At 52.0% G+C, this 138,659-nt stretch overlaps 6 protein-coding genes, 1 long non-coding RNA gene and 2 other non-coding genes across 25 annotated transcripts in view; 4 read left to right on the top strand and 5 right to left on the bottom strand.

Annotated features, from left to right (window-relative positions):
• Positions 1–1,729: 1,729 nt before the first annotated feature.
• On the top strand, positions 1,730–6,833 carry FOSB (FosB proto-oncogene, AP-1 transcription factor subunit). Of its 2 annotated transcripts, none has more exons than XM_047837080.1 (4): positions 1,730–2,513; positions 4,448–4,768; positions 4,984–5,091; positions 6,094–6,833. In XM_047837080.1, exons 1-4 carry the CDS (start codon positions 2,388–2,390, stop codon positions 6,553–6,555), a joined length of 1,017 nt encoding a protein of 338 aa, XP_047693036.1. In that variant the 5' UTR covers positions 1,730–2,387; the 3' UTR covers positions 6,556–6,833. The 2 variants fall into 2 exon arrangements, with proteins under 2 accessions (XP_047693036.1, XP_047693037.1); XM_047837081.1 differs by having other exon boundaries at positions 2,378–4,291.
• Positions 6,834–11,777: 4,944 nt separating this feature from the next.
• Positions 11,778–11,864, bottom strand: TRNASTOP-UCA (transfer RNA opal suppressor (anticodon UCA)). The gene has a single exon. It is a non-coding gene; the product is annotated as a tRNA-Sec (tRNA).
• A 3,349-nt stretch (positions 11,865–15,213) lies between these two features.
• Positions 15,214–23,904, bottom strand: RTN2 (reticulon 2). 2 transcript variants are annotated; one of them, XM_047835960.1, is made up of 10 exons: positions 23,707–23,904; positions 21,792–21,836; positions 21,194–21,664; positions 20,830–21,087; positions 17,704–17,911; positions 17,226–17,364; positions 17,003–17,072; positions 16,830–16,876; positions 15,967–16,025; positions 15,214–15,701 (listed from the first exon to the last, which is right to left on the bottom strand). In XM_047835960.1, exons 1-10 carry the CDS (start codon positions 23,738–23,740, stop codon positions 15,620–15,622), a joined length of 1,413 nt encoding a protein of 470 aa, XP_047691916.1. In that variant the 5' UTR covers positions 23,741–23,904; the 3' UTR covers positions 15,214–15,619. The 2 variants fall into 2 exon arrangements, with proteins under 2 accessions (XP_047691916.1, XP_047691917.1); XM_047835961.1 differs by lacking the exons at positions 20,830–21,087; positions 21,194–21,664; positions 21,792–21,836; positions 23,707–23,904 and adding an exon at positions 20,107–20,147.
• A 1,274-nt stretch (positions 23,905–25,178) lies between these two features.
• On the top strand, positions 25,179–29,072 carry PPM1N (protein phosphatase, Mg2+/Mn2+ dependent 1N (putative)). The gene is made up of 5 exons (XM_047834512.1): positions 25,179–26,325; positions 26,913–27,030; positions 27,109–27,214; positions 27,300–27,360; positions 28,491–29,072. The coding sequence occupies exons 1-5, from the start codon at positions 25,408–25,410 to the stop codon at positions 28,557–28,559; spliced, it is 1,272 nt and encodes a 423-aa protein (XP_047690468.1). The 5' UTR covers positions 25,179–25,407; the 3' UTR covers positions 28,560–29,072.
• LOC125152504 (uncharacterized) lies at positions 27,667–33,441 on the bottom strand. Of its 5 annotated transcripts, XR_007147222.1 has the most exons (4): positions 33,343–33,439; positions 32,939–32,968; positions 31,021–31,161; positions 27,667–28,036 (listed from the first exon to the last, which is right to left on the bottom strand). It is a non-coding gene; the product is annotated as an uncharacterized LOC125152504 (long non-coding RNA). The 5 variants fall into 5 exon arrangements; XR_007147221.1 differs by lacking the exon at positions 32,939–32,968 and having other exon boundaries at positions 33,343–33,441; XR_007147220.1 differs by lacking the exon at positions 33,343–33,439 and having other exon boundaries at positions 32,939–33,074.
• VASP (vasodilator stimulated phosphoprotein) lies at positions 31,468–44,558 on the top strand. 4 transcript variants are annotated; one of them, XM_047834513.1, is made up of 13 exons: positions 31,468–31,874; positions 38,599–38,770; positions 38,865–39,030; positions 40,299–40,392; positions 40,875–40,924; positions 41,050–41,291; positions 41,463–41,563; positions 42,140–42,191; positions 42,349–42,385; positions 42,613–42,658; positions 42,814–42,904; positions 43,517–43,574; positions 43,696–44,558. In XM_047834513.1, exons 1-13 carry the CDS (start codon positions 31,870–31,872, stop codon positions 43,731–43,733), a joined length of 1,152 nt encoding a protein of 383 aa, XP_047690469.1. In that variant the 5' UTR covers positions 31,468–31,869; the 3' UTR covers positions 43,734–44,558. The 4 variants fall into 4 exon arrangements, with proteins under 4 accessions (XP_047690469.1, XP_047690471.1, XP_047690470.1 ...); XM_047834515.1 differs by having other exon boundaries at positions 42,352–42,385; XM_047834514.1 differs by having other exon boundaries at positions 41,466–41,563.
• A 153-nt stretch (positions 44,559–44,711) lies between these two features.
• OPA3 (outer mitochondrial membrane lipid metabolism regulator OPA3) lies at positions 44,712–116,433 on the bottom strand. Of its 2 annotated transcripts, none has more exons than XM_047834526.1 (2): positions 115,890–116,433; positions 44,712–46,670 (listed from the first exon to the last, which is right to left on the bottom strand). In XM_047834526.1, the coding sequence occupies exons 1-2, from the start codon at positions 116,029–116,031 to the stop codon at positions 46,276–46,278; spliced, it is 537 nt and encodes a 178-aa protein (XP_047690482.1). In that variant the 5' UTR covers positions 116,032–116,433; the 3' UTR covers positions 44,712–46,275. The 2 variants fall into 2 exon arrangements, with proteins under 2 accessions (XP_047690482.1, XP_047690481.1); XM_047834525.1 differs by lacking the exon at positions 44,712–46,670 and adding an exon at positions 69,298–70,216 and having other exon boundaries at positions 115,890–116,123.
• Positions 57,140–57,224, top strand: TRNAQ-UUG (transfer RNA glutamine (anticodon UUG)). Its single transcript has one exon. It is a non-coding gene; the product is annotated as a tRNA-Gln (tRNA).
• Positions 116,434–119,003: 2,570 nt separating the features above from the next.
• GPR4 (G protein-coupled receptor 4) overlaps positions 119,004–138,659 on the bottom strand; it is a 21,886-nt gene continuing 2,230 nt past the window's right edge. Inside the window, exons 1-2 of one of the 7 annotated variants that reach the window (XM_047834520.1) lie at positions 128,731–128,851; positions 119,004–121,164 (exon numbers count right to left, since the gene is read on the bottom strand). In XM_047834520.1, coding sequence (XP_047690476.1) covers positions 119,886–120,974 — 1,089 coding nt within the window. In that variant the 5' untranslated portion in view covers positions 120,975–121,164; positions 128,731–128,851 and the 3' untranslated portion in view covers positions 119,004–119,885. Of the gene's footprint in view, positions 121,935–123,529; positions 123,713–124,044; positions 124,219–128,730; positions 128,852–138,659 lie in introns of those variants that run through there. The other 6 variants (XM_047834517.1, XM_047834524.1, XM_047834519.1 and 3 more) reach the window with 6 other exon arrangements.

Genomic DNA, 138,659 nt, shown 5'->3' on the forward strand with positions numbered 1-138,659 from the left:
GACTCTAGGAAAGTGACTTCACCTCTCTGGGCCTCCTTTTCCTTGCAGGTTAAATGGTAGTTCCTACCTCATAGGAGTGTTGTGAGGATGCAAGAAATTAATATGAGTGCTCGGGAAGAACAACCTCTTGTTATTATTGTGAGAAGAACATCCGGGTGCCTCCATAGTAAAGGTGTGAATGTCACGTGTGCTTGTGACCACATAACAGTGTGTGTTTCAATATGTGTGTGTGGTGGTGGGGGGGGGGTGTGGAGCTATTTCCGTGTGTGGCCCTGTGTGTTGCTGCTGGCAGGTGAATGTCTGAATACCCACATGACCCCGTGAGTCAGTGGCTGTGTGGCTGCATGGGCCACCTGTTAGGGTGTGAAGGTCTTTGGGCAGCAGGGGTTTTGTGCATCTCCTTTATTCTGTGGGAGAGATGGGGGGCTTGGACAGGACAGGGAATGAGGGGTCACTCCCTGTCTGATGCTGGGGCCGAGTCACTGCCTGCTGGTGGTTGCTGTGTCATACCCTGGTCCGTGTCCCTACTTCCAGACCGGTGGCAGACAGAGGGGGCGTGGGGGAAGGAGGTGGAGGGTAGGCTTGAGGCTGGGCTTTTGTCTGGAAACCTCAGTCTGCCCATCTTGGCCCCTGTGTCCCTCCAGCCTTCCACGTCTCCCTACCTCCTTCCCCACTATTGAAGCGGGGAATCAAGACTCTCCTGGGAGTCAGGGTCCACCCACCCCCTCCTGCTCTGCCTCAGACCTGCCTGTGACCCTGATGGGGGTCCCGTCCTCTCTGGGCTTCAATAGTCTCAAAGCGCTTCTCCCTCTGTGCCCAGGGCTGGGCGAGGCTCTGCTTTGGGAGGGAAGAATCAGGATCTTTGAAATTTGTAAAGCAGCTGCTAGGACCCTTGCCAGTGGATGCTTAAGAGTTGGGGGCTGTGGCATACCCCAAGTACCTGAATTAAACTCTTGAACCCATTTCCTAGCAGGCAGGAGACGCTTCATCCTAAATTTCATTCTCTACCCGCTCCAAACCCGCATACCTCCCAAACGCCGGAATGCGGGGCCAGCAGGGTCCAAAACACACATCCTTTGTCCAGCTGGGAAAACTGAAGCCGAAGCTCAGAGACAGAAAACATTACCGAGCCCGCTCAGCGAGTCCCGGCCGAAGCAGCGAAGAGCCTCGGGACGCCATCCCCTCCTCCACTTTCACCTGGAGCATCACCGCCCCTCCCACTCCGTTTTGGGACTCAGTTTCCCCGCCTACGTGACTAGACCACACTAGCCAGGGCCTTTTCTGGGGGTCTGACCTTCCTCTTGAATGAGGGCGCTGCATCACAGGGAGAAATGTGAGGGGCTTCCAGAAGTGACGGGTACCCGTTCACCGGGGTCTTCCCCAGGCAAGCTTAAGAGCCTATTAATACCGGCCCCCGGGGCGGCGCGGCACTGCGCAGGCGCGGGTGGGTTCCGCAGGCGCGCGGGTTGAGCGCGCGAGCGAGCGAGGGATTCCCTCTGACGTAATTGCTAGGATACCAAACAAACACTCCGCCGCGCCGGCCGAGCTCCTTATATGGCTAATTGCGTCACAGGAACTCCTGGGAGGCGGGGCCGGGATCCCCTCCCGCCGAGGACCCTGGAACGGAGCCCCCACGACCCCCAGGGCCGCGGGGGTGATTCAGGTGGACAGATCGAGGGTAGGGTAGACCTCTTGCCGGACGGCGCGGGGCTGAGTTCCGCAGGACCGGAGATTTTAGGAAGTTTGTGGAGCGCTGGACGAGTGACGTAAGCAGGGGGGCGGGTCCCGGACGAATAAATACAGGCTGGCGGCTTTGGGCTTCATTCATAAGACTGAGAGGTACGGCTTCGGCAGGGACAGGCGGAGCTGAGACTTGGGGACTTGATTGTTGTGGTTCTTGGGGGCTGTGAAGTTCGCTTTATTATTTTTTTCCGGAGAGAAAGTTTTGGGGAGGATTCTTCTAGATAATTCTACATTTTATTTTGGAGGAGCGACTTACTTTTTTTGTCTTCTTTATTACTCCCCTCCCCCCGTGGGACCCTCTGGACGCGTGGAGAAGACCGCACCCGAAGCGGATTCTATACAGCAAGACAGCGCTTTCCGCCTCTGGGGGAGCGATCCCCCCCACGCCCCTGGGTCCTACGGAGCCTGGACTTTCAGGAGGCACAGCGGCATCTTGTGGGGGCCTGGGCACCGCAGAGGAATTGCACAGAAACTTTGCCATTGTTGGAGCGGGACGCTGCCCCCATCCCGAGTTTCCTCGGACAGCGCGCTTTGGGGACGCGCTCGGCTCACCCCGGACTCGCACCTTTCTCTTCCACCCGGCCATAGCCTTGGCTTCCCGGCGACCTCAGCGTGGTCACAGGGCCCCCCCTGTGCCCAGGGAAATGTTTCAAGCTTTCCCCGGAGACTACGACTCCGGCTCCCGGTGCAGCTCCTCACCCTCCGCCGAGTCTCAGTATCTGTCTTCGGTGGACTCCTTCGGCAGTCCACCCACTGCCGCCGCCTCCCAGGTAAGTTCTAGAGGGTTGGGGTGCTGCTTTATGGGTTTTCTTTCTTTCTTTCTTTTTTAAGTCAGGGTTGGAACGCGCCATCCCCCCTCCCAAATAAAGACGCATCAAAACTCAGGATCTGAGAGAGAATAGACTCACCGCGCACTTTGCAAACTGCAGAGTCGGGGCGTGTTTGCAATTGGTTGTGTGCGTGGATCGCAGGAAGGGAACGCAGAGGGGTTAGCTTTGGGGGTGGGGAGAATGCTCCGTTCAGTGCAACGTGTATGCGGTAGCAGGGCTGCTAACTTTTAGCCTGCTCCGGGACTGCCCCCGACCCAGGTCCCCAACCTGAAGCTAGCTCAGTTAGGCAGGTGGGGAAGTCCCAGGGAAGCTTCCAGTAGCCTCCTCCCTTTTCCTTCTCCAACCGAGCGCCTACTCCGGCATCGGGTTGCGCTCGATCCAGCGGGTAAGCTGGCCTCGAACCCTCGCTTGGAGGCGCTGCCTCCGCCTCCTGCGCGGAGACGTAACGGGGGACCCGTGCGTAACGGCTGACGCGCTGGAATCCTCCGTCTGACGCGGGGCACGCACGGCGCGCGGCGCCCCCTTCGTCCGCCCCGCCCCTGACGTCCCGGAGCGTTCTATTTTGGAACGCCGGGGCCACGTTGCTAAGGGAGGGGGCAGCTCGGCGTTCCGATTGGCCGCCGCGGCGCGGGTTTTGGCCAATCAACTTTCCCTTCCTATTTGTAGGGTACAGTTCCCTTCCCCCTCTCTGTCCCCGGAACTCGTGGTTCCTTGGCGCTAGGGTCTCTTTTACGGGCCTCTAAAGGCAGAGCGAGGGGATTCCTGTCGCGACAGGAGCGACTCTCTGCGATCCAATGGGTCCGCGAGGACCCTGCGGCGAGCCGGCCCCTCCGATCTCAGGGGCCGAGGGTGCCTGTGTGCAGGGGTTTCTTTGGGAGACATGGGTGACTGTCACCCTTTTCTCCAGGCATACACAGACACAGTCCCAGCCCCTCTGCCAAATCCCTCTGCTGTGTCCGAGGACCGGACTGGAACCGCTAACCGCAGGGGGAACGAGCCAGGTGGTCTCCAGGAGCCCCGCCCTCTCTGGGCTTCCAGGACTCTGATTGGCCAGCGAGCCAGCCCTTCCCTCACCACGCCCCCTGGGAGAGTAGTTAAGCCTTCCGAGCAGTTCTAGGATTCCATTTGGGGGGTGGGGGGGGGGGTAGATGAGCGCGGCTCGGGCTCGGGGGCCCGGGACCTACACCCTTCTCCCTCCGCGGCAGTCTGAGGGTGCCCGGGTCGTCACTTTCTCTACCTGTCCGTCCACCGTAACCTGTCACTTGTCAGCCTCACCCCGTGGAGAAACAATTACTTGAAACGTTGTTCTAAACTCCTAGGCCTGTCCCCCAACACCCTTTTAACTAAGACCCCCGCCCCTGCACGGAGGTCTCATGGACCTTCCAGTCGCTCATCCCCCCGGCTCAGAGGGGTGTGTGTGTGTGTGTGAGTGTAGAGGAAGGCTTGGCCTCAGGCCTCTCCCTCTCCCTCCCCTTGCCTGTGGGGTGGGGGTGGGGTGTTGTGGCTGTGTGTGTGGCTGTGACTCCTTCCCGGGGGTTCTGTCACCCGGCTGTGTCCAGCCTCCTCCCCACCCCCCCCCCACCTAAGAGTCACCAACCCGGGGTGTGATTCACCACCCGCTGGAACCGTGCAACCTTTCCCCGAAGAAGAAGGAGGAGGTAGAAGCCAGTTGAGCAGAAATCCTCTCATTAACCACTGCGTCACGGTGTAGTGGAAGGGTGGGTGTTGTGGCTTTTTGCCTGTGACACACACATCCACACCCGCTCGCCCTGTGCTCACTCACGGGGGTCGGTGTGTGTATGTGTGTTGGGTGTGTGTGTGTCGGTGTCTCTGTTTGTGTGTCTACGCCTGTGTGTGTATGTGTCACCCCGTAGGAGTGCGCCGGTCTCGGGGAAATGCCCGGTTCCTTCGTGCCCACGGTCACCGCGATCACAACCAGCCAGGACCTCCAGTGGCTCGTGCAACCCACCCTCATCTCTTCCATGGCCCAGTCCCAGGGGCAACCACTGGCCTCCCAGCCCCCGGCCGTCGACCCCTACGACATGCCAGGAACCAGTTACTCCACGCCGGGCATGAGTGGCTACGGCAGTGGCGGAGCCAGTGGCAGTGGCGGGCCTTCCACCAGCGGAACCGCCAGCGGACCTGGGCCTGCCCGTCCGGCCCGAGCCCGGCCTAGGAGACCCCGAGAGGAGACGGTGAGTAAGCGGCAACACAACTCGGACTGGGTCTAGGGAGCCGGAGAGGCAGTAACTTTCTCGCCCGCGGGGTGAGGGGCCACCCAGGCCTCTGGTGGCTACAGAAACCCTAGCAGAGGGTCCTTTTCTGCCTCCCGCAAGAAGAGGAGGTTTGGGGTGGATGGAGGAGGTGCACAAGGTCCCCAAACCTCATGGCCTCTATCTCTCCTGCTCAGCTTACTCCGGAAGAGGAGGAGAAGAGAAGGGTTCGCCGGGAAAGAAACAAACTGGCAGCAGCAAAGTGTAGGAACCGTCGGCGGGAACTGACCGACCGACTCCAGGCGGTGAGGATGGTCCCTGGGGGGGTGGGAGGGGGCGGTGAGGATACAATGAGGGGGGGGCTCTCCCCCCCCCCCACCGTCCTCCCTCCTCGCCACCTGTGCCCTTGTCCTGGGCTGACAGCCAGAGGTTCCTTGTAAGGAGTTAGGTACAGGTGTGGCCAGACAGGGTAACCCCAGGCATACACGCGGACCCCCACAAGCTCCTGCCGGTGCCTGCCCCGGTTGCTGACCTTTCACAGAGGTCCCGCCCTTTCTCCCTTTGCGGCTGGGGCCAGCGTTAGCCCATTTTTGCCTCGGTGTCTCCATCTCTTCAGCCCCCTCCTGGAATCTCCCGGGATCCTTCCTGCTTTCACGTTCTGGAGAGGCCGTGAAACAAAATGCTCCTAATCCTACATCCGTTTCTTACCGCCTGCACCCAAAGTTCTCAGATGCTGGGCAGGCGGCATCCGTTCCCCCCCCCCCCCCCCCCCTGTTTACAACTTACCTGGGTCCGGGAGGTGGGCTTGCAGGGTTGACGTGCTGCCCCTAGAGGAAATCGGGGGAATCCTCCTCTCCTTGCCTTCCTTACCTGGTCACCTCCCTGGGAGGCAGAGGGGGAGGGGTACCAGAGGGGAACAGGTGGCATTAAAAACACCGATCATTCATTCATTCAACAAACCTCTGAGTGCCGCTCCCAAAACCAGAGCCCTCCATATACATCTGGCCCCTTCTCAACTATCCACTGAACACATGGGGAAACTGAGGCTCCTGGGAGGCAAGACCCATGCCCCAAATCCATAGCATACCAGGACTCCATGTCCGGAGACAGGGGGTGCTGGTGGTGGCGGGGGGGGGGGGGGGTTGGGGGAGGCGGGGGTGTCTTTCCTCTCAATCAGGAGCTGCCTTTCGGCCCCGGGGCCTCTGCAGCAAGTTCAGGCGACATGGTTCCGACCCACCTTCTCTAGTCGTTCATGGGCCTTTTTTTCCTCCTTCTTCCCTCACCTCCACGCCGCCGGGGGACCGCAGGAGACAGATCAGCTGGAGGAAGAAAAGGCAGAGCTGGAGTCGGAGATCGCCGAGCTCCAAAAGGAGAAGGAACGTCTGGAGTTTGTGCTGGTGGCCCACAAACCGGGCTGCAAGATCCCCTACGAAGAGGGGCCGGGGCCGGGCCCGCTGGCGGAGGTGAGAGATTTGCCGGGGTCAGCATCCGCTAAGGAAGATGGTTTCAGCTGGCTGCTGCCGCCCCCACCACCACCGCCCCTGCCCTTCCAGACCGGCCAAGACGCATCCCCCAACCTGACAGCTTCTCTCTTTACACACAGTGAAGTTCAAGTCCTCGGTGACCCCTTCCCCGTTGTTAACCCTTCGTACACTTCCTCGTTTGTCCTCACCTGCCCGGACGTCTCCGCGTTCACCGGCGCCCAACGCCCCAGCGGCAGTGACCAGCCTTCCGACCCCCTGAACTCGCCCTCCCTTCTTGCTCTGTGAACTCTTTAGACACAAACCAAACACACACACAAGGGAGAGAGATTTGGAAGAGGAGGAGGAAGAGAGAGAGAGGGGAAGAGACAAAGCGGGCGTGTGGCCTTCCTGCCTCTCGTGTCTGACTCCCTGCGACCACTGTCATCGGACAGGAGGACCTCCTTGTGTTTTGTGCCGCCTCTTGTTTCTATGGCCCGGCGAGGCCACAAAGCTGGTGACTTTGGGGGCAGGGGGTGGGGAGGGAATGGACACCCCCCAGCTGCCTGTTGGCCCTTTCACCTCATCCCAACCTCTGGGGAGGGGTGGGTGGGTGGCGGCGCCTCGCTTTGGGCAGAGGGAAAGGGGTGCTGGTAGTGGGCGGGGGGGGGGGGGGGGGAGGGCGGGGGGGTGGAGTCTACTGGAATCTTCTCCAGAGAGGCCTAACAAGGAAATGCCACAGACCGCCCCCCTCCCCCACAATGTCTCCCACGCCCACCCTTCAGGGGGTGCCCAGGCTGGTTCTCCCTGCTCCCCTGACCTTAGCTTATTTATCCAACATTTCCACATGGTTAGATCCTCCTCTGAATTGAGCCTCCCTTTAAGGGAAGTTGATGCCTCCTATGATGCCCTCCTACCCAGACTTAGTCTGAAATGTGAACCTTCTTCCCTGATTGTCCAGCCGCTCCCTTCCAGCAAAAGTGGCTCTGATCTGAATTCCTGGCCTCTTAAGGATCTCCCCCCATTCAGCCCCCAGCCGTCCTCTCGGATTACAGTGTTACCCCAAGCCTCCCAGCCTGGCTCAGCCTTCCCTCCTGGCCTTCCTTGCTGGGCCTCTCTGATTCAGGCGGCAGGGGGCGCTGTGATGTCCGTCCTGGAGCGCTTTATACTGTGAAATGAGTTGGCGGGATTGTTGGGGGGGGGAGCCCGGTGGGACAGAACCCTTCCGGGGGGATTGTGCCCCCCACGCCTCAAAGCCTTCCCTTGGTCTCCCCTCCCCGCCCCAGCTGCCTCCCTCCTCCCCCACCAGTGAGTTAGACTCAAGGGGTGACAGAATTCGAGAGTGGGGGTGACAGCCACCCATCCGCGTGGCATCTGTCCTCAGGACCCCCAGCCCCAAGCCCTGGCCTTTTTATTTAAGGCCTGACCCCCTACCCCGGCCTAGGACGCCAACTTCTCCTTCCCCTCGGCACCCCCTACATCCTTTCTAGAAAGGGAGCCGTGGGAGTTTGCCAGGGGGCCCAGTGTTTTTCCGGAGAAGATTTGAAGGCCGAGGCTTTGGCCCCTCAACCCCCCAATATTTTCGGACTGGCAAACTCGAAGGGGCTGGACTCCCGCGGTCCCAGCTTCCCTTCCCCAGCCCGCAGCCCCGATCCTTGGTTTTGCCCCCCGCCCCAATCCCCTTTCCTTGTGCTTCACCTCGCGAGGATTTCATCGTGAGGCAAATTGATATTTTTTAACTTCGGGAGGGCCACGCCGCCTTCTGTGCTGCATGGAAAACATTCCACGTGCCCCGTCCCGCGCCCGCCTCCCCCGCCCCATGGCTATTTATCCCTTTCCTGGTTTCCGAAAAGGCACTTATATCTATTATGTATAAATAAATATATTATATATGAGTGTGTGTGTGTGTGTGTGTGTGTGTGTGTGTATGTGTGCGCGTGTGAGCGTGTGAGCGCTTCTACAACCTCGGCCTAGGTCGCGTTGGGCCCCAAAGCAGTGTGCCGTTTGAATTGGAAGAACGCTGCTTCTGGAAACTTAGGAGTCGGCCCCTTTCAGGCTGTCTCTAATGATCGTCTCGGCCCCTCTGGTTGTTTCTGGCAGTCTGTGGCTGTTGTCCCTTTCTCGAGGGTCTCTTCCACTCCAGTCTTTTCTCTGCCTGTGTTTTTTTCACCTGGTCGTTTCCATCTGTCTCTTTTCTGACTGTCCCCGATCGGCCAGCTGTCTCCTGACTCTGGGTTTTGTCGGGGACATGAGATTTTCTTTTTGGTGAGTGAGCCTGAGGGATCATAGACTTTTACAATCTGTATCCTTAAGGATTCTGAGTGTGAGTGCAAGACTGTGAGCAGGGCCTGGCCCCTGCCTGGGACAACTTACTGAATCCCCAGCCCCCCAACCCCCTGCTGTATTTGTGATTCTCTTTTTGTATTTTGCACCTGACCCTGGGGGGTGCTGGGGGCTGGCTGGCACTGGGCCACTACCCTCCCCCCCCATGGTTCTGCACTGTCGCCAATAAAAAGCTCTTAAAAATGCATCTGCCAAGCTTCAGGGTCTGTTTGCTCCCGGTACCCGTCACCTGCCTTCCTTTGGCGGGAGGGGGTGAGGTTAGATTGAGATTGCAGACGAGGTTTATCCTTATGAATCAGTCTACGGCAGGACAACAGGACACGGGAGGATAGACAGCCAGAGGGCTTCCTACAGGGCACGCCTCCTCTTGGAGAGCATGAGGCAGAATAGTAGGCGTGAGATACTGACATGCCCAAGGATGTTTCAGAGGCTTCCTGGCAAACGAGGAACTTAGGCAGAGCCCTATATGCTCGGGGTGACCTTAGCGAAGGTCGAATAGGTAGAGAAGCTCGAAACATCCATCCCAAATTCCTGAAGATCACCTAAATATAGTATCGGGGGTCCTCAGGGTTATAGGAACCACAAATTCATGGCTCCCTTTCCACTGAAGACGAATTTCCTTTTACGCGTCACATGATGATTTTTTCGTTTTTGAACGTGCAGGGGCCCACCTAAAATTGAACCCAAAATAGATGAGCCATCCCCAGTGCAAAATTCAAGCCCTCTCTTTTTTTTTTTTTTTTTTTTTTGACAGAGAGAGACAGAGCATGAACGGGGGAGGGGCAGAGAGAGAGGGAGACACAGAATCGGAAACAGGCTCCAGGCTCTGAGCCATCAGCCCAGAGCCTGATGCGGGGCTCAAACTCACGGACCCCGAGATCGGGACCTGGCTGAAGTCGGATGCTTAACCGACTGCGCCACCCAGGCGCCCCTCAAGCCCTCTCTTATTTGCAAGCAGCAAGTACTCTGGGAATTAAGTGAGGGGCCAGAGGTCATTCAGATGCCTTCGTAAAGGAATAAGCAGAAGTTGTCGTGATGGAATCCCTAAATTTATTAATCAATTTTGAAACATTTGCCAAGTACCTACTGCGTGCCCAGCCCGGTGCTGGGAGGGCCGGGGACACTGCTGGGACTGAGACAGCGCCAGGCTCTCCCCTCCTAAGGTTCCCAGGCCAGTGAGGGACACAGACCTCTCGGGGATGATCCAAAGCGCACAGGGTTGGGGGAAACCATGGGGCGCGGAACCTGATCTGGGAGTCAGGAAAGACTTCCGTGAGGAGGACAGCTGAGCTGAGTCCTGGAGGCTGAACAGAGGACACAGAAGGGGATAGAAAAAGACGCAGTGTGCACACAGGACAGTTAGTGCGGACAGGGCTTGATACTGAGGGAGGTAGAGGTTCACAGTGGCTGGAGGAAAAAGTGTAGAGAAGCAAGCCACTTAGCGAAGACCCGATTCTGCAGTCTTAAATTCCAGACTAACAATTTAGATCTTCTCCTGAAGCCACCGGGGGGTGGTGGTGGGGTGGTGGGGGGGTGAGTCATGGTAGGTTTTGAGCACAAGAAGGGTAGGGGCGGGTTTGTGCTTTAGGAAGACCTCTTTCTTTCTTTCTTTCTTCCTTTCTTTTTCTCTTTCTTTCTTTCTTTCTTTCTTTCTTTTGTTTCTTTGATTCTTTCTTTCTTTCCTGTCTTTTTCTTTCTTTCTTTCTTTCCTTTCTTTTTCTTTCTTTCTTTCATTTCCTTGTTTCTTTCTTTCCTTTCTTTTTCTTTATTTCTTTCTTTCCTCCTTCCTTTCTTTCTTTCATTTTCAAAAAATGTTCAATGTTTATTTCCTATTGAGAGAGAGACACACACACACACACACACACACACACACAGAGCCGGCAAAAACAGAGAGGGAGACACAGAATCCAAAGCAGACTCCAGGCTCTGAGCTGTCAGCAGGGAGCCCGACATGGGGCTCTGGCTGACAGACCATGAGACCATGACCCGAGCCAAAGTCAAGAGCCAGACACTTAATCCACTGAACCACCCAGGTGCCCCGTTCCTTGCTTGCTTGATTTTTTTTCTTTTTTTTTCTTCTTTAAAAAATATTTATTTACTTAAATAATCTCTACACCCAATCTGGGGCCGGAACTCAAGACCCCAAGATCAGGGGTCATATGCTCTTCTGACTGAGCCACCTAGGAGTCCTGTAGGAAGACTGCTCTAACCACCAAGCTGAGGGTAGTTGGCAAAGGGGCAAGACAGAGGCAGGAGACCCCGGCTAGGCGGGGACACCCGTGTGTGCTGCTGGGGAAGCCTGGAACAGGGGCAGGGCTATGAGACAGGAGGAAGGGACTGAAAAGACATTAGGAGGCAGAGTAGACAGGACATGGTGAAAAGCTAGCTTGAGAAAGACAGAACAGGGCAGTGGTGACTAGCATGGGCCAGCGGTCTGAGAGGCCCGGGGCTGGAGGCCTACCAAAGCTGGGTGACCTTGGACAAGAGACTTCATCTCTCTAGACCTCAGTTTTCTTGGCAGCAGAATGGGGCTATGAGGAGTCAGTGAGCTCATGCATGCCAACACCGAGTGCAGAGTGAAGGTGCAAATATCACCATCCTCACTGCATTATTGGGGCCACCTTGATCCCTGCCCTGGGATATCTCCGCCTTCTCTTAGCTAATCCTTGCTCATCCTTCAGGGATCTGCCCAAATGTCACCCTGACGCCTCACCCGAACCCAGGTCTCCTTCCTAGATGGCCTCTAAGTTCATTACTTGCCTTCTCAGTAGTTGACATCCTTGTAGCTGTTAATTAAATGTGTAATTAATGATTGCTTAATGTTTGTCTCCTTCACTGGACTGGGAGCACCAGAACTGGGACTGCCATCAGCTCTGTGTCGCCAGCACTGCCCAGTGCAGGACCTGACACCCAGCAAATACTTGTCAAATGAATGAATGAATGAATGAATGAATGAATATTTGACCGATTAATAAATACATCTGTGAGCAAATGACTGGCTGAGGAATAAGCAGGTGATAAGGGAGAGAGCCGGCAAACGTGTAACGGTAGGAAGAGACCCGCATGGTGAAAGTTAAAACTGTGAGGCAGAGGGTTGCAGTGACATTTTTAGGCACCGGGTAGAGGGATGTTCTCTTGATAGCCCGTTCTAGTATCCAGTTTGGAGGGAGTAAAACGGAAGTTGTTAACGCCCGAAAGGTGGAATTGAACCACTCTGTCGCTAGACAGCTACAGGTTTGAAGCCTGCACCCCAGACCACTGAGGATCATCCGGGCAAGACAAATGCTCCGCCACACAGCTATATAAAACCCAAGAATCCACATATCTTTAGACTTATGGTCACATACTTTAGGCTGGTGTGAGATTGTTGATTCTGGTATCTATAAATTCTCCCCGGCTAGGGCACATATCCTTCCAGAATGTTACCTTTCTCTTACATGGCACGAATCATCCTCCCTTTGGAAACCATCTTCATTTGCATAGCGCCGCGCATTCTGGGAAGCGGTGTTCGAGGACGCGGCCCACTTACCTCTAGGTGTTAAAGGGCCAGAAGCCCCTTTTTCCAAGTGAGAAGGTTTTTTTTGTTCTTGTTTTTGGTTTTGTTTTTAAGAGGAGAAACTCATAATTCGCCTTTCAGAAGACTCTTCCCCGAAAAAATCCGAATTCGAGTGAACGAATGCCAGCTAGAGTTTGACTTAGCCCAGCCCGAGACTCCGGCGAGGCGGTTATAGAGCTGGTGCGACACCTGCTGTTCCTCTGAGGAATTTCAACGACCTACGGAGCCCTGTTCGTTCAGATATTTATTGAGCGCCTACTAAGCCCCAGGCACCGTCCTAGACAGCGTAACGACAGCAATTCTGTCCCCATTGAGCTTAGCCACTGGAGATCATCAATTTCTGCACCTATATTTTTATGGCCAGGGAAACCAAGGCTTAGAAACGTATGGTGTCGGACTCTAGTTCACACAGCCTATCCCCCAGGGGAATCCGAATGGCTGAGACCAAAATCGCGACCCTTTTATAATCTAAGTCAGTGATCCTTTGACAACACTGTCGTTCCGGACCATATGAAACCTACCTGGGGCTCAAGTTCCCACCATAGCCTTACAAATCCTTATATTCTCGTTCTGTTCACTCCTCTGACCCCATCTCCTACTCCTTTCTCCTCATTTACTTGGCTTTCTGGCTTCTAGATCTCCTGCTGCCCGCACCAGGCATACTTTTTTCTCAGGGCCATTGCGTTTGCTGATCCCCTGCCTGAATCTCCTTTCCTTCACACGTCCACATGACTCACTGCCTCCCTTCATGCTGGCCTTCACTCAAATACCACCACCTGGTGAAGCTTTCCCTGACCGCTCGTTTAAAATAGCAAAGACCCTTCATTCTATCCCCTTACCCTGACGGACTTTTCTCCATCACGCCAATCACCACGTGCCCTGTTCTATGTCTGTTTGCTTATTGTCTGCCTCCCTCTAGAATAACGGTTCTATAAAACTATGGACTTTGTTTTGGTTTATTTCCATGTCCCTACTGCCTAAAGAGTGCTTGAGAACTTAGCAGATGTTTGGAGACAGGTAAAGGTCTGTAGGATGAATGAAAGGTTATTATCATGATCCTTCTCTGAACCTCAGTTTCCCCAACTGGAAATCTGATTTCACTGGAGGAATCACAATGAGCAGATGGACATAAAAGGCTGGGAGGCACTCAATAAAGGCTGTTTCAATCTCCAACCTGTTGCCAGCTTCTAGTGCAGGTGTCAAGGATGGGCCTGTGGGCTTTAACCATTCCTGGACTCGTAATTTCAACCAGTCCCTCTTACAAAGCGACACTGTCTTATGGAAAGTATGAATAGAAGCATCTTTAAGAAAAATCGCTTTTTTAAAACTATTGTTTTTGTTTATTTGTTTGGAGAGAGACAGAGAGCACGTGCGCACACAACTGGGGATGGGGGTGGGGTCAGAGAGAGAGAGAATCCCAGGCAGGCTCCTCTCTATCAGCGCAAAGCCCCACATGGGGTTTGATCCCACAAATTGTGAGATCATGACCTTAGCAGAGATCATGATCTGAGCAGAGGTCAAGGGCCAGACGTTTAACCGACTGGGCCCCCCCAGGTGCCCCGCTATTTTTTAATTTGGAAATTTAACACATTGACCCTGCCTGGCAAATCTATATTCAAGAGAAGCCCCCTTAAGCCTTCTGTGTGTGTGTGTGTGCGCGTGTGCGTGTGTGTGTCTAGAGCTGCTGCTAGGCAACCCCTACACACGAAGTCTGGGGCTGTAACTACTACTCCCGTAACATCATTATCTATCTCCTAAAATGTGACATGCGTCGCTAGAGGCAAATGAGATGATTTTGGGTGATGCACGAACAAACAGTTTAAACGTTAATAGTTTTGTGTTTATTTTTACTGCTATCTTCTTTTTTTTTTATTTTTTTTTTTCAACGTTTATTTATTTTTGGGACAGAGAGACAGAGCATGAACGGGCGAGGGGCAGAGAGAGAGAGGGAGACACAGAATCGGAAACAGGCTCCGAGCCATCAGCCCAGAGCCCGACGCGGGGCTCGAACTCACGGACCGCGAGATCGTGACCTGGCTGAAGTCGGCCGCTTAACCGACTGCGCCACCCAGGCGCCCCAGTACATTTCTTTTTTAAAAGACATTTGTTTTATTTTTAATTAACCAATTTGAAGGAAAATATTAGATGAAAAATAGAACGGGTGAGAGAAAGATCATGAAGGTCGTGAGGGGATGATTGAGATTTGGAAACAATGTCACAGCTAACAAGCAGCTTGTGTTTACTGGGTATTTATTATATGCCAGGCCCTGTACCAAGAGCTTTGCATGTAGGCACGGTTATGGTGACAGTTTTTCATTTGAGGAAACTGAGGCTCCAAGAGATGAAGTCACTTGCTCAAGGTCACAGAGCCAAGAGGTAGTGAAGCCTGGATTCAAATCCAGGTCTGTGGGTTGTTAGAGGGTCCAGTCTCCTGCCTCCTTCTCCCTCGGTTTTGGAACCCGAGGCCCAGGCAGGCCATGGGGCCTTTTACCTGGTCCCAAGGCAAGTGGAATAGAGAAGTTGGAGGAGAGACATTTGAGAGTGACAAGACATGGCTTCCTGACTTATTAGATGGTGGGGGCCAGGAACTAGGAATCCAGGACCATACCTAGGTCTCTAGCCTGGTGACAAAGTGGCAGAGGGGCCATCCCTGAGCTGGACATCAGGTAGGACAAGGGAAAGGTTTGGATATGTTTGTGGAGGGAGTTGTTCCAGAAGGCAGCTGGGCACGGGTCTGGGACTCAGATGAGACTGGCTGCCCCACAGGCAGAGTGTGGGGATCGACTAGTGATGTCTGCCTTGAGCAGAGACAGGGAAAGTAGCTGTCAAGGGCTTGGCTAGCCCTGGGACCGAGGGTCTCTCAGCATCATCCCCTCAATCATTTCAGAATATACGATTTGAAGAGAAACCAGAGTATCAATCATTTCAGAATATAAACAGATTATGAGGGAGCGTCTTCTGGAGAGATGGGAAGATTCCTCCTTGGATATCACTTAGGTGCTTTTCAGTGCAGGAAAGTGAAAGCTGGAGGAGGCTGGAAGCACAGGAGGCCTTGGGTTTTCCACAGGAGTCTTTATTACAGTGTAAATCCAAGCTCAGGCCTCCCCTGGGCCCCATGCAAAGCCCTGGCTTTGGGGCTAGTGGCGTCCAGGAGACACCAATCTCTGACGGCGCCTCCAGCGGCGGGGTCGCGGAAGTGCAGGGCGGGCGCCCTATCTAGGCAACTACAACTCCCAGCAGGCGCCGCGGCCAAGGTGCCTCGTCTTTCCTGGACTCCTAGAGCAGAGCCTCTTGGGAAATGTAGTCCTGGCCGCTCAGGCAATTTGCACAAACTCCCTGGTGCGAGTGATCCAGACACCCGCCGGGAAATGGCTCGGGCGGAGGCGGCGGGAGGGTGGGGATGGAAGGGAGATGGAGTTGGGCAGAGGGCTGCGGGGGATGGGGGCAGGCGTCCCGAGGGCAGAGACACCCCTTTCATTCGGCTTTGGCTTTGGATCCAGAGACTGCGGCTGCTGCCGAGGCAAGGGCTCCGGACCCTGGGATCTTAGCTCGGATCCTGAGGGAGAAGCAAGCGGAGTCACAGGTTGGAGCAAGAGACCGATAGGAATCTGAGAACTAAGGGGAAATCGGGACGGGGGAGCTAGCTGTGGGCCTAAAGCCAGCCCCTACCCTTCACCTAATGGCCTGCATGGGGATTGTCTGTCTCCCTTTGAGGAGGGGGCATTGGCCCCAAGAGATTTAGGAACAGGTAATATCTGGGGGAAAAAAATTCCTAAGCTTCCCCCTCCCCCAGCCCATCCGTCTCCATGCCGAGCCCTTACTTAGCTTTGATGTGGCTCAACTGATTGGTCACCAATCCCACATACTGGTCCATCTGGGCCTGGGGAGACCAAGAAGGAGAGATTGGAGGGGTTCTTCTCCCCAGTTCATTCAGGAGGCTGCCTCCTCCCCCACCTCCACTTGCGAAATTGGGGAAGGTGGTCCACTACTCAACTCGAAACCTAGCACCATACCCTCGGAAGTCAGAAGTTCGAGCCGACGTGTCCGTCAGTTGGGCCAAGCTCTGCGTGGGGAATGATGTCAGGTAGACAAGGATTTGCCAGGAAGTCTGCTTCCTGGGCATGACTATGAATCTCTGAGTGAGTCCTACGTGAGTGCGTCTGTGTGTGAGTCGGGTGAGAGTAGAGGGAACTAACGTTAGCTGCCAAGTTCCTGCGTGGATTGACTTAAATGCTGGTTCAATTCGCAGTGTTACTGACTTTCCGAGTCTTGATGATGCCGGCACGGGAGGGACTCAGGACTATCTCTGGCAGACACGTGTATCACTTGGTCGTCAGCTGTGCCGGAGAAGGGATCGTCAGTCCATCTGCCTGTCTCCGGATAGGATATATGTCGGTTGGCCTCTGGTTCTGTCAGTGTTCCGGACAACAGTCCTCTGACCGGATACTGACCTCGAGGTCAGTCCCTGGCAGTTTCAGGGTGAAAGCATCAGTTAGGCCACCTGCCTTGGGGTGGGGCATGTCAGTCACACCCTGACTCTTTTGGGGCAGAAACACCAATTGGTCCTCCTGTCTCTGACGGGGACATCCGTCCACAGGACCCTGGCTGTGGCAGAGGGCGTGGGGGTCATCAGACCACCCATATTTGGCTGGGACACTGCCGACCGAGGTCCTGTCACACTCACCTGGTGTTGCCGGTACAGGAAGGGGACAGTGAATAAACCGATCACTCCTGTAGGCACAGAAATGGAGGTCAGGGTTCTCCTAAGACATTAACAGTTCCATCTAGAACCCTGTCCCCCCACCAAACCCCAATGACCCACTTCCCCACCTGCTCCCCACAGCCTTCCCGGCTCACCCAGAATCAGAAGAGTCAAACCATTGAAGACGGCACCCACGAAGGTCAAGATGTAGAAGAGAAGGGCCAGCTGGGGGGGAGGGTCAGGTCAGGGTCAGCAGAGCCTAGGGGCACTCCCCAGGTTGCGAACTTACCCAGCAACGGCCCTCCTACCCCCCAAGGGCAGCAAGGCGAATGGTGGGAACCCAGGAGGGGGTAGGAGGGAGTGTAGGTTTCGAGGCACCTTGAGGGAGTCCACAATGTCCTCTACCAGGAAGAAATGCCGCAGCTGGATGGCCAAAGAGACCACTCGGGAGGCAATCTGCTGGGACAGACGTTCCATCTGCTCCCGAGTCAGGGTCAAGTCCACATCCAGATAGGCCCTGAGAGGACAAAGGGGTGTAAGGCAACTCAGTGTGCGGAGCAGCCCAGGCTGAGGGTTGTGGCCGGGACAAGGGCAAGAAATAGGGGTTGAGGAGAAGGCTAGGGCTTTTAGCCCCAGAGAGGGCTAGGGTCAAGGTCAGGGTCAGGAGATGGGATGGAGGATTCAGGGTAAGAGGTTAGGATCGGAGGTTAGGGCTGGAAGTCAGGGTCAGAATGAGGCTGGAGTCAGAAACACGAATAGGATGGGTCACGAGCAGCGCCTGATTTGAGGTCGAGGCTCAGCCCGCCCAACACTGGGGTTCAGACCGAGGTCGAGGTTAAGGGCCGGGGGTTCTCACTGGAAGGGGTTGGCACCGTCGCCCCGGTGCACGGCCTGCAGCACTTTTCGGTAAACCCTGAGAGAGATGGTGCCACAGAGCAGCAACAGGGCCACGTGGGCGGTCACGGACACGATGCTAAAGTGCAGGAGGCAGAGGAGGGAGACCATGAGGCCTGTGAAGACCACGCCTGACGTCCTTGTGTCCTTCCAGTACAGCAGGTCCGCCACTGTGGAGGGAGAGGGGGCGATCAGGCTGGGCCTTGGACCTGGCCTGGCTGACCTCTTGACCTCCCCCTTCCCAACTCGGGGCTGAACCACGACGTCTCGACGCCTCTGGCCTGAGCCTGAACTCAATTTCCCAATTTCCCGTTGTCTTCTTTGATTCGGAGCTGCTTCCCCTCGTCTCCTGGAAAACCCAAGGTAGCCAGGTAGCAAGTCCCCTCAGTCTCCGTCCCTCCCATATGTTATGGGTGGATACAATTTTTAGTCATTATTTATGGAAAATGGGATCATATAGATACTTCTTTTGGGTTTTGGTTTTGCTTTTTAGTTAGAGAGAACGCGTGCGAGTGCGGGCGAGGGGCAGAGGGAGGAAGAGGGAGAGAGAATTCCAAGCGGGCACCACGCTCAGCACGGATCCCGACCTGAGGCTGGATTCCCACAACCCTGGGATCATGACCTGAGTGGGAATCAAGTCGGACACTCAAACAACTGAGCCACCCAGGTGCCCCCTATACATACTTTTCTGTATTACACACATCCCATTCTCTCCCCCTGCCCTAGAATTCCCTCCTAGGCAGTTGGAATAGCTCTTAATTCATTCTCTCTCTCTCTCTCTCTTTTTTTTTAAGTTTGTTTATATATTTTGAGAGAGAGAGACAGAGAGTGCAAGAGGGGTAGGGGCAGAGACAGAGGGGAGGGAGAATCCCAAGCAGGCTCTGCACGGTCAGCACAGAGCCCTCTGTGGGGCTCGAACTCACAAACCATGAGATCATGACCTGAGCTGAGATCAAGAGTCTGTTGCTGACCTGGCTGAGCCACCCGGGTGCCCCTTAGTTCATTCTTTTTAAGGGCCCCATGAGATTCTGTAGTGTGGCTGCACAATCATACATTTCATTCAACCATGTATTATTGCTGGGTCATTCACTTAGTTTCTTAACCCTCACTCCTCCACCTCGGTGCACGCACCAGCCTTCTACAGATGTTCTTACGTTCTGCAGGGAGGTTCTGGTTCTGAGACAGAATCCCAGAGGTGACATGGCCGGATGGACTGGTTATGGATTTTTGAACGCCGTAAATATTATCAGATCGCTTACGAGCAAAACTGTTAACAGTTTGCATTTCCACGAGCAACTTTCAGAGTGATCTTTTTTGCAGCATCCCGCCCAGCAATGGCTATTCTTGTTCTTTTGATGGTTTTTTGCCAGTCTGACAAGTATAAAGTGATAGCTGCTTGAGACTCCCACCAACACCCTTCTCTAAGTCCTAAATGCATTAATAACAACATCCTCCATATATATATATATATATATATATATATATATATATATATATATCACAACATCCTCCTTTCTAAGCCCTAACTCAAATTGCTGACTCCTTTCTGAGATGCTAAGCTCACCTCACAAGCCCAACCTGAGCCCTGACCAATGACTTCCAGACTCCAACGTTTTATTGATTTATTTTTAAATGGACTCTATGCCGGACGTGGGGTTTGAACTCATGACCCTGAGATCAAGAGTGGAGATCGAGAGTTGCATTCTCTACCGACTGAGCCAGCCAGGCGCCCCTCCAACGTTTCACTGTGCCCATCTAAACGTTTAACAGCCCTCCCAATAATATGATCCCATCTGAGCCTTGAACCCTTCCAGACCCCCTCCACCCTCACTCTATTGGAACTCTGACCCGTCTTGACTGGTGCCCCTCAGAGTCTGACTCTCCTCACTTCTGTATCTTCCTTATAGATAGTCTCCCATCTACCTCTAACTAGGGCAGGCCTCCCCCCACCCGCAATGCAGGGCCCTCCCCTGCAGGCTCCCCAAGGCCCGTGCCAGTGGGTGGAGGAGGGGCCGGGTCGCCTGAGGCGGGGGCTAAGTTTAGGCACGCTGGGGGGAGGGGGCCTGGCCCACAGCTGTGCTGGCCTGTCCAGCTCCTGAGTGACAGCACCGCCTGGGCCTGAGGCTGGGGGAGGGGGCCTCCCTGCTCTTGGGCCCCAAAGCCTCTGCCCCGGGGAGAGAGGACCCCACGCTCCCTCCACGCCCTCTCTAGACACCCCTGCAGCCCCCCAGCCCCAGCTTGCAGCGCTGGGGAATCCGGGACCAGTAGGAAACATACCGGCAGATTTGAGGGACATAAGAGAGAATCTGGACCCATTTACACAGTCCCCCGACCCCAGTCCCCCCAGCCCGCTCCGAAAGCCCACCTTTACTCCCCATCTCCGCTCCGAGTGAGTGAGAGGCTGCGGACACCGCTACTTCTCAGGGATTTTGCCCACTTCGGTGGAACCCGGAGGGAGGGAGTAGGGGGCGGGGCCCCTTTGGACCCAGCCAATGGCTCTCCACAGGGGTGGGGACAGTTCCAAAAAGGGGTGGCTCTTTTGGTAAACACCCGAAAGCAGTGATGTCTATCACCAACCCATGGCGTTTATGGAAGCTAAGCGTATTTTAGAGAAAGGTGGGGTCTACACTGGCCAGTGGATACGGTGAGGCAAGAGGAGAGTTTTTGAAAGGCGTAGAGTTTACTTATAAATGCCCCACGGCCACATCCAGAAGACAGCCTTCCCCCTCCCCCGCCCCCCCCTCCCCAGGGGATCTGTCCTGTCCAAAGTCAGCCTCTAGGAGGAGCACTCCAAAAGAGGTATTATTATTACTATTATTATTATTATTTTTTTTTTTATTTTTAGCAATCAGCCAATCCTAAGGCTCAAAGCAGGGCTAACTTCTCAAGTGGGAGGGCGAACTATATAAAAGAGCCAATGGCAATCTTAGATAACGGGAAAAAAAATTTTTTTTAAAGGATGGAGTTTATACCTAGCCAACATCCACACCTCCTCTTCTCCGCCTCCTCACTTCCTTCGCAAGGTTGGTCCCTTTAAGTTCCATTTCTCCTACCCTCTCTGTGATTCGAAAGAGAACCTTTACTTTACCTAGAAGGAGTGGTTCCAATGTGAATTCTGATTGGTCCGTGCTATCCAGGCACTGCCCCGTGATTGGCTCCCGCTCCAGAGGCCCCCACGGCTCTTCCTCTTTCTGGGCCAGTGAGGGCTCATCAGGCCAAGAGTTCGAATCCCGGGGTTGGGAGGGGGACGGGGTACCCGCCTGGGGAGTTCCAGAGCCAGGGCTGGGCTGCGGAGGCAAGACTGCCGGAGGCGGAGACTGAGGGACCCCGTGTTGCAGGTCCAGTTCTGGCAGTTAGAGAGAGAAGGCTGTGTGAGCTTTCGCCTTGGAGGTGCCCTGAGGAGAGACCACCCACCCCTGGCGGCTTCGATCCCAGAACCTCGGACATCTCACCTTTCCCAGCCTCTCCAACCTCCGATCCGTCAGGCTCCTCGTCCTCCAGCGGAGTGGAGCTACTGGTGGCAGAATCTTCCCCGGACCCTGCTCCCCGGGCCGCCCAGTCCAGCCGGTCGAGCTGGAGCCCTAGATCCTCCAGGGGGCGTTCTACCGGAGGGGCAGTGTCGGGGTCACCGCGGCGCCCAGGCTCCGGGGATTGGCTCAGGCTGGGGATGCTCTCCAAGCTGTCGCCCAGGCCAGGCTGAGGGGGTGGGTCTCGCGGTTCTGAGACTGAGCGGCCCTGGGGCCGGGGGCGGCGGGCAGCTGAATCCCGGCGCGCCCCAGAGCCCACCACACCGTCGAAGGCGATGTAGGAGAAGGTCAGCTCCCTGGGGGTGCCCCAGTCCTGCGACGTGGTCTCTTCCTCGTCGTCCTCCGAGAATTCTCGGGCCGTGTGAAGCTCCCGAAAATCCGAGTCGTCGTTCGCTCCTGCAGTCAGCAAAGGGGGACGTAAGCTGCACGAAGCAGGGCCCTGACCCACTCTCCCCAACCCTCCCCCCCCCCCCAACTGTGAGCCCCTTCAAGTCCTGCTCTCACGTCCTCCCCCTCCACTTACCTTCTGTGGAGTCAGGGGTGGAAGAGGCTGTAGACGGAGCTTCTTCTGCGAGAGGGAAAGAATCGAAGATTCTTAGAAGCTTAGCCTGTCGAAATCACAGAAGTGTGCCAGTCCTGGAAACTTGGACGGTCCGAGTTAAGGAATCTTAGAATATTTGAATCACAGGACCTTTAGAACATTCTGCATACAGACTGTAAAACCTTACTATACTGCTATCAGGAGCTCAGCCTTCAAATATCCGGGAGTCTTAATCTTAGAATCTTCAAATTAGGACTTTTAGGAAGTTTCAGTTAGTTCATTCTTTCAACAACCATTTATTGAGCACCTGCTATATACCAGGTACTGTTTTAGACTGAGAATACAAATGTGAACAAAACAGACAAAATCCCTGCCCTCGTATAAAACTCCATGGGGGAGATAGACAATACAGGATTAAATATATGATGTTGGGTGCTAAGTGTGTAGAGAAAAATAAAGCAGGGTGAGGGGAGAGAAATTGAGAGGGTGCTATTTCAGACAGGGTGGTCAGGAAGACCTTCTTCCTCTCCTTCCTCCTCCTCCTCTTCTTCTTCCTCCTCTTCCTCCTTTTCTCCTTTTCCTTCTCTTTCTTTTAGTGAGCTCTACGACCAAGGTAGGGTTCGAACTGATGGCCCCAAGATCAAGAGTTGCATGCTTCACCAACTGAGGCGGCCAAGCACTCCAGGAAGACTTCTTTGATAAGGTGACATTTGAGCAGAGACGAATGAAGTGAGGAAGCCATACAGATGTCCAGGGAAGAGTCTTCCAGGCAGAGAAAAAAGCCCAGTGCAAAAGCCCTGAGGCAGGCACTACGTTGGGCATATTTGAGGAACAGGGAGGTGTGAAGGTGTGACTGGAACAGAGTGATTGGGTGGGAGACGAAGGCAGAGTGGTGGTCGTGGTGGGGATCATGTAGGGCCTTCCTTTGCAAGCCCAGGTAAGGACACGATCTTAGAATGTTGGGATGATACTCTAAAATGCTGAAATAACAAATTCTTGGAATTTTGGCATCTGAACTCCTAAGATATGCAAGTGGCTAGGTCTGAGAATGCTGAAATTCTCTGCTGTGGGAGCCACAGGGGTGTGAGACAGAGAATGTTAGACGAGGACTGTTAGAGATCTCAGTGGGGTCTCAGAGATCGTGGGGATCAGGTCTCAGAGATCGTGGGGATCAGGTAAGGTAGTTTCAATTGTGGAACCTAGCCCCTCAGAGCTAGCCTTGGGCTTTGCCTACAGGAGATGCTTAATGCTGTTTGGAAACCGAAATCAGATACCCCCTGCTCCCACCTCGTTTTGGCAGCTGGGGAGTCGGAGGCTGGGAATTAGAGGCTCGGAGTGAAATGGGTTACTACTAATCAGTGGTAAAGTCCACTAAGGACCCAGGAGTCCTGGCCCCAACCCAGGGATGGTTGTGTCCAAGGGACGGGATATTGGACAATTTGGGCGAGGTCGGGGCAGCCTCTGAGTCTGGGCAGAAAACGGAGGTGGGATGCGAAGATGGATGATGTGGGGGCTAGATCCCTCTTCTCTATCTTGGTTCTACCCCTCCATTCAACTCCCCTCGCCGCCGCCTGCGGCCAGCACCAGGGCGAGGGGACAGCTCCCGGCGAGCGTCCTCATCTCTGGGTGGGGTCCGGCGCCATATCCCAGAGCCCGGCGCTCCCCCCCACCGCCAGCTATTTCAGTGCCCCCCACCTCCTCCTTGACTCACTCAGGTCCTCCGGGTCAGGTCGCCCCCATCGCCGCTAGAATGCGGGGGGAGGGGAGAGCTTCCTTTGTCTCCTTCGCCTCCTTCCCCATCCCAATTCTCCCGCGGCCCGGCACCGAGGGGTTACTGGGGAGGAGCCCACCCGGGCCTGTGAGCCCCACACCCGGCCTGAGCCTCCCCCCTACTCACTGCAGTGGGCGAAGACCGGCAGGACCTGCCCCATGGCCCTCCTCGGGCCTGCATCGGGACCCCCGCCCACTCCGGCCACGCCGCCCTGGGCCTGGGGCCTCGGGCGCTCATCTCCGCCGCGCCCACGACGCCGCCGCCATCCTCGCCGCCTCCTCCTCCCGGGCCGCTCCAGCAGCAGCCGCCGCCGCCGCCGCCCTCTGCTCCGCTCGGCGGGGGCGGGCGGGGCCGCGGCTGGGAAGGCACTGCAGCGCGGGGCCGGGGGCGGGGCCAGAGGACGAGAGGGGCGGGACCTGAGGAAGGGCGGGGGGGGGAGGCGGGTAAACACCGAGGGGCCAGGGGAGGTGGGCGTGGCTTTTCTACGAAAGGGGCGGGGCTAGAAGGTTACACCACCCGGCCGAAAAGGCGCGGAAGGCGGTCTGAAGGGCGGGGCCTAGATGGAAGAGGGGGCGGCCTCTAGCGGCAGAGAGGCGGAGCCTAGGATAGGGTAGTGAGAGGGGCTCAGGAGGGAAAATGATGAAGGAACCTAGAATGGGGGTGTGGATCTCAGAGTGGGTTGGGGCGGAGCCAGGGGAGGTTTTCAGGAGAGGGTATAAAGATTCTACCGCTCTGAGGTAGGGTCTGAGCTGAGATCCTAAGAGGGAGTGGGAAAGGGGGCAGGAGAAACTACTCAGAAAGTTTGAGAAAAGGGGAGGAGCTCAGATATGGGTGGAGCTTAAATTAATTTAGAATGATGCAGGTAGTTGGGCGGGGTCAAAGACCCAGGAGGTAGAGGTGTGGCCTAGAGAAAATACATAACAACATGCAGGGTTGGGGACGCGGCCCAGAAGGTAGGCGTAACCCACCGAGAGGAGGCCAGCTTTGGCTCACCACAAAGTAGCGGCTGAGCCTGTAGTTAAGAGGCGGAGCTAGAACGGAGAAGATTAGGATGTCTGAGGCTGTGTGCTTGAATGGATGGACACGAACTGGAAAAGAAGCAACTGAAGTCCCGGGGCAAGACCCAGAAGTGGAGGGGTCGAACTAAAAAAGAAAGGATTTAGGGGCGCCTGGGTGGCTCAGTCGGTTAAGCGTCCGACTTCAGCTCAGGTCACGATCTCACGGTCCGTGAGTTCGAGCCCCGCGTCGGGCTCTGGGCTGATGGCTCGGAGCCTGGAGCCTGTTTCCGATTCTGTGTCTCCCTCTCTCTCTGCCCCTCCCCCGTTCATGCTCTGTCTCTCTCTGTCCCAAAAATAAATAAACGTTAAAAAAAAAAATTTAAAAAAGAAAGGATTTAAAGATTTTGAGGCTGGGGGCGGGACCACGGAAGTGGGCGGAGCTTAGAGGGAGCAAGGTTGGGGACCCGAAACCCAAAGTAGAAAACACTGATTCTAGAATTCGTTTCCCTGCAACACTGTTTACTTCTATGACTCAGTTTCCTCTTCACTAAATCGGAGAGGATGCAAAATCGTGGTAGCACGTGGTAAGTGCTAATTTTTTTTATTATTTTCCGTGACCCAGATCCCAACCTTCGCTTTGAAGGTGCAGGAGAGAGGACACCCAGGAGTCCAATCTCTTCTAGTAACTCGAGTGCAGGTCAAGGACATAGGAAGGAGATTTAGGTGGTTTAAAATCTCACAGTGGAGGGGATTAATGGAGTGGTGGCGGGGCGGGGGGGCCAAGGGGGGCGGGTGCAGGGTGGAGGCTTCCTGATCCCAGGGCTGAAGGATGGCGGCCTTTGCCCGCCTGCTGGAATGTCTCCTTTGGTCAGCTCGCAAAGAACAGGAGGCAGAAGAGGAGGAGGAGGAGGGACGGAGGACTCACGACGGGCCTCGGTCGCTCCTGGACGCGCCGCGATGCTTCCAGCGGCCACACGGGGGTGCGGCCGCGTCTTGGGGACTGCGCTTTGGGGCGAGCGCTGTGCAGGGCTGGCGCGCGCACATGGAGGACGCGCATTGCGCTTGGCTCGCTCTGCCCGGGCTACCCCCAGGCTGGGCTTTCTTCGCGGTCCTCGATGGCCACGGCGGGGCGCGAGCCGCCCTCTTCGGCGCGCGCCACCTGCCTGGCCACGTGTTTGAGGCGCTGGGCACCGCGCCCGACGAGCCCGAGGGAGTGCGCGGGGCGCTGCGTCGAGCCTTCCTGAACGCAGACGCACGCCTGCGTGCGCTCTGGCCTCGTGGCGAGCCGGGGGGCTCCACCGCCGTGGCGTTGCTCGTCTCCCCGCGTTTTCTGTACCTGGCGCACTGTGGTGACTCCCGAGCGATGCTGAGTCGCGCCGGCGCTGTGGCCTTCAGCACCGAGGACCATCGGCCTCTCCGGCCTCGGGAACGCGAGCGCATCCACAACGCGGGAGGCACCATCCGCCGCCGGCGCCTCGAAGGCTCTCTGGCGGTATCCCGGGCACTGGGCGACTTTGCTTACAAAGAGGCTCCGGGAAGGCCTCCTGAGCTGCAGCTCGTTTCCGCGGAGCCTGAGGTGACCGCCCTGGCTCGCCAGGCTGAGGACGAGTTCATGCTATTGGCCTCTGACGGTGTGTGGGACGCGATGTCTGGCGGTGCCCTGGCGAGACTGGTGGCATCGCGCCTCTGCCTGGGCCTGGCCCCGGAACTTCTCTGCGCGCAGCTATTGGACACGTGTCTCTGCAAGGTCCTCGGGGCGGGGCTTGGAGTCATTGAGGGGAAGAAGTTAAAGGATCTAAGGGGGAGGGAGATTTAGAGGCTTCCTCAACCAGAGTTTAGGACTCCACTAAAGGGAGTGGCCTGCCGGAGTGGGCAGGACCAAAATATGGAGAGGGTGGAGACTGAGGGCCGCCTTGAGTCAAGATGGGAGAGCAGTAACGCAGGATATGTAAGTGGGAGGGACGTGAGAGAAAGGGTGTGGCCTTCTGGAATGGGACTGCCTAGGATTTAGGAGTTGGGTCCTGAAGTATGATTAGTGCCAGAAGGAAGAGCAGCTAGACAGCAGAGTGGGAGGAGCTTCGGAGAAGGGGCGTGGCTCTCTGATGGGGATTGGCTAGGACAGTGAGAGGGCGTGGTCTAGGTGATTGGTCCTGGGGAGAGGACTTGGGTTAGACTGGCAGGTGGGCAAGATTTGAGAGAAATGTGTCCAACCAGATTGGGCAAGAGGGCACTAGAACGCTGAGATTGTCGGGAGGCTCCGCTTCCAAGGGCGTGGAGGCGTGCTGGGGCATTCGACCGTGTCCCACCAGGCTCTCTTTTCTCCACTTTCCCCAGGGCAGCTTGGACAACATGACCTGCGTCCTGGTCTGCTTCCCCGGGGCCCCCAGGCCTTGTGAGGAGGCAATCAGGAAGGAGCTAGCGCTGGACGCAGCCCTGGGCCGCAGGGTCTCTGGTGAGCAGGCTCCAAAAGCATAGCGGGAGGGGTGGCCGGTAAGCAAGGACACTCCCATAATCCTTGCCTCCTTCTCAGAGCTGTATTCCTCTGCTCAGGAGCCCCCCAGCCTGAACACGGTTTTCCGGACTCTGGCCTCAGAGGACATCCCAGATTTACCTCCTGGGGGAGGGCTCTACTGCAAGTGAGTCGGGGTGCGGTGAGGTGGAATGGGGGGATGGGGTACTGGAAGGAGGATCCCCACCTGAGGGTCTCTCTCTGCTCTCCAGGGTCGCTGTCATTGCTGAAGCTTATTCTCGGCTCTGCCAGGCCTCAGGAGGGCGCTGGCAGGTAAGGACCCTCTGTTCTTGAATGTTTCTCTTAGAAACGTGTGACGCAGCTCTCCTACCTTTAGTGTTGGGGAAATTGAGGCCAGGGGAGACAAGGGACTTGCCTCATATGTTAATAAATTCTCACTCCTGGCCCTGAAGCAATGTGCTAGACACGATGAGGCAGGGCACGGGCGGGGCGGGGCGGGGCGGGGGTGGGGTGATGCAGAAGCAGAGAAGACTGCTCCTCCTCCCAACAAATGTGTCCCCTGCATTGCTCTGTAAAGCCCCATGCATCATCCCAAACACCACCCCCTTCATCCATAAGTAAGGCAGAAAAATTCGAGGAATGTTTATGACCAACCCCAAAGACTGGGTGTGCTGCAGAAACCACTGGGATGTCTCCGAGGATGGTCTGGGTCTCGGAGGAGAGAAGTGGTGAATTGGTCCCACGTAGCCTACAAGAATTTGGAGCTGTCCCAAGAGGTGGTGGGTGGAGCCACATAAACGAAGGCGGGGGTGGGGGGGGGTGGGAGTCACCACTTCAATGGGATGGAGGGAGCTGGGGCTCAAGCCTGCAGTCCTTTGCACGGCGGAGAAGGCAGTTCGGGGACAGGACTGTTGATAGTTTCCCAGCAGCAGAAGGATGTTATTTGTCAGCATTGTTTGCGTTGTAATTGACAGAAGCCCAATTCCACCTGGGAATGCAAGACAGGGAACTTAATGGGTCAAGTAATTGAAGAGTTCGAGGCATGACTACATCCAGTTGTCAGATAACGTTATCAGGAACGATCTCTTAGTTTTATTTGCTCTGCGTGGACTTCCGCATGCGGTAGCAGAGAGTTGCAGCACTAGCCTCCTGGCCCAGGAGCCCAACATCCCCAGTGGAGGGAGTACCCCAGGTTCCCGGGAGCTGAGAACTCACTGGCCACACTGGACCACATGGCCGACCGGTCAGTGTGTCTCTGATTGGCCAGGCTGGGGTCACATGCCCACCCCAAGCGCCACAGGCTGAGGTCCACTCCACCCAAACCTGATGGATTGAGAGATGGGGAATGGCAGTCCCTCAAAGGAAAACAAGAGCACAGGGGAGCAGACACAGAGACCCAAGAAAAGGTTCCTATTGGCCATTTCCCACCTTTTGTGTTACAGAAGGGCCCAAATGGGGCCAGAAAACCCACTGGCACCCATTCAAACTCTTCCTTGGACTTGGAGGCCTGACAGCTGTTGCCCTCTGGGGACCCTCTGCCACTTGGGGCCTCAGGGTCACTAAGGAAGAAAACTCCCCTTCCCCAGCTACACAGATCGGCGGAAGGAAGACAAACCGATGGAGGAACCCCAGAATGTTTATTTCCCCTTCTCCTACTTCCCTCTCGCAGAAAGTCTCATGAGAGGGGAAATTCCACTCACCATCTGAAAACAAAAAAAGAAAAACCAAACCACGCCAAAGCCAATGTTTTTGAAGTATTTTCGGGCTGAATGGACCCTTGAGTGGTCACACAGTTCAGGGTGCTTGGGTGGCTCAGTTGGTTAAGCGTCAGGCTTTTGATCTCAGCTCAGGTCATGATCTTGCAGTTCATGGGATCCAGCCCTGTATCGGGCTCTATGTGGATAGCTCAGAGCGTGCTCGGGGTTCTCTCTCTCTCCCTCTCTCTCTCCCCTCTTCCCCTCCCCCACTTGCACACACTCTTCTGTCTCTCTCAAAAAAATAATAATAAGTGGGGCGCCCGGGTGGCTCAGTCGGTTGAGCGTCCGACTTGGGCTCAGGTCATGATCTCGTGGTCTGTGAGTTCGAGCCCCGCGTCGGGCTCTGTGCTGACAGTTCAGAGCCTGGATCTGCTTCGGATTCTGTGTCTTCCTCTCTCTCTGACCCTCCCCCCGTTCATGCTCTGTCTCTCTCTGTCTCACAAATAAAAATAAACGTTTAAAAAATAAATAAATAAGTACACGTAAGAACAAAAAAGATCGCACAGTTCAATAACCTCTTCCTTTCCTATTTTTCATTTGTTTTAGGGGGAGATTGGGGAGAGTATTTATTATTAAATTTTAATTATATAACTCAAAATAAGTTTCTCTTGTAGAAAACAACAACAACAACAACAACAACAACATTATTTGTCTTCTCATTTGGCAAATATGGATTGGGTACCTGCTGTGTGCAAGACCCGGCTCACAGCCATCACCCAGGCAGAACCACTGAGATTCCCACCCCTGACGGACCCACCAACTAGTGTGTGGGAAGACAGCGAACAAGAGAATTGATATATCATCTCAGACACTGATAAGTGTCCCGAGGAAAATAAAACAGGGCAAGGTGATAAGATGTCTGCGGGAGGGGGGCTACTTTGGTTTTTAAATTTTTGAATGGGTCATAAGTTCACTTGGTTCAAAATTCACAGGGTACAAAATGGTATACAATGCAAAGTCTTTCTCGGTCCCCTACCCTACCCCATAGCCACTCAATTTTCCACCTGGGTTTTTAGACAGGGGGATCAGGGAAGATCTCTGAGAAGGGGGCAACTGAGCATGAGGAGAGACATGACAGACAACAGGCCAGCCATGCAAATATCCCAGGGAACAGTGTTCCGAGACAGAAGGAGTAGCCAGGGCAAAAGCCTAGAGACAGGATGGAACCTGGCATTTTCAAGATGAGGCATGTTATTTGCTATTTGGACCTTTATAGAAAAGTTTGCAGGCGGCACACAGAAGCGCTACCTCTCCCATTTCACAGATGGGAAAGCTGAGACTCAGGAGGAGAAAAAATTTGCCCTAGGTCACACAGAACGAGGGTTCCCATTCTGTTGGATCAATATGTGTTGAGCTGCTGTGCTGGGCCTGGCTGGATTGAGTGAGGCAGAAACTGATCAAGTCCACCCCTGCCCCCAAAGAATTCGCAGCTTAGGAGACACAGTGGGAAATAATTATAACTTAGATGGATCAGCGTTCAAGATCTCACAGAGCGGGGTAGAGAAGGGAAGATTACTCAGTTCTTCAGAGATGAAATCTGTCAGAGCATGGCCTCGAAGGATGAGGTGAAGGAGGTCAGCACAGCATCCGGGTAGAGAGGACCAGGCTAGCATAAAGGCTGGGAAAGCCGATTCCCTCATCTAGTCGGCTGGGCCCCGAGAATCGTTGGTTTTACACTCATACCTTGCACCCAAACACCACTGTGGGCTCTGAGGGCTCAGGCAAGACGGCTATGGGCCAGATTTATTCCTTACCTCCAGGCCTCAGTTTACCCATTTGTAACCGTTGAACCGATGATTTCCCAGGCATCCTGCCCACGCCTAAGGCACCTCACCCCGGCCAGGTGGCGCTCTACGGGAGGGGCGTGACCACTAGCGGCGTCACGTGGGGCGGGGCCTGCGGGACCTGCTGCGGAAGCCTGGGAGGGTGTCGGGGCTGAGCCCCAAGCCGGCGCGTGGGGGAGGGGGTTCCCAGAAGCTAGCACTAGGGTGGGTGCCCCTGCCTCCGCGCCCTCCGATTGCTGGATGATCCCGCCATCCTCTGCGGGCGAAACTGAGTCACGGCGGGGCGTGCGTGGGGAGGGGGCCAGGGGCTTTATCCACACAGGAACCGGGAGCCCTATCCCCACCCAGGTCCAGCGCCGCACCCCCCCACCCCCACCCCGCTGCTGTGAGTCAGCGGCCGGCCGCGCCCCCTCGGCCCACTTCCTCCTCACCTTCCTGGGGCGGGCGGGGGGCGGTGAGAGGGATGGGGCCCTCCAGGCCCATCGCCCCCGTCTGTGCTGGGGAAGGGGTTCACCCCGCAGGAACCCTTCATAAATTGGCAGAGAAGGGAACTTTGGGAGTCTGAAGGTAGCCTTTAAGGGAGAAAATTTGAGAGAATCTAGGATTAACCAGATCGCTCCCCCCGCCCCCTCCATTAAGCAGAATGTGAAGAAATGGAGAAGTCGAAGGGGAGGGTGAGAAGAAATTGTGTCCCCATTAAGATCCTCCTAGGAATTTCCATCGTGGGAGAGAACGAGGGATCCAGGAAGGAACCCTTACCCTCCACCAAACTTCCCCCCGTAATTTGGGGGCGACCCTCGGCATGCATCCCCATGCAGTAACGTTGGGGAAGAGGTAAACAGCGGAAGTCTAGGGTTCCGCGTTGCCCTTTTAAGCGCCCTTCACCCCCCCCCTCAAACTGCCTTGAGGTGTCCGCGGCCCCTTTAAGGCGCAGGGCATTGTGGGTGCGGGGAGTGGAATTTTGGAACGAAATGTAGCGAAGAGAAGTACAGTAGTAAGAGTAACATTGTACCCGCCGCCGGCCGAGGGGGCGCGCCGGGGACGGGACGCCGCACCCCCTTTCTGCCGCAGGGACCCCCGACCAAACCTCCAGAGGGAGGAGGCGCCTGAGGACCCGGCCCGGTCCCGTCCACGTTCCCCCCAGGAAGCCGGACTCTATGGGGCGGGACCCTGGGGGAGACTGAGCAGAACCTGGAGCCAGCCCCGAACCCCTGAACCTTGAGCCAGGGGCGCCCCGGGAGCACCCACCCGTGGGTGCGCCGCCCGCCCGCTGAGCAGCCATGAGGTGAGCCTCGAACTGCCTCCAAACCCTTCCGCGCTCCGCGCGGGCTCCTCGCCCCGCCTTTGTCCCCCTCCCCCAGCTTGCTCCGGGCTGGAATTTGGGGACAGGGCACTGGGGGCCTCGGATTTGAGGCCGAGCCCCCTTGGACGAGTTCCAGTTACTGACCACTTCGCCATGACTCCTAAGGCTCGGGGTGGTGCCGCTGAGGTTCTCCTGGGAGCCCTCAGATTTGGGGGCGCTCGGAGGACTCCCGAATTTCTTAAAGACTTTTTCAGAGAACCTCCAAGTTGGCAGATACTCCCTGCGTGGAGGCCAGGATTTAGGCAGGGCTCAGACCACCCCCCACAATCTCAACTGGGGCTCCAGAAGGGATTGGGGGGGGACTGGTTTTGGGGGTCCCTGGAACCTGGAAGAGAGATTCGAGACGTAGACCTTGGTTTGAGGGGGGGGGGTCTCGTTACATGACTCTAGAAAAAGCCTCCAGTGGGACCTCGCTTAACTTCGGGGGTGCTTCACCCCCCCGAATTTGGGGGGCCCTCATCCTCCTGTGGAGGTTGGTGCGGGCGAACCCACAGACCCAGGCGCAGCCTCGAGGGGTCTGGTTGGGACTCCCCACCCCCGCCGTTCCCCACCCACGTTCAGCTCTAAGCAAGCTGTGCCTAGGACCGAGCCCGAGCGCTCCCCGCGGAGGGCGGCTCCCGGGCCCGGGGCCAGAAGGGCGGCCCCTCGCCCCCACCTGCGCGGTCCTGGGGAGGGAGGGGGCGCGGCAGCTGGGGGAAGAGGGGCCTTTGTCTTCCTGACTCACCTGTCGAGACAGCTGGTGTGGGGGGGCGGGCAAGGAGCGCAGGGGGCCGGCTGCTTTCCCCACCACGCGCCTCCCCCTGCTCTCACCACCGCCCCCCTTCCTGGCCATCCGGAGCCGTTGGGTTGGAGGGGGCACGCTGTGAAGCCTCAAGGTCACAGCCCTCTCCCCCTGGGACCCAGGCTTCCAAGACAGCTCCAGCTCTCTTCCCAGGAATTGAATCCTGGGGGTGGGGGGCCCAAAGGACCTGGGGATTTTGTCTTACCTGGGCCTCCCTGAGAACTCCTGGGCTCACCTGAGGGCGGGGGCGGTGTGGGCTGGGGGACCAGAGTAGACCCTCCCCCCATTCTCCCCTCCCCCGGCCCCCCATAATCTCTCCCTTGGGGCCTGAGCCTGACAATACTATCTCCCTTCCTCCACTCTCTAGGGGACTTCCTGCCCCCAAAGCCCCCGGCTTCAGGGGGGAGGCCCCTGGGACGACTGGGGATTAACCCCCTGGTGCCCACGTCCTCCCACTTCCCTCACGTTCCCCATGCCCCTGCCCTCTGACATTAAGAGTGGCATTCCTGTTGGTGACCGTTAGAGAGTCCCCTCCGCATGTGAAAGTGCTTGTAGGAAAATTTGGAGCAAGGGGGAAACCCACAGACACCCTCAAGGTCTCCTGCCTACCCCCATTGTAGCAACGTCTCTTCCAGGTCTGCCCTGGAGAGGGGGCTTCTTTCGGGAGCCAGGCTCTCTTCCCTCACCCTCTTCCCGGGGGACTCTCCTCTCCCACTGCCCCCCCCCCAGCCCCGCCCCTTGCCCCCCCCCCCTCGCGTTTCCGGTCCCAGGCCCGTGGAAGGCGGATGGCGGATGTCCGAGTTAGTGCTGCCTCACTCACTGTGAGACCGTAAAAGGGCAGGAGCAGCGTCTGGGCCGGCCTCCCACCCCCCTCCCCCAGTCCCAGAGGCCTTGGTCCTCCCACAGGCCCCCCCCTACTGTTGGATGCGGCCAAACCTCCCACCTCCTGGGGGGTGGGGGCAGAAGTTGAACTAAAGCGTGTCCCACCTGGGGGGGGGGGGGTGGTCTTCCCTGCTGATGGCCACACCCAACTTCCTGGGCCGTGCCCCCTCTCCCAGGACCGCTAGCATTCAAAAAGACCCGTGCCTCTGCCTGAGGGCAGCTGGGGAAACTGAGGCTCATGGAGAGGAAGGCCTGGCCCGAGATCCATCAGAAGTTGATAGGGTAGATGGAAGGGAGGGGACTGGGATCTTCTGATTTCTGTCTGGTTTGGCTGGGGAGAGTCTTGGGGGCAGTCGGAAGAGAGGATGTTAAAATGGAAAATTACGGGGCTCCTGGGTGGCTCAGTCGGTTGGGCGTCCGACTTCGGCTCAGGTCAGGATCTCACAGTCTGAGTTCCAGCCCCCGTCGGGCTCTGTGCTGACAGCTCAGAGCCTGGTGCCTGCTTCAGATTCTGTGTCTCTCTCTCTCTACCCCTCCCCTGCTCATGCTCTGTCTCTCTCTGTCTCAAAAATAAAAAAATAATAATAATTAAAAAAAAAAAAACATTTAAAAATCTTTTAAAAAATAGAAAATTACAAGATATAGTTCTTTTTCTCCCAGTTTGACAAATATTTGTTGAGTGTCTGCCGTATCCGAGACTCAGCTGGAATCCTGGGAAGGCAGAGAAAGGGGGCAGAGGTCTGAGAGTCTCGGGGCAGAAGGGACTCAAGTATTTGGGTCCATTTCTTTCTTCTTCCAGTTATGGTAATTATTACCATTAATTTTTTTTTTTTTTTAAATAATGAGACCATTTGATCAGACATCTACTCAGTGCCAGGCACTGTATTATGACTGCCCCCCTCCATGGGAAAACCGAGGCACAGAGAGTTTAAGTAAATCACTTATTAAAGTCTGTGGAAGTAGGCAACTTTGGATTTGAACTCAGGGCCTTCTCAGGGCTTTTAATGCTCTTAAAAAAAAATATATACAAGTAACGTGATTTTGCTGTATGAACACTTAAGATAATGCAGAGAAGCAAAAAGAACCCTTTCTTCCTGTTCATTTATGGGAAACTGAGGCTTTTCGGGGAGGAGGGACTAGAAAGAATCCACACAAGCCCAAAGGCCTGGTTCCTCATCCAGGATGGCTTCCAAGGTTTGTGGTTTGGAAAGGTGGTATGCGCCTGGGGCGACTGGATTCCAAGTTTTATGGTTTAAGGAGGCTGTGGGGTGAATCTTGAGGGGGGAATGAAGCAGGGGAGGGAAGGGCAAGCCTCTAATCGGGAAGGCTTGAGTAAACCAGAGTGACTATGCGTGATTGCCTTCAGTGACGGGGAGCCCTCTTGCTCCTGTTCTGACTCCCTTGTTCAGCCAGTACCAAGTCCCAGGTCCTGAGTTCAGGGCTCTTCTTATCTCTTTGAATCCTTAGAGAAAACCCGGTGAGTTACGGTTTCCAGGGCTGGAAACTGCAACTCAGAGAGGTGAAGCCACATAGCACGGGGGTGACTTGAGCCCTTTGTCATCCACCACATGTTAGCACTTTCCAGAATGTAGGGACTTATGGGAAGGTATAGGTCCTGGGCTGGCTGGGATTTAAGGCTCTCTCGTGTCAAACCAAGGGTGCGAGACCCCGGGAGACTGGGGGAATCAGGCGGACCCCGTTTCAAACTCACTCCCTGCTGCCCGGGCTGTGGGATTTTCCATTCCACCTTTTTTTTTTTTTTTTTTTGCCTGGTTTACAGTTTTATTTTTTGAACTTGAGTAACGAAGCAGCATCTTATAGGTGACACCAGCCCAGGGTTGAAAAAGAAAAAAGAAATAAGCAATTCAAAAGGGTAAACCGTCCTAAACGTCCATTTCCTCCATCCTTCCTCAGGCCCCCAGGGGCCCTCCGGCCGTGGTTAGTCTCCTGAGAAGCAGCCCCTGCCTATATCACCTCACCACCCTGTGTGCAGATGTATTTATATCCTCTCACCTTTTTTTTTTTAAACCTCTGATATGCACCACTTTATACCTTGCCTCTTCAAAAATTCAGCTTAGCTGTTTCCTCTTTAAATGAGACTAAGAACTTGGGTAGACTAGGGTACAGACAGGAGCCCCTCCGCTTAACTTGCCAAATGACCTGGGACAAGTGTCTTTACCCCTCTGTGCCCATAGTGCTTCATCTGTAAAACACGGGTAAAGCACCAGAGCCCACATCCCAAGGTTCATTGGGCAAATTGGGGCTCTGTACCTACAACAGTGTCGGGGACGCAGGCTAACCCATAAAGGTGGGCGCCTTCGTTAAGAGTTTTCCCTTTAACGATTAACCACTACTTGGCGAATGTGGCAACCGTTGCGTGTCCATTACGTGCCAGGTACATAGGTTGTGAGGACACAGCGGTGCAGGGATCTGTCAGGAAGGATCCCTGCTGAGAAACAGGGAACATGGGATGAGAGGGAGGAGTTTTTCCAGATGGAGTAGTTGAGGAGGGCTTCCCGGAAGAGGTGACATCCTAAGGGGAGACCTGAAGGAGGCGAGAACCCAGGATGAGGAAGTGCACGGGGCCGAGGCAGGAATGTGTCTGGCGTGTTGAAGGAGGGCCTGACGACTGCAGGGCTGGAACAGAGCAGTGGGGCCGGAACAGCGAGCTTGAGGGAGGGAAGGGATGAGCTCAGAGATGAACACGGACCAGACAGGCCACAGAGAGAAGTTGGCTTTTATTCTGCGGGAGCCGCGGGAGCTTCCGAGAAGAGAAGGGCCACGATCCGACTTGCGACTTGTGTTTCTATAAGATCCTTCTGCTGTTCACGGGGACGCTGTGGCCTGGAGAGGGTCAACTCCCCGCTTCTCCAGCCGGGCCAGAGACTCAGCAGGGCAAGGCTGCTTGGGAGAGCAAAGTGCAGGCAGGGTGGAGTGGCAACCATAGCCCCGGGCGCCTGGCCAGAGTCTGCCCTGGGTGTGGGTGGCAGGTGTGGGCGAGGCCTTAACCCTGCTCTGCCAGGGGCAGCGGGAGCCAGAAACAGTCCCCGAGGCCGCACTTGTCTGGAAACAGCACCTGATATTTGGGTGGGGCCCACGCAGTCTCCCCGGTGGCTACGACTGCGGGCTTGAGAGCCAGGTGGCGGGGGTTCAAGTCCTTGCTCTGCTGCTTACCAGCTGTGTGATCGAGGCCAAGTCACTCCACCTCTCTGGGCCTCCATTTATAGTCCTCACTTGCAAAATGAAGATAAAATAGTGCCCGTCTTGGCGGGCTGCCGTGGGCATAAAATGGGTGTCCCTTTGCAAAGGGCTTAGAGTGCCTGACCGGCTCTAGTGCCTGATGGGAGGGAGGCGCTGTGATTACATAAACGTGCGAGGGGGAACGGGGGGCTCAGCTTCCTGGCCTAGGAACCGGGGCCTGGGCCTGCTGAGGGGCTTTCCCTGCCCTGTCTTTTACAACGTCAGCGTCACGCCCCAGCCCCCAGCCCTGGCAGAGGCAGAACCATTGCCAAGTATAATTTATCTCCCCGGAAACCCCTGACCACCAACTTCCTCTTTTCAGGAAAAAGTCTGCTGGGGGTGGGGTGGGGCGGGGTGGGGACCAGTGCTTCCCTCTGGTCTGTGTGTGACCTTGGGCAAGTCACTTCCCGTCTGGGAGCCTGAGTTCCCTCACTGGGGGAGGGGGCATGGAACCTCTCCAGGACTGATGGGGGCTCCGGGGAGATGTGGCCGTCTGACTCCCCAGGGGTGTCCGTTCAGGGTGTCGTGAAAGGGATGCTGACAGTTACTAAGCACTCAGTACGTGCCGGGCACTCTGCCAAGGGCTGTCTGTGCCCAGACTCGTTTACTCCTCCCACTGCCCCGGGAGGTGGGGACTGTCATCTCCCCAGTTTGCAGGCAAGGAAGATGAGTACCTGGGTGGGAAGGTGCTGGCCTGAGTCACATGGAGTAGGCGTCTCAGGGAGCATTTGAACCCACGTCTCTGAATATCAGATCCTGAACTCAGAACCGGTGTCCTGACTCCTCCCTGCCAAAGCTGAGTCAGATGTCACTTCCTCCAGGAAGTCGTCCCTAACCCCCAGGCCAGGGCGGGTGCTCCTTCTGAGCACCCCAAGCCTGGCCTTGGGGCTGGCACTGTCCCTGGACAGGACTGTCTACTGCCCTAGAGGGTGGGGCCGGGCCTGTCTGGATCACTGCCCAAGACATAGGCTTGAGAGAACAGGGAGCGTCTGCTGATGGCGGCTGGTGCCCGGGGCCGGATGGATGGGGCGGAAGAGCCTGGGATCTAGCGTCCATGTTCCGCCCACTGCAGACCTCACCCTTCCCCTCCCTGAGCCTCCGCTTCCTCCCCTGACCTGAGCCGGGGAGTGAGGGCGGTGGGGGAAGGGGGGTGGTCAAGCACCCTGGCAGAGACAGGGAAACCGAGTCTGAGAGCACCGGGCGGGGGCTGGTCCCCAGTGCTGTGCAGAGCTCCTGCCGGGTCCCCCCTGTCCTGCTTCTCCTGAGCCCCCGTGTCCAACTCTTACCCGCTCCCCTGAATCTCCGTCCGTCTGTCTCGGACTGTCTGCCTGTCTCTCCTCACTCACTAGGTGCTTGTCTGTCTCTTTCCCCAGCCCCTGTCTTCCCATTTGTTCCCTCCGCCTGTCTCTCTGTCTCTGGCTCTCCCTCCCTCACCCGTCTCCCCACATCCGTCAGTACATTTGTCTCTTGCCGTCTATCCGTCTGACTCTTCCTCTCCCTCACATTCCCAGTTGGCCTCTTTGTCTGTCTCCCTTCCACTCAGTCTGTCTCTGTCCCACCTGTCTGCTTCTCTCTCTCAGTCTCTGCCTCGGTCTCCCTGCAGGCCTGTCTCCCCCTCATACGCCGTGAATCTCCAAATCTCCCCGGGAGACCCCGATGGAGGTGACCAGCCCGTGGAGGGTGGGGCCCGTGCTCGGCTGTGCTAACCTGCCCTTCTCCTTCCTTCCCCCCCGCACCCCGCAGTGAGACCGTGATCTGCTCCAGCTGGGCCACCGTGATGCTTTACGATGACACCAACAAGCGATGGCTGCCGGCAGGCACGGGGCCCCAGGCTTTCAGCCGCGTCCAGATCTACCACAACCCCACGGCCAACTCCTTCCGGGTTGTCGGCTGGAAGATGCAGCCAGACCAGCAGGTGAAGCCTCCGCCTCCCTCTCCCTCTTCCTGTGCGGGCTCTGCCCCCCACCGCTGCCCCCACCATCCTCACCCGCCTTTCCCCTCCTGCCAAGGTGGTCATCAACTGTGCCATCGTCCGGGGTATCAAGTATAACCAGGCCACCCCCAGCTTCCACCAGTGGCGCGACGCTCGCCAGGTCTGGGGCCTCAACTTCGGGAGCAAGGAGGACGCAGCACAGTTCGCCGCGGGCATGGCCAGCGCCCTCGAGGCATTGGAAGGTTCGAAACTGGGCAGAGGGGACCGCTGAGCCCTGCCACTTTACCGCTCTCAAATTAGCCCCATTTTTTAAATGTTTATTTATTTATTGTTGAGAGGGCGAGCGCGCACAAGCCGGGGAGGGGCAGAGAGAGAGAGAGAGGGAGGCACAGAATCAGAAGCAGGCGCCAGGCTCCGAACTGTCCACACAGAGCCCCACCCGGGGCTCGAACCCACACACCGTGAGATCACGCCCTGCGCTGAAGTCAGATGCTCAACCGACTGAGCCCCCCAGGCGCCCCAAATTAGCCCCATTCTCATTCATTGCTAACTCACCGCTACCGTGGAGATTCTACGGTGAGGATTTTGCACAGGCCCCTCTGTGCCCCATGTGCACCCATGTGTAAAACGCGCGACTCCCAGGTGACCGCCTCCCCGATCAAGACGGAGATACTTCCAGGCCCCAGAAGGCTCCCTGTGCCCTTTCACTAGGTGCCCATTGTAGTGATACGTCATCGGTTTTCTGGCATCGCTATGAAGAAAAAGACCTCCGATCAGTGTGAAACGTGGACCTGCTCTCCCCCCCCCCGCCCCCCCCGCCCCAGGCGTGTAGGTAGACGCGGGTTCCAGTTCAGCTGGGGTGGGGCCTGTGCCCCTGCATTTGTAGTAAGCGCCCCGGTGAATATGGGGCTGCCAGTGCACAGACAATACTCTGAGGAGTAGGGCTTGAGGAGACCGGCGTCCGGGGTGGCCACCGTGGCACTTCAGATACCCCGATGGCAGAGGGGTTCGCTTCCCGGGGCAACCTCAGTGCCAGCGGGGGAAGGGGTTGCCCGTCTGGGGGCACAGAAAAAGATGGTGGGTGGTTCAGGTTGTGGGAACCAGAGGCTTGGAGGCGGGTGAGGAGGAGGCTCTCGACCTTTCTGGGAAAGGCATTCTCGGGCTGGGGTCTGAGTGGCGGTGACGGTGGTTAAAAACCTGGACGCTGGAATCAGCCCGAATTGGCGGGGTTCATGCAAACTCTGGTCCGCAAGACACGGGGTAGGTGACGGCCCCATGGGCATCGCTGCCCTCGCTGGGCATCATCAGAGCACCCGGCTCGAACCAGTTCTGTCAAGGGAGGCTGGTGGGGGGACCTTTAACCCACACCCGAGCCCGAGGGTCGGGGTCCTGGAGGAAGAAGGAAGCGAGAGCCTCCGGGCGAGATTCCTGGGAGAGCTGAGCGAGAGAGCTGCTGGGTGGGGCCGAGTTCCAGGGTTGACTCACCACCCTTTCCACTCTCACCTTCCAGGAGGGGGGCCTCCGCCACCGCCACCACCAGCAGCACCTTCCACCTGGTCTGTCCAGAACGGTCCTGCCCCAGAGGAGGTGGAACAGCAGAAAAGGTGGGGCCAGCCCCTGGGTGGGGAGCCTTACCACTACCAGCGTTCTAGGATGTTCCAGAACCCCTGACTCCCAGAGTCCGGCACTCTCCAACTTTGTTTCCCCAGTGTTCCTACTCCCAGGGGGCTAAGAATGAAGGGCTTTCAGAAAACCCCACCTCCTGGAGAGTTCGAGCAGTTCCCACACCCAGAGTTGCAGCACGTTCTGACCCCGTCAAATCCTGGTCCCCACATTCCCAGAGTCCACAAGTCAGTCGTTTTAAAAGATCTTGGGCATTTTGCGATTCAAACGTTCTTGACGGTCTGATGACTAGAAGCCTCGCCTCTTGGTCTCCCTGTCCCTGCCCTTCCCCCCAACTCTTTCCTGGGCCCCCAGGGGAGGAAGGCAGTCAGCCCCCCCCACTGGAGACCTGAGAGAGAAGCCGGGAGGTTGCTGGCCATCCTCGGGGACCCCGAGTGATAGCAGCTCTGTCGCCCCTTCTCAGGCAGCCCCCGGGCCCGCCGGAGCACATGGAGCGCCGGGTCTCCAATGCAGGTGAGTGCTTGGTGGTGGCCTTGGGGGGACGTGGAGGTGGGACTCCCCAGAGGAGGGGGGTGGGCCAGCTGGACAGCGAGGGACGAGGCTTCTCTCTTAGCACCCTCTTTCTCTGTTTCTTTCAGGAGGCCCACCTGCTCCTCCAGCTGGGGGGCCGCCCCCCCCTCCAGGACCTCCCCCTCCTCCGGGTCCCCCCCCACCTCCTGGGGTGTCCCCCTCAGGGGTCTCGGCCGCAGGGCATGGAGCAGGGGGAGGCCCGCCCCCTGCGCCCCCTCTCCCCACAGCACAAGGCCCCAGTGGTGGCGGAACTGGGGCCCCCGGCCTTGCGGCCGCCATTGCCGGAGCCAAACTCAGGAAAGTCAGCAAGGTGAGGGGGCCAGGTCCCGCAGGATGTGGGGTGATGGGGCCCTGATGGGATAATGGAATGAGGCCAGAGTTGCCTGGGGGAGGGGGGGGTGGGGGGCTGTCACAGGAGGGCTGGGGGGGGGGTGGCAAGAGGCCTGCGCATAAAGCCCCTTCCTCTTTGTAATTTCTCCAGCAGGAGGAGGCCTCAGGGGGGCCCTCAGCCCCCAAAGCAGACAGCGGCCGGAGCACGGGCGGGGGGCTGATGGAAGAAATGAACGCCATGCTGGCCCGGAGGTGAGCCTGAGCCTGGAGCCTGGAGCAGTCAGTGCCTTGGAAAGCTCTGGGAAGGCGTCCCGAGACCAGCAGTCATCACCTGGAGATTCCAGTTCAGTAGGGCCGGGTTGGGGGAGGGCTCAGATTCCCAATGCGTTTGTTTCTTTGGGTGAAAGTTCCCTCTTTGACAGCCAGGTTTGGGATCTCATGCTGGAGATTCCATTCTCCTGAGATGGCTGAGGTTTGCAACCACCCAGGTAGCCTCTAGAATGTTCTAAAACCCAGAATTCTAGGACCTCAGGAGGTCTCCCCTTAGGAGATCCTGCCTGGGCATGTTGGACACTCAGATTCCTAGAATCCCAAGCAGCGGAAGACAGAGAGCCCTCCACCCTTAGCGCGTTGTGCTTCCCAGATGGGAGCAGTGTAAGGCCCGCACCCCAGCTGGAGAACAGCGCTCTCTTTAACTTCTAAAACTCAAGTTTTAGAGAATTCCAGAACTCTACGCCTTAGAATCCACCTTTCTAGAACTCTGGTTAAGAACTACCGAGTGGCTGAGGGAGGGCTGAAGCCATCTGTTTTTGCCTGTCCCTCCTGCAGAAGGAAAGCCACACAAGTTGGGGAGAAACCCCCCAAGGATGAATCTGCCAATGTGAGTTAGGGGCTCTTCCTGCCACGTGCACCTTAGGCTGTACCATTCGGGTAGGGATACTGGGGAGGGCGGTGGGGGTGTGCTAGGAATGGGCGGGGTTTGAAGCTGGAGGAGGAGAACGAGCCGCCCGTCTCATGACAGTTTTATTTCCCACCAGCAGGAGGAGCCAGAGGCTAGAGTCCCAGCCCAGAGTGGTGAGTGAGCCGGTCCGGCCACAGGAGCTATGTGTCAGGATGCCCTGTTCTCACCCGGAACGCCCCTCCCGCCCCCTCCCCTCCATGGGGGAGTCTGTGCCAACACTGCTGGGGATTGTGGTCTCCGGAGACGTTTCTTTGAACAGGGGCTGATGAAGCTAGGGGGTGGAGATTGAGGCAGGACCTTCCTTGCCCCTGATCTTCCCGGTTCATTGTCTTTCCCCCAGAATCTGTGCGGAGACCCTGGGAAAAGAACAGCACAACCTTGCCAAGGTGGGCCATCAATGCTGGGGCCCCATCCCCCCGGAAATAGTCGGATTTGCCCACTTTGTAGGAAGGAACACCATGTGACCCTTGGAAGGGGAAGCAGGGGAGACGGACCCCCTCTCTAACCTCATTTCTATTCCAAACCACACCGACTCGCCTAGGATGAAGTCTTCTTCTTCTGTGACCACTTCTGAGGCCCACCCCTCTACGCCCAGCTCCAGTGATGAGTCAGACCTGGAGAGAGTGAAACAGGTAGCTCAGGGGAGGGGCCAGGGGTGAGAATCGGGGGCTAGAAAGGGGCCACGGGAAGACAGGAGATCTGGGTCCAAACGCTGCCGCTGGCCTGCCCTGTGATTCCATGATAAAGCCTCTGAAGCCTCCGTTTTCCAATCCGAGACATGGAGGGATTCAATCAGGTCGGGAGGACACTGGAACCACAGCCTCCTCTGCCAGTGCCCGGACAGACCTTACTAATCTATCACTGCGCTCCTTCCTGAGGAGTACCCAGAGTCCTTTCCAGCACACCAGCCCCAGCCATCCGTCACCAACTGGAATTGGCAGGAGACTGGAATGTATTTGCCAACCCCGGTACTGGATGTCCTCCAGTACTTTTCATCTGGCTCCAAGGATCCAGAATTTTCCCCTAGAATTCTCCAGTCACTCTATGGCTTTATCAGTGATGTCATTGTGTGTGTGTGTGTGTGTGTGTGTGTGTGTGTGTGTGGGTGGGGTGTGGGTGTGGGTGTGGGTGTGGGTGTGGTCCTTGAACCTTATTCCTCGGGCCCTTCAGTCATTAAGAAAGGGAGGATTCATTTCTACAAGTCCAGGTACCCTTCCTGACTGGTTACACCCCATTATTTCCAGGAGCTTCTGGAAGAGGTGAGGATGGAACTGCAGAAAGTGAAAGAGGAAATCATTGAAGGTGAGGCGGTTTTTTAAATTTGAAATGTCTATTTTGGAGGCATCCCTTGCAGAGAGCCCTGTTCTGGAAGGGAAGGGGGAAGAGGCTCCGCCCCTGACCTCTGCCCCTTGTTTCCTTCCAGCATTTGTCCAGGAGCTGAGGAAGCGGGGTTCCCCCTGACCACAGGGCTCCCGAAAATCCCGTATGTCCTTTCTGCACACCCCGCCTGTCACCCTGCTTTCCCTGCCTCAACTTGACTTGGAATTGGCTGAAGACTACACAGGAATGCGTCGTCCCCGCTCCCCATCCTACTTGGAAAATTCCAAGGGGGTGTGGCTTCCTTGGCAACGTGCCCACACCCATACTGGCTGCTGATTGGCTGGGGAGGCCCCCACCCTTTGCTCCCTTTGGTCCTTCCCCTCTCCTTGGGGCTGGTTCCTCCGCTGGGGATGTACCAATGAACCCCACAGTAAGGGGGGAGGAAGGAGGGAATCTCACATTCCCTTGTTCTAGATTCACTTTAACGCTTAATGCCTTCGAATTTTTGTTTTTTTTTTTAAGAAAAAAAAAAATATATATATATATTTAGGTTTTTTGGGGGGAAAGGGAAATTTTTTTCTCTTTGGTTTTGATAAAATGGGGTATGGGGAGTTTTTAAATGCTGTGCCCCAGGCTTGTCCCATTTGGGGCAGCTATTTAAGGGGGGGGGTGTCCCACCAGGCTGGGGGCACCTCCACCCCCCACCCCAGGGAACTCCCTTCCCTTTGGCTCCTTCCCCTTTTCTATGAGGAATTAAGATGCTGTAACTTTTTGGAACCTCAGTTTTGTTTTGTTTTGTTTTGTTTTTTTATTTGGGTAGGTTTTGGGGGCCAGGCCATTTTTACCCCCTGGGGAAAATAAAAGGAGGGAGAAAGGAAAAGGGGAGGAAACCTCCCCTCTCCCACCTTCACCTTTAGCTTCTTGAAAAATTGGCCCCTACGGAATAAATCTGCCAGTTTTTATAAATGCTAAGGTTTCTGGAGTGATTTGAAGGGCCGCTCTGATGAAGACGGGGATGTGCCCCTCCCCCAGCAAACTCCCTTCCCCTCCTCTTCCTCCTTCCCACCCTGCACCTGTTCCGGTTCCCACGGGGCTCCTGCAGCCTGGGTGGTCTCGATACCCTCTCAGCCTCCTCCTGTCCCCAAGCCTCTTCTGGGCTGCCTCCTCATTCCTTTCCCCCCTGCACCAAACAGTTCCGTACCGTAGAGAAAGCTAAGCATGGTCCTTCACTGACTGTGTGGCATCGGGCAAGTCCCTTGGCTACCCCTGGGCCTCAGTTTCCCCATCTGGGAAAGGGCTTACGGGATGACTCTGCCCTTCCTGTGGGACTCCTCCCAGCTTCTCTCCTAATTTCAGTGAGCCTTGTACCCATTTTGTAGATGTACGTCATGGTTCTCTGACACATTCTTAAAGATGACTTCTTTACCCCAGAGCTCCTTTAATTATAAAATATTTACAGTCTTGAAAAAAAATAGAACTCGGAAGTCACAGAGCTCACACACACCCCCTTCAGTGGTTCAATGGGTTGGCAGGGGGTAGGTGGGGTAGAAAACCCTGCCTGGTTGGAATATTCCATTCGGATGGGGGTGGGGGACTTCAGAGCTGAGGGGCAGGTGGTCCCACTGCGTGAAGGAGGGTGAGGGTGGGCTGGGCGATCAGTCTAAAGGCAAGAAGGAAGAAGGAATCCCTGAGTACTTGAGAGCAGGCTTGGATGGGATGTGACAAGTGACCCATGTAGCAGGGGACTGGGTGGGTCCCTATGAAGGGCTAGCAGGGAAGGACAGTGGAAAAGGACAACAGGAGGTCCAGAACTTCAGGTACACAGAGCCTTAGACCGACACAGAATGGCCCATCCCCAGGCAGGACCAATTTTTCTGTCCCAGAGGACCAAGTCCTGTTGGAACAGACCACAGGCGGTGGGGAGACCCTGTACCATGGGTTATGCCGCAGACTAAAGTGGGGGGTATCTGTTGGAATGATCCACTTGAGGGGGTGACCTGCTGAGGTACGAGTGGTTGGTGGACTGAAGGCAGGAGCCACAGGGTGACTCACTGGGCAGAAGGCCCTCCAAGACCCATCCTTCTCTGTCCCCTCCAAAGTGAGGTAGATGGAAAGTGACCGGGTCTGTAAACCCACTGGGAGCTTGCATTTTCTTTACAACGGTCTGCACCAATGAAGAAGGGGGAAAGGGCGTTCTGGTGAAATGGATGGGGGGGGGGGGGGGGACCCTACTCAGATAAGTGGAAGTGTGACAGAATGAGCTGGCTCGGTCCATGTGTCCCGCCGGCCCACCTAGTAGCGGGTGGGTGGGATCCAATGGGACACGATCTCTTTCCATTACAGAGTATTAAACCCGTGGACTGGGCCTGGAGGTGGGGGGTGGGGGAGAGAGATGGCGGGGGGGGGTGGGGGGAGGATAGGACAAAGGGACTCCTGTTGGAACAGAGTCCCTGTGGAAGGTACCTCCGGCCAGGTTAGTAGGGAGGCGGCCAGGTTAGTAGGGAGGCGGCCGACCAAAAAAGCCTGGCTGGATCAGCCCCAGTCCAGCCTCCCTTCCGCCCCGAAAGGGACCAGGTGGAATCAGCTGGGCAGGTTCCTCAACGGACCGTGTGGACAGAAGGCCATGTCAGAGTCGTCACAGCCCCGACAACAGCCACATCGAAGACCGGGGCCCTACAGTCCCCTATTCCTCGGGCGTCGCTCGGGGGGCGGACGGCGGGTCCCGGGCGCAGAGCCCGGCGCGCACCTCTCGCATCTGCGCCTGCAGCTCCTCCAGCGCGCTCTGCGCAGGCGCCGCGCGCACCTGCTCCTGCAGGGCCTCCAGCGCCAGCGCCAGGTGGCCCACCTCGTCCCGCATCGCCTCCCAGGCGGCCTGCCGCTCGCTCCTCTTGCGACGCTGGTGCGCCTGGTGGCGCCAGTACTCCAGCACCAGGCAGCCGCCGGCCACGAGGAAGACGGTGGCCTCACCCAGCAGCTCGGCGCCCAGCTCGGCGGCCGCGTCCTCATTGAGCGGCTTGACGGCTTCCGCCCTGAAGCCCATGAGGCGCATCTTGGCCCGCATCTCCGCCCAGTGGTACACTGCGGGGGGAAGAGGGGTGAAGGATCTTTGGCCGCGGAGCCGCTGCAGGCCCCGCCCCTCGACGCCTCGGCGTCCCGGCCGGAGCAATGGGGACGCGGCCGCCGGCGCCAGGGAGTGGGCGCCTTAGAGACCGGCGCCGGGCCGGGTCAGTTAGCGGGCCTGGGGCGGCCCGGAGGGCATCTTCCGAAAGCTTCCAGTAGATTCTGGCAAGCAGCCGGGGCTGAGAAAGGCCGCCCCGGAAGGGCCGTCCGGAGCGGGGGCCGCACCTCTAGGGGGAGGGAGAGGACAGAGCCCGGGCAGAGGTAAAGCTGGCTCCTTGAGCGCGTTCCCAGTGCCCCCGAGGGCCAGCCAGGCTCCCTCCCGCCTCCCCCTAAGGTGGCGCGGCCACTTCTGAGCTCCCGAGGTGTGTTCGCTGTGGGGTTTGGGACTTCAAAAGGAGCTCGGGGCTTGAGCCACAGGCTGTGCCCACAACGTCTTTACCTGATCACTTATTCATGTGAGTGAGGAGTATCAGCATTGTCACCGTTTGGAAACGCAACGCAAGCGTAGACTTGGTGCGGAAACGCGGGTCACCCTAGGGGTGATTATTAGCCATCCACAGACCGAGGGACTGATGGGGGGAAAGACGCGTCCTCGGGCTCATTACGAAATGAATTTCTGAAAACGTCCTATACATCACGTCGGGCAACCATCCTCCGGAGCAGCCACGCTGACCTGGTTGCCTTTCCTTCCTTTTAGTTAGAAGAATAACATAAGGACGTGGCGGGCGTGGTGCTTGGGGGCGGGGGGTGGGGGATGATTTCAGCAACATGGAAGGGGGTGCACTGAAAAACAGAGAAGTCCACCTTCCCTTCCTCCGGCTTCAGGCCTGCTCTTAACCACTTCTGGTCTTTTCTGCATTTATTGCTTCCAGTTTAACCCCATGATGCCAAATAACAAGCTTACACCTCCATTTCTTGATGTGCTAAGTTGACTTTTCAAAAAACGATTGTGTTTTCAGGGGCACCTGGGTGGCTCAGTCGGCTAAGCCTTCCACTTCGGCTCAGGGCACGGTCTCATGGTTCAAGGGCTCCAGCCTCCGGTTGGGTTCTCTGCTGTGGGCACAGAGCCCTCCTCAGATCCTCTGTCCCCCTCTCTCTTTCTGCCCCTCCCCTGCTCCAGTGCACACGTGCTCTCTCTCAAATATAAAATAAAATAAAATAAAATAAAATAAAATAGAATAAAATAAAATAGGGGCACCTGGGTGGCTCAGTTGGTTAATTGTCCGACTTCAGCTCAGGTCACCATCTTGCAGTTCATGGGTTCAAGACCCGCGACGGGCTCTGTGCTGACAGCCGGGAGACTGGAGTCTGCTTCAGATTCTGTGTCTCCCTCTCTCTCTCTGCCCCTCCCCAACTCTCCTGCTGTCTCTCTCTCTCTCTCTCTCTCTCTCAAAAATTGAATAAACATTAAAAATTTTTTGAAAATAAATAAAATAAATGTTTCCGTTTTTCTGCTGCCACCCATCCATTATGTGACTTTATAACATATTCTGCATCCCGTACTTGCCCCTGTCAATTTTTACAAGCGATTTTATTTACTTGTTTGTTTTGCGGGGGAGAAAGAGTGCGTGTGTGGGGGCGCAAGTGCGGGGTGGGGCAGAGAGAGGGGGAGAGAGAGAATCCCAAGCAGGCTGCCCACCACCGGCACCGAGCCTGACCCAGGGCTCGAACTCATGAACCGTGAGATCGTGACCTGGGCCAAAATCAAGAGTCAGTGGCTTAACTGACTGAACCACCCAGCCGCCCTTACAAGTGATTTTAATTTAATTTTTGACTGCTTACTGGCAGTCTTGGTAATTGTAAATAAGATATACCTATTTCTGAACTTCCAGGCGAATATACCTGTAAGTACATTAACAGGCCTACCCTGTCCTGTACTCCTGTCCTGGTTGTTATGCCCCCCCCTCCCGGAACTTGCAGCTGGTGTCAGAAGGAAGGGTCTGGATGAGCCCCTAACTTTGCACATCTTAGGCCTTCCCTGCTCTCCTTGTCCCTGTTAACATCTTCTGGAGCACAGCCCAAGTCTGAGGCGCCAGCTGCAGTGACCCTCATCGCCTCTAGATGTCACTGTCCTGGTTCCCATCCCTCCTATTCCTTCCACATTCCGGGAGCTTTCTTTAACTTCTCTATCAGTTTCAGAGGTTCTTGGCAAACATATTTGTATCTATGAAGCCTTTATATAGCCTTCCTTTATTTAAAAAAAAAAAATGTTTTATAGAAGATCCAGACATGCAGACAAGTTTTCGAGTCTCCACTCAGCTTTATCACCTCTGTGACCTGGTAAGTGAACCAAGTGAGAATTCTGAGAATGTGGGCCCAGCGATGCCCAAATCCAGGCAGGAAGTGTCTCTCCTGGGGCCTTCCTCATAGTTTTTTCCTTCCCTGCAGCCCCTGCCCTGCTCCAGGCCTCTCCTCTCCCACCCTTACCTCCTCCAAGGCCCCACAAGGTAGCCTTTTTTTTTCTTTTTTAGGTTTATTTATTTATGTTGATCTTACTCTTATAGTTTGTAGATTCTTTAAACTGTATGTATCTACTTATCTGAAAATAAGAACCATTTTTTCCTTCCCACTTCTTTTGCCATTTATTCCATGACTCTTTTGAGACATCAAGGAAGAAAGTATGATATTGCTGTAGAATTCTATCAAATTAAGGAAGCCCCCTCTATTCTTAGTTTTCAGAGAGTTTTTTTTTTAATCATGAGTGGGTGTTTACTTTCTTTTTTGTTAAGCTTCTTTTTAAGTTTAGTGTGTGTGTGTGTGTGTGTGTGTGAGAGAGAGAGAGAGAGAGAGAGAGAGCAGGGGAGAGGCAGAGAGAGAGGGAGGCATAGAATCCGAAGCAGGCTCCAGGCTCTGAGCTGTCAGCACAGAGCCCACCCTGGGGATCGAACTCACAGACCGCGAGATCATGACCTGAGCCGAAGTTGGCACTTAACTGAGCCACCCAGGCGCTCCTCATTCATAAATCTAAAGAAACAGTCCCTTAAAGGTAAGGGCTCCAAATGGAAACTCAGCCTAAAATGGAAGGGAAGGGAATTTTCTGTCAAAATCTGTAAGTTAAACCGTGGTTGTCAAGCACATAGTTAACAACGAAACCAGCAAAAACAGTGAAATCACTCATGTTTGCTTTCCTGGCAGTGTCTTCCATCCACAGGCAGGCTTTTGCCAACACACCAACAATTCTGAAATACTTCACTACTAATAAATGTCATAATTTCAAAAATAAAAAATAAAAAGAATGAGTGAGCTATATACATTTCGACACAGAAAAGTTGCCAAAACATAACGTGCGGTGAAGAAATACATACAAGTCCTGAAAGACACATAAAGTGTGATTAAAAACAAGAACATGCATTGACTTCGGACGCATGCAGATCTAGGAAAAGTATAAAGTCTCACATGGAATTATACTCAGCATCGTCAGGACAGATGGTGGAGGAGGGAGGGAGAACTGATGAGGCTTTGGTTTTATTTTCTACAAAATGGGGAGGAGCACCTGGCTGGCTTGGTCGATAGAGCATGCAACTCTTTTTTTTTTTAGGTTTTATTTATTTATTTTGAAGAGAGAGATGGAGTGCGTGAGCTGGGGAGGGGCGCAGGGAGAGGGAGAGACAGAATCCCAAGCAGGCTCTGCATAGTGCCAAGCTCAAACTCATGAATGCAAGATCATGACCTGAGCCGAAATCAAAAGTTGGCTGCTCAACCGACTGAGCCACCCAGGCACCCTTGAGCGTGGGACTCTTGACCTTGGGGTTGTGAGTTCGAGTTCCACGTTGGGTATAGAGATTACTGAAAAATAAAATCTTAAAAAAATTTTTTTTTAAAAAACAAACCCAACATTAGGAAGATAAATAACCCAATTAAAAGGAGCAAGAGGTGGGGCGCCTGGGTGGCTCAGTCCATTGAGCATCCGACTTCGGCTCAGGTCATGATCTCACAGTTTGTGAGTTTCAGCCTCTGCCTCGGGCTCTGTGCTGACCGCTCAGAGCCTGGAGCCTGCTTCAGATTCTGTGTCTCCCTCTCTCTGTCCCTCCCCTGCTCGCACTCTCTGTCTCTCTGTCTCTCAAAAATAAACATTAAAAAAAATTTTTTTTAAAAAGGAGCAAAAGCTTTGAAAAGAGACATCTCACCAAAGACATACAAATGGCCAATAAGCACATGAAAAGATGCTCAACTTATTAGTCATTAGAGGAACACAGATCAAAACCACAAGGAGATACCATTTCACACCTACTAGAATAACTATAATAGATACAACAACAACGACAAAGCCAATAGCTTTCAAGGTTTCAGAGCAAAAGGAACTCTCACGTACCTCCTCCAGTGGGAACGTCAAATCGTGCGGCCACTTTGGAAAGCAGTGTGGCAGTTTCTTAAAAAGTTAAACATCAATTTACCATAAAACCCAACGAACCCACTCCCAGGTATCTACGCAAGAGAAATAGCATACGTCCACGTGCATGTGCCCAAATGTTCGCGGTGGCGTCTATTCACAAGAGCCAAAAAGAGGAAACAACCCAAGTGGCCATTGATTGGCGAATGGATGAACAAAATCTGGCGTATTTATACAGTGGAATATTATTAATACATAAAAAGGAGGGTGAAGCAGTGATCCATGCTCCAACATAGATGAATCTTGAAAACATTAGGCTGAGTGAAAGAAAACAGACACAAAAGGCCACATAGTGTATGATTCCTTTTATGCAAAATGTTCAGATCAGGGAAATCTATAGTAGATTAGTGGTGGGGGGGTGGGGAGTAGGGGTGTGGAGGGTGGGGGATAAAGGTATGGAGGGTGGGGGGTGTAGGGGGTCGAGGGGGTAGGGGGTGACTGCTAATGGATACGCGGGATCTCTTTAGAATGACAGAAATATTCTAAAATTGAATTTTGGTAATGGTTGCACAGCTATGTAAATTTACTAAAAATAATAAAAGAGTCCACTGGAAACAGGAACTTTATGGCGTGTAGATCCTACCTCAATAAAGCTGTTTAAAACAACAAAACAAAACACCAGAGTCTCAGAGCATCTCCCGTTGAGACTGGCAGATCCCGTCGTGAGCCGGGGTCTCGCACTGATGACAGAGGCTCCCTGCTGAGCCCGAGCAGGACCCTGGCCAAGCAGCCGTGGCCTCAGGAATGAATGCTGGTATTTGTGGGGTGTTCGGCTTGCCAAAATCTAAGATGCGCCCCTGCCGTCAGCCAGGAACGGCGTGTAAACTGGAGAATCCCATGACTTCCCCAAATGGGGATTACTGTTCTGCCACAGGCACGGGGCCCGAGGCCAGCAGCTGGGGCCGCCATCGTGGCCACACGATGTCCCCAGGGACCCAGGCTCCCTCTCCAGCCTTACCTCCCTCGTTATGGGGCTCTTAGTCACATGCCCAAAAGATGCCCGAGGTCGCTCTGGGCACCCATATCCTCCTTCTAGGCAGTAGGCAGGGCAGGGGTGGTCACAAAGCATGTGCATCTGAGCCGTCCCTTTTTAGGAGGGAGCCACTGGATTTCCTGAAAACCCCAGAGAGTAGATTTCCCCTTTACTGCAGGGGAGCCCAATATTCCTGGCTGGCTACATGGTTACACCCAATCAAACTGGGGTTCTCATGACGGAGAAGCGGGGGGCGGGGGGGGATGGTGACTTAACATGGGACAAGAGTGCCTGCCAAAGTGAGTGCCGCTGGGGGGACCTGGCCTCTCTTTACAGCCACCAGAAGAGTCTTTGCTGCTCTCCCACCCTGGCAACCAGCTCTCAGGCTCACGGGCCAGGCTCAGTCACCTTGCTCCCTCTCCGGACCTGAAATCTTGAGCAAGGCTTCAAGGATGCTCCTCAAACTCCCTGAGCTACACTCACTGCAAGAAGCCAGAGAGAGGGCCCCTGGGTGGCTCGGTCGGTTAGGCATGTGACTCTTGATTTCAGCTCAGGTCCTGATCTCGTGGTCCATGGGATCAAGCCCCGCATCAGGCTCCGTGCCATCAGCACAGAGCCTGCTTGGGATTCTCTCTCTCTGCCCCTCGACCACTTGCATGCACTCTCTTTTTCTCTCTCAAAATAAATAAATAAACTAAACCTAATGGTTTGTTGCTCACAGAAACAGTCCTGACGCTTTAAAATGAACACATGTCGGACTTCAAACTGTATTACAAAGCTGTCATCATGAAGACAGTACGGTACCGGCACAAAAACAGACACTCAGATCAATGGAACAGAATAGAGAACCCAGAAATGGACCCACAGGCGTATGGCCAACTAATCTTTGACAAAGCAGGAAAGAATATCCAATGGAATAAAGACAGTCTCTTCAGCAAGTGGTGCTGGGAAAACTGGATGGCGACATGCAGAAGAATGAACTTGGACCACATTCTTACACCAGACACAAACATAAACTCAAATGGATGAAAGACCTAAATGTAAGACAGGAAGCCATCAAAATCGTCAAGAAGAAAGCAGGCAAAAACCTCTTCGACCTTGGCCGCAGCAACTTCTTACTCAACGCGTCTCTGGAGGCAAGGGAAACCAAAGCAAAAATGAACTATTGGGACCTCATCAAAATAAAAAGCTTTTGCACAGCGAAGGAAACAGTCAGCAAAACTAAAAGGCAGCTGACGGAATGGGAGAAGATATTTGCAAATGGCATATCAGATAAAGAACTCATCAAACTCAACACCCAAAAAACAAATAATCCAGTGAAGAAATGGGCAAAAGACATGAATAGACACGTCTCCAAGGAAGACATCCAGCTGGCCAACCGACACATGAAAAAATGCTCCACATCACTCATCATCAGGGAAAGACAAGTCAAAACCACAATGAGATACCACCTCCCACCTGCCAGAATGGCTAATATTAACAACTCAGGCAACAACAGATGTTGGTGAGGATGCGGAGAAAGAGGATCTCCTTTGCATTGTTGGTGGGAATGCAAGCTGGTGCAGCCACTCTGGAAAACAGTATGGAGGCTCCTCAAAAAACTAAAAATAGAACTACCCTGCGACCCAGCAATTGCACGACTAGGCATTTATCCAAGGGATACATACAGGTGTGCTGTTTCGAAGGGACACATGCCAATGGTTGTAGCAGCACTATCGACGATAGCCAAAGTATGGAAAGAGCCCAAATGTCCATGGGTGGATGAACAGATAAAGAAGATGCGGTATATATATGCAATGGAGTATTACTCGGCAATCAAAAAGAATGAAATCTTGCCATTTGCAACGACATGCATGGAGGGTATTATGCTAAGTGAAATTAGTCAGAGAAAGACACAAATCATAGGACGTCACTCCTATGAGGACTTTAAGACACAGAACAGATGAACACAAGGGAAGGGAAGCAAAAATAATATAAAAACAGGGAGGGGGACAAAACAGAAGAGACTCATAAATATGGGGAACAAACTGAGGGTTCCTGGAGGGGTTGTGGGAGGGGGGATGGGCTAAATGGGGGAGGGGCACTAAGGAATCTACTCCTGAAATCATTGTTGCACTATATGCTAACGAACTTGGATGTAAGTTAAAGAAAATAAATTAAATAAAAATTAAAACATTAAATAAAATAAAATGACCACATGCTTGATCTATACCATTGCTGACTTTCTGGAAGTTTCCAATGGAACCTCATTCAGCGTTCAGCCCACTTTGCTCTCATCTCCGGGCCTTTGCATATGCCATTCCTTTTGCCTGTAACACTCACTCCTTCCCACACTCATCCTGAATTTTCGGGTCCTGGTTCAGAGGCCTCCTCCTGTGGGAAGCCCTTCCTGACCACCCTGGCTGAGTCCATCAACCTCTGTATGGGCTCTGCTGGCCTAGCTCCAACCGTTCTGGGTTGTCACTATCTGGGGAGGGGCCTGTCTCCTCAATCGACTGGGAGTCCCGAGAACGCAGGACCAAGAGTGTTTTGGTCATTCCGGTACCTCCAGCACCGCCTAGCATGGGCTGGGTACAGAGTGGGTGCTCGGGGAATATTTATTTATTTACTTACTTATTTTAATTTTTAAAAATGTTTGTTATTTTTGAGAGAGAGAGAGCCAGAGCGTGAACAGGGGGGGAGCAGAGAGAGAGGGAGACACAGAATCTGAGGCAGGCTCCAGGCTCCGAGCTTGTCAGCACAGAGCCTGACGTGAGGCTTGAAGTCACAGACCGTGAGATCATGACCTGAGCCCAAGTCAGACAGACGCCCAACTGACTAAGCCACCCAGGTGCCCCTTGGGGAATATTTATTAAAAACATAAATAGGGGCGTCTGGCTGGTTGTTGGTGGAGCATGCGACTCCTGACCTCAGGGTCATGAGTTCAAGCCCCATGTTGAGTGTGGAGCTTACTTAAAACATGAGAATAAATTAAAAAATAAAAGCAAACAAATGAATCCGTCAATCAATGAATAAGTAACTTCCCGACTAATTACAAAAGAGCAAAAGGCACTTTTTGAGTGGACAAACCCAGTGGTCACCACCTACAGGGAAGACACAGCATCACCCACTGAGTTTTCCTGCTGAAAACGTTCATTCTGAATCTAATCATGAAGTCAGAGTGTGGGTCGCTTTCTGCCGGACAACTGAGCTGGAAGTTTGCAAAAATCCAAAGTTATACAAATCCAAAATAGGTAGAGCTGTCCTGGATTTGAAAAGATTAAAGAGACAACGATAAAATGTAATGTGTGGGCCACGATGGAATCCTGGGTTGGGCAGAAAAAAAAATCTATAGAAGACATTTTGACATTGTTGGAGAAATTTGAAAACAAGCAGTTTCTTAGATGACATTATGCAATTATGAAGCCTTGTCTTGGTGGGGCGCCTGGGTAGCTCAGTTGGTTAAGCGCCTGACTTCGGCTCACGTCATGATCTCACGGTTCGTGAGTTCGAGCCCTGTGTTGGGCTCTGTGCTGACAGCTCAGAGCCTGGAGCCTGCTTCCAATTCTGTGTCTCCTTCCCTCCCTGCCCCTTCCCTGCTCACGCTCTGTCCCTGACTCTCTCTCTGTCTCAAAAATAAGTAAACATTAAAAAATTGAGAAAAAAAAGAATTGTCTTGGTGTATGATGGCATTTTGGATTATGTGGGAGAAGGTCCTTGTTCTTTAGAGACACACACCTAAGCCTTTTAGCGTAAAGTGCCATGACATCTGCAGACGAGTCAGTGAAAAAAAAAAAATCTGTGTATGTAGAGAGACACAGATAGAGATGTAAAGTGTTATAGACCACATGTTCGTAGGCTCCCCCAACACATACATTGAAGTCCTAACCCTAGATGGTATTTGGAGGTGGGGCCTTCGGGAGGTAATTCGGTCTAGATGAGGACATGTGGGCAGGGACCCCAGGAGGGGACTGGTGTCCTTAAAAGAGGAGAAAGAGCCCCCCCCCCCCCGGGGTTTCTCTGTCTCTCTCCACCATTTGAGCACACTGGTGAGAAGGCAGCCTTCTGCAAGCCAGGAAGTGGGACCTCACCAGGAACCGAATCTGCCAGCACCTTGATCTTGGCCTTCCTGGCCTCCAGAACTGTGAGAACATAAATGTCTGTTGTCTAAGCCCTCCAGCCTGTGGTATTTTTTTTTTTTTTTTAATAGCAGCATGATCTTAGACAAAAACATGCAGATCTAAGATATTTGAAGTGCACAGACAGGGCACACAGTGTGAACAAGTGCATTTGGGGATTCATTGCATAGTTTTTTTCCACTTTTCTGTAGGTTTGACAATTTTTCAAAAGAGATGTCAGGGAGAACTAAAATACAAAAAAAAAAAAAAAGAAAAAGAAAAAGATAAAGAAAAAGAATATATAAGGAAAATACACCAAAATGTAAATAAATGCTGATGATTTCTGCCAGGTAGGTTTTATGATGCTCTCGATTTTCAAATTTTCTCCTCTGAATACTGAGGACTTGCTCAGTTAAATGAAGGAGGAAAATCCAAAATGTACATATGATCAGATCCAACAGTGTCATTTCCCGGAATTATTCTTAAGAAACTAACAATGGGAGGGGCGCCTGGGTGGCTCAGTCAGTTAAGCATCTGACTTCGGCTCGGGTCATGATCTCACAGCTCGTGAGTTCGAGCCCCTTGTTGGGCTCTGTGCCGATAGCTCAGAGCCTAGAGCCTGCTTCAGATTCTGTGTCTCCCTGTCTCTCTGCCCCCCCACCACCACTGCTTGCACACTATCTCTTTCTCTCTCTCGAAAGTAAATTAAAACATTTAAAACAAAGGAAACTAACAACGGGATGCACAAAGATTTAGCCCAGGGTCCCTGAGGCCCAGCATGGCTCTTGGGGAGGTTCTTTCCCACTAATTGCCAGGATGGTGCCCTCCAGGGCAAGAGAGGGGCTTGCTGTGCCACTGTGTGGTGTGGGATGTGTCCATCTTCTAAGCTTAAACCTCCAGATTCGGGGTGCCTCACATTGGGTGTGGAGATTACTTAAAAAATAAATTTAAAAATTAAAATAGGGGCGCCTGGGTGGCTCAGTCGGTTGAGCGTCTGACTTTGGCTCAGGTCATGATCTCGTGGTGCGTGAGTTCGAGCCCCGCGTCAGGCTCTGGGCTGATGGCTCAGAGCCTGGAGCCTGCTTCCGATTCTGTGTCTCCTTCTCTCTCTGCCCCTCCCCCGTTCATGCGCTGTCTCTCTCTGTCTCAAAAATAAATAAATGTTAAAAAAAAATTTTAATAAAAAAAAAATTAAAATAAAGCTCAAGATCCATAGGCACGTAAGAGGGGCAGGGAGAAAACTCTGAGGTGTCTCGTACCTGGCCTCCCATCTCCTGCACGATTAAGCACCAGTTGCCCAGAGAAGTAACCTGCTCATTAACATACCTGATACAGACTTCCTTCCCTCTCTCCTTTCACTTTTCTCCAAAAGAACATCTTGTCCCTTCCCCTCAAAGAGTCAAAGGATAGCAGCAGTTCATTCTCCCTACAATTACTTTTATTTTTAAGTTTTTATTTACTTTTTCTTAGTAATCTCTACCGCCAATATGGAGCTCGAACTCACGACCTCGAGATCCAGAGTCACATCCTGCTCCATCCGAGCCGGCCAGGCGCCCGTCCCTGTAATTACTTTCTGAAGAGAGTAATAAGGGGCCATATTTGTAGGGGGAAAAAAAAAAGTAACTCAGTTGTTTAAGAGATACTGAATTTCTGCTGGGAATGATGAAAAAAGTTCTGGACAAAGACGGTGGTGATGGTTACACACAGTTGTGAATGTACTGAACGCCACTGAATTGTATACTTAAAATGGCTACAATGATCTATTTTATGTGCTGTATATTTTGTCAATTTAGCAAGAAAAGATAATTTGGTAATGAGAAACCCATGTAGGTACTGTTCTGTTTCACCCCCCAGCTGGCCAACAAGCACGGTGTACTGCCATGAAGTCCTGACAATAATCATCCAGAGTTAGTGTGGACTCCGCAGGGTAAAGGCTCAGTCCCACAAGACTGCCTGCACTCCAGGTAGCAGCCACGAGTGAGGTTCCCAAGCCACCCGCACTTCTGACCAAATGGCTACAAATTGGGGGGCTCCCACAAACCCCCTCCGGTTCGAGAACACCCTGAAAACGATCTACCTACAATTGCGGCTTTATTATAAAAGATACACAGCAGGTGAGGTGTAGGAGGGATTGCGCAGATTCCATGGGAAAAGAATGCTTTCCTTCGGGCACTCAGGCCCCTCGGGTAGGCAAGAGGAATGGCTATGTGCTTGAACCAGAAAATCAGGCTGGCTCAGTCATAATCTTATTTTAGGTATTTCCACCAGCCCCACCCAGAGTCACCTTGGTAGCATAACAAAGATCCATTGATCACTTATGAATTTAACAAAGGCTTCTGTTCGTGGTAAAACGTGAACAGATACCTTCTGTATTACCCTACAAGTGAAACATTAACATAATAATTCTGTATTACCCTACAAGCACTCAGGGAGTTACCTAACAGTCTGGTGATGGGCAAATAGAAGATACAGACTGTTTCCCCCCACGTGCTGTGGCCGCCATGTGATGCCATAGGCATCAACCAGGGGCAGCCAGACGCAGGCTGGGAGTGCCTACTCCTTATCTTCTCAGGTACAGGTCTCCCACCACGAGCCTCCTCCGGTCTCCTCCAGCTGGAGGTTCCTTCACCCTCCCTCACACCTCTCTCCCCTGGAGCTCCCTTTCTCCTGGGGCTCCCATTCCTGCACGGAAGGCTCCATCCCTCCGAAGGTGAGCACGGTGTGGGGTAAAGGGAGGTCTGGCCCCTCTGGGGTGGCCAAGCAGCCACGAGGGACACAGGATGGAAGGGATTTCTGGGGACGTTTGCGAGGCAAACGCCTCGCCAGGCGCCCCTCGCTCTCTCCATCCTTGCCCATCTTTGTCTGCTCCCAGGAGGCAGGGATGGCATCTGGGCGAAGCGGTCCTCTGTATTCTGGCGGGCACTCACTTTGGGCAGTGCCCACCAGGGAGGATGGCGATGGGAGAAAGGGCACAGTGGGGCACATCTCTCCCGTTGTGCCGCAAGGCCGCAGCCGCTCTGCCCTTGACCTACGGCTACGGTTCTTGCCCCCACTCCACTGGGATGGACTCCTGGTGCCCTTCTGAGATCTTGGGATGCTATCGGCTTTGCTGTGTCCAATCCCTGGGGGCCTTGGCATCCTCCCCTAGACCCCTTCACCCTACCCACGCCATCGTCCTGCGTTGGGCTCTCTTCAGTAACCAAAACTAACAAAGGAAACAAAAAGGGGAAGCTGGCAGGGCTCCCTAGGGCCCTCGGGGACACTCCCCATGGTGGCCATGTCTGCACATTCTGTACCTCTTATGGGGACACCCTCCCCTCCAGAACTGCTGCTGAAGCCAGTGTTCCTCTGGAGACCAGCTCACAAATGGACCTGCCTGGCGTCTGGGTGGCTCAGTCGACTGGTTGAGTGTCCGACTTTGGCTCAGGTCATGATCTCACGGTTAGTGGGTTTGAGCCCCGCGTCGGGCTCTGTGCTGACAGCTCAGAGCCTGGAGCCTGCTTTGGATTCTGTGTCTCCCTCTCTCTCCGCCCCTCCCCTGCTCATGCTGTCTCTCAAAACAAAAAAAGTTGAAAACAAACAAAAACAGCCCTCACCTGGCCAAGGGTGAAGCCCTCTCCTCTGAGACTCTTTATTGATCACTTAAAAGATGCATACAGAGCACTCTACAGGACAATCCCCACTTTGTACATATGTGTATATCTACCAACACACATACAACGCATAACTTTTTTTCTCTACACACACATGCGTGCGTGCGCGCAGAGGACGGGAAACGTGGCTAGAAGTTAACGGTGGTCATCTCTGGATAGTGGGATTACAGGTGATTTTTATCATTCCATTTTATGTTTTTCAGTGTTGGCGAGTTTTCCGTAGAGAGCCTGCTGTGGCTTGAAATGTGCAGAAAAGAATGACTGGGAAACAAAGAGATGACCGGAATGGAATGCATTTCTGTGCGGACCAGTACAGACCAGTGTCCTCGGGTCTCCGGTCACGCAGGGCCTCCTTTCCGTGCCTGCTCTCCTTTCCATGGCCCAGGCCCTCTGTAACCTGGTCGCCGACCCCTCGTTCCTGCCGCACTAAGCCACACACTCTACGAGGAACGTTAAAAAACTGTTTTTACGAATTTCCTTCTCACTCGCATCTCTGGGCCTTTGCACATGCTGTTCCCTTTGCACCCTGTCTCTCCTGGACTCTATACCCCATGCACCTTTTTCCCTTTGTTGATTTTAATCTGTATCCCTTTTCTGGAATCAACATGACTCAGCTTTTCTGAGTCCGGTGAGTCCTTCTAGCAAATCACTGAGCCTGAGGTGGTTCGGGGGACCCCCAACACCAGGAGATTCAAAGATTCAAAGACGTGGTTCTTGCAAAATCCTTCATAAGGTGCCTGGGACCCAATAAATGAGAAATGCAAGAGATTCAGTTCCTCTGTGCCTCAGTTTCCTCCTCTGCAAACTGGGGGTCATAATCATCCCATACTTATGGTTGCTTATAAGCAACCATAAGCAACCATAATTATGGATGCTTATAATTTGGGGTGAAGGAGCTCTTCCTGAACAAGGGAGGGAAAGTAAGAGCCATAAAAGAAAAGATGAGAAAACCTGGTTTATCAAAACTAAAAAACAAAAACAAAACCAAAAAACTTTTGTAGGACAAAAGACACCCTAAACAAGCATTAGGGACAAGGAATGCAGGCATTTCTCAAAGGAATTCGAGTGTCCAATAAGCAGCTGAAAATATGCCAAACCAGTTAGGGACCATCCAGAAGCACAGCCCATGTCCCCCCTGCCAAGCTTCTTACCCCTCGGCTCCCATGAGAGGTCGGCCAGAAAGTGTCCCCACTTCAAGCAAGGGGCCAAGGGGTGGTATGCAGATTCTAAGGAGGGCACCTACGAGTCACTAGGAGAAAGACCGAGCAGCCTACAAATAGGGGCTGTGGTACATTGGGTAACGGACCCCAACATGTCCACATCCCAATGCCCAGAACTTGTGAGTCTCACTTCATATGGCAAAAGGGACTTTGCAGATGTGATGAGGTTAATTAAGGATCTTGAAATGGGGAGGTTATCCTGGATTACCCAGGTGGGCCCTAACCCCAGTGACAAGTGTCCTCATAAAAGACGGGAGAGACGACACGGATGCACAGAGCAGAAAGCCACGTGAAGACAGAGGCAGAGACCAGAGGGATGTGGCCGCCTTGGAACGCCGGTGGGGGTGGGGCAGGGGGGCACCAGCAGGGAAGAGGCAAGGAACACGTTTCTCCCCTTAAGGGAGGGAGGACTGACCTGCCGACACCTTGATTTCAGTCCGATGACCCCGGTTTCGGTTTCCTGTCATCCAGAACAGTTAGAGAATACAGACGTACTGTATTAAGCCAGCAGGCTTTGTAGTTTGTAACGGCAGCCACAGGAAACTTACACAATGGACAAAAGAATGGAACAGATACTTCACAAAATACTAAGAATCACCGATAAGCTCATGTAAAGATGCTCGACACCATTACTCATCTGAGAAAGATCAATTGAAACCACGGTAAAATACCTCTACATACTTGCCAGGATGGTTAAAATGAGAGGGGAGAGAAAAAAGAAAAGGAAGGAAGGAAGGAAGGAAGGAAAAGAAAGAAAGAAAGAAAGAAAGAAAGAAAGAAAGAAAGAAAGAGGAAAGGAAGGAAGAAAAGAAAGAGAGAGAAAGGAAGGAAAGAAGGAAGGAAGGAAGGGAGGGAGGATGGATGGGTTCCTGGGTGACTCAGTCAGTTAAGCCTCTGACTCTTGATTGTGGCTCAGGCCATGAACTCACGGCTCACGAGTTCAAGGCTTGAGTCAGGGTCTGTGCTGACAGCTCAGAGCCTGGAGCCTGCTTCAGGCTGTGTTTCTCTCTCTCTCTCTCTCTCTCTCTCTCTCTCTCCCCCCCCTCCCCTGCTCGCGTTATGTCTCTCTATCTCTCTCAAAAATAAATAAACATTTGGGGCACCTGGGTGGCTCAGTCGGTTGAGCGTCCGACTTCAGCTCAGGTTATGATCTCATGGCTTGTGAGTTCAAGCCCCGCGTCAGGCTCTGTGCTGACCGATCAGAGCCTGGAGCCTGCTTCAGATTCTATGTCTCCCTCTGTCTCTGCCCCTCCCCGGCTCATGCTCTGTCTCTCTGTCTCTCTCTCTCAAAAATAAACAAACATTAAAAAAAATTAATAAACATTTTAAAAAAAGAGAGGGGAAGGAAAGAAGGAAGGAAGGAAGGAAGGAAGGAAGGAAGGAAGGAAGGAAGGAAAGGAAAGGAAGGAAGGAAGGAAAGCCTGAAAGGAAAAAGGCAAGACTGTCAACATGAAGCACTGTCCGGGATAAGAAGCTGCTGGAACTTTCCTACAGGCTGGGGTGGGGGAGGATTGGGAGGAGAACAGCATACCGTAGGGTCAATTACTTTTTTAAAAACTGGCAGTTTCTCCAAAGGGTAAACATACTCTCATGCTATGACTCAGCAATCCCACCCCTACATATACCCAAGCGCAATGCCCACCCAAGCCTTGTGCCAGACCAGTCCTAGGAGCTTTGCCCCTAACGGGGAAAGCCCAGAGATCTGCCTGCTGGCCAACCGGTCACCGGTAACCCACCCACTGGCAAAAAAGAACAGACAATTGCAACACAGAACGACACAGATGCATCTCTCAGGTACTATGTTGAGCCAAAGAAGCCGGATCAAAAAAAAAAAAAAAAAAAAAAAGGAACATTCCATAGAGTCCACTGATACAAAGTTCAGGAACGGGTAAATCTAATCTACAGTGCCAGAATTCAGGATAGTGGTTACAGCTGGGAGGACGTGCCCTTTGAGCCAGGTGGACACATCAGATGTGACAGAACCCTCGGTGACCTGCCTCCCTCCAGGTCACAACCGCCCTTACCTGGTGGAGCATGGCCTGAGCACCGCCGTTCCAGGGCGAGGGGATCTTACTCTAAAACCAGGGTCCCAAGTCCAAGCCCGCCACCTCCACTTCCTCCTTTCTCTGGGGGGTCCCGACTGGACACCAGGAGCGTTCCTTGATGGGGGGAGTCGAGATAAAGAAGGTCAGTGACACAGCACCAGGGCGAGCGCAGTGACGTCAGAGGTTACCAAGGATGAGAACTGCCTTTCCAGCCCTCGCTGGCTACAATTCAGAATAGCAAAACCCTGCCGCCCAAATCTAAAGCGACCGGGGGATGGGCAAGGGCAGGGGCTCTGACTATTTCCTCGTGCCTGGTCCTGCTACGGCCTCCCCATCTTAGGACATGACAGCGTTTCCCTTCTAGGTGCACAGAACAAAAACCTTGAAGCTGTCAATGGCGCCCCCATGTCCCATCGCTCAGCAAATCCTGTCTGCCCCACCTCTGAAATATTAGTATGCTCAGAACCCCACTTCCCCCCACCTCCACTGTCTCTGCCTCGTCCCGCCACCATGGACAAACACGGTCGTCTCTCCGCTGGGCTGACCACCTCCAGCTTTGCCCCTTAGAGCCTCTGTCGGGGGGGATCCCAGGTCAGCTCACGTCCCTCCTCTGCACAGAGCTCCCCGTGGCTCATGTGCCTCACCTGGAATAAAAGCCAAAGGCTCAAGGAGCCCACCCTATGTAGGTCTGTATAATACATACATATGCATATGCCTTTCTTTATGGAACGGAATACGAGAGAAAAGTACCAGAATGCAACACATATGGGAAGAGCAATTATTGTTTAGAGAAACTTATGTTCTGACAATATATATAACATCTAACATATGACGTTGACATATGTGTTATATATTACATACGATAAGTTCTATATGTTTATGATACATACGAGGTATATATGTGACACGTGTATCTGTAGTTTTTTCTCGTGAAAATACAATACGAAATATCAGACTGCACTGCACATATTAAGGGTATTTGGTGAAATTTTCATCCCAGTGGGTACACACACAATACATACATATATATATATACACATATATATATACAGTGTATATATATATACAGTATATATACATATATATGTACATGTATACAGTATACACACATATATATGTATATGTATACAGTATATACATATATACTGTACATACATATATGTATATGTATACAGTATATATACATATATGTATATGTACACATATATACATACATATATGTATATGTATACAGTATATATACATACATATATGTATATGTATACAGTATACACATATATACTGTATATATATATATATTTTTTTAACGTTTATTTATTTTTGAGACAGAGAGAGGCAGAGCATGAACGGGGGAGGGGCAGAGAGAGAGGGAGACACAGAATCGGAAGCAGGCTCCAGGCTCTGAGCCATCAGCCCAGAGCCCGACGTGGGGCTCGAACTCACGGAACGTGAGATCGTGACCTGAGCTGAAGTCGGACGCTTAACCGACTGAGCCACCCAGGCGCCCCTATACTGTATGTATATTCTACAGTATAATAATATATATATTATACAGTACTATGTTACAGATTACATAAAAATATTTTTATATTCTGTTATATACTAGGCCACATAATGCACGGATTATGCCATACTTAGAACACATACAGAGTGTGAACTGTGAATTCTACAAATACGTGTATGGCAGACTGGATGAGCTCTGCTTCCCGCTGTGGCTCGCTGCCCTGGCTGAGATGCAGACTTGAGATCTGTGCGCCGTAGAGTTATGGCGGAATCTTTGGGGAACGAGAGGCGTGCAGGAGGGAGCAGCCGGGCTGGCTGGGCCGTGGCTGAGGCGCGATGCTTCAGTCAATCCTGTGGGCTGCCCAGAGCTGGGACGGGCCTCCAGAGCTGTGCCAAATGAGACAAGGTGCCAGCCTTCGCTCCCACCCGATTCCCCTTGCTCACTCTATTCCGTGGGTCAGTAAACTCTTTTTGTGTTGATTTATGGAAACTCTGTGCCCAACGTGGGGCTCCAACTCATGACCCTGAGGTCAAGAGTGGCACCCTCTTCCGACTGAGTCAGCCAGGAGCCCCCGGGGGGGGGGGGGGGAGCAGTGAACTCTTCACGTCAAGGGCCAGGGGGTAAATACTTTCATCCCTGAAGGCCATAGGATACCCATCGCAAAGACTCAACTCTGCCAGTGGAGTTCTTACAGCTGCCTTTGGGGCTCATCTCAGAAGAGCCACCCTGATTTAAATGAGCCACCCCCATCACCCCAGAACTCTGCCACTGGACTAGCCCTTTACTTCTTGACTGTTCATCCCCTGCACTAGATGTCAGCTCCGTGATGGGGAGGAGCCTGATCTCGGTCCTGGCTGGTTCCCAGCTACTAGAATGGGGCCAGGCACACCATAGGTGCTTGGTAAACGTTTGTCTAACGACAGAGTGGAGGATGTCCACTCCATTCTCCTTTGGGCATGCTCCCCTCCCGCTGTCCACTGGGGCCGGGGGCCCAGGCCTGGCCACTCAAGAGTCACAGTGGCTAGCACAGAGATGGTCACGTGGGCCCATGAATCAGGCAGGGGCTGAGCGAAGTCCATTGTCTCTAGGGGTTGGCTTTCTCCAGGCAAGGGCCTGCCCAACTGGGAAACCAAGGCAGGGGACAACAGGGCCCGCCAGGTGGGAGAGGCGGAGCCCTCGGGACCTGGTGTGAGGCTTCTGTAAGCCAGTGTAAATAAATGGGCTTCTGTTTTTTTCCACCCTAGTCCTGAGTCCCTCAGGTGGGAGGGGTCTGGATTCAGTAAGGCCCCTTCCTCCCTCATCACCTCGGGGCAAGCTAACATTGGAAAAAGAAACGTCTGACTGGGCAGGTCCCCCCACTGGACTGTGAGCTCCACGAGGGCAGGGTCGGGCTGTCTTGGTCACTGCCTGGGACCTCGGCACGACATAGAACAGGGCCGGGCACACAGTGGACACCTGAGCGAAAGTGGGGAAAAAAATTTAAAAAGACACTTTTTTTCCTCAGGTTAACGCATTTTTTTTTTTTAAAGCTTTTATTTATTTAAGTAATCTCTACACACAACGTGGGGCTTGAACTCACGACACCGACTGAGCCAGCCAGGTGCCCTGAGATTAAAAAAAATTTTTTTTTAGATGTTTATTTATTTTTGAGAGAGACAGAGAGACAGACAGAGACAGAGACAGAACTTGAGTGGGGGTGAGGCAGAGAGAGAGAGAGAGAGAGGGAGACACAGAATCCAAAGCAGGTTCCAGGCTCTGAGCCATCAGCCCAGAGCCCGACGCGGGGCTCAAACTCACGAACCACGAGATCATGACCTGAGTGGAAGTCGGACGCTTCACCGAATGAGCCACCCAGGCGCGCCCCCCCCCCCGAGATTTTTAAAAAATATATATTAAAAAATACATCAACTTGAAGACAACCGACCTCATTTGCATATTTATTCTACCCCTCTCCCCAAGTCGCAAAGGTACACAAAAGTTTAGCTAGTAGGAAACCAGAATGATGACCAAATCCTCCAGCCTCCGCCTCGTGCACTTTGAGAGGGGATTCCTTGCATTTCCACACACCCTGATCCTACCCGCCCCCCAACACTCACACAGTGGGTGAAGCCGCTGCCTCCCACAAGGACTGGCCACATGGAAGGACACACGGGGCTGAGTGCTGAGTCTCGGAGCTGTGACAGCAATGCCACGTCAGGGTCAAGATTGGGCAGGGGTTGGGGGCTTGGGCTGTGGTGGAGACTGCCCCTCTCCAGGTCCCATGTTGCTTCTTCCCTGCCTGAGTGATCTTGGGCAGGTGACTCCCCCTTTCTGTGCCTCAATGTCCTCATGAATGAAATGAAAAAAAAAAATACTGTTAGTAGCCACTTATTTATTGACACAATGGGTGTGTGGGGGGGTGAGGAGCATCGCGGTCCCTGCCTCCGGCAACCTGTGCTCCAGAGGCGGGTCAGTGCCAGAGTGGACCCCCAGGAGCAGCCATGGAAACCAGGCACTGAGGCTGCTCACCCAGCTCTGCCCATCACCCCTCCACACAGTGGTCTCTCTCTCCATCTTCTCCTCCTTTATCCACTCAGGTCACTTCCAATTTTATGATTTTTTGATTGGTTTATTTATTTGAGAAAGAGCGAGCGAGCACGAGCAGGGAAGGGGAAAAGACAGAGAGGGAGAGAGAGAATTCCAGTTCGGGGCTTGAACCCACGAACCACGAGATCATGACCTGAACCGGGACCGAGAGTCGGGATGCTCAACGGACTGAGCCACCCAGGAGCCCAAGGCCATTTCCAATTTTAAAGACACCTCCACCCAGGACACCCTCCACATGCGCTTCTCCCCCTCTTCCAGAAAGAATTAAAATGATGCTTCAGAACCCATGTTTCTTGGTTTTCTACCTGGGCAGATCACCCTCCCTGCCCCCACTTTGGTCCCTGGCCCACTGGAAGCGAGGTGAGGGAGGACAAAGGTGAGAGGAAGCCGGCCCCTCCCCCTTCACCTATGGCTTCTGGGAACCGGGCCCAAGTAAAATGGATCTTAGATCTAATCCCATTCATTAAATGCTAAGATTTCAGGTGTGCTCTGGGGCCGCTGTGGCTAGGAACTGAGGGCCCCCCGACCCTCAGCACCGCCTCTGGGAAATGCTTTGGGCCTCTGTGTAGAGCCCTAACCAACACCCCTCCCCAGTCACTGCCTTCCTGCCCCTCTCTCTTTCTCCTCCGGCATCAGTACCCTCAAGCATCCTGCAGCCCCCTCCCTCCCCTTCCCTGTGCACCCCCTGCCCCCACTCTGCTCTTACTACTTCACCGCCTTGGACTTCGGGGACTTGGGCCAGTCCCCTTGCTTCTCCTGGGCCTCAGGGTCCCAGTCTGGGAAAGGGTTCACAGGATGACTGCCCACGCACACACATCAGCTTCTCTAATCCTAACGCGTCTCGTTGTACTCATTTTGGAGGTCCCTGCGTTCTCAGACACACCCTGGAGATTATTCCAGACAATATCTACAGTCTGAAGCGCAGAAGGCAGACTGGTGGACTGGTGGGACCCACACCCCTCCCACATCAGGGAGATTCCTGGAAGAGACACCAGGTAGTAAAGGAGGGTTCCTGGACTGTTCCGATCACTCTTGTGGGGAAGGCCAAACGTCCTGTGGGGCTGGCAAGAGTCCCAGCGCTCTCTTGGGGTGGGGAGGTGTAGCGGGCTGAATGCTGACTCCCCCAGAGACATGTCCACATAGTAAACCATGGGATGTGTGACTGCGAGCGTATCTGGGGGGGGGGGGGGGGGGGGAAACCCCACCTCTGTAAATAAGTTAAGGATCCTGAAGTGAAGTCATCCTAGATTTAGGGCAGGCCCTGAATCCAGTGACAGGTGTCTTTACCAGAGACAGAAGAGGAAACAAAGGCCACGCGAAGAGGGCGCAGAGACTGGAGATCTGCGGCCACAAGCCAAGGAATGCCTGAAGTCACCAAAAGTTAGAAGAGGCAAGGGAAGATCCTCCCGTAGCGCCTTCGGACGGGTGTGGCCCTGCTGACACTTTGATTTCGGATCTCCGGCCTCCAGAACCGTGAGATGGCAAATCAAGTCTGTGGTCATTGGGTATGCTAGCCCCAGGAAACGAATAAAGGTTAAGACCAACTGGTGGCCTAGACCAGTGGGATGGAGGTGGGACTGGAGGCAATGAAGGCCCGGGGGTACTACTGCATGAAGGGGGGCTGGTGGGCCAGCCCGGAGCCCCAGAGGAGAAGGACAAGGGCATCCAGGTCCCCAGATTTGGATGGAAGCCGAGGAATGTGATCGTCTAGCCCATGGCTGGCAGGCCTCTGACAGGCGACTGAAGAACATAGCGCGGAAGGTGGGAAAGGACGGCAGGAAAGGCTCACGGGCCCTGAAGGCAGGTCCACAGGCTGAAGTTGGATTGGCCAGAGGCGGGGTCGACTTTTCCGCCACGGAAGGGGCGTTGGGAGAGCACTGCCACGGAAGGCCCTGCAGTCATCCGGGCGGGCTGCGCCGTGGACTAGGCTTGCGGGCTGGGGGGAGTCTGCTGGACTATTCCACCTGGGGTCTTGGTAGGGCACCACAGATCAGGTTAAGGGGGGCGCGTATAACATTCAGTGGATCGACTGCAAGCCAAGATCCCCCTCTTCTTCCCCTCAGAGAGAGTGGTGATGCCCAGCTGGAACCCACCTTAGATGAGGGGGACAGAAAGTCACTGAAAGACACAGCATCTCTTTATAGTGGCCTGTACCTGTTGACGAGGGGAAGGGGGTGTTCCGGTGAAAAGGATGAGAGTCCCGGGGAAAGGTGACACTTATCAGGTAACTGGGGGGATGGGAGGGTGGGGAGGAAACAGGTTGATTCGGCTCAAGTCGGGGGTCCCTTTTTCCTCCCGCCAGGGGACTCAGCCCGTTGTCCAGGCTGGGAGCCCATAGGTCTGTGTGGTTTGGGGTGGGGGTGCGGTGATGAGCGCTGTGGACTGTACCCACGAGCTGGAGGAAGCCTTGCTGGAGCTTCACCTGCTGGGGGCCGGTCCCGGTGGAAGGTACCACTGATCAGTAGGGGATGACCGAATCCAAGTTCCATCAAGATCCTGGTGGTTTCCGCTGGGCCAGCACAGGCAGGGACAGTGTGGGGAGAAGGCCACATCAGAGCACACACAACCACGTCCAAGTTCAGACTTCGGCAGACTCCTGATCCTTGGATGCGGACACTGCCTTGGACGCGGATGCCACCTGGGGCACGGACGCCGCTTGGGGCGCATCCCGGGCGCAGAGCTGGGCGCGCACCTCTCGCATCTGCGCCTGCAGCTCCTCCAGCGCGCTCTGCGCAGGCGCGGCCTGCGTCTGTGCCTGCGTCTGTGCCTGCAGGGTCTCCAGCGCCAGGGCCAGGCGGCCCACTTCGTCCCGCATCGCGTCCCAGGCGGCCTGCTGCTCCTCCTCCTTGTGACGCTGGTGCGCCTGGTGGCGCCAGTACTCCAGCACCAGGCAGCCGCCGCCCACGATGAAGATGGTGGCCTCACCCAGCAGCTCGGCGCCCAGCTCGGCGGCCGCGTCCTCATTCAGAGGCTTGATGACTGTGCCCCGGAAGCCCATGATGCGCATCTTGGTCCGCATCTCCACCCAGTGGTACACTGCGGGGGAAGAGAGGGGTCAGGTCCTGCGCCAGGAGCCCCCTACAAGCCCCACCCCTCCGCGTTTCGGTGTCCAGGTTGGCGCAATGGGCACACCACAGCCAGAATCACTGGGGATCGCTTTAAGCAAGACCCGCGCTGGCCTACCTAGCCCAGAGAACGGGAGCCCAGGCGGCTTTTTGAATCGCCCAGAGGATTCTGCCAAGTAGCCAGGAATGAGAAACCCTGGGGGCCGTGCCCCTGTAGGGTTACAAGCAGCTCCCAGGCCACAAAGTCCCGGGAAGGTGTAAAGGCTCAGTTGCCAGAGGTTTCTGAGCTCCCTCTGCTCCTCCCCTCAAGCCACCAGCAGACCAGCCAAGCATCCCTGGACGCAGTCGTCCAACCTGCTTCTCAGAAGCAAGGCACATTCCCCCCCCCCCACCCCGCCCCACTTTCTTTCTGAATCTTCCCAAAATTTAGAGTTAGGGCTGCAGCGTAAGGGCGGGTACCCTCCTGGGCTCCAAAGAAAGGGCAGCTGAAACGTGGGAATGGATGCGAGGCGACTTGGACCACGGGGGTAATTTGCAAGTCTGGTGGCTCCCCTCCTAGATTTTTCACCAGCCCTGAGGACGGAGCTAACAGTCCTGTGCGCTCTCTGCGGTGAGGTTTTGGGCACGTACCTTGGAAGAAGCTCGCGAGTTGACTGGGCGGGTGTTGCTGCAACAAAAGCTTCCTTGCCTAGCTGCCGCTTTGTGCAGGGAAATTCTCAGCATCTGAGTCTTAAAAACCGAGGCAGCATTGACGCTGGACCCTGACTCCTTCCTGCGGTAATTCACACTCATCCAGGATACACGAAATTGCTGGGGACGCCTGCCTAGCTCACTCGGAGATTTCATTTCCAACGCAGCACTTACTTTATTTTTAATGTTTAATAACTACCCGTGCAAATGCCTGGTGTATGAAATGTTTCGAGTCAATTGTGGGCTCGTCTTTTTAAAAAACCCACAGGAAAATATTTTCACGTTTACAACCTTTCGGCCAACGGAAGCTACACGACAATTACAATTTGGATTTCTGTGCGTGTTTGGTTGCTGACACATCCTTTGGTAGACAGAATTCTGCAGGGGAAGTGTAAACAGAAGTTCAAGGACAAAGTTCAAGGCATAATGTGAAATTCCTGACTGCAAAGGAACAGCTCGTTCATTTTTTTCCCCTTTAAACTGAAATTGCAGACAGCAAATCACAGCAGTTATATGGATTGCATTAGATACTTGGAAGGGAAGATGGCACCAATCCGTTTGGAAATATCAATATTCATGCACACCAGAAATTATATCCTCTGCAGCGACTTGGATTCAGGAAGACAAGGTTTAGCTGTCACCTTGAAAATGCGCTAGAGGGTATACAGCCTTTCAATTTTCTAAAAGGGCGGGGCGCCTGGGTGGCTCAGCCGGTTAAATGTCTGACTTCGGCTCAGGTCACGACCTCAGGGTTTGTGAGTTCTAGCCCTGCATCAGCACAGAGCCCGATTCAGATCCTCTGCCTCTCTCTCTGCCCCTCCCCTGCTTGTGCTCTTTCTCAAAAAATAAATAAGATTGGCAAACACAACATTTTCTAAAAATGGGGTAGGGCAGCATTAAAACGTTTGGCGAGCTCTGCCTGGAGCCAGCAGGAAGTAAGATCTGAGGAGGAGCGCACCCGGGGCCCTCCCGTGACCCGCCCGCGGCCGCAGTCACCATTACTAACTACTACTTGTTACGGAGACCCTGGTGGTGTGGGGTTCCTGGAGTCCAGGCGGTGCCGACCCCTCCCACACTGAGGTCCCAGCTTCGGGCCGACCTGGGGTCCACCTGGAGCTCTGCCACCTACAGCGATGACAGCCCACGCTGGGCCACCTCTGTCAAATGAGGAGATGATGACCACACCCCAGCCCCCCCTGACCACACCCCAGCCCCCCCGGAGCCGGGCCTGCACCTGTCACGTGATCCTTTATGTCCGGCCCATGAAGCACAGTGGCCGGAGGGTGGTGAGGAGACAGCACCAGCTTCTGCTGGCATCCCTGGGCGAACGTCCCAGCATCTCAGTGTAGACAAGCGTGAGGACCGGGGCCAGTGGGCGGGGGTCTGGGTGTGCAAACGGGAGTGGGCACGAGGGGTGGGGGCACACGTCCAGGCACAGGAAATTCAGTTGCAGGGTGTGTGTGTGAGAGAGACAAGGCTTTCGGGGCAGGGCTGATGGCAGTCTCTCAGGCTAGTAGCCAGACTTGGGGTTCAGGAAACAAGGTCCATGTGGGAAAGGAGAATTGGGAAGAAGGGGTAGTTGGAAAGAACAGGCCCTCAGATGTCTCCCAGGCACCTCACACTCACTGTGTCCAAACCTGACCCCAGAGACACTTGTTCCTCCTCCTGGGTCCATCCTGTCACCAGGCCAGAGACCTGGGACTCAGGTACCCCCCCACCCCCACCCCCTCAGCCAAATGTCTAGTCTGCTGCGTGAATGTCTCTCCCAAACCCTCATCCGCTGTCCGGGTCCAGGCTCTGCCCCAGCTCTGACCGATGTCCCCTCCCTGACCTCCCTATTCAGGGATCTCTGTGCCTTCTGCACACGCTGTGTATTTCCTTCAGAGCGTCCATCACAACTGGGAATGATCTGGTCACCCAGTCGCTTGTTTGCACCCCAGAGGGCAGGGTCCAGGACCATCACAGCCACTGCTGTGTCCCCCGCACTGGCCAGTAGCAGGCCAAGCACACACAGTGGGTCCCTGTCCCAGCGTCAGCCCCCTGCTGACCTACGGCAGCAGCCAGGAGCCGGTTAAAACAAAACAAAAACAAAAAAAGAAACGACCATTCTTTTCCTTAATAAAAATAACACATTACATGCAAATAAAGTACTCAAACTATAAAGTTAGAAGTCAGAAGTCCTGATCCTTAGGCCCACCCCAGTGGCCCCCTAGATCTCACCCTAACTAGCCTTTTTTTCTGCTGGCATCATGGCCCTGGTATCTGATAAGAAGCGTACTTTGCTCACCTCTATTTCTGAATTTTTCAACTGGAAATTCACTGCTATTTACGCATTGTCTACTGAACCCCCCCCAGCCCAAGTATAAAAGATGAGACCTTTGTCTCCATGTACCTGTCCTTCCTCCATCCCGTCTCCATTTTTACGATGATCTGTACCCACTTCTTGTACTATATGCTTATCACTGTCTCCCTCCTTTCGAGCTCCCCTCCCCACCCCCAGGCCAGATCATTCTTCCACGTTATCCAGGTTTGACCCACAGGTTGTTCAGTGGTTACAGCAGAACCTTCTGTACTCTGTGCCAAGTCAGAAGAGTGAAAATAAACAGCATATACCATGTGACAATCGCGGACACACTGTCCAGTGGGATGTGCTTAATCTAGAGAGGGGCCCCCCCGGTGGGCTATGTCACGAAGGGGGCCACCCGGAGGAGACGGTCTCAGCAGCGAGGTCGGATGGCATCTCTACTCTGACATTCCATCAAGCCCCTTAGAATTCCACCCTGTGTCAGTCAGCTCTCAGCTGGACAATGATTTTCTAGAACAACTAGGTCTTCCCTCACACGGTATTTCCAAAACCGCTGGTCTTGTCCCATTAGTGGGTCATGGAATCTAATTTGGTCGCACAGAACGGCATGAAAAATATGATCATGAATATGACAGGAACCATCAGATGGCCCTTGAGGGCATTACGCTTTAGAGAAGTAAGTCAGAGAAAGGCCAATACCACACAATTTCACTTCCCAAACTCATGGATACGACGTCCCCCACTCCTGCCAGCATGTAACAGAAAACATCAAAGGCGATCTTAAGTAGTCAGGACAAGTACTGTCTCACAAAACTTTTTAAGTAGGCTTCTTGCCCGACGCGGAGCCCAACGTGGGGCTTGAACTCATGATCCTGAGATCAAGACCTGAGCTGAGATCAAGAGTCAGACGCTAAATCAACTGAGCCACCCGGGAGCCCTTGTCTCACAAAACTTTTGTTCTTGTTTTGTATGTGACTCTGTGTGTAACTGGAACAGTCAAAATGTTGAAAGCCATTGTCCCAGATTTTGGTTGGAATTCCATGGAATCTACAGATCATTTTCTTTTTTTTTTTTTTTTTTTTTTTTCTGAAATTTATTGACAAATTGGTTTCCATACAACACCCAGTGCTCATCCCAAAAGGTGCCCTCCTCAATACCCATCACCCACCCTCCCCTCCCTCCCACCCCCCATCAACCCTCAGTTTGTTCTCAGTTTTTAACAGTCTCTTATGCTTTGGCTCTCTCCCATTCTAACCTTTTTTTTTTTTTTTCCTTCCCCTCCCCCATGGGTTCCTGTTAAGTTTCTCAGGATCCACATAAGAGTGAGACCATATGGTATCTGTCTTTCTCTGTATGGCTTATTTCACTTAGCATCACACTCTCCAGTTCCATCCACGTTGCTACAAAAGGCCATATTTCATTTTTTCTCATTGCCATGTAATATTCCATTGTGTATATAAACCACAATTTCTTTATCCATTCATCAGTTGATGGACATTTAGGCTCTTTCCATAATTTGGCTATTGTTGAGAGTGCTGCTATGAACATTGGGGTACAAGTGGCCCTATGCATCAGTGCTCCTGTATCCCTTGGATAAATTCCTAGCAGTGCTATTGCTGGGTCATAGGGTAGGTCTATTTTTAATTTTCTGAGGAACCTCCACACTGCTTTCCAGAGCGGCTGCACCAATTTGCATTCCCATCTACAGATCATTTTCAAGACAGTGACATCTTCCCAATGTTGAGTCTTTCAATCCATAAATGTAGTATCTGTCTCCATTTCGTCTAACTTTCCCTGCAAATCTCTTTGATTATATTTATTCCCAGGCATTGATTTTTTTTTTGTTATTATCCATGGTATTTTCTTTTTACTTATTATTTTACTCATGGTATTTTAAATTCCATTTTCACTTTGGTTGGGGCTGGTACATAGAAATACAACTGTTATGTAAATGATTTTTTAATCTGGTGACCTCACTACATTCATTTTTTTCCCCTTTTTAATGAAATATAACTTACATAAAATGCACAAACAGTAAGTGTAGGGCATGATAATTGAAAAAAAAAATTTTTTTTTTAAGTAATCTCTACACCCAATGTGGGGCTTGAACTCACAACCCTGTGATCAAGGGTCCTATGCTCTACTGACCAAGCCAGCCAGGCATGAGCGGGATAATTTTTTTTTTTTTTAATTATTTGAGAGAGAGAGAGACAGAGTGCAAGCAGGGGAGGGGCAGAGAGAGAGGGAGACACAGAATCTGAAGCAGGCTCCGGGCTCCCAGCTGGGGCTCGAAGCCAGGAACCATGAGATCGTGACCTAAGCTGAAGTCAGACGCTTAAACTGACTGAGCCACCCAGGTGCCCCAAGCGGGATAATTTTTTAATATGTAAGCACCATGCAGATTAAGATCTAGAATATTCCTGTACTCCAACAGCCTCCCACCCTCAAGCCGGCTCTCTTCCAGTCAGTACCCCCCAAAACCACTATTCTGATCTCCCGTGGTAGATGCTATCCCTATACTAAGTCCCATTCTGGTTTCATCGTAAATCGTTTGTACTCTCTATTCTGCCTTCCTTCTCTCTGTATTATGCCTGTGAAATCTACACATCACCATGTGTTTCAGCCCCCCACCCGCCCTGGTTTATCGCTGAGTAGTCTTCCACTGTGTGGATGGACCAGTCGGGTCATCCACACCCTGCCCATGGGCATGTAGAGTGCGGACAGTAGCAGGTTTCCCAGCAGTGAAAACGGCTGAGTCACAGGACACTGCCTCACCCAGGAGACAGAAAACGGGGAGGCAGGGCTCCTCACCCATCAGCTGATGTACTCACACAGCCTGGGAGAGCAGCCAGGGCTGGGGCCCTGCAACTGCGGCTGTCCCTGGGGTGTGATAAGGGCCACGGCTCACTGTCTTCAGTGGGTTCCTTTGCTGCTGTCTCTGGATAAGTTCTAGAGGGTCCAGGGGACTGCCTTTTTTTTTTTTTTTTTTTTAATTCATATGGGATGTCTTATTAGCTATTTTCTCTTATCATGCCTAGAATCATGATTGATGATGCTCTCGAGGTCACCAATAAATAAAAAGCTGAGAAAAGGTTTATCACAAAATGAAATGAAATGTTGGTAATGAACAAATGAATTTTAATAACGTGGAGAGGAACCAGCTCATTCAATAACATACAAACTAAAGGACATGGCTCTTATTGGTGTGTTCACTATGTACAAAGTGAAACACCATTTTTATTATCTGATCACAGAAAATCTGAATATACTTTCTGCGTCCTTGAATTCTGGTTGTATCTTTAGAAGACATAAACCTAAATTCTTTGGGGCGCCTGGGTGGCTCAGTCAGTTAAGCGTCCGACTTCGGCTCAGGTCATGATCTCACAGTTCATGAGTTCGAGCCCCACGCTGGGCTCTGTGCTGACAGCTCTGAGCCTGGAGCCTGCTTCGGATTCTGTGTCTCCCTCTCTCTCTGCCCCTTCCCTACACGGGTTCTGTCTCTCTCTGTCTCTCAAAACTAAATAAAACATTAAAAAAAAAATTTTTTTAATGCACTATTATACTAGCTCAGCTTCGTGACTTTTTTTTAAAAGTTTATTTATTTTTGAGAGAGAGACAGCACAAGCAGGGGAGGGGCAGAGAGAGAGGGAGACAGAGAATCAACTCCAAGCAGGCTCTGTGCTGACAGCACGAAGCCCAATGCAAGGCTCAAACTCGAGAACCATGAGATCGTGACCTGAGTCGAAACCAAGAGTCGGACGCTTAACCAACTGCACCACCCAGGCGCCCCTCGGCTCTGGGACTTTTTACATTTCTATGTGTCAGTGGTTCTCAGCTAGGGACGATTTTGCCAGTGGTACCTCACAAGTTTTGACAACCAAAAATATCTCCAGGCATTGCCAACATCCAAGGGAAGGAGCAGTGCGAGGCTTTTTCCCGTGTGGATACGGAATTGCACCATTTACCGAATGACCATCCTTCCCCTGCGGGACTCCTTTTGTTGGAAACCCACTTGTTTGTGTCGGTCTCATTTCACACAATCTATTCTGTCCCATTGTTCTATTTGTCTATCCCTGTACCGACACGACTCTGCGTTGATGACTTTAGCTTTCCGGTGAGTCTTGAAATCTGATAGTGTAAACCTTCAAACTTAGTTCCTCCTGAAAATTTTCTATCCCAGGATCTCTAAATTTCCTATAAATTTTAGAATCAACTTGTTTCAAACAACAAAACACGTGTTAGGATGTTTACTGGGATTGCACTGAATCTACCAGTTCAATTTGGAGAGCCTTCAAAACAAGGTTACTGAGTCTTCCAGTCCATGAATAAAGTCGTCTCTGTTTGTTTGCTTTTGTAAATATTTTATTTTTAAGTACTCTCTACGCTATCATGGGGCTTGAACTCACAACCCTGAGATCAAGAGTCATATGCTCCATCAACTGAGCTACCTAGGCACCCCTTTATTTTTTATAAGTATTCTTTAATTTCTGTCAGCGATATTTTATGGTTTTCAGAGTAGAGTTCTTACACACGTTTTGTTAAATTTATTTCTAGATATTTGAAGAGTTTGAGCATCATTGTGAATGGTATTTTATTTTTTTTTTTAATTTTTTTTTTTCAACGTTTATTTATTTTTGGGACAGAGAGAGACAGAGCATGAACGGGGGAGGGGCAGAGAGAGGGAGACACAGAATCGGAAACAGGCTCCAGGCTCTGAGCCATCGGCCCAGAGCCCGACGAGGGGCTCGAACTCACAGACTGCAAGATCGTGACCTGGCTGAAGTCGGACGCTTAACCGACTGCGCCACCCAGGCGCCCCATGAATGGTATTTTAAAATCCACTGTCCAATTGTTAGTTTGTAGCATGTAGAAATACAACTGATTCTGTATATGGATCTTGTATCCAGCAATCTTCCCCCAAATCATGTCTTTATTTTAATGGTTTGTTTTAGGTTCTTTGGGCTTATTTATGCACATAGTCACATCACATCGGTCAAAAATCAGTTCTACTTCTTTTTCAGTTTATACGCCTTTAACTAGTTTTTTTTTTGGTTTGTTTTTTTGTTTTTTTGTTTTTTAAGTAAACTCTACCCCATCACGGGGCTGGAACTCACAGCCCTGAGATCAAGAGTCACATGCTCTACCGACTGAGCCAGCCAGGTGCCCCTTATGTAGGCATATATATATGTATGTGTGTATATGTGAATATATACATATTCGTATGTATTTTTGCCTTTTCACACTAGCTATAACATCCAATATTATGTTGACTGGAAGAGGTGATACTTGTCTTATTCAAGACATTGGGGGAAGTGTTCATTTTAATCTTTAAGTATAAATATGGTGTTAAAAAACTGAATTCTTTTGATGATATAAACTTTGTCAGATTAAGGAAGTTCCTTTCTATTCATAGTTTTTGGAGTGCTTTTATCATGATAGGTGTTGAATTTTATCAAATGCTTTCCCTGTATAATATGATCATATGGTTCTCCTTTCTACTATTCCTAAGCTGAATTACATTGCTTTTCAAATGCTAAACCAACCTTGCAGTCTTAGAAAAAATCCCAATAGGTTGTGATTTATTATCCATCTTACATATTGCTGGATTCTATTTGCTAGTATTTTTGTTTAGGATACTGGAATCCACGTTCACAAGAGATCTTGGCCCAAAAGTTTTCCTTTCTTGTAATAGCTTTATTAGGTTTTTGGTATTAGTATTCTACTTGACTCATTAAATAAGGAAGCGTTCCCACTTTCTTTATTATTTAGAAGAGTTTAGATAATGGTATTATTTCTTTCTTAAATGTTTGGGAAAATGTACCAGCAAAGTCATTTTCTTTATGGGAAGGTTTTTAATTATGGATTTGATGTCTCTAACAGATTCAGGACTATTCAGATTTTCTATTTCTTCATGTGTCAATATTGTCAAATTGTGTTTTCTCAAGGAAACTGTCCATTTCTTCTGCATTGTTAAATTTATTGGCTAAGGTTGATCAGTATCCTCTTATCATCCTATAGTTAGGATCTGTACTGATGCCTCCTCTTTCATTCCTTTTCATGGAAATTTGTGTGTTTTCCCTTGAGTAGTAGTAACCTTTTCAAAGAACCATCTTTTGATTTTGCTGCTTTTCTCTGCTACATGTCTGCTAACTCCCAGTTGTCCTCAAGGATGCAGCTAAGGTGTTTCCTTCGCAGGACTTGCCTCCTGGGCTTCTACACCCGAGCCCTGATCAATCTTGGGTGCTACTGGTGAAAGATCCTTCTTCCCCACTGGATCATGAGTTCTGCAAGGGCTGGGTTCACGGTTATCTTGCTCACCCTTCCATCTCCGCCAGGGATACTATTCCCTCACTCCTCTTTTCTTACCTCACCCCAATTCATCTTTTAGGTCTCAGCTGGAATGTCCCTTCCTCCCAGAAGCCCTCCCTGATCCCTAGGCTGGGTCAGACATATCCTCTAGATTCCTCAAGCTCCCTGGGCAACCCTCATCACAACACTGTTTATTCTGGGTTGAATGGTTTTTAAAGTATGATGGTGCTTCTTGGAGTGGCTGGGTGGCTCCATTGGTTAAGCGTCTGACCTCAGCTCAGGTCATGATGTCACAGTTTGTGAGTTTGAGCCTCACATTGGATTCTCTGCTATCAGCACAGAGTCTGCTTCGGATCTTCTGTCCCCCTCTCCCTGCCCCACCCCTGCTCACACGTGTGCTCTCTCTCTCAAAAATAAACATTACATTAAAAATAAATAAATAAACTATGATGGTCCTTTTTTTTTTTTTTTTTTTGATGGTCCTTCTTAAAATGGTTGTAGAAATATGTTTCAACTAGCCTTGTGTATCTTGAGGCCTCTGGCAAGTTCTCCCTTCTTCATGGGTAACTCATTTGTCACTGCCTAGAAACTGGACTGAGCTCCGTAAGGGCAGGCAGGTTCCCAGAAATACCCAGCCCAGGACTTGGCATCAAGAAGGCACAAGGGGATGTTTAATGAATGGATGAACAGCTCATCCTTCCTTGAAGTTTCCTCAAATTTACTGTACATAATGCCGCTATGAGTGTTCAAATTTTGTCAAAACATTCTTGTCTGTTACTGATTTTATACTTTTACTGAAGTTTGAGGTTTAGCCTGTCTCCAAAGAATCAAAAGAATGCTGCTTTTCCCAAGGGGGAGACCCTTTAACATGTTGCTTTAGCGACAGAAAAGGCAATACTTGCCTAACCTATTCATCAGCCCTTAGTCACCCTGCCGGGACTTCAACACCACGCTGTGTTGTTGCACCCTGCTTTCATTTCTTGCTTGTGCACCAGATAAAGAAGGACATAGGTCACGTTGGGCCACCTCGCTGTGGCCAAGGGAGTGCTCTTCCCTAAGCCTTAGTTCATCTTCAAACTGAGGACCCTTTCACTTGTGGACAGTATTGCCGAAATAACTAAATGAGATCATGCAAAAACCTGTCAGTTCAGGGCTGGGCTTAATAAATGGCAGGAAGGCCTTTGGAGTCATGCAGATCTAGATTCAAATCTCAGCTCTCTCACTTTCTGAGCCTGGGTTCCCGCATCAGTAAAGTGGGGACCAAAATACCCAACTGACAGCGTGGGGGGGAGAATGGCGATGAGAGACTAAGTGAGAAATTGCTCGATTCAGTGAATGTTAATCTAACATCCTCTTCCTGACTCCTGCTTGGAATTTTATTCCTGGAAATATGTCCTACCCACTGGTCTCAGCTCTGCCCTTGGGCTACATAAAATAGTGTTCTGTCTCCTCACTGGTCTCTGTGTCCTGGTTCTTTTTTTTTTTTTTTTTTTTCCCCTCCAGGCCTTGAACTCAAATGCTGAGATCAAAACCTGAACTGAGATCAAGAGTCGGACGCTCAACCAACTGAGCCATCCAGGAGCCCCTCTGGGTCCTAGTCTTTTTCCCTTTGATCTGTCCTCCATACCACAGAATATCTCAGCTCAGATATGCCCTCCTCCATGGAGCCTGCCCTGACTCCCAGACCCCTGGGTTCCCTGCCAAACAAAGCTCCGGCCACTCTGGGTAATCACTGTGTGGTGATGAACCTATCTCCCCAGTGGGACCGTGAGCCCCGTGAGGGCAGGGCTGGGGGCTGACTCCATCACTGCAGTGGCCCCAGCCCTGGGTAGGACACAGAGCAGGTATTCAACGAAAGGGCTTATCGGTGGAAGTCCACAGGAGGTAGCCATGGACCCTAGGCATGGCTCCCTCTCACCCGGCTCTACCCACGTCCCTCATGCTTTCTATCTCATCTGTCCCCTGACACAATGAGGCACTGCACTCTGGGAGGTGTCTGCTTCTCTTGGCTCTTGTTCCCCATCTGTCTCCAGCTAGATCCCTTTCCTTGGCCTCAGGGGCTACTTCTCAGGGCACTGCTGCCCAAGGCCCACTTCTCGCTCAACCCTCACATCCACTTCCGGGGGCAACTCGGACCCTCACGACCCCAGCTCGTGGGCTTGGATCTCTCTCCTCAGCCCCACAGTTCCAGGCCCCCGGGCACCTCAGACTCCAGCACAATGGCTGACCAGCCCCTGGGAGTTTTCCAAGGGAACGGAAGAATACCTTACCCCAGTGAGTCCATTAAAAAAGAAGCACTTGGCCACGGCTAACTATTGTGAAAGTGTTTTCCTAAGCATGGAACTGCAGGTGGCTGGTATGTAACTCTTTCCTCAGGAAACTGTGCAGCTGAAGACAAGGACTCCTCTTCCTCCGCAGTGGGGGCCAGGCGCCTCGGGAGCTTGCTGACAGGAGACGGGACTAAGCACCTCTTCCCCACTACTGGAAACACGTCTGCGGGCACGCAATGGCTGCTTCCTCGTAAAACAAAGAGAAAGTGCTCCTAACGGGGGCCATCACTCAACTGTGAGCAAGGAAAGAGGCATCGAAAGCACACTACCTACTAACTATTAGCCTGGGGTGATGGAAGGGCCACCACAGGGACACAAAGTACTGAACTGCTAAATGGGACATAACTGGTGACGACTGTTAACTATTTGAGAGGGAAGCGGTTTTTTAAACATGGGGGGAATAAAAGCACTACATCCTTATTTCCGTGTTAGGAGGTCAACGGGCAATAAAAAACGGAAAATTTTAAAAACCCAACGTGTAAAAGCACCTTATTTGGAAATATGGTGACAGATACCAAAATCAGCTGAAAGAGTTAAAGTGGTTACCTGGTGAGGGACAGGAATTGAGGTGGAAAAGGAAATGGCTGCATTTTCTTCTTCTTTTTTCTTTTTTTAGAGTTTATTTATTTAAGTAATCTCTACACCCAACATGGGGCCCGAACTCATGACCCCGAGATCAAGAGTTGCACGCTCTTCCGACTGAGCCAGCCAGGCGCCCCTGTGTTTTTTACTTTTTATCATAAATCACAGATGTATTTGACTCTTTTAAACTAAGTACTTGTTCTCCTTTGACAACATTAGTAATTAAAGTGATTTTTAAAACAGAAACACATTTCAAAAACCTGCCCAAGCCAAACATTCCATCCAAAAGCAACAGAATACACATTCTTCCCAGGGCGCCTGGAGGGCTCAGTCGGTGCAGCATGTGACTCTTGATCTCGGGGTTGTGGGTTTGAGCCCCAGGTTGGGCAGAGAGATTAGTTTAAAAATAAAATTTAAAAACAATGCACATTCTTTTCAAGTGCACACGGAACATTCTCCATCACATCCACCTCCAGGGGCAACTTGAACACTTCCTATGACCCTCAAGATCATATATTAGGCCACAAAACAAGTTTTAACAAATTTCAGAAGACTAAAATCATACCAAGCATCTTTTCTTCTCTTTTAATTTTTTAAAAAAATTTATTTATTTTTGAGAGACGGAAAGCAAGTGAGGGAGGGGCAGAGAGAGAGGGAGACCCAGAATCTGGAGCAGGCTCCAGGCTCCAGGCTGTCAGCACAGAGCCCGATGTGGGGCTTGAATCCACAGACCGCGAGATCATGACCTGAGCCGAAGTTGGACGCTCAACCGACTGAGCCACCCAGGCGCCCCCCATCAAGCATCTTTTCTGACCACAATGGTATAAAACTAGAAATCGATTACAAGAAGAAAACTGAGAAATTCATAAATATGTCAACATTAAATAACCAACAACCCAATAAAGCAATCAAAAAAGAAATGAAAAATACCGTGATTCAAGCAAAAATGGAAATACAACGTCCCAAAACTTAGGGGACGCAGCAAAGCAGTTCTAAGAGGGAAGTACACAGGGATAAACGCCTACAGCAAGAAAGAAGAAAATTTTCAAATCAACGACCTAAGTCCATACCTCAAGGAACTAGAAAAAGTGCAGAGCCCAAAGTCAGTAGGAGGAAGGTAACGGCAGAGATCAGAACACAAATCAACGAAATCGAGGCTAACAAGGCAAGATGAAAGACAAGTGAAAACCAAGAGCCGGTTCTTTGAGAAGATAAACCAAACCGAAAAACTTGTGGCAAGACTCACCAAGAAAAAAAAGAGAGCAAACACAAAATCAGACCCGGAAGGGGAGATGTTACAGCTGACACCACAGAAATACAAAGGCTAAGAGATGACTCCAAACAATTACCTGTCAACCAACAGAACAAACTGAAATGGATAAAGTCCTAGAAACATACAACCTTCCAATACTGAAACATGAAGAAACAGAAAATCTGAATAGAATGATCATCGGTAAGGAGACTGAACTCAGTCATCAGAAAACCTCTCAACAGGGACGCCTGGGGGGCTCGGTTGGTTAAGTGTCTGACTTTGGCTCAGGTCATGATCTTGCGGTCTTTGAGTTCGAGTCCTGCATCAGGCTCTGTGCTGATGGCTCAGAGCCTGGAGCCTGCTTCGGATTCTGTGTCTCCTTCTCTCTCTCTCTCTCTCCCTCTCTCTCTCTCTGCCCCTCCCCCTCTCACGCTCTGTCTCTGTCTCTGTCTCTCTCTTAAAAATAAATAAACATTAAATAATTACTAAAAAAACCCTCTCAACAAACAAAAGGACAAGAAACAACAAGTGTTGGCGAGGATGTGGAGAAAAGGGAATCCTTGCGCACTGTTGGTGGGAATACAAATGGGCTACTGTGGAAAGCGGTATGAAGGTTCCTCAAAAAATTAAAAATAGAGCTACCAAATTACAAGTAGGCATCTGGGTGGCTCAGTTGGTTAAACGTCCGACTTTGGCTCTGGTCTTGATCTCATGGTTTGTGAGTTTGAGCCCCACCTCAGGCTCTGTGCTGACAGTGCAGAACCTGCCTGGGATTCTCTCTCTCCCTCTCTCTGCCCCTCCCTCACTTGTTCTCTCTCTCTCTCTCTCTCTCTCTCTCTCTCTCTCTCTCTCTCAATAAATTAACTTAAAAAAAATAGAAATACCATATGATCCAGCAATTCCAGTTCTGGACAACAAAAATACCAATTCTAAAACATATATGCACCCCTGTGTTCACTGCAGGATAATTTAAAATAGCCAAGATATAGAAACCATCTAAGTGTCCATCGACAGATGAATGGATGAAGAAAATATCGAAAGTGTGGTATATATGGACAACAGAATAAGATTCAGCCACAAAAAAGAATGAAATCGCCATCTGCAACAACACGGACGCTCCTTGAGGGCATTATACGATGTGAAATACATCACAGAGAGACAAGTACTGTATGATCTTACTTGTACGTGGAATAAAGCCAAAACAACAACAACGAAAAGTTCACACAGAGAACAGATTGGTAGTTGCCAGAAGTGGAGGGCAGCGGGGAGGCCAATGGGTGGAAAGAGTTAAAAGGAACAAACTTTCAGCTATAAAAGAAACAAGTCACGAGGATGTGACCTACAGCATGGGGACTACAGTTAATACTACTGTGCTGCAAATCTGCAAGTTACTTAGAGAGTCAATCTTAAAAGTTCTCATCATAAGAAAAAAATAAGTTTTTATCATAAGAAAAGAACTCTATAACTATATACGGTAATATATATATTAACTATACCGTGGTGACCATTTTGCAACACAAATATCACACCATCATGTCTTATACTTGAAACTAATGTAGGGTTGAATGTCAATTACACCTCCAAGTGAAACAAACAAGACCGAACAACTTGTCCAAGCCAGAAATGTAAGCACCGCCTTTGGGTTTCCAGGCCTCTGCCCTGGCCCAGCCACCTCCCGGATCTCTGGTCCCATCCTCACGCACGTTCCATACCTGAAGCTGAATATCGAATCAAGGTACTCTCCTGCTTAAAATCCTTCACTGGCTTCTACGGACTCTAAAATAAAGTCCAGACTCCTTAACAGACCTAAAGGTTCCCTATGCTCAGCATATTTTTTACTTCCAGTCCTCAATACATGTGGAAGAACTTTCAGTGTTCAAAACAAATTTAAATGCGTGCTCCTTTAGCCCAGGGCTCAGTTCAGAGGCCTCGCCTCCAGGAAGCCCTCCCTGATCCCCAGGCTAGGTCAGGTGCCCCTCTGGGCTCTCCCAGCCCAGCTACGCTCACTTGGGGCCATCACTGTCTAGGGACGAGTCTGTCTTTGTCTCCTCGAACGGACTTGGAATCCTAGGACAGCGGGACGGGGCTGTCTGGTTGTTGCTGTGTCCCCAGTGCTGTCCAGCACAAAACTGGACCCAGAGCGAGTACTCAGAAGGTTTGGAGAATGAAAAAAAATAAATGATGGAAACACACCCCAAATTAACTTTTGGTTATTAGCAAGCCCTGGTAAATAGGGTGCATGCACTCTCCCCTTCTCTCTCTTATCTATATTTAAATTTTTTTCTACAATAAACATGGATTGCTCCTCTACTTTTATTTATTTTTTTTAAGTTTATTTATTTTGAGAGAGGGAGAGAGAGAGCATGTGCACGCAACAGGGCAGGGGCAGAGAGAGAGAGAGAGAGCATGCACAAGCAGGGGAGGGGCAGAGAGACTCCCAAGCAGGCTCCACACTATCAGCACAGAGCCCGATGCAGGGCTTGGACACACAAACCGTGAGATCATGACCTGAGGCAAAGTCAGATGCTTAACCAACTAAGTCACCCAGGCACCCAATGCTCTAGTTTTAGAAATTAGGAAACAAGGGGCGCCAGGGTGGTTCAGTCAGTTAAGCATCTGACTCTTGATTTCAGCTCAGGTCATGATCTCATGGTTTGTGGGGTCGAGCCCCATGTCGGGCTCGGCGCTGACAGCGCGAGGCCTGCTTGGGATTCTCCGTCTCTCTCTCTCTCTCTGCCCCTCCCCTGCTTGTGCTCTCTCTCAAAAAAGAAATAAACTTTAGAACAATTAGGAAAAAAACCACCAATTGCACATCCTTGGAACCACGGTTCTGATTCTAGGAATTTATCATCTCTTCTCTAAGAAAGGAAGTATGGACTTACAGAAAGTATAGAAAGGTACCAGAAAAACACACCCCTGACCCCATCATGTGTGGCCTACTTAGCAATGAGCTTCCTTCAACTTCTAGGCCAGGGATCGGCTCTGCGCTCAGCCATGAGTGGGGGGCGGGGGGGGGTGCAGCCTGAGCCCCCGCCACCCCTGAGGTGTTGACCTACGGCACTGACGGGCCTGGGGGGGTAGGGGGGAGTTTACGGGTAACTTGTAGGGTGAGGCCTATGAGTGGTGCATGGCACCATTTGGTGACCCAAAGGATTTACGGCCACGTGACAAGATCACTTTGAATAATCCTCATGGGGCCGATGGGTTCTTGGGATGTTAATCAGGAAGTATCTCAGTTGGGATCTGAGCTGCCTCTGGATCTCTATCAGGAAGCTTTGCAGACGGGGCGTGGGCCAGCAAGGCACTGGGGCCCTCTGCCAGAGCCGGGGTCATGGAGCCAAGGGCCCGCTGGTTCCTCAGCTCAGCTGGGAGGTAGGACTTTGTGCTCACCTGGGAACCCCTGTCCCCAGCCCTCCCTCCCCTCTCCCTTGAAGCCCTCTGCCTCCTGCCGTGGCCATTCTCTGATGACCCATGCCACCCCCCTGCCCTCTGTGAGCCTAGAACCCAAAGGTGAGTATCGGGGTTAGGAGGCTGGATCCCCAGTAGATCCTGAGGAGAGGTGAACACGTGAGGTCGGGCCGGGGTGGGGGGTACAATGGTCTGAGCACGAGTTGTTTTTTTTCCTTTTTTAAATGTAGTTATTTACTTTGGAGACTCAAGAGTACAACCACAGATGGAGAAACATCAACCCTTTGAAGGTTTAAGCAAACACTTTCTGTGTGTGCCTAATGTGAGTCCACACCAAAAGAATCAGCCAGATGCTCTCAGCAGCAGGTCTTTTTTTATAATCTTTTATTTTTTATTTTTTTATCCTCAAGTGAGTTAACATGCAGTGTAGTCTTGGCTTCGGGAGTAGAAACCAGTGATTCATCGTTTACATAGGACACCCAGTGCTCGTCCCAACAAGGGCCCTCTTTCATGGCCGTCACCCATTTTCCCCACCCCCAGCAACCCTCAGTTTGTTCTCTGCATTTAAGAGGCTTTCGTGGTTTGCCTCCCTCTCTGCTTTTATCTGGTTTTTGCTTCCCTTCCCTTATGATCATCTGTTAAGTTTCTCAAACTCTCCATATGAGTGAAATCGTGTGATATCTTTCTCTGACTTATTTCGCTTAGCATGATACCTTCCAGTTCCATCCACATGGTTGCAAATGGCAAGATTTCATTCTTTTTCATCACCAAGTAGTATTCCGTTAGATACATATACACCATATCTTAATCTATTCATCAGTCGATGGACATTTGGGCTCTTTCCATCCTTTGGCTATTGTTGATAGCGTTGCTATAAACATTAGGGTGCATGTGCCCCTTCGAATCGCCACTCCTGTATCCTTTGGATAAATTCCTAATGGTGCAACTGCTGGGTCACAGGGTAGTTCTATTTTTAATTTTTTGAGGAACCTCCACACTGCCTTCCAGAACGGCTGCACCAGTTTGCATTTCCGTCAACAGTGCAAGAGGGTTCTCCTGTCTCCACATCCTTGCCAACATTTGTTATTTCCTGAGTTGTTAATTTTAGCCACTCTGACCGGTGTGAGGTGGTATCTCATTGTGGTTTGGATTTGCCTTTCCCTGATGATGAGTGATGTTGAGCATCTTTTCATGTGTCTGTTGGCCATCTGGATGTCTTCTTTGGAAAAGTGTCTATTCATGTCGTCTGCCCATTTCTTCACTGGATTATTTGGTTTTTTGGGGGTGTTGACTTTGGTAAGTTCTTTATCGACTTTTGATACTAACTCTTTACCCAATATGTCATTTGCCAAGTATCTTCTCCCATTCCATCGGTTGCCTTTTAATTTTGCTGATGAGCATGAGTTTTGAAACTGCAGGTCTATGACCATAGGTTGTAAAACTGATCTTGTGTGTGATGACCAGCATCTCTTCAGACAGAAAAAAAAAAAAAAACAAAAACTTTCATACTGTATAATTCCAATTATATAAACTTCTGGAAAATGCAAACTAATCTCTAGCAGATGAGTGGCTGCCAGGGATCCGGGGGCGGGGGGGGGGGGGGCGGGAGGGATTACAAGGGGCAAAGGAATACCCTGGGGGTGGCGGGTATGTTCACTCTCTAGAGGGTGGTGACAGTTTCATGAGGATGCACGTCGACCAAAACTTAACAAACTGTACACGTTAAATATGTGTGGTTTACTGTACGTCGGTTATACCTCAATAAAGCCATAAACAAATAAAAGAAACAGAAGAGGATAGAACAGAACAGGGTAGACGAAGCCAGCCAAGAAGGAAGAGGAGCCGGTGTTGGCTGGGGGTGAAGAGCAGTTCCCAGAAGGGGGATAAGAGCTGCACTTGACCCTGTTTGAGGAAACTATCCCAGGAGTTTGGAAAGCACGAACTTTTGAGGAATGCACTAACCACGCTGCCTCTAGGCTTTCCGGCCTGCTCTCACAACCTACAGACCCTGGACTTGAGCCATGGCTCCGGCTGGGTTTGCGACTGCCCTCTGCGGACTGGCCGCGCCCGTGAGCCAGTTCTTCCATGTGCCCTTCGCCCCTGCCTGATGGAGATTTTGTGCAATTCAGTGGTTTTCGTCAACCGACAGGCTCTTCCAGTTTGTCTGAAGTCAAGGGGAGGTTTCCAGCAACCAAGGGACCAAGGTCCCATCAGCAACCGAGGACCTCTCCCCTTCGGTCCCAGATGGGGTTTCCTCTACTTCCAACCCAAGGTTTTACATACATCTTCCCCTCCCTCGAGCTGATTTGTGGCCCTAACTGCGTAAATGTAGGACGGACCTGTCACCCCTAGATTCTCTGATGGTTTAGTATATTGCATACCCTTCAAGTGATACATTTTAGCTCCACATTTCAGAAACTTTGACATTAAGGCTAGCATATACTTAGGCTCAGCATATAAGGGCGAAATGTGGATCTGCTCAATAAAACAGGAAACTATTAAACAAAAGGAAGAGCTGAACTTGAGCGAGGAGGGGAGGGGGATCCTAGGGCAGCTGAGGGTGAGCTGTTTCTGGCCCCAGGCGAGGTGCTGGTGATCCACCAGGAGGCCTGGAGACAGCGTGGCCTGGGCCCCAAGGACGGCATGCGGGGCTGCTGTGGGCGGCTCCCAGCGGGCTGCCCAACTGAGACGAAGGAGCTCCTGGTCATCCCCAAGGGCAATACCAAGTCAGAATATGACGGCTGCAGGAAATACAACAGGAAGAACTGCTGGGCCCCGGGAAGCATCCTCCCCTACCCCCCACGCCCCCTCTTTCCTCCTAAGCCTTCCACTTTTGAGGACTTGGGACAGGCCCGGTGGCTCTTTCTTTCCAAGAATCGAAATCATAGGCCATAGGTTCCCACAGAGTGCTCTTGGGTAGATCGCCTTGTAGTCTGCAAAACAGACCTAACTAGAGAAGCTTCCAGCCAGGGAAGATGAAGCATGCTGTTCTGGAACCCCTTACCCAGAATTCTTTGTGGCAGAGGAGATGCCCTTCTCTCAGCAGGTAAACGGGATGCGCTGAAGTTCCCAGGTTGCCGAGTTCACCCCAAGGTGGTGTAGGAACTTCTCTCTGTAGCTCCTCCTCCCTGGCAATTGTCCTGGGCCGAAGGCCTCTCCCTGGTCTTCCTCCTTGCACCTGAGAGGCAACAGGTCCAGGAGGGTAAAGTTGGGTATTCGAGGGTGTTCACCTCACTGAGGGTGAGGGCAGCGTGAAGCGAGGAGACAACCCAGCTGCTGGAAGTAGATGACTGCCATTTCTGCATGTGACAGTCCTCTGTGACTGGGCCTTCCTACACCACGAGGCTGAAATCCTTTGAAGGATACTTCACCAAGGTCCCCGCCACAAAGGCCCAGGATGTGTGAGAGGTGACCGATGAGACACATCATCCAGGATTTGTAAGATGGAAGGAGAAAGGTAACCCTCGCCCCTACGCCCCACTGTTACTTCTGCTCAGTTCTGCTGGCAAGGGTGGACTGGGGACATCGGAGTCTCCCAGGTCAATTTCCAGGATCCTATCACCAACATTGTGGATGTCATGGCTTTTTGGGCTCTGGATGGCATTAAGTTGATGCGTTCTTCAATGCGACATTTAAGTGGGCAGCCTCCAAGGCAGCAGTTCCCCTGGTGGGTCAGTCCTGCAGTGTCATTCTGGAGGTCCGGCCAAGAGCCAATTCATCCAGTCCTTCCAACGATTGTGCACACCTCACTCTCTGTATTAAATTACATACTGCCTAATTTATTTTGAAATGCATCAAAAATAAGATGGATCGGGGAGCCAGGGCGGCTCCGTCGGTTAAACATGTGACTCTTGATTTCAGCTCAGGTCAGGATCTCACGGTTTGTGAGGTCGAGCCCCATATTGGGGGCTGTCAGCGCAGAGCCTGCTTGGGATTCTCTCTCTCCCTCTCTGCTCCTCTCCTCACCCTTCAAAATAAAGAAATAAATATTTAAAAACGTAAGATGGATCAATGGATGGGTAGAAGGATGGGCCAAGGACCAAAGTGTGATAAAAAAAAGGACGCTAGAACGTTAGTGAGAGAATCTCACTCTCTATGAAGGTGTTCAGTTTCAAATTCTTTCGATGTTGCTGTACAGTTTGAACACATTCATAATAAAATGTCGAGGAGAGAAGTGTCTTCTTAGAAGAACCGGAATGTTTTCTTTTTCCCACAGGTGAACCCTGATGATGCAGGGACCTCAGAAATGATGAGAGCTTTCTATGGCAGATGGTGGAAAGGGGTCCTGACACTATAGGTGAACCGAGCAGTTGTTTTGGCCTCGGCTGGGTGCCCAGCGGTGTGGAGAAATCTTCCAGGGAACGGAGGCAGAACTGGGTGCGATGCTAAAGCTCTACCTACCAACAGGGGCCTCAAGAGCTCCTGCATTTCTGACTGCGCCCCCAGGTAGCCCGAGGTGAAGGTGGGAAGCGCTCCTTTGGGCTCCCTCTCGCAGAATATGCTGGTTTCCAGGCTGGAGTCACTGCAACACCCCCTCTCCAAGATTCACTTTCCTCCTTTATAAAGCGGTTTAATGATAATCCTCACCCACAGGGTTATGTGAGATCCAGTAAGACCGTGCCTGGCTCCACCCTAAGGTTTCAGTAAAGAGTGGCCATTGCTGTCGTTATAATTAGTCCCGGAGTGGGGCTGCTGAAGCTCAAAACGGAAAGCTTTCATGTGGCGTACAGGAACATGACGGAAAACACACTGGGGTACGCTCCTGGAGGCCTGGGAGATGAGCAGTCCCCAGAGGGTCCCCTTTCCTCCGGGGACTGTGAAGACCACAGCCTGGAGACAGGCCAGGCCTGGACTCAGACCCAGTCTCCACTTCCTCCAAGAACACCGTTTCCTGAGCCAGCAGGATGACTGGTAAAACAGCCTCAAGAAGAATGGACAGCTATTCTTACAGCAGACTTCTTTTTTTTTTTTTTTTTTTAATGTTTATTTTTTGAGAGAGAGAGAGAGAGAGAGTATGAGCACGAGCAGGGGAGGGGCGCAGAGACAGTGGGAGACACAGAATCCGAAGCAGGCTCCAGGCTGAGCTGTCAGCACAGAGCCCGACACGGGACTCGAACTCACAGACCGCAAGATCATGACCTGAGCAGAAGTCGGACGCCAACCGACTGAGCCAGCCAGGCGCCCCAGACTTCTAATTAATAAATGGAGAAGGAAGGAAGGAAACAGAAATCAACACCAGGCAAATACTACAATAAAAACTGCTGCAGAAAGATCCCCTGAGGGTTGCTAAAATTAGTGGGCAAAAGTTTGAGAAGAAACAGAACATCTGCATAGTCAAAATATCTTCCCCAGGATATTTACTAACTCACAAAGGGAAAAAAGTAACACAGTGGACAAACCTAGCAGACACCACCTGAACCCCATGACCAAGGTCAATGTGACCAGAAATAAGACAAATTGATATCATGATGCCCTGGTGCGCTGCACTGAGGAGGACACAGCATCGTTCCTGTGGCATCCTTGCCAAAAATGCAGAACCTCTTTCCAATCATGAGAAAGCATCAGACAAACTCAAATTGAAGGACAATCTACAAAATAACTAATCAGTACTCTTCAAAAGGGTCAAGGTTCCGTAGCAACGTTTTTTTAGATACGTCTCCTGCGGCAAGGGAAATAAAAGCAAAAATAAACTGCTGGGACTCCATCAAAATAAAAAGCTTCTGCACAGCGAAAGAAACAATCAACAAAATTAAAAGGCAGCCCACAGAATGGGAGAAGATATCTGCAAATGATATATCCAATAAAGGGTTAGTATCCAAAATACATAAAGAACTTCTACAACTTGCCCTCCCTCAGGAGCTCACAGTGAGATCCTTCGAGCACACAGCAAGATGATGGCTGCCTACAACCTGAAGGGAAAGCTCTCATCAGACACCAACCCCGTGGACACCTTGGTCTTGGATTTCCAGCTTCCCAAACTTGTGGCTACTAGGAAATTTTTAATTACATATATGCTTTCCAGTATATTCTTACTGGGCAACACTGCTGTAGAATGCCAAGTCTTAATTCTTTTCTTTTTTTTTAATTTTTTTTTTTAACGTTTTTTTTATTTTTGAGACAGAGAGAGACAGAGCATGAACGGGGGAGGGTCAGAGAGAGAGGGAGACACAGAATCTGAAACAGGCTCCAGGCTCTGAGCTGTCAGCACAGAGCCCGACGCGGGGCTCGAACTCACGGACCGCGAGATTGTGACCTGAGCCGAAGTCGGACGCTTAACCGACTGAGCCACCCAGGCGCCCCAGCCAAGTCTTAATTCTCAACCTAGTATACTCTACATCCTACTTTTGAAAGGGAGAATGTCAGAAGGTGTCTCCTCCTATATTTGGAAGAGGACAAAGACTTCTAATCACTAAAGAAGATTCTCATCATTGGAGAAGGCACTATTTGAGTCTGAATAACAAACCTTATTAAATAATTCTTATCTCCTGTTAGTTTCCACTATATAGTCACCTTCCCACAATTCAGTACCTCTGCAAGCTCCAATTCCCCCACTTTTCTAGTTACTTCTCCACAATTTATCGTCTTTTGCTAAAATTGTATATAAGCCTCCAGGTCTACCTGCTCCTTGGAGTTTCTCACTTCTGTTCTGAGGCACCTCCTGTGTGCATATAAAATAAGTCTTTTCTTCTGTTAAAAAACAAAACAGAAACCCTCAACAGCCAAAAACCAAATAATACAATTTAAAAATGGGCAGAAGACATGGGCAGACATTTCTCCAAAGAAGACATACCGATGGCCAACAGACACATGAAAAGATGCTCGAGACCACTTATCAGGGAAACGCAAATCACTTGTGCTGGTTTTACGGCTTTTCTGTAAATCTAAATTTAGTCTGAAGTAAAAAGATTAAAAAAGAAATAGGCTTGAGGCACCTGGGACGCTTAGCCAGTTGAGGTTGAGCTTCTGACTCTTTTTTTTTTTTTAATGTTTGTTTATTTTTGAGAGGAAGAGAGGCAGCACGCAAGTAGGGAGGGGCAGAGAGAGAGAGAGGGAGACACAGAATCCGAAGCAGGCTCCAGGCTCTGAGCCGTCAGCACAGAGCCCAACACGGGGCTCGAACCCACGAACCGCGAGATCGTGACCCGAGCAGACGCTTAACCAACTGAACCACCTAGGCGCCTCGAGCTTCCGACTCTTGATTTCGGGTCAGGTCATGATCTCAGGGTTCATGAGTTCGAGCCCCACGTCGGGCTCCGTACTGACGGTGCAGAGCTTGCTTGGGATTCTCTCTCTCCCTCTCTCTCTGCCCCTCCCGCGCCCGCATTCTCTCTCTCAAAATAAATAAACTTAAGAAAGAAAGAAAGAAAGAAAGAAAGAAAGAAAGAAAGAAAGAAAGAAGAAATAGCCTCCAGGTGGCAAGACGTTGAGGACACGGACCCTCTCAAACTCGCTGCTGTCAGTGTAAATGTGTTGCACACGCTCGAGTCAGTAATTCTGCCTGCGGGAACTGAAGCCAGATTTACCTGCACAGGTGGGAGAGGCTTGCCTGGCACATTAGACCTACAGTATTATTTATACCAACAATAAAAAAAAAAAAAAAAAGCTGGCAAAAACGCTACAAGACTACCTATGGCCTCACAAATTACAGTAATTCTGTGAGCAGCTGAAGTACAGAGTGAGGACCTATTTCATGTGCCGACAGATACTCTCTCCGGGATAACGAGGTCACTGAGAAGCAGTGAGGTCTAGCACACTGTAGACTGTTCGCTCCACTCATGGAGAGAAAAAAAAGAGGGGGTGCATATTAGCACTTGCTTGGAAATGCAGTTTTTGGGTTTTTTTCCCAGAAAGGCAGAAGATAAGAGCGGTTGTCTCCATGGAGGGGAACAGGTGCCTAGAGAACGGAAGTTTGGAGGGAGACTTTACCCTACAGACTCTTTTGAACCTTAAGCCATGTGAACTTATTACCTTTTAAAAGACTGTTGTTAAAAAAAAAAAAAAAATCAACAAACAAGCCATCCCCGCACCCAGGATCCCTGGTCAAGCCTGTTAGAGTGAACACTCTGCTTTCTCCTCGAGCCCACAAAAACGGCAGTCGGGTAGAAAGAGGCTAGAAACCACAAGAACAGAAGGAACAGGAGGGGAGTGAAGAAGAGGGAACCCAGACACGCCTAGGGGACGCCGATGGCCGTGAGGTGACTGAGCCAGAAGGGAGGCCCACCTAGGCACCCATGGAGGGGTTGGGGGAGGCGACGAGAGGCAGCTGAATGGAGAGACTAGGACAGCAGGCACCAGTTCACTCTGAGAGTGGGAATAAGCTGAGGACCCCCAGGACCCCTTGAACCTGATAGGAGACTTCAGAGGGTGAAACAGGGGGACTCCAGGAACAGCTCAGGGTGGGATCCATGTTGAACACAGGCCGGGCCCTCTGGCATGGGGCTGGTGGCTAACGCACAGAGGTCAAGAGTCTGCTAGACCTTGGCCTTGAACCTCAGCGACCCTGCATGGATTTGCCAGGGGCGAAACCACACGTTCCAGTGCGGTACAGAAAGGGGCTCTCCTCAACCGTGAGCCTAGGTCATCCCAGAAGCTGGGAACGACCGGGGGCCAAGGACATCCCAGTGGCTTCTAGACCCTTATTCCCTTCTTCAGGAACACAGAGACCCCCGCCCCTCTCTCCCTCCAAAGCCACAATGAACTGAGTACTCGCTGGTTTTGCTGGCCCGGCATCCACTCCCCTTTCTCTGGAAACTGCCCCTGACTCCCTCTGGGAGAAGCCCAAACCCACTCCCAGTTTTAGGTGCTGGCATTCAGCCCAGAGATTTTCCCCAGCATTTCAGAAAAAGGGGTCCTCTCTTTCCTTTGCTTTGTGAATGGGACACGAACCTGGAGCCACTGAGGCCATCTCCTCCCCAGAGGAGGAGAAAGAGGACAGCACAAAGAAACACAGGGCCCAGGGATGGGACGGTGACTTCCAGGCATTGTCTGAGTTCCTGAATCTAGCTGAGCTTGAAGCCATCTACTTCCGGAGCGCTTGGGTATCTGCCCGTTCGAGCACGATTCTGTTGCTTGCAAACGAGAGCGGGGTTTCTTGACAAACAGCAAGAGACAGGGGCTGCAGGCAGCCCGCCAGGGCAAGTGCAGAGAAGAGGTATGAAGGTACGAACATGCATATGTGGAACGAGACACCAGCATCACAGAAAAAAGGCTGGAAGGACATACACAGATAGGCCTTCTGCACGGAACGACCGTCACAGAAACCAGCTTTCTTTGAAAAATAAGGCAAGTTCCTTTTAACTCCTTTCTGTCCTCAGTTTCTTTCGTGACCACGACACAGGGGGCCCTTGCCGCCCTCGGGGTCAAGCCTACACGTGTTAACGGGGCCCTGAGGGAGCTGTCCCTGCAGAGCCATCCAATCTCTTCCCTTGACACTTCCGGTTCCACCACCTACATTTCAGCCGTGCCAGCCTCCTGGAAGTTCCCCTTGTTCACACCTTGACCCTGGCACGTGCTGTTACCTGTGCCTCCATCTTGCCACTTTGTCTGGCTCGCTCTTCCTTGAGCCCTGAGCCATCCGCCTGTCCTGGACGCCCTCCCCATACCCCAGACTGGCTAAGGACCCTCCCGCCCCAGGCTCCCCTGGTCCAGCACTGACCACTTTGGCTCATCACTGCCTGAGGACTAATACCTAGCACAGGACCCAAGACGGGGGAGATTCCAGGAAGTGCGGGGTGGACGAATGAGACAGAGATGACTAAACAAGGTACGGACAGGGTTTGTTTCACTTCTGGGTCCCTAGCACCTGGCACAGAGCATGGAATAAAAAAATGTTCACAGGAGGTATGCTGAAAGAATGAGACCGAAAGTAAAAAGTCTGAGATATAGAAAGATACCAGCTCCATAAGAAAAAGACGCATTATTCAATCAATGCTGTTGGGACAACTGGACAGCCAACTATGAGAGAAAATAGGAAGGATCCCTACCTCACACCTAATACCCAAATAAAGTGCAAGCTGCATCGAAAACTTAAACATGTACGTACACAAATAAGACTATAAAACTACTAGAAGAAAACTTAAGAGAAATCACTGACAATCTAGAAACAAATAATCTTTCTACGTATGCCACAAAACCTAAAGGTTATAAAAGAAAAAATGAATAGATTTCACTAAGGTTAAAAAAAAAAGCACAAACGTTTTACACAGTAAACAACAACAACAAAAAGACAAAATACACAAAGTCAAATGACAGTGTTGGAAAAAAAAAGATTTGCTAACTTTCATACAGAAAGAGCTCCTACAAATTAATTAGACAAAGACCCCAACGACTTGCTAGAAAAACGGGCCAATACTACGAGACTGATTACCGAAAAATTCAAATGACTTTTAACCAGGTGAGAAGACGCATAACTTTGTTCACGACGAAGTAAATATTAAAAGTACACACGAGGGGCACCTGGGTGGCGCAGTCGGTTAAGCGTCCGACTTCAGCCAGGTCAGGATCTCGCGGTCCGGGAGTTCGAGCCCCGCGTCAGGCTCTGGGCTGATGGCTCAGAGCCTGGAGCCTGTTTCCGATTCTGTGTCTCCCTCTCTCTCTGCCCCTCCCCCGTTCATGCTCTGTCTCTCTCTGTCCCAAAAATAAATAAACGTTGAAAAAAAAAATTAAAAAAAAAAAAAAAAGTACACACGAGAGGGCTGCCCGGGGGCGGGGGGGGGGGGGGGGGGGGGGGCTCAGTCCGTGAAGCGTCCAGCTCTTGATTTCGGCTCAGGTCAAGATCTCACGGTTCGTGGGTTCGAGCCCCACGTCGGGCTCCACGCTGATAGTGCGGAGCCTGCTTGGGATTCTCTCTCCCTCTCTCTCTGCCCCTCGCTCACTTGCGTGTGTGCACACTCTCTCTCTCAAAATAAATAAATAAAACATTTAAAAAAAAAACTACAAATGAGGAACTGATTTCCAACTCTTGGATTGGAGAAGATCGACAAGTGTCCTAGCCCTGTGTGTGGAGGAGGGGGAGGGGATCTTGCCACTGGATGAGGAGCTGACTCCGGGCGGAAAAGCAGCATCCCAGCTCACATTCCCACAGACCCACGCCCAGGAATAACTACAGGGAGACACCCTCGCGTGGGTAGCCAAACTAGCGACCCTCGCGTCTTGCTGCTCCTGTATACTCCTAACGACTTTTGAAAAAACTTAGCACACTCTTGACATCCTTCGAAGACTGTCATATCCATTTTTCCATCCTAGGCTAAAATAACTGCGAACAGCATGAACTTCTGGCTCAGGATGTGAGAGAAATTGGCATTTTATTTTATTTTACGTGAAAAAGAATTTTTTTAATGTTTGTTTATTTTTGAGAGAGACAGAGGATGCAAGTGGGTTAGGGGCAGAGGGAGAGGGAGACACAGAATCCAGAGCAGGCTCCACGCTCCGAGCGGTCAGCACAGAGCCCGACGCGGGGCTCGAACCCACGAGCTGTGAGATCATGACCTGAGCCGAAGTTGGACGCTCAACCGACTGAGCCACCCAGGCGCCCCAAGATATTGACATTTTAAAACAAATCTGTTACACTGTTCTTTTTAGCACAGGCAGAGGACTAATAAGCCCACGGAAACCTTAACAGCCACCATCGGTCATCTTAAAATCCGCCAACTAGCTGCTCTTCAGCTGTGCTCACACAGTTCCTTGTTGTCCTGGAAAGTTCAGTCTACGCTGTATTCTGCTTTCTCTACAAAATTTTCTCCTGACATGTTTTTATGCTCAAATGTCCTATTAAATTCCTCTGAAACAAACAAACACACAAAAAGTGTGTCTATAACTTAGAATCAAAATGTGATATTAATGAAAACTTTTCTCTCACACTGAGGTATCATTATAATTACCATTGGTATACCAGCGATCCAAACAGCACGTGTTACACAATTTGATGCATGATTATTAAACATAAAGAGTAAATCTGGGGGGGGGGGGCGCCTGGGTGACTCAGTTGGTTAAGTGACCGACGTCCGCTCAGGTTATGCTCCGACAGTTCGTGGGTTCAAGCCCCGCGTCAGACTCTGTGCTGGCAGCTCGGAGCCTGGAGCCTGCTTTGGATTCTGTGTCTCCCTCTTTCCCTGCCTCTCACCTGCTCACGCTCTGTCTCTTTCTCTCTCTCAAAATTAATAGACGTTAAAAAAAATTTTTTTTTAAGAGTAAATTTTTATGGGTGAAGGGAGTCAAAAGGTACAAACTTACAGTCATTAAAAAAATGTATTTATTTTTATCTTTTTAGGTAGGCTCGATGCCCAACATGGGGCGTGAACTCACGACCCTGAGATCAAGAGTCGCAAGCTATACCAACTAAGCCAACCAGGCACCCCCACCCCCAAATTCTTTTTCTTGACCAAAGACGCACGCCCTACTACAGTGGGCTGGGAAATGTGTTTCTGTCATTGATATTTCAAATTGTTCTCTTGTGATCCTGGAGGTTTCTACACGTGGAGTAACGCATCAGCATCATCGTGTGATCAGAAAGGGGGAAGACATTTCTTTTTTTTTTTTCTTTCCAAAGCTTTGCTTATTTATTTAAAGTGAAATCATTTTCTTTTTAAGTTTATTTATTTTGAGAGAGAGTGCGAGCGCCTGTGGGGGAAGGGCAGAGAGAGATGGAGAGAGAATCCCAAGCAGCCTCTGCACCATCAGCACAGAGCCCGTCAGGGGCTCGATCCCACGAAACGAACCGTGAGATCATGACCTGAGCCGAAATCAAGAGTCAGATGCTCGGGGCGCCTGGATGGCTCCGTTGGTTAAGCATCCCACTCCTGATCTCAGGTCCGGTCATGATCTCGTGGTTCGTGAGTTTGAGCCCCACATTGTGCTTTGTGCTGCTGACAATGCAGAGCCTGCCTGGGATTCTCTCTCTCTCCGTTCTCTGCCCCTCCCCACCCCCCAAAAAATAAATAAATAAATAAATAAATAAATAAATAAATAAATAAATAAAAACCAGTTGGATGCTTAACTGACTGAGCCACCCAAGAGCCCCATTCCAAGATTTTATTTAAATTTAAGTTAGTTAACATATAGCGTAGCATTGTTTTCAAGAGTAGAATCTAGTGATGCATCAGAAGACACTTCTGTTCATACTTCTCCCCTATCTTCTGGAGAGCAGGGTCATTGGAAAGGGAAGAAAGGAAGGAAAACCGAGCATATTCGTCAGGCAAGTCGGGTGAGATTGTGGAGATCTAGAAAGAATTTCTAGAAGGAGTGTGGGGGTGGGGTGGATGAGGGATACGTGTCCCTTGGCTCGGAGTCTGCCTGCCAAGTGCCACATAAGCCGGAATGGCTTAAAAATGCTGATGGCAGCATTCTTTGGATAAGCATAACCCAGAGATAACCTAAAAGTCCACCAACAGGGGCCTGGGACATCCACACTATGCACTAACTGCTGTGAGGAAAAGTGTGGGATAGATTTTCAAAGTAGGCTGTAAACAAGGACAAAATTGGGCACAAAACAGGGCGAATTAATATACTGCCAGTTATGTGAATTAAACACACACATACCTAGACTGGGCTGGGTTGTGTGCACAAGACCTCTGGAAGGTGGCTGTGACCTCTGGTGTCTCCCTCTCTGACCTCTGACCTCCTACTCTTCCATTCACCCTCTGGCCCAGCTACAGACACGGCCACATTATTCCTGAAACCCCTTCGGCATGCTCTGGCCTCAGGGTCTTTGTACTCCCTGTGACTTACGCCTGAAACACACTTCTCCAAATATTCACACGTCTGCACGTTACTCAAGTCTCTAATCAAACATTCACCTCCTCAGAGAGGCTTTCCTAAACCCAGCCTCATGTGTCCCTTCGCCCGTTACACCTAAGCCTTCTTCCCTGCTTCACTCTTTCCTACTTAGTCCCACCTGACACAGAATAGATTTTACTTTCTTACCTTGTTTAATATCTGTTTCCTGGCAGAATCTCAACTCTATAGGGCGGCAGAGACTTGGGTCTCTTACTAAACGGATACAGCCCCTAGGGCCTGCCAAGTAGTAAGGATTCAGCGAGTATTTCCTAATGAACAAAGGAGAGAAGCAAGACAGGCGACAGGCAGGCAGACAAGGATGGGAAACGTGTGTACTTTCCACCATATTCAATCCTTCTGTCCACCTGAATTTTTCTATCATGTGCATTAATGATGATCATGATGGGATGAAGTTAGAAATCAATAACAGAAAGCAATCTAAAAGGGCCCCAATATTTGGAAACTAGACAGCCACTTCTAAATAACCCGCGGGTCAAAGAAGGAATCACTGGAGAAACTGGAAAATATACAGAACCGAATGACAATGTAGATACAACACATCAAATTTTATTGGATGCATCTCAAGTAGTGCTTAGAGGGAAATTTTATTTATTCATTCATTCATTCATTCATTCATTTTTGAGAGAGAGCGAAAGAGCGTGAGCAGGGTAGGGGCAGAGAGAGAGGGAGACACAGAATCTGAAGCAGGCTCCAGGCTTCGAGCTGTCGGCACGGAGCCCGACGCGGGGCTCAAACCCACAAACCAGGGGATCATGACCTGAGCTGATATTGGACACATCGGACACACAACCGAGCCACCCAAGCGCCCCTAGGGAAATTTATATTTAAATACTTACATAGAAAAGAAGAAAGTTTAAAAACAATAATCTAGGGACACCTGGGCAGTCCAGTTGATTAAGCAACTGACTTCAGCCCAGGTCATGATCTCACGGCTTGTGGGTTTGAGCCCTACATTGGGCTCTGTGCCGACAGCTCAGAGCCTGGAACCTCCTTCGGGTTCTGTGTCTCCCTCTCTCTGCCCCTCCCCCAATGCACGCTCTGTATCTGTCTCTCTCTCTCAAAAATAAATATGCATTAAAAAAATGTTTACACAATAATCTAAGGTTAAAAAAGGGCAAATTAAACCCAAAGCAAATAGATAGAAGACAATAAGGATAACAGAAGAAATCAATGAGGGGCACCTGGGTGGCTCAGGTCATGACCTCGCGGTCCGTGAGTTCGAGCCCCGCGTCGGGCTCTGTGCTGACCGCTCAGAGCCTGGAGCCTGCTTCAGATTCTGTGTCTCCCTCTCTCTGACCCTCCCCTGTTCATGCTCTGTCTCTCCCTGTCTCAAAAATAAATAAACATTAAAAAAATTAAAAAAAAAAAAAGAAGAAATCAATGAAATAGAAAACAGGCAAGTGAGAGGAAAATAACAAGACCAAAGGTGATTTTTTTGATATATATGTTTATAAACCACTAGCAGGACAAGTGATCAAGAGTAAAGAAAAAACAAAAACAGGGGCGCCTGGGTGGTGCAGTCGGTTAAGCGTCCGACTTCAGCCAGGTCACGATCTCGCGGTCCGTGAGTTCGAGCCCCTCGTCGGGCTCTGGGCTGATGGCTCGGAGCCTGGAGCCTGTTTCCGATTCTGTGTCTCCCTCTCTCTCTGCCCCTCCCCCGTTCATGCTCTGTCTCTCTCTGTCCCAAAAATAAATAAAAACGTTGAAAAAAAATTTTTTAAAAATAAAAAAAAAAAAAAAGAAAAAACAAAAACATAAAATACCACTGTCCAGGATGAAAGAGGAGATTTGTCAAGCTCAGAGCTGAGCATGAAGCCTGCTCAAGATTCTCTCTCTCTCTCTCTCTCTCTCTCTCTCTCTCTCTCCTTCTGCCCCTCTCCCCCATTCACACACACTCACTCTCTAAAAATAAAAGCAAAAACAAAACAAAAAACCCATAATTTATGAAAATTGACACAAAGAAGTAGAAAACCTGAATAGTCCTATAACTAGTAAGGACACTGAATGTTATTAAAAACCTTCCCTTAAAGAAAACTGAAAGCCACGATGGACGTTTATATCAAATATTTAAGGAGGAAATCGTTCCAATTTTACACAAAATCTTGCAGAAAATAGAGAATAAGGGAACATTTTCCCAATTGTTTAATGAGGGAAGCAAAACCATGATATTAAAATCTGTCAAAGACATCACAAGAAAATAAAATTACATAATACATTACTCATGACCGCAGATGTTAAAAAAAAAAAACAAAAAAAAACCCCAAAAACCTCTTTAGGAAAATGTTGGCAAATCAAAGCCAGCAATATATAAAAAGGATAACACACCATGACCAAGTGGCATATTTATCCAGGACTACAAGACTGATTTAACAGTCTTTTAAAAAGTCAATAATTTGTGGGGAGACTGGGTGGCTCGGTCGGTTAAGTATCTGACTTCAGCTCGGGTCACGATCTCGTGGTTTGTGGGTTTGAGCCCCACACTGGGCTCTGTGCCGACAGTGCAGAGCCTGCTTGGGATTCCGCCTCTCTCTCTCTCTCTCTCTCTCTCTCTCTCTCCCTGCCCCTCCCCCACTTGTGTGTGCGCACTCTCCCTCTCTCAAAACAAAAAACTTTTAAAAAATAATAAAAATTTAAAAATCAATATTTTAATTCGTAGCGGTAATAGAATCGTGGTTGCCAGCCGCCAAGACAGCCCCCAATAATCTCTGTCTCCTGGCATTTACACCCCCGCAGTGTCCCTTCCCACATGACACTAGGGTCGGTCTGTGCGCCCAGCCGAATATGACGCAGCTGGTGGTGGATCACTTTTATAACCACAATTACGTTATACAGACACCGACTCTTCAGTCTGGGACGCGCTCACTCTTGGATCACTCTCTCTGGGGGCAGCCAGCTGCCAGATCACGGGTCGCCCTGAGGAGAGGTCCATGTGCAGAGCAACTGAGCTCTTGGGCCAACAGCAAGTGAGAAACAGACCTACCAGCGGCCGTGTGAGTGAGTCAGCTAGGAAGCCCACCTTCCAGCACCCGGCCAGCCTTCCGCTTGAGAGACTCAGAGCCAGAAGCACTCAACGAGGCCCCACCCCAATTCCCCGATTCTCGAGAACTGGGTGTGCTAATAATAAGGGTTTATTACCGCATGAAAAAGTACTCGACATCACAGTTCATCAGAGAAAAGTTTGACGCCCACTGGGCTGGCTAAAATTAAAGCAGGGCAAACAATGATTATTGGCAAGGATGTGGAACGGCTAGACCCACGCGGGAAAACTCTTTGGCAGCTTCATATCAAGTTAAGAATACCTTTATCTTTATCATACGACTCAGACATCTCACTCCTGGCTATCTCCCCAAAAGGAATGCAAACATACTCCTATAGAGACTCGTTCAAGAAGGTTTACAGTCGCTTTCCTGGTAACAGCAACAACAAAAAAGGGACATCCAAGTGCCCATCACTAAGAGAGTAGATAAAGTGCAGCATGTTTATATATTGGAATAAAGGAACACATAAAACAGCAGGAAGAGAAACAAATCACTGATACACGCAGCTGAAAGATCGCTCAAGCATCATGTGGATAAAAGCTAGACACTAAGTTCCTATTACCTGATTCCATTTAGATGAAGCTAATGATGATCGTGAGAGAAGTCATACAGGGTGACAGAACAGGAAAGGAAAGAACTTCCAGGGGTGATGGAAACTTTTTTTTTTTTTAATGTTTTATTTATTTTTGAGAGAGACAGAGTATGAGCGGGGGAAGGGCAGACAGAGAGGGAGGCAGAATCCGAGGAAGGCTCCAGGCTCTGAGCTGTCAAGCACAGAGCCTGACGGGGGGCTCGAACTCGTGAACCCCGTGTGAGATCATGACCTGAGCCGAAGTCGGACGTTTAACCGACTGAGCCACCCAGGCGCCCCGGAACTGTTTTAGATCTTGGAAGCTGGTTATATAGGTACATGCATTTATCGGTGCTAATTAAACTACACATTTCAGATCTGTACACTGCATTTACAGAGGCGGTATTAACAAAGAACATGCAAAAACTAAAATAATGAAACGTAAGAGGAGGAGTTTGGGAGGCCAGGGGCTGATTTCTTATTCTGTATTGCCCCAGGGGACTTGTTTCTTTCTCTCTCTGAAACATTTCCCTACTCATAAAACCAGAATGATCATATAAACTCCCTAATAAAGTGGCTAATATCATTTGTTGAGATCACAGAAAGCATAATAAATGAAAACTGCTATTGGTTAAGAAATTATTATAAAGAGTAAATAGCTTCGAGCCGGTCCCTGCCCTGGACGCCCTTCCCTGGATGTGTTCCAGCCAGCTGAAAGCCCACCCCAACACTGCTCCAGGGGATACGGGATTTGTGGTGCCTCAGGCGGGGCGGCACCTTCCTCCCACGGACTGACCCCATCCTCTACCACTGCCTCCGGGGCCCGCAGGGACGCACACTGCACCTGTCACCGGAGGAAACACGACTGGCTCTGTCTACCAAGCGACTGGGGGAATCCCACCTCCCCAACACGGGGTCCAAAGGATTCAGTAGTGGGGAACCCTGCCCTTCAGACTGGCCAATCAGACTGCCTTCCTCGGACTGCGGTGATTGGCTCAAGGACGGGGGTGTGAGCGAACCTGAACCACCGATTCAGCCTGGGAATTTGGGCGGAACTGCTGGGAAGAAGGACCTCTCTGCACCCCTGGAGTCACCAGGCAGGTGATTAATAGCCTCAGATGTCGGCTCCCAGAGAGCAGGGATTTTTGTCTGCTCTGTCGACTGCTGAGTTAGTTAAACCTCCTAGAATAGTTTTGTCTGCTCTGTCGACTGCTGAGTTAGTTAAACCTCCTAGAATACAGCAGGTACCAGGCAAAGATTTGTTGAGTGAACTATACAAGCCTGTCCTTGTCCCAGAAAACAATCCCACCTCTAGATCCCACCGATGCCTGGAGAGACCACCTCAGCTTAGTACAGACAGCGCCTGGGAGTGTCAGAGGCACAAGGGAAGCAGCTAATAAAGGGACTAAGAGTGCTCTAGGGATGCCATCTGGAGTCGGGCGGTCCCGGATTCAAGTCCTGCCTCTGCTACTTACTTGCTGTGGGACCTTGGGCACGTTTCTCAACCTCTCCGCATCTCCATTTCCTCTTTCTCTTCCTGGCTAGCAGGGAAGCTGGTGCATTCAAGTCTTGTGCATGAACTGACATCAGGTTACTGAGCAGCTCTGCTCAGTTTCTTCATCCATCAAGGTAGTGTTCATGTTTAAGCCTTAGTGCTCGTGATAATTAATGATATTTTACATTATTCTTTCTTTTTTAAGATTTTTGTTTTGTTTTCAAGTAACCTCTACACCCAACGTGGGGCTTGAACTCACAACCCCAAGATCAAGGGTCGCATGCTCTACCAACTGAGCCAGCCAGGCACCCCTACTCTTTTTTTTTTTTTTTGAATGAGATTTTGTGTTTTACTTTATTTATTTTTGTATATTTCTTTTTGAAGAGGGGAGGGGCAGAGAGAGAGAGACACAGGATCTGAAGCAGGCTCTGAGCTGTCAGCACAGAGCCCGACGCAGGGCTCGAACTCACGGGACTGTGAGATCATGACCTGAGCCAAAGTCAGACGTTTAACCGACTGAGCCACCCAGGTGCCCTTATGTTATTCTTTACTGTCTTATTAACAATATCTTCTCGGGGCGCAAGACCGAGGTGGGTTTGGCAGCCGAAGGATAGCTTAGTACAGAGGGGGAGCGAGGGCGCTCCTGAGGCGGGGCGCCTGGGTGGCTCAGCCGGTTAGGTATCCGACTTCAGCTCGGGTCATGATCTTGCAGTTAGTGGGTTCAGGCCCCATGTCGGGCTCCGTGCTGACAGCTCAGAGCCTGGAGCCTGCTTCGGATTCTGGGTCTCCCTCCGTCTCTGCCTCTCCCCCGCTCACGCTCGGTCTCTCAAAAATACATAAATATTAAAAAAACTGTTTAAGAGGGGGCTCCCGAGGAAATCGCCAGCTATATGGGGGCTTAGGGGGTCTGAAGTGGGGCCAACTGGAGCTGGAGAGCAGGAAAAGAGGAGAAGCCAAGAAGCTGGAAGCGGGGTAAGACTCCAGTGAGGGGCAGAGGCACATCCTGGGGGGCGGAGACATCAGGATAGGCCTCTCAGGAAATGACTAGAGAGGCTCAAGGAGGGGTGAACAAAGAGTAGGTAAGGTTTCTTTGGGGCATAGGAAGAAAATGTCAGGACTTCTGGTCATGTTTATGTTTTGAAGGAGGAGGAGGGAAAAGGGAGGAAGGAAAAGGAAGAGTAACAAGATGAAGGAAGGGGAGGAGGAAAAGGAGAAGAAATTGGGCTTTCCTAGGCGTAGACAGCTAGAGGAGCTACCCTCTCAGCAGGCAGGTGCCATCAGCAACCCCGGATGCTGAAAGGGTGACACAGGCGCCCTCTCCTGTCCACTCAGCGTATTGCAGCCCGGGCAAATGGATTCCCGGGGATATTCCCGGGTTGCAAATCAACCAGCCCTCACAAAACGGCTTCTTAAAAAAGACTCCTGCTCAGAAGCCACGGACTAAAAACTTAACAATGTGAGCGCAAGCATAATCCAACAAATGCCTCTGCATAGGAAGGGTGGGGCTGAAAGATGAGCAGTGGGATTAAATAGAGCTGACAGCACACTTCTCTCGTTTGGCTCTCTGTGTTTCTGTTAGGTCTTTGCCAGCTCTGACCGCCCCACACAAAGAATGTCAAAACTACACTCTCACAGAGAGTTTCCAAACGTATTTAACAACGCCTGTATAAGAAAATATTTTTAGCAAGAGGGAAAATATTTTTAGCAAGAGGAAAAATATTTGGGGGGGGGGCATGAATAAACTAAACATTTTTATTTTGCTTTTTATTTTTTTAATGTTTATTTATTTGGGGGGATGCCAGTGCAAAGGGGGCAGGGGCAGAGAGACAGAGAGACAGAGAGAGAGAGGGGATCCAAACAGGCTCCATGCTAACAGCAGCGAGCCCAAGTGTGGCTGGAACTCACAAACAGCGAGATCATGACCGGAGCCGAAGTTGGACGTTCAACCGATGGGCCACCCAGGTGTCCCTAAAAATTTTATTTTTTAAATATTAATTTCACACCTTCCAGCTTTTTAACATTTTTAAGTGCACACAGTATATGTTCACAGTATTATATGTCAGCACTATGCATGACTAGGTAACTGCACACACACACACACACACACACACACACACACACACGAGGAGAACGTGCAACATGTTTCCTTAACGGGACAGCATAATAAAAGCGGCAGCTGGAGGTCACCAGTAGCAGCCTGGCTGTCATGCAACATAACTCATGTGGTGCTCTGGAGATTATAAATAGACCCCAGGGAAGTGATTTTCAAATGTTCTCTGGCCCAGGAGGATCCTCTCTGGACAGTGGTAACAATAAAAATGTCCAGCCCTTCCTTCCCCAGATGGACCCAGTCAGGACCTGCAGGTGGCACTCCTGGGCAGCTAAGGGGAGCGCCCCACACCACTCACTTCTTTCCCTTGAGATGTCTTTCAGCATAACTAGTCCTCTCGGCAGCTGTGTTTAATCTGGCGATTGGTTAGTGCTTGCATTGAATTCTGAACGTCCACTGTATGGGTCATTTCTCAAAGCTCTATTTGGCTCTTTTTCCAACTGCCTGGTAATTTCTTTTTTTCTTTTTAATTTTTTTTTTCAACATTTATTTATTTTTGGGACAGAGAGAGACAGAGCATGAACGGGGGAGGGGCAGAGAGAGAGGGAGACACAGAATCGGAAACAGGCTCCAGGCTCTGAGCCATCCGCCCAGAGCCCGACGCGGGGCTCGAACTCACGGACCGCGAGATCGTGACCTGGCTGAAGTCGGACGCTTAACCGACTGCGCCACCCAGGCGCCCCTCAACTGCCTGGTAATTTCTGATGGCACTCATGTTTTCACATCCCTCCTGATGCGTCCCTTTCATATGCAAACCCAGGTATGTTACATCCACATCTGATCGTTCTGATATCCACAATGTTTCCAGATCTCGCTCGTGGTGCCTGGTTCTCCACACAGTACGTAACTTTTTATCAGATGTGCCAGGACGCCACCTGAAGGGATTCTCCGAGGCTCAGGCAGAAAGGGGACTCCTCCAGGGAGGGCTCGTTTGTCCTTGTCAGGCGCACACAGCCTGGGTTCATTCGCAGCTTGCTGTTTCCAGGGCCTTTCAAGGAGTATAATTCAGGCCCCAAACCCACGTGAGGGACCATCAGTGGCCACAAATTCTCACAGGAGACTTTTTAAAATCTGCCTCTAGCCCTAAGGCTGTGCCTTCCTCTGCAGGGTGGGTTTTTCCTAGCTCACCCTTTCCCTCAAGGTACCCCGTTCCTGGGATCTGGTTTTGCACAAGATGGTCCCCTGCCCAGAGTTCCCACAGGATAGCTCCTGTCCCCGGGGCCACGGGACTCTGTCAACGTCCCCAGAGTGTAAGGCGGCTTCAGTACTTACTCCCCTCCTTGGCTCCTTGCTCTGGGAGGAGTCCATTTCCTTCCTTGCAAGTACCCCATGCATTTCAAAGAACGCTTTAAACATTCTGGGAAGCATCAGGTAGTAGGAGGCCCTCTCCTGAGCCACACAGCCCTCTCTCTATTTGACTCACTTTTCGTTACTCAGATAACTCTGATCCCAGCTCCTAACCAGACACACATAATAACTGCTCCGTGCTAGTTAGGAACGTGCAGGGGAAAGCCCAGATCCTTCTGCCCGTGGTAAGCCTGTGAGAGCTGGCTGAGGAAGGGGGAGCGCTACCATCGCGAGGCAGGAAGTCCTGACCGTTCTGTTCGGCTACGACAGCGGGCCAGGAGCGCACAGTGAGAAGGATCCCACCAGAAGGCTTAGCATTAGGAGGATGATGGTGATGGCGACGGGAAAAACAGTAATACACTCGACAAACGTTTCTGCGGTGCTTAAGGGCCAGGCACTGTTTAATGCTCTGTGGATATGAACTCATGGCACCGCTGTAACAATACAACATACAGACAACAAAACTGAGGCCCAGAGAAGCTAAATAACTCGCCAGGGGTCACAAAGAAAGTGGCAGAACTGGGACTCACCCACAGGCAGCCCAGCTGCAGAGGACGGGTGCTTGGTCACTGAGCCACACTGCTATTTATTGAACTTAGAACGTGCCAGGCCTTTGCTAGGGGTGTTCCTGCATGCAGCAGACCCTCCCCATCAGACCTATGAGGTAAGGAGTCTGAAACACACCTCAGGAGGCTGAACTCAAGGTGTCGGCAGGGGAGAATACCTTTCCTTGCCTCTTTCAGCTTCTAGAGACTGCCTGCATGTCTTGGCTCACGGCCCCTCCTCCGTGTTCAAGACCAGCAAGGCAGCATATTCAAATCGTTCCCTCTCCCGTCTCCCTCTTTCACCTATAAGGACCCTTATGATTACACTGGCACACCTGGATGATGCAGGACCCTCTCTCCCTGTTCCCACACCCTTGATTTCAATCACACCTGTAAAGTCCCCTTTGTCACGGAAGTTAACCCATTCGACAGGTTCCTGGGATTAGGATGTGGACAACTTTAGGGGACAATTATCCCGCCTACTGTGAGTAGTAAGTCAGGAAAAATGACCAGTATTTTAGGAATAAACACAAACAAACCGGGATTTTCCCACTGCCCAGGGACGCCCCACGGCCCCCCCAGAAGTGTCAGCAGAACACTTTGCAAGAGTGCTCCCAACATGCCTGGCATCACCAATCACCAAACGTACGTATCTCGACCTCTCCCTCACCCCACCGCAGAAATCTTTGCTTAAAAAGATCCTTGGGGCACCTGGGTGGCTCAGCCAGTTAAGTGACCGACTTCGGCTCAGGTCATGATCTCATGGTTCGTGGGTTCGAGCCCCGCGTCAGGCTCTGTGCTGACGGCTCAGAGCCTGCAGCCTGCTTCGGATTCTGTGTCTCCCTCTCTCTCTGCCCCTCCCCTGCTCACGCTCTCTCTTTCTCTCGAAAATAAACAAACATTTAAAAAAAATTTTTTTTTAATATAAATAAATAAAAAGATCCTTGCTGGCAGACAGTCTTTCCCTTGCTGTCCCGCCCTCTGCTCCTGTGCAGTGTATTCAATAAACCTCTATCTCCTCTGTTCCACTTGCGTGAACTCTTTCATCGCTGGTGCTGCTGGCCTCCACCCAACCGGGTTGCCCCACATTTGCGGGCCCTCATGGGAACCCTCTGCCATCCGGATTTTCCAGGAATTTCTTGGGACATTCCCTCGTGGACCGATTCTACCCTCCTTGGGGAACTGACTGACGGTCAAGGTTACTCCTCGGTGAGGATCCGAAGCCCCAGGGGGAACCAGCCACGCTGCCCTTGCCCGAAAGGGTGAGGGATTTCCCCTTTGGCCCTTCAGAGGGATCCTTCCCTCCATCTCCTTTCTCTCTTTGGCCCTTCGGCGGCCTAACCCTAGTGCTCCTCAGACAACTGAAGATCTCTGGCCAGGGTGGCTCCCGCGTGTGGTCGGAACGTCCGAGGGATGACAGGTTGGACTGTCCGCGCCTATGAGGGCAAAAGACCCCTTTCCTCTGCTCTCCCGCTCCCCGAGGCCTCCGTTCCCAACGACCAGCACAACTGCAGTGGCACCTCGTCCAGGGCAAATCCACACACATTATGGGCTGGTGGGGACCCGTCTCTGACCCTGGCTGACTTCAGCCACCTTGCTTCTTTTGGGTCCCCCCCTTTTCTTCCTTTGTTCCTGTGGATCCGGCCACCATCTTGATCTATGGGGAAAGCATGTTGCTACACGTCTGAGTGAATCCAACAATTCCATGTACGAGGCACGGTTCAACAAGGATTCCGGCTCATACCACTGGAGGGTCCCCTCCCCCTAAATCCCGTGGACCTGGCCACCGAGGAATTTCACTCCAATCGCCTATCAGCATGTTAATCGAATACCGTGCTCTGGTCCGTAACGGCACAGAACCCCTGATGGGCCGACAAGTGTAGGCAGGGACGGCGCCCCCCAACCCCGCTTCAGCTTGAAGCAGCTACTGAGGATGAGGCCTCTCCCCTAAATGCCAAAGACCTGTCATTGTGGATCTGTCAGCGGGGAATGGAGAGGCCCCTTTTAGGCAACGGGCTTGAGCAGTGGAAAAGCAAGTAAGCGAAAAGGGCCCGTAGGGACCACTGGACTGAATGCACACAGGCTCACGAGGTGACCCACCTCAGAACATCCACAGGCCCCAGCTGACCGATGGGCTACTTAACTGGGCACCCGTATGGAACAAGGGACATTCCATACCTTCCCATACCTCCTCCCTCTCCCCCCTTAGCGATAGCCCCCCACCACGGCCGCGGAGCAGCCGGTCTCTCTTTTGCTGCCCCCTTACAGTGTGTGTCCGATAAACTTCTATCTCCCCAAGTAAGTAAGTAAAAAAATCATAAAGTAAAAAGATCCTTGCCTCCCCAACATAGCGTATCATCGATGACTTATGCTTCTTGTATTCACTGTTCTTTCCTCAGAAGTACGTGTCTACCACTCCGGCCTCCGTTGTGAGAACACAGCCAGGCCCACCCTGCTGAGTCCAAAGCATCTCAGCCAAAGGCGCAGATGCTGGATGTGCTGGTCAGCGCCCGGAGGCCTGACCCAGGAGAACGCACAGCTGCCGCAGGATCTGGAAAATTCTGCTCACACAGGCTGGGGGCCACGGCAAGGGGAAAACAGCAAAGGGAAAATACCAAACGACACGATTTTTAGAGTGTAAATACAGAAGAAGTCCGTGCACTCTAACGCCTAACAGCACCTCTAACTAAATCTACCCCAAGCTGAATTCCTGGTCTTTTCTGTCCAACCTGCCCCCCTGGAAGTCATGTCACACCCGATCCAGGGGAGATCGTGCCAGCGCCGCCTTCCAAACAAATCTACTGGGTATTCATTACTAAGGGGAAGAGGAAAGGTTCTTTTAGTGGTCACCACCTTAACCAAGGGATCCAAGTTACCATCACAAATGACGGAACAGACAGACATCAGGAGCCCCCTGAGGTGATGTCTTTAGGGCACACTGTCGTGTCTGTGGTGCTCCTGCCAAAGATGCTCAGTGTGAATCAAATCAGAGGGAGCAATCAGAAAACTCCAGACTGTGAGGCACTCTGGGACAACTGGCTTGGATTCTTCCAAATGTCAACGTCATGAAAAGAAAGAAGGAAAGAAAGAAAGAAAGAAAGAAAGAAAGAAAGAAAGAAAGAAAGAAAGAAAAGAAAAGAAAAGAATGCCATCATAGAGCAGGATCAGCAAACTTTTTCTGAAAAGGCCACGGCGTAAATATTTTAGACCTGTGGGCCCTAAAACCCAACTCTGCAGCCACAGACAATATGCTGTGTGCCAATAAAACTTTATTTACAAAGACAGGCAGTGGGCTGGATTGCTAAACCACGTCATAGATTAAAGGATACTAAGGAGGCATGACAATCAGGCGCAGTGCGTGATCCTTGAGCAGACCCTAGATTAAAAATAATAATAAACCACTAAAAAGGACGTTTTGGGGATAACTGGAGAAATCAGTTATGTATTAAATATGTATTAAATATTAGCTATGTATTAAATATTAGCTATATATTAAGTAATATTGCTATCAATATCATTGTTATCAATGTTAAGTTTGTGACATCGGTGCTGCGTTATATACGAGAATGTCTTTGTTGTTAGGAAACACAGACTACAATATTTATGTCCGCAACTTATTTTCAAATTGTTTAGAAAAAGAAGCGTGTGTATACATATGCACACGCATATATATATGAGAGCGAAACAAGGCAAACTTGTGGAAAGCTAATAACCGATGAACTAGATGGTAAAGGGTATATAACTGATGATCATACCATTCTTCCTTTTTTTCTTAAATAACTTAAGCTTTTTGTTTTGTTAAGTGTATTTCTTTATTTTCAGTGATCTCTACACCCAACACGGAAGGACTCACAATCCTGAGATCAGCATCTGAAGCACCAGCCAGGTGCCCCTACACCATTCTCTCTTTCAACTGCTCTGCGGGTTTGACATTTTTAAAGTGCTTTTGTTTTCTTTTTAATTTATTTTTGAGGGAGAGAGACAGAGCGTGAGCGGGGGAGGGGCAGAGAGAGAGAGAGAGAGAGACAACAGAATCCGAAGCAGGCTGCAGGCTCTGAGCGGGCAGCACAGAGCCCGACACGGGGCTCGAACCCACCAACTGTGAGATCACGACCTGAGCCGAAGTCGGCGGCCAACCCATTAAGCCACCCGGGCGCCCCTGGGTTTGCCAGGTGAAAAAACATCTCCAGAAACGGCGTCCTCCTCCCCACTCACCTTCTACCTAGAGTACTGTGGTCAACTCCTCCCTGCAGCCACCTTTACCCTAAGATTGCCAAAAGGCTCCTGTTAAAATATAACTCAGATCCTGTCCCTCCTTTGCTGATACCTTCCAGGGAGTCCCACCCACTCAAAAGGAAAACCAAAGCACTGCAGTGGCCCACGGGCCCTGGGCAACTTGCCCCCACCTTTCCACCCTCAGTTTCCTCTCTACCCTGTCTCTTTGCTCAGCCACACTGGCTTCCTCACTGCTTGTCAAACGTTATCAGGCAAACTCTCACCTCAGGGCCTTTGCAAGTGCAGGAATGTTCTTTCTCCAGAGAACTGCACTGCTGGCTCCCTCCTCTCCCCATATTCTCACTGAGGTCTCCCTGCTGCCTTCTCTAAACTTACAACCGTTCCCCCAGACAGTTCTTTTGCAGCCCTGATGCTTCCTCCAGAGCAAGTACTGCTATCTACTAGAATTCATAGTTTAACTACTTATTTTACGATCTGCCTCCCCCTGCCCCCGCCCCAAGAATGCAAAATCCCCAAGGCCAAGATTCTGTGCCTTTTCTTCTTTTCTGCATCCATAACATCTACACAACAGCCTTTGCTCAGTACCACAGACTGACTTAACATTTTACAGCCATTTACTCCTCACAACCGAAGTGTTCTTGCCAGCATAAATGGACACGTAGCGTACCCACAAAATGGGAATAATTCTGTGAGGATGCAATGCCAGGAGGCCTGTGAAGTGCTCAGCATAGAGCCTGGCACAAAGTGAGTGCCCATGAAATGTTGCTATTATACAATGCCCGCTGCACAGAAGACTGAGGCTCTGAGTGACCTGGCCAGGAAGGCGTGGGGCCCAGATTAGAAGCGATGTCAGTCTGACCCAAGAAGCCACTTCCTAAACCACGGTGCTAAGACACAGTGTTGGGGAGAAAGGCAGTGGGAGAACCCAGAAACTAGCGCGGGCAATCCAGAGGGCAGGGTTTTGTAAGTCCTGACTCTGGCCCAAACTCCCATGTGTGACCTCGGCAATTCCCTTCTGGTCTCGAGGCCTCAATGTTCTCTGCTGTAAACTGGGGGAGTCATTTCCCTTCCCCGACAGGGGGATGTAACAGTGCCAGGGTCAAAAGAGAGAAGTGATAGGGGAGCACTCTGGTAGCTGTGAAACCCGACGCTTTTCCATTCTAAGATCTGCACCTCTGGCAGAGGCCTCACAAAATACCAAAGCACCAAGAATTCTAGGCCCTGGAAAACAAACTTTAGGTACCCAAACTTATAAGGACGGCCTGGCAAACGACCCGGTCAAGTCTCTCCTTGGCCCCGCCCCTAGTTCCTCTCAGTCCCAGAATGTCCCGCCCATATTACTACTGCCCCCTACACTACGGGCTCGTCTCGACGTCAGTCTTCACGTGCTCTCTTCCTCTATTGGCTGATATTCCTAACTCGGGCGAGGGCGCCCTGCCCTGCCCCCTGCCCCACGGCCGTTCTTACTATTGGGCTACCCGCATGCCCCTCTTCCACGAACCCTCCTTATTGGCTGTAGAGCTTTGCCGGTTCGGGCTGTGATTGGTTGGAAACAGAAGTCCATCCCCTGAGCAACCACCAGAGAGGGGTTGGAGAATGGAAAGGTTGGAGAGATGTGGGGGTCAAACTCACGCTGAGCGGGCGGGAGGCAGATATAGGTCTTGAAGAACTCGCTTCGGCGGGCGGCCTCCTTAATGCGGTTGGCAAGCGGCTTGCTGACCTGCCGAATTCCCAGGTATAGCAGCTTCGCCATAGGGAACGCGCCTACCACCATCTTGGCGGTCGCACGGGGCACGCGCAACCTTGCGGACTGGGCGGGGCGCCTCGGATCTCTCCCTCCTCCCCCGCCCGTCCGTCTCCGTGCGTGCGTGCGTACGTGCGTACGCTCGGGGAGGGGGCACTGCAGGGGCGCCCCCTGATGTCACCGCGTCGACGCTGACGCTTGACGTCCGATCGTCGAATATGCAAATAAAAAGCGGAAGTGAGGCGGGTCAGGGGGCGGAGCCGTTAAACTGCCGCTCGCGGGAGCGTGGTTGGGTTCCCACGCCCGCTTTGGCTGTTGTCACCGTGTTCTTTCGTGACGTCTTGTACTTAGGTGGCTTCCCCGCTTAAAGGAGTCTCTTAATTAGTCCTGATTAGGGCTAATGAGTCCCAAATGCACTTTCCCCGCAGGTTAGAGCCCTCACTGGGAATAAGAAAAAAACGACCATGAAGTCATACAGACCTGGGTTGGGATCCCAGCTCCGCCCTTTGCTTGCTTGTGATGTTAGGCGAATGACGTAACCTTTCTGGGCATCAGTATTCCCGTCTACAAAAGGGGACTTACCTTGTTAGGTAGTTGTAAGGCTTGCCTGCGAATCTTGAATGTCAAAACAGTGAGTGAGCCGTGATAAGTGGTTAGAAGGTGCCAGTCACCGCCCTCGATACACAGCCCTTAATGCTATACAGGTATTAACATTATTATTGCTAACTCCAGCCTGAGGGTGCATTCCATTTCCAGAAATAGCTAATCCAACCCTTTCCTAAGTGACTGAGGCACGGAGTCGGGGCGGGGGGCCAGCAGAGGTCTCTCAGCCAGCAGAAGGGGGATAGCCCAGCGTCTTGGCTAGTAAAACCACACCCTTCTCAAGCAGCCTCACTTCCTCCATTGGTGGGCGAGGGTCCCCAGGGAGCTGGCTCAAGAAGGAGTTTAAGGACATGTCCCAGACTGTCCTCCTTTACCCAGCAGGGAGCAAAATCATATAAACAAGGTCAGGGAGGGGTTGAGAGAAATTTCTGGATGACGGAGTCTTGATGGGTAATTAAGAGATTCTAGGAGAGAGGGGAGGGCAGAGGAGTGGTGTGTAGGAGGAAGCGGCCCTTCAGAAGGCAGAATCAGAGCAATCGGGGCTTTCCAGGGGGGGACTTGGGGCTTTCCTCGGCATCCACTCAGACTCCTTTCGTGTCCTTTGTCAAATCCCTGAGACAGATGGACCTCCTTATCTCCATCTGTAATAATGATAGCACGGACATGTGTGAACCCGGTTATTCTAAATTAGTAAAAATGCCAAGACTCCATAAAAACTACCCTTCTGGACTGAAGGTGTGACAGAACTTGGGGCCTATTCAAGGTCAATTATCTACTTGGAACTAAACCCCTCCCCAATTTACAGACTGGCCAACTGAAGCCAGAGGAAGAAAAGGATTTATCCAAAGTTCCAGGGGTAATCAGATTGCAGCTAAGTCCCAGAATGGATTTCTGGGTCCCAGCCAGGTCTTCTCCTTATTCCTGGGATGTTAGTCTGAGGCCCAGAGACCTATTCAGGGGCTGAGGTCCCCCATGATGGGTTTAGGAAACTTCCAAACCGTACATGACTTTTTTCTGTGTATTTCACGGCTGTTTCCTCAGCTCCTAGAACAGTGCCTGGCACACAGTAGGTGCTCAATAAATATTTACTGAATAAACGGGAATGAGCATTTGGTGGAGGGGCAGAGGGCAGGCTGTCATCTGATTCTCCCAGGAGACTGTGTTCCAGAAAGTTCTGGCCCCTTATATGTCCATCCCAGTAGCTTTATGGCTTTGGTGTGGGAAAGTTATGAGGCCCCGTAAATCCCAGGCTTCCCTCATTTTCTCTCTGTACCCAACAAAGCCCCAGCTTCCTGCATATCAGTTAACCCCCCTCCTGCAAAACCATTTTCCTCATGGAATCTGGTTTTTTCTTTTTTTTTTTTTTTTCTCATCCCCCCCCTCCCTCCTCTTCCCTTCTCTGGGAAGGGTTTCCAGGAACCTCTTCTGGGGCAAGGGTGTGTGTGTGTGTGTGTGTGTGTGTGTGTGGGATGGAGATCTTCACATTGCATCAGGAGCTTGGAGCCTGTCACACATCCACTGGGAGGAAGAGACAGAAGTGACCTATCAGAAAGGGCAAGCCCCGTCCAGAGCTGGGTGCTCCTTCCCACTCTCCAGCGTGGTCATGGAAGGATGGCCATTCCTCGTGGCCCCCGAGGGCCGGGAGAGGGAGGGCGACACCATCCACCAAGGCAGGCCGCCTTGACCACCCTGGGGCCTGGGAACAGAAGCAGAGATGGAGAGGGGAGAGAGAGCCCAGGATAACCCCAACATTGACTCACCAGCTGTGTGACCCTGGCCTAGTCATTTGGCCTCTCCAGTGACCGGCCTGGAATAGGGCCTGGGATCATTCCCGGAGGTCCTTCTAGTTCAGGCCCCGTGGTCACCCTTTTCTCAGGATGGGCAAGGGGCTGGTGTTACACGATCCCACAAGGCCCTGCACAGCCTCTCCTGGCTGAAACTACGGCAGTCACCTATCACTGGCCTCCCATACTGGTTCCCACTCGGTAGCCAGCAGGATCCTGTTCACACTTAAGTCAAATCCCATCCCTCCTCTGCTAAGAACCCTCCTGTGGCTCTCCTTTATTTCAGAGTAGACGGCAAAATTCTCACCAGGACCTACAAAGCCCCCAAAAGGTCGGCCCGTCCTTTGCCAGTCTCATCCATCGGCGACCACTCCCCTCACCCTGCAGGCCTCCTGCTCCATCTTCGCCACTGTTACTTGGCTTCGCATTCTCTGTTCCCTCCGCGTGCCGTCCGCTTCCCCACCGACAGCCACGCGGCTGACCCCCCACACCTGCCCGTCTTAGCTCGAATGTCGCTTTCCGGGGAGCCCTCCCCTGACCTCCTGCTCTAGATCAGAGTTCTCCGTCCCCTCAGTCGGCTGTGTTTCTCCCCAGTACACTTACCAGTTCCAAACATTGTATTTATTTTTATTTACTTGTTTACCGTGAGCCCCATGAGGGTGGGGCCTGGGCTGATTTGGTCACCCTTGTGTTCCCAGCCCCAGCCAGCACAGGGCTGGGCAGAGAGTAGATATAAATAAATCTCTGTTGAACAAATGAATAAATACCCTTCTCTTGTCCTGAGCCCCTTCCCAAGCTTGCCCTGCTCGCCACTCCTCCAGCCAGTCCGCCCCGATTGCCCTTCCCTTAGGTTCTGAAAGTCTCCCTGGCCCTCAGTCCTGACTTGGAGAACACGGTTTATCTAGAAACTCACACGTGTTCTTTGTGCCCTCACTCCCTTATGTGACCAGGGGCTTCCCAAGGGCAAAGATGTTCCCTCTGCACTCAGTGAATTTCTTCTTCCGTCTCCTTCAGTCACAAAAATTCTACCTCCTTGTTGGAAATATCCTTTTTCCTCTTTTGGTCTTTAGCTTCTGGAGACCAAACATTTGACTTCATTTACCTTGCCGCCTCCTCCAGGAAGCCCTCCCTGACTCACAGACTGGGTCCGAAGTCCTTTGGGCTCCCTGTCTGAGCCCCACCCAGTCAGGATCGTCACTGTCTGTCTCCCCCATGGGAGTGTGGGCGAGTGAAGGAGGGCCAGCGGTGTTGTTGGTCAGCACTATGCCACGAGTACCACCCAGCGCAGCGCTAGGCACAGATAAACTGAAGGAGGTCACGGTGGACGATGATGGACCAGTGACCCACCAACCTCACCGTTTCCCTATTTTCTTACACTCTTCCGAATGTTAACACAGCCTTATTTACATACAGTTTGCATACATCAGACCAGGAGGGAAGGGAATGTGGGCTAAGGTTTGAGGAGCGGGGAGAGGGAGTTCTGCACAAGTTGGAGGCTCACTGTGCTGGCGGCAGCATCTTTAGCTGAAGCTGGTCCGCCTGGGAGGGTGGAGCTGCCGCCCAGCCAGCTGCCACGGCCTTGGCCATGCTGTTCCTCTTGGAGGTGAGCGGCGTCTCCAGGGTGAGCGACGCGTTGGCCATCTCCTGCGGCTTGTCACTGGCCAGGAAGCGGAGCAGATTGTGCAGGGCCTTGGCCACGTCGCTGCGGGCCCCCTCGTTGACGAGGCAGTAGAGGATGGGGTCGGCCACGCAGTTGAGGCTGGTGAAGGCCAGTGAGCTGTGATACGCTGAGAAGACGCGCTCCTCGAAGCCACAGTCCCACGGGCGGCCCAGGTAGACGGCGCTGCGTGAGAGCAGGAGCACGTGGTAGGGCGCGAAGCAGACCAGCACGATGGCGATGAGGCTGAGGGCCAGCCGCTTGATCTTGGCCTTCTCCTGGCGCTCGGTGGACACGCTGCCCCGCACGGCCCGCAGGATGCCGCGGTAGGACAGCAGCATGAGCGCCCACGGGAAGAGGAAGCCCACAAAGACCCGGTAGAGGTTCATCCAGGCCACCCAGCCCTCCATGGGGAACTTCTCAAAGCAGAAGGTGTGGTTGTAGCGGTCACGGAAGAGCTCGTCGTGGAATAGGGGTGCCGAGTTGGCCCCCAGCTCCGTGGCCCAGACCACAGAGCTCACGGCCACGGCCGTCTTGACGCGGCGCAGGCGGGCAAACCGCAGCGGGTGGGCCACAGCCAGGTACCGGTCCACGGAGATGCAGCACAGGAAGGCGATGCTGATGTAGATGTTGGTGTAGAAGATGAACCCGAAGAGCTTGCAGGAGCCGGGGCCGTGGATCCAGTTGTCATGGTGCAGGAAGTAGTCGACCCACAGCGGCAGCGTGCAGATGTACAGCAGGTCGGCGATGCTCAGGTTCATCAGGTACACGCCCAGCTCGTTGCGCTGCCGCACCTGGCGGTAGGCCGCCCACAGGGCCAGGCAGTTGGTGGGCAGGCCCACCCCGATGACGAAGATATAGAGGGACGGCGGGAAGAGGTGGTCCACGCGCGAGTCCACGTGGCAGCCCTCCCACGTGCGGTTGCCCATCCTCGGCACTGGGGCTTTCGAGGCACTTCCCCTGGCCCACGGGGGCTGTGGGGCCACGGGGGGCGGGAGGCCATCGGGCCCCCTGAGCCCCCTCCTTGGGGGCTCAGGGGAACGTGGCGGGAGGTCGTCCACGGGGAAGAGACGAGGGTGACCGTGACTTGTGGGCCAGCCTGGGCGGGGAAGGGTAGAGCTGGAGAGGGAAAAGTTGGAGGAAGGACAGAATTAGGACAGGAAGGAGGCTTGGGGGAGGGGGGGGCGGGATTACAAAAGCTTTGTCTTGTCAAGGGGGTGTCTACAGACCCAGTCAGAGTGTAAATGAGGGAATACTGGGGTGCGGGTGGTGATAAGAGGAAGATATTCGTACGGGGCGCCTGGGGGGGGGGGCTCAGTCAGTTAAGCGTCCGACTTGGGCTCAGGTCATGATCTCAGTTTGTGAGTTCAAGCCCTGCGTGGGGCTCCGTGCTGACAGCTCCGAGCCTGGAGCCTGGTTTGGATTCTGTGTATGCCTCGCTCTCTCTCTCTCTCTCTCAAAAATAAATAAACATTAAAAAAATGTATAAAAAGGGAGATATTTGGAGAGATCGGAGAAAATAAGCGTGGCTGTGTGGAAATGGCGAAATATGCAAGATAGTTTGAGACGGGACAGACCGCAGTCGGGGAGTGTTGAGAACGCCAGGCAAGGCCATTCAGGGTGCCGACGCTTCCCGGGACCCCAGTGTGAAATAAGGAAATAAGCAAAGAGAAGAGCGTGGAAAAGCAGGAGCCCTCGGTCCGGGGAATGTGGGAAGGGTTAAGAAACAGGAAGGAGGTGAGTAAGGGCTATACAAAGGAAGGTTACAGATGGAGTGAGGAACTTGAGGGGGGCAGGGGAGGGACTCCTGGCTTGATCTTCCGTGCGAGCCGAGCAGCAAGCTGGGGGGTGGTGGCCCACCTCACACAGCACAGCTGACTTAACAGCGCCTGTAGGGAGAGAGGTCTGCAGTGAGGGGAGTCAGGGACACCCCCTTCTCCCCACACCCCTTGCCATAACCTCTGGGCTGTAAGAGGGTGGACGGCCTCCTGCAAGAGGGTGGCGATGCCCAGTTGAGCCTCTTTCTAAGCAATGGATCTCTAAAAGTGCAGGTCTGGGGATCCAGATATATTTTCCCGGACAGATATTAAAATAAAGACCCAACTCAGGTTTTCGAACTTCCTTCCAGGGAACTGTGTAAAATGCACCACTGTGGTATCATGCTTTGGGAAATGCTAACTCTGTCATTTCACAGACAGGGACGTGGGGCCCAGAAAGGCTGGTCGCTCCCCCCAAGGATACACAGCAAGGCCATGCTGGCGGCTGGGACCCGTCTTCCGCTACGAACCCAGGGCACCCCAACGTTGACAGTGATAATAACGGGTAATAACAGATAGTTTATTGAGGCCCACCCCACAGCAGACCCTGTCCTAAGCGCTTTTACGGGTATTAATTCATGACATTTTCAAGAACCCTACGAGGAAAATACAGCTATCCTTTCTATTTGACAAACTGAGGCACAGAGCCCTTCAGAGACCTGTCCAAGGTGCTGATGATGAATGAGGAACAATCTCGGCCCTCCCCCTTTTTCTCCAGCCTGTGATCCTGTTTCCCCCCAAGAGTAACCGGACGTGGACAGAAAGGGGCCCTCGGCTGGATAGTGGGGGCTGGGAACCATGGCTGCTCTGGACCGGGGAAGGGGAAGGGACAGGGACAAGAGCTGCTGGATGTGATCACATTCGGACAGCAAGGGGAAGCCCTGGAAGCAGGGCCGGCAAACCTCCCTCGGGGACTGCTTCCCTCATTGCCTCTCCCCTGCCCTAACTTCCCTGAGTGCGAATCCTGGGCCTGTCTACCCCTTGGGGAGACCTGCAGACACAGGGCAAAGGACAGTCATGGACTACCCCCTGACCATTGTCAGCCCCAGAGGGAAGGAGAGTGAAGTCCTGAATCAGCGGCATCTTCGGAAGCCACTCTATCCAGAGCTTTGCACAGAGTTGGATTTTTTTTAATGTTTTATTTTACTTTTTGAGAGACAGAGTGTACGCAGGGGAAGGGCCGACAGAGAGAGAGACACAGAATCCAAGGCAGGCTTCAGGCTCTGAGCTGTCAGCACAGAGGCTGATGGGGGGCTCGAACTCCTGAACCGTGAGATTATGACCTGAGCTGAAGTCGAACGCTCCACCGACTGAGCCACCCAGGTGCCCCCAGAGTTAGTTTTTTAAGCTGTGAAAGCATCGTCATCATTATATTATTATTATTATTATTATTATTATTATTAATCTTTTTAAACATCTTAACTGGAAACCCATCTAAGACAGTGAAAAGCTGCTCGGCGTGCCCAGTGAAATGAGGTGGGATGAGGGGAGCCACCTTTGAAGGGTCCCCAGGACGCACTTAGAAAACCACTGGTTGGGTCAATTGGACATATGGGGAAACCGAGACCCAGACAGGGGAAGGGATGAGCCCAAAGTCATACATCGGGTTCTTGGAAACCTCCCAGATGCCTCAGCATCTTTCCATGGGAAAGTCCTCTTGGCCCTACCTCCACCATAAATCCTGAATCCATGTATTCTCTCGGAAACCCCTGCCGCTGTCCGCCGTGCACTACCATCACTGCTTGCTCGGACCTTTGCAGTAGCTCCTCACTGCTTTCCAGGCTGCCATTGTGGCTTCCTTCAACTCGTTTCCCACAGGGCAGCCACAAAGGTCTTTTTAACAGGGAAATCACTCCTCAGGTGACTTCTATGCTTGAAACCGCACCCCCCCCCCCCCCCCCGTGCCTTCCCAGTGGCTTTAGGGTAAAATGCAAACGGCTTGCCTCAGGTGACAAGGCACTGCCGGACTTTCTCCCCCCCCCCCACCTCTCCTCCCCCATCTCAGCAAGCTCAAGGCCCATGGCCTTCTTTTCAGCCTCAAAACCTTTGCTCTTTCTCAGATCTTCTTAGGACGAAGCTCCCTCACCTCCTTCACTTCCACGGGGAGGCCCTCCCCGCCCAGAGTCCCACCCCCCCCCAACACCAACACCACCCCCACCCCGGGGCGCTCTCTTCACATCACCTAGTATCTTGTTCACATCTCTCTGCGGGTCTGAGGTGGACATTCCAGGAGGGCGGAGACCAGGTGTTGACTCCTGTATCCCAGCACCCAGGACAGGCCCAGCATATAGTAGACACTCAATAAATGACTGTGGCTTGAAGGAACAGGCATAGGTCAGCCCATCCCGTGATGCAAGAGAGGCAACACAACCTCCTCCTCCTTCCCCCTCCCCCACCCGCCCCCAACAAGTTCAAAGAAGTCCCTGCGGGGGGTCCCAGGGAAAGAGGTTGGAAGGGAAAAAGTGAAAAGGGCAGGATCTATCCGCTACATAATTGACTTTGAAAGGTCAGGGCTGAGTCCTGTTTAGTAAGCCCTACCCCCTGTGGGGTCCTCGGCAGCCAAGCGGCTGCCCCCACCCCAGACTCACAGGCAGAGGTTCCTGGATCCTGTGGACAAAGGAGAGGGCTTGCTCCTGGCTGGAACAGCAATCCTGTCCCTTTGAATCTTCCCCACCCAGACCCAGTCCCTCAAAACACCCCCCCCCCTCTCTGCTCTCAGCCTCCCCTTCTCTCTGACCCTTGGTCTCCTCCTCTCTCCCCTTCTTTCTCTCCCTCTTCTTGTAACATTGAGAAAATGCCTTCTTTTTTCAGATCCTCAGTTCTTCTGTATAAAGGGGGGGGGGGGAGGGCAGAACTTTTATATTCGTCACATCGCAGACACGAAAATCCTTGGTAGAACATCATAACATCTACAAAATGTGCAGCATTTGAACAATTATTATTCCATGGATGAGACAGAGGAACCACAGCTGGGAGTTCCCTCTGTCCCACCCACTCAAGACCCCCCTGGATTCAGCTGGGGTGGGTACACAGGCATGAGACTTCTTTCCGGAAGCCAGAGGAAATACACTTCTCATGGCTAATTTCCTCAAAGGGGAACCAGTTGAGCGCTCATCCCATCCTCCTCCCTTCCCTCCTCAACCCACCTGCTTCCTGGGGATTCTGAGCATGGGGGAGGGGCATTCAGCCCTCTCTTCTCCCCACCCGAGATCTGCCCACCATCAAACCCTCAAAAGCACAGGACCAGAAACTCTTAGGATTCCGCAGTGCAACTGGTCTATATGCCCCAACTGGGGGTGCAAGGCAATTTCTGGCCCCTTCCTGGTACACATGGGGAAACTGAGGCCCCGCGCAGCAAGTCCGCGTCCTATGATGTGTCAGAACTGGGCAGATCTCCTATCTTCTTAACCAAAGAGCTTCCCCTCCCCTGAATGTTTTCTCTCCTCACTCCCTGTGTTCCTGTAATTTTTCTCAAGTCGTTCTGGGGTTCTCAGCCCCCCTGGAGAATCCGCTAAAAGACACAAGGATTTTCTCCGCGCAAAAAAAGCAAGTGACCACAGCGTCTTTTGTGCCCCTTCATCAACTGACTCCCTTGCCCAGCCTCCTGGGGTCAAGACCCTGCTAGCCCCTCCCCCAGAAGGGCAAGGAGGAGAGATAAACCCAAGTGTGGAGAGATAGTGAGGGGGCAGGAAGGACTGGTCAGACCCCGGCCTCCACTTTATGCCTCAGCTGCTCAAACCAGATAAGTCCCTGGGCCCCACCAGCCACCCCGAAATCCAGCAACACTAAAGGACTGAGAGGGTTGAGGACACAAGGCTAAGATGGGATGCAGCCCTCACCCACCCACCCCCGCCACCCTCGGGGTTCACTCACCAGCCTTGTCCTGGAAGCCACCAGACTGCCCCCCTTCCCTCCTTTGCAGGCTCCGGCTTACCACCCCCTTGGCAGTCCCGGGGGACCGGCCAGCTCCGGTCTGCTCATTAGGGGACGAAATGTGATCACCGCGCCTCGCTCCCCACCTGGTGCCCTGGCGGCCAGGCGGAAACTGGGGGGCAGTCAGGCCACCGTGACCACCTCGCTGGGCCTCAGTTTCCCCATGCCTACCAAAGGGGTCCCCATCACCCCCCACCTCCCACACCACCCCCAAGGGACGCCAGGGTCCTCCCACCCTACCCCTCTGACAGTCTCCATTCCAGCGTTCTCAAATCCTCGGTATCTATTGTTAGTCTGGTTCATGGTTTACCATTCTATTATTATAACATTCTAGAGCTTTACCTTTCTTCCATTCTATTATTATTATCCTAGCGGCTTTCCATGCCCTTACCCTTTAAGTTTCCAATATTCTAGGAGTCTCACATTCCAAGATTCTAAAGTTCTATTGTTAGAACACTATGATTTTTTTTAAACATTCTACGACTTTCATAATCTATTATTAAACTCTCAGTGATTATTATCTTTGCCCAGCAAACACACATACGTACTTCCCTTTTCTTTTTTACAGAAATGGGGGGACATACTCCATCTACAGCGAACCCCTTTCCTCTTCCCTTAGCTATTCTGCTTTTTAACATCCCAGCTGCCTGAAATTCTAAGATTGTGCAGAATTCTAAAATACTAGGGATTGATGGGAGGTTGGGGGGGGGGGTAGTAAGTAGTCATCTCCCCATAGCCCCTAATATCTCACTACCTGGGGGGTGGGGGGGGGCTACTGGGAACCCAGGCTGCTCCCATACCCCTGCCCTGCCGGCCTTCCCCTCATCCCTCCCAGCTCGCTCACACCAGCTGAGTTATTATTTGTCTAGACACAAACCAAATTATAGGCCCTGCCCCGAGGGAGCAGTGGGCTTCATGGGGAGGGTCAGGAGAAGGCGGCGGGAATTAATCCCTGCACCGCCCCCCCCCCCATTTTCCTCCACCTCTTCCCTCCTTCTCCCAAGCTCCACCCCTTCCACCCAAACCATCTCTTGTCCCTTCTCCCCTCCCCACCACCACGGTTTTAGAAATATTTTCTCTTCTCTCCTTCTCAAACGCTCCCCTCAGGATTCCAGCTATTCATACTCACCCTGGCATTCTTCCCTCCTCACTGTGAACACCTCTTTTCCCAAATTAATCCGACTTACTGGCAGCAAAAGAAGCCGGCTCTCTGGATTCGGGCTTCAGCTGAACCGGAGTCCCAGCCCCCAGCCTGGCACTGACTCACTATGGGGACTGCTGCTCTTGGGCGCCTCAGTTTTCCCATCTGTACAATGGGTGCTTGGCCTAGCCGCCTCGGTAAGCCCTTCGAGCTCTCTGCTTTGAACGCTGAAAGCTGCCAAGATTCCAACATCATTTTTTTTGAAAAAAAAAAAAATTTTTTTTAATGTCTATTTTTGAGAGAGACAGAGTGCAGGCGGGGGAGGGGCAGAGAGCGAGGGAGACCCAGAATCCGAAGCAGGCTCCGAGCTGTCGGCACAGAGCCCGACGACGCGGGGCTCGAACTCGCGAGCCTTGAGATCATGACCTGAGCCGAAGTCGGACGCTTAGCCGACTGAGCCACCCGGGCGCCCCAACACTACTTTTTTTTTTTTTTGGATTGAAGGATTCATATATCCTGAGGCCCTTTGATTTGAAGGTTGTGCAGCCCCAGTCCTCCTGATCCTTCTCACGTCCTGGGCCCTTCCATTCAAAGACTTCACACCCAAGGGTTCTTAATTATGATTCCCAGAGTTCAGGAGCTGCCCATTGTCTCTCTCATTTCCTCCCACTGGGATCCCCCAGAAAGGGAAACCTCCCCATCCTCACCCCAAACCTGAACTTGAGTTCATCTGCAGAGCCAGAGCTTGTGAGGAGCCCTCTTGGAGGGTTCAAGAGGAAGGGGGCTGGTGGTGGGCCCTGGGGTGGGGACCCTGGGGGTGGGGGGTGGGGGGTGGCCCCTATCATCTCTGTGCCTGCACACAAATCCCCCAGCGTACATCCTGCCTGAGTCCACAACACACATCTCACGGCCAACAATGGCTCACAGAAATCCCAGAGCTCTCCCTCAGCCTCGTCGGGGGTGGTGGGATGTCCAGGGCAAGCAGCGGGGGAGGAGGGAGGGAGGTGGAGGCAGGAAGGAGTTAACGGTGACCTAGCCAAATCCTGGAAGGGAGGAAGTGGGGGAGGAAGTCCACCCCCCAGCCAGGAATTCCTGAAATTGGAGGGTGGGGTGGGTGCGACCTCAGGAGCAGTGGGGTGACTCTCTAAAGGGGGCTCTGGGGTCACGGTGCCATTCAGAGTCCACCAGCCCCAACTGGCAAGCCTGCTTCCCCCCACTCCACTCCCAAGCAGCTCCTAGGCCCAGGGGAAACCTCTGGGATGCCCCAGAATTCGGAGTGAGGTGACGATGGGGTGACGGTGCCAGCAGAGGGTCTTTAAGATACACAGAGGAAGAGACAGAAATACGAGAGAGAGAGGGAGGGACAGGAAGGGAAAGGGCAAAGAGGTGCACAGAGGCCGGGAGAACCACGGACTTGGAGGCAGGGAGCGCCGCTGAGCCTCAGAGGGACAGGGGCAAAGGGAGACAGGGAGAAGGGATACAGAGACGGAGAGACAGAGCCAGAGACCGACGGAGATCCGGCAGAGACACAGAGACATCCAGAGAGGCACGCCGAGAGGGGGAGAGGACCGCAGGTGGGGACCCATCAGAGACGGGCGCCGAGAGGGAGGCCGAGCCAGAGACGCGGTCCGCGCGCAGACGGCGGGAACGCCGGCCCCAGAGAGGGGCGGGGACGGGCCGGCGCGGGAGACTGAGGCAGCCGACGCCGGGGCGCAGGGCCCCCGAGGGGCTCGCCGAGGAGCGGCCCCCGGCGGCCGGACGCCCGGCGGGAGCCGGGGAGGGACCGGCGCCTACCTGCGCGGAGCGGCTGGACGGGGCGGGCGGCGCCTCTCTCGGCTGCAGCTGCGTCTGGGCTCGCCCGCGGCGCAGGGACCCGGCGGCGACTCCTCCCGGCCCCGGGCCGCAGCCGCCGGCCGAAGCCCCGCCCCGCCCCGGCCGGCCCCGCCCCCATTAACCCCTCCCCGTCGCCGCCCCTTAAGCCCTTTAAGCTTTCACCCCGCTAAAGGCAGGAAACCTCACCTGCTGCCCTAGCGCCCCCAACCCCCCCCCCCCGCGAGTCCCCAGCCTGGAGGCCGGGCCCCCATCTCATTAACCCCGTGTGCTGACCCTCCCTCCAACCCCACACCTCCGACCTGACCGACCCTTCAGACTTTGACCCTCGTTGAGCTGAGCTATTTCCTCCCCTCCCAGGCCCAGTCCTTAACTTTCTGGTCATCGCGTGCCTCCCTTCCCAAGGGACCCGCACAAACGAGTGGGGCCAGGGCCACCCCTGGAAGGAATGCTGCCTCTTGGCTAGCCAGACCTTAGGCTAATGACTCTGTGCCTCAGTTTCCGCTTCTGTCCAAGTGGTCCCTCGCATGGCCAGTGTCATGGGGAATGTCATTTCGTAGTGTTAACGCTACCAAGTCTATAAAGCATGCCCCCCCTCCGCCCCGTCCTTCCGTTCCTCCCTGTTCCATTTACTTTTCCCCCGTAGAAATTGTCCCATCACGCATTCAATGTACTTCATCCCCCCCCCCCTTTTTTTCCATTATCTGTTTGCATCTGGTTTCTTTGCTGTTGCCCAGCAGATAGCCGGACACACGATAGGTGTGCAAGAGACCCGTTTTCAGCGAGTGCATGCGGGAACGATCAATGCTTCAAAAGCATTTGCTGAGTTTTATTACGACCATCACGACCTTCAGAAATTGGTCGTGAGAATTCCGTCTTGGTCAAAGCACTTGGACAGACCCGGCATGTAGCATGCAGAAACGACAGCTATTAGGTTCACAAACTCCTTTGTCTTTCATTCTTGTTTTCATGTGTTTGTTTTTAAAGTTTATTTATTTATTTAGAGACAGAGAGCACGGGGGCGGGGCAGAGAGAAAGAGGGAGAGAGAAAATCCCAAGCAGCCTCCTCCTCCTCCTCGTTGCCAGCCCAGAGCCTGACACGGCTCAATCCCATGAACCCTGACATCATGGCCTGAGCCAAAATCAAGAGTCGGATTCTTCACCGACCGAGCCACCCAGGCGCCCCATCTTTCTTTATTTTCAATAAAAATTAAAGTGCCCGGATCTTGGGGCCCCTGGGTGGCTCAGTCGGTTAAGCGTCTGACTTTGGCTCAGGTCATGATCTCGCGGTCCGTGAGTTCAAGCCCCACGTCGGGCTCTGTGCTGACAGCTCGGAGCCTGGAGCCTGTTTCAGATTCTGTGTCTCCCTCTCTCTCTCTCTCTCTGCCCCTCCCCTGCTCATGCTGTGTCCCTCTCTGTCTCAAGAATAAATAAATGTTTAAAAAAAATAAAAAATAATAATAAAATGCCCGGATCTTAAGGGAACAATACCATGAATTGTGACAAACAGATACACTCGTGTGACTAAGCACCCAAATCAAGACACAGAACATTTCCCGCACTCAAGAACACTGTTCTTTGCTCCTTTCCGTTTTTTTTTTTTTAAAGGTAGCTATTCTTATAGTCATTTGCCGTGTGCCCTTGGACAAGTGACTTCCCCTCTCTGAGCCATATTACCTACTTCTTCTCAGGGCTCTTGAGGGACACAGAAAGCGAAGAGAGTCAACCAAGCGCCCAAGCGACCTGCAACGCACAGAGGAATAGAGACATTTGCCTTTCTTCCTCCTTCAAGGACACAGTCGGGGAAAGCATCAAGGGAGGTATCACGAAGTCTGTAGCCCCTCCCGACAAAGAACCCGGGACGCGTCCTATCAGTTTCAAGACAAGCCCCGCAGACCCCTCTTGTCAGAACGAGCTTGGTCATTCCAAGCTCCTCCTAAGAAGAAATCCTAAGGGGCCACTGGCAGTGAGGATCCCCTTGTCTCCTGGGCTCACCCGGTGGGAAACAACTAGCCATTCAGGTCTTAGGTGGGAGCATTTATGAAGGGACGTTTCGGGGGGGGGGGGGGGAACGGTGAAGGAACCCACATAGGATGAGGCGGCAGCAGGGGACCAGCCACAGTGAGAATCAAGCCATTGCCACCCTTAGGGCAGGGAGCTGGGGTTTGGAGAGGAGGCCACAGAACTCGAGGCTCTAGGCAGAGGAACACAGCCACTGCCAGAAGGGCAGGGATGCAGGGAGGGGCCCCCCAAATAAATACTCCCACCTCTCCCCTCCTGCATTCCCATTGCCTCCAATAGGCAGAACCCAACCAGAAGGCGGAGGGCGAAGGACCCCCGTGGATGGAGTGGACACAGGGCGGTCTCCCAAGGTCCAGGGCAGGAGGAGAAGGGCTCAGCGTCACTCTGGGGGGCAGGTGGAGAGAATCGCCCGGCACTTTTTCCATGCAGGTCTAAGACCCGGCACAAGGGGGCGACAGAGCACCGGGAGCACCAACGAAAAAGGCTGTTTCCAGAGCGTGGGCCACACAGAAAAGGAGGCTTTGATTTGAGAGCGGTAGGAAACTGGCTTCTGAGACCTGGGGGTCTGGAGGGGTGATAGGATGGCTGAGCGGTACCGGCTGCGTAGGAGTTCTCCAAGTGGATGCATTCAGACTGGGTGTCAGGATGCAGAGGGAACCGCATGTACGGAGGCTCAGAGGCATGAAATGTCGCAGGGACGGGCAAACACTGGTGGTACAGATGGCTGGAGATAACAGATGGGGACAGGAGAGGCTTCTGGCTGGAAGAGCAAAGAATAAGAAAGGATTGGGGGGAAAAAGGGGGGGGAGGGCGGCTGACATTCAATGACCGCTGACTAAATTCCAGGCACTGTGCTAAGCACTTGGTGTGAATACCTCATGTAATCCTAAACAACGGCAAACAAACACACCTACACGGAGATGCCATTTCACAGATGAAAACACTGAGGCATAGATGAGGAAGTTGAAACGCAGGAATTTTGGCAATTGGGTTCCAGTGCTCTAACCACTGGTTGGCTATTTATTTCTCAGGGTGGGAAATCGAGGGTTGAGGTGTTTGAACTTTGACCCCCTTTGTAGAAGAGACTTTCAACTCGCTCACACAGAGAACTCTCGTATTCATCCAGCAAACATTCCCTGAGCCCCTGCTGTTGTGCTGGGCAGCGCTGGGGACACAGCAGTGACCGCAACGGCCCTGGCCCTTCCCTTCCAGGACTGGCAGCCAGTGTGGGGGTGACAAATATCCCTTACAGTGACACTTCGGCAGGTGGGAGGGGGGTGCTGGAAGCCAGAGGGGCTTTGTCACAGTTTTGGGGGGAAATAGGAGGGAGGAGAAAACTATTAGAATTTCTACCTGAAACACTCCCCTCACTTGGTTCATTTCTTCCTCATCCTTCAGTGTTCCACACTGCTATCCCCTCCAGGAAGCCCTCCTGGTGCTCCCTTGGTCTTCCTCTGCCCCCTCAGGGTCATCATTGTCTGAGGATGGGTCTGCCCTCCCCAATAGACTATGAGTACCTTGAGGGCAGGGCTGGGGCTCTGTCCCTCACCACTGTGCCCAAGCATTGCCCAGCTTAGGGACTGACCTAGAATAAATATTCTCCTTGCATACATTAAAGAATTCATTCGGGGCGCCTGGGTGGCTCAGTGGGTTAACTTCAGCTCAGGTCGTGATCTCATCGTTCGTGAGTTCGAGCCCCGCGTCGGGTTCTGTGCTGATGGCTCAGATCCCGGAACCTGCTTCAGATTCTGTGTCTCCCTCGCTCTCTGCCCCTCCCCTGCTTGCATTCTCTCTGTCTCCCCCAAATAAATAAATACTTAAATTTTTTTTAATTTAAAAAGAAACTTGTGATTCCTGCCTATATGATAATCTATAATCTTTTGACCTTTTACAAGATCTACAAAAGTATACATAACCCTGTAAAAACTATTCATTCTCTGGAGCATGTTTCCCAAGCAGCTGTCCTAACTTGGGCTCGAATAAAACTCTCTTTCTTAGTTTTAGGGATTCTTTTTATTTTTAAAGAAGTTTTTAAGTTTATTTATTTGTTTATTATTGAGAGAGAGAGAGAGAGACAGAGAGACAGGGAGCACAAGGACTGGGGAAAGGCAGAGGGAGAGAGAGACACAGAATCCGAAGCAGGCTCCAGGCTCCGAGCTGTCAGCACAGAGCCCGACGCGGGGCTTGAACTCAAGCCGTGAGATCATGACCTGAGCCAAAGTCGGACGCCTAACCGACTGAGCCACCCAGGCGCCCCTTACCTGTTCTTTTAATACTTGTATTCCTGGGGCACCTGGGTGGCTCAGTCGGTTAAGTGTCCAACTTCAGCTCAGGTCATGAGCTTGCGGTCCGGGAGTTCGAGCCCCGCGTCGGGCTCTGGGCTGATGGCTCAGAGCCTGGAGCCTGCTTCCGATTCTGTGTCTCCCTCTCTCTCTGCCCCTCCCCCGTTCATGCTCTGTCTCTCTCTGTCTCAAAAATAAATAAAACGTTAAAAAAAAATTTAAAAAAAAAACTTGTATTCCTTGGGCAATGGGATGGCCATACATGTCATTAGGGCGGCTGGAGATCTGAAGACTCCCGTGTAAGGTTTCCTTCCAAATAACCAGGTATGATCCCTCGATGAACATAAATCCAAGATTTGTCTGACCGCGTGCTTCCCGAAAGGGACCGATTAGATCTAATTGGGGCACTCCCCTAACGGGGGACCACTGTCCTGAGGCTGGATCATGGATGAAGCTCATGAGAACGTTGTGTGAATTAGAAAAGAGTTCCATATTTTCATCTTTTCTCCGTGTCTCTCATATGCCCTTACCCATTGGCTGGTTGGTGTTCTCGAGCCTTCTCTCAGAGGAAACTACTTCTGGCTTAGATATATAATGTTTCATGTGATATGAAATAGCTGCCCCTTCTTGGGGTGCCTGGGTGGCTCAGACACTTGAGCGTCCAACTTCAGCGGAGGCCATGATCTCACAGTTCGTGGGTTCAAGCCCCGCGTCGGGCTCTGTGCTGACAGCTCGGAGCCTGGAGCCGGCTTGGGATTCTGTGTCTCCTTCTCTCTCTGCCCCTCCCCTGCTTGCGCTGTCTCAAAAATGAATAAACACTAAAAAATCAACAAACAAACAAATAAAATAGCTGCCCTTTCTTAACAAAGGTCAGGACCTCCGCCCTACCCATTAATACTGGATCTAGAGGCTTACCAAGGGTATTATTGTTGGTCACCCCGTATATCAGCTCCAATCTCTGTGGCATTTCAGTCCGTTCACGGACACCCATTCCAGTCTAGAATGCCATGGAGAGGTGAAGGGAGGTCGACATCCCTTCTCAAGTGGCACAAAGGTGTGTCCAGAGCGGTCAAGGATGAGGGATGTGTCCCCCCCCCACTCTGAACCCCAAGAACCTTCGCCAACATTTCCTGATGGGACGCCATTCAGAAGCTGAGGGCGATTTGGGTACCTAGGGACTCCTAGGTAGTTAGTGGACTCTCCTCGTTTACTAGGAATTAACCATGGCATCTGCTTCCTCGATCCCAAAGGATCCCTTCTTGGACCGTCTCCTAACATACTGGCGTCGATTTGGATGTAAAAAAAAAAAAAAAAAAAAAAAAAAAGCACCAGGGCCACCTGACTGCCTCAGTGGGTAGAGCCTGCGACTCTCGCCCCCTGGGGTTGCAAGTTTGAGCCCCATGTTGGGTTTAGAGCCAACTGGTAAATGAATGAATGAATGAATGAATGAATGAATGAATAAATAAAGGAGGCGCCTGGGTGGCTCAGTCGGTTAAGCGTCCGACTTCAGCTCAGGCCATGATCTCACAGTTCGTGAGTTCGAGCCCCACATCAGGCTCTGTGCTGACAGCTTGTGATTCTCTCTGCCCCTCCCCACATTCTCTCTCTCTCTCTCTCTCTCTCTCTCTGAAAATAAATACAAAATTTATTAACAAATAATAAAAAAGGAAAGAGAAAAAGCAGCAAACCCAACCCCCAAAGGGCACAACAACTCTCTCTCTTGCTCGCTCGCCTGCTCTCACATCTCAAGAGTGCACTTTTTGCCTTTGATACACTTTCCCGCTGTGCCGCATGTCTGTCCTTGAATTCCTTCTCCTGGGGAGACCAAGAACCCTCGGCCACTCCTCTGGGTCTGGCTAGGGGACTCTGGGGGTCTCCCCAGTTCCCCCGGCAACATCTTTCTGGCAACCACAAAGGGACAAGGTGACAGCAACCCTCTTCGTGGCTGAGTCCCCAGCTCTTGCTTCCTTGCCCTTCGTTGCTTAGTCACTGTTCTCCTTTGTTCCGCTCTCTCTTTTGATCTACAGGAAGAGGCCTAAAAAGGACACCTCGTGTGCTTCCTTCCCTTCTCTTCTTTTGTAACACTGTTGGCCTCCATATAAACTAGAGGATGGGAAAGTCTGCCCAGAAAAATGTCCCCACATCCCACGTGGTCAGGCCTTTATGGCACTGTGCCAAAACCCTGATCTGTCCACTTGCCTTTAGGGGGCCCGAGGACACCCCTCCTCACTCTCTACTCTTTTTTTAACGTTTCTTTTCTTTTGTTTAATGTTTTTATTTTATTCTTTTTTTTTTAAATTTTTTTTCAACGTTTACTTATTTTTGGGACAGAGAGAGACAGAGCATGAACGGGGGAGGGGCAGAGAGAGAGGGAGACACAGAATCGGAAACAGGCTCCAGGCTCCGAGCCGTCAGCCCAGAGCCTGACGCGGGGCTCGAACTCCCGGACCGCGAGATCGTGACCTGGCTGAAGTCGGACGCTTAACCGACTGCGCCACCCAGGCGCCCCAGTTTTTATTTTATTCTTGAGAGAGAGAGAGACAGACACAGTGAGAGCAAGGGAGGGGCAGAGAGAGAGGGAGACACGGAATCCGAAGCAGGCTCCAGGCTCCGAGCTGTCAGCACAGAGCCCGACGTGGGGCTCGAGCTCACGAACCGCAAGATCATGACCTGAGCCAAACTCGGATGCTTAAACGAGTCACCCAGGCTAATCTGTTTGTTTGTTTGTTTGTTTCTTTAGTTGTTTTAGAACAATTTTATTTATTATTTTTTTTGGAGACAGAGAGGGGGGGGGGGGTGGAGACAGAGAGGCACAGAGGATCCAAAGCAGGCTCCAGGCTCTGTGCTGACAGCAGAAACCCTGATGCGGGGCTCCAACTCACGAACCTGGTGTAGAACCTGGATCTGGTGTAGATCTTGAGAGGACTGGATGCATCTTGGTGGGCTCTGTGTTGTCTGTGCGGTTTTCTCCCTTGTTAGTTTCCGGGTTGCCGGCTAGGATCCCTGGAGCCAATTGTCTGATTAGTCTCCTGCTGGCCAGGGACTTTAAGGAATATTCCCAAGCAGCTGCCCGAACACCTTCAGTTTCAGGGAAGTTCCACCTTCTCCGGCCCGACATGGATTGCCTAATTTCACTTTCTGTTGGTGGAAGGAAAAAGTGTGTCTGTTCGTCAGCAGGAGCTGACGAGCTTCAGGGCCGGGAGTTCTCTTTCTCTGTCCTCGGTGCTTTTATCCACCTGCAGCCTTCCTGGAGGCGCCTCACCTCTGCTGCCCCCCACCTCCCCCTCCTCCTGTTTCTGCACCACCACGGCTCAGCTTGCGTCACAGGCTCCCGCACCACCCTCCGTGCCTCCGGCCATTGGCTCCTGCTTCTACCCCTCCCCCCCCCCCCCCCCCCCCCCCGGCCCCGGTCCCCAGGAGCAAAGAGCGCCCCTCTCTGGACTGCAATGGCCCACTTCAGATTTCCCCACAGGTGTCCCGGATAAAATCGAAAATTGGAGAACAAGTTGATTGACCCAGTGGTCCCAGCTGCAACCGATTCCGTATTTAAACTCGTTTAAGTGTGTTAAATTTAATTAAGGCAAACCTGTCTTTAGAGTTATCAGCATTAAATACAAAGATTTTCGGGGCACCTGGGTGGCTCAGTCAGTTAGGCATCCGACTTCGGTTCACGTCATGATCTCACAGTTCGTGGGTTCGAGCCCCGCATGGGGCTCTGCGCTGACAGCCTGGAGCCTGCTTCGGATTCTGTGTCTCCCTCTCCCTGCTCATGCTCTGTCTCTCTCCTTCAAAAATAAATTTAAAAATAATAAAATAAATACAAAGACTTTCACTCTAGGGGCACCTGGCGGGCCCCATCGGCAGATTACGTGACTCTTGATCTCAAGGGTGTGAGTTCAAGCCCCATGTCGGATGTAGAGGTTATGTAAAATCTCTTGTTTTATTTATTTAAATTTATTTTTCTAAAGAAGAACTTCTTTGCATGAGCAAGTGGGGGAGGGCCAAAGAGAGAGGGAGAGAGAGAATCCCAAGGAGACTCTTCGTTGACAGACTCCCACTCCAGGCTCCATCTCAAGAGTGTGAGATCATGACCTGAGCCAAACTCATGAGTCATACACCCAACCGAGCCACCCAGGTGTCCTGAGATTACATAAAATCTTAAAAACAAAAACAAAAACACAAATTATTATTCCACCAAGGTTTACTAGAGGTCATAAGCTCGTGTTCTCTCTGTTGCAATTAGTCAACAACAACAAAAAATAAACGATGGTCAATTTTGTCTGTCTCATAAGATTTTCCATGGGTAATTGTTAAAAACAAATAGGTTGAATAAATAAAAAGGTCTATAGGCAAAACTTTAAATTGTTTTCAAAATCTTTGGTAACCTGACCCTTTGAAGTTTTGCTAAGTCAAAGGATAAACTGGACTGAATTCACGGGACATCTAAACTTTTTCCAAATAAGATAATACACTAAAGTATTAATTACTGAACAGAAGTTCGTGCTTTTGGCTTCTTATTTCAGAGAAACTGAGGATACTGGAGTCCATTGGTAAACACGCATTATGCTTTATTGAACGGTTGTACTGGGATAAACATATGGTTTTTTTTTAACTTATCTAAATTAATTTTTATTTATTTTTAAAGACTGATGTTTAAATTTGTTTTAATGTTTATTTATTTTTTTTTTTGAAAGAGAGACAGAGCGAGAGCAGGGGGGGGGGGGCGCAGAGAGAGGGAGACACAGAATCCGAAGCAGGCACCAGGCTCTGAGCCATCAGCACAGACCCCGACGCGGGGCTTGAACTCATGAATCGTGAGATCATGACCTGAGCCGAAGTCAGATGCTTCACCAGTGGAGCCACCCAGGCACCCCCATATGTTTTTTTTAAATTTTTTTTAATGTTTATTTATTTTTGAGACAGAGAGAGACAGAGCATGAATGGGGGAGGGGCAGAGGATCTGAAGTGGGCTCTGTGCTGACAGTAGGGTGCCCAATGTGGGGCTCTAACTCGAGAACTGTGAGATCATGACCTGAGCAGAAATCAAGAGTCTGTTGTGGGGTGCCTGGTGGCTTACTTAGTTAAGCCTCTGACCCTTGGTTTCAGCTCAGGTCGTGATCTCACAGTTTCGTGGGTTTGAGCCCCGCATTAGGCTCTGCACTGGCAGTGTGGAACCTGCTTGGAATTCTCTCTCTCTCCCTCTCTCTTTGCCTCTCCCCTACTTGTGCTGTCTCTCTCAAAATAAATAAATTAAAAAAAAAAAAAAAAGAGTCGCTTAACCAACTGAGCCACCCAGGTGGCCCTAAATTTATTATTTAAAAAAATAATCTCTACAACCAATGTGGGGCTCAAACTCACAACCCCGAGATCAAGAGTTACATGTTCTACCGACTGGGCCAGCCAGGTGCTCAGTCACCCCTGGGAAACTTTCTCTTAAGGTATCCGTGACTTCTAGAAATATAACAAAGCGTTCCTTTGTGAACAAAGTGAAACATTTAACTTTTCTCCCTGCCTGAACCCTCCAGAATTCAGAAACTCTTTGCGGGACTATTCTTTCTTCAAGACAATTACAGTTATTTGCATTAGTTC

The sequence above is a fragment of the Prionailurus viverrinus genome, chromosome E2 (genome assembly GCF_022837055.1).
Source record: "Prionailurus viverrinus isolate Anna chromosome E2, UM_Priviv_1.0, whole genome shotgun sequence".
Classification (NCBI taxonomy): domain Eukaryota; kingdom Metazoa; phylum Chordata; class Mammalia; order Carnivora; family Felidae; genus Prionailurus; species Prionailurus viverrinus.

Bases quoted from the DNA above. Each gene is read 5' to 3' on its own strand.
- OPA3 (XM_047834525.1), bottom strand. From the start codon at position 116,031: ATGGTGGTAGGCGCGTTCCCTATGGCGAAGCTGCTATACCTGGGAATT. The intron at 70,217-115,889 runs GTGAGTTTGACC...CTTCCCCCGCAG, and splicing joins CTGCCTCCCGCCCGCTCAGC to TGTACCACTGGGTGGAGATG.
- RTN2 (XM_047835960.1), bottom strand. From the start codon at position 23,740: ATGGGGCAGGTCCTGCCGGTCTTCGCCCACTGCA. The intron at 21,665-21,791 runs GTAAGTGGAGGG...TGCTGACTGCAG, and splicing joins CACCCCTGACTCCACAGAAG to GAGCGAACGACGACTCGGAT. The intron at 17,365-17,703 runs GTGAGAACCCCC...TTGTCCTCTCAG, and splicing joins GACGGTGCCAACCCCTTCCA to GGCCTATCTGGATGTGGACT.
- FOSB (XM_047837080.1), top strand. From the start codon at position 2,388: ATGTTTCAAGCTTTCCCCGGAGACTACGACTCCGGCTCCCGGTGCAGC. The intron at 4,769-4,983 runs GTGAGTAAGCGG...TCTCCTGCTCAG, and splicing joins GGAGACCCCGAGAGGAGACG to CTTACTCCGGAAGAGGAGGA. The intron at 5,092-6,093 runs GTGAGGATGGTC...GGGGGACCGCAG, and splicing joins TGACCGACCGACTCCAGGCG to GAGACAGATCAGCTGGAGGA.
- PPM1N (XM_047834512.1), top strand. From the start codon at position 25,408: ATGGCGGCCTTTGCCCGCCTGCTGGAATGTCTCCTTTGGTCAGCTCGC. The intron at 27,031-27,108 runs GTGAGCAGGCTC...CCTCCTTCTCAG, and splicing joins CCTGGGCCGCAGGGTCTCTG to AGCTGTATTCCTCTGCTCAG. The intron at 27,215-27,299 runs GTGAGTCGGGGT...TCTGCTCTCCAG, and splicing joins GGGGGAGGGCTCTACTGCAA to GGTCGCTGTCATTGCTGAAG.
- VASP (XM_047834513.1), top strand. The intron at 39,031-40,298 runs GTTCGAAACTGG...CTCACCTTCCAG, and splicing joins CGCCCTCGAGGCATTGGAAG to GAGGGGGGCCTCCGCCACCG. The intron at 43,575-43,695 runs GTGAGGCGGTTT...GTTTCCTTCCAG, and splicing joins GAAAGAGGAAATCATTGAAG to CATTTGTCCAGGAGCTGAGG.